At 20.6% G+C, this 144179-nt stretch overlaps 11 protein-coding genes across 23 annotated transcripts; 6 read left to right on the top strand and 5 right to left on the bottom strand.

The window, feature by feature from the left end:
* The first annotated feature begins 68213 nt into the window (after nucleotides 1-68213).
* Nucleotides 68214-89537, top strand: LOC107993263 (uncharacterized). 7 transcript variants are annotated; one of them, XM_062083324.1, is made up of 10 exons: nucleotides 68255-68344; nucleotides 79095-79351; nucleotides 79730-79897; nucleotides 80007-80168; nucleotides 80236-80397; nucleotides 80931-81138; nucleotides 81423-81549; nucleotides 84481-84683; nucleotides 85272-86316; nucleotides 88830-89537. In XM_062083324.1, the coding sequence occupies exons 2-10, from the start codon at nucleotides 79122-79124 to the stop codon at nucleotides 89114-89116; spliced, it is 2592 nt and encodes an 863-aa protein (XP_061939308.1). In that variant the 5' UTR covers nucleotides 68255-68344; nucleotides 79095-79121; the 3' UTR covers nucleotides 89117-89537. The 7 variants fall into 7 exon arrangements, with proteins under 7 accessions (XP_061939311.1, XP_061939308.1, XP_061939309.1 ...); XM_062083325.1 differs by lacking the exons at nucleotides 68255-68344; nucleotides 79095-79351 and adding exons at nucleotides 68402-68575; nucleotides 75301-75369; XM_062083322.1 differs by lacking the exon at nucleotides 68255-68344 and adding an exon at nucleotides 68403-68575.
* Nucleotides 89538-91050: 1513 nt separating this feature from the next.
* LOC107993265 (uncharacterized) lies at nucleotides 91051-93233 on the bottom strand. The gene is made up of 3 exons (XM_017049599.3): nucleotides 92578-93233; nucleotides 92103-92225; nucleotides 91051-92026 (listed from the first exon to the last, which is right to left on the bottom strand). Exons 1-3 carry the CDS (start codon nucleotides 92736-92738, stop codon nucleotides 91849-91851), a joined length of 462 nt encoding a protein of 153 aa, XP_016905088.1. The 5' UTR covers nucleotides 92739-93233; the 3' UTR covers nucleotides 91051-91848.
* Nucleotides 93234-95775, bottom strand: LOC107993289 (probable pyruvate dehydrogenase E1 component subunit alpha, mitochondrial). Of its 2 annotated transcripts, XM_017049639.3 has the most exons (7): nucleotides 95524-95721; nucleotides 95348-95365; nucleotides 94771-95007; nucleotides 94470-94688; nucleotides 94156-94404; nucleotides 93838-94086; nucleotides 93234-93763 (listed from the first exon to the last, which is right to left on the bottom strand). In XM_017049639.3, exons 1-7 carry the CDS (start codon nucleotides 95572-95574, stop codon nucleotides 93578-93580), a joined length of 1209 nt encoding a protein of 402 aa, XP_016905128.1. In that variant the 5' UTR covers nucleotides 95575-95721; the 3' UTR covers nucleotides 93234-93577. The 2 variants fall into 2 exon arrangements, with proteins under 2 accessions (XP_016905128.1, XP_016905130.1); XM_017049641.3 differs by lacking the exon at nucleotides 95348-95365 and having other exon boundaries at nucleotides 95524-95775.
* A 994-nt stretch (nucleotides 95776-96769) lies between these two features.
* LOC107993280 (uncharacterized) lies at nucleotides 96770-99996 on the bottom strand. The gene is made up of 8 exons (XM_017049625.2): nucleotides 99861-99996; nucleotides 98641-98761; nucleotides 98441-98553; nucleotides 98234-98366; nucleotides 98020-98154; nucleotides 97854-97963; nucleotides 97580-97786; nucleotides 96770-97500 (listed from the first exon to the last, which is right to left on the bottom strand). The coding sequence occupies exons 1-8, from the start codon at nucleotides 99994-99996 to the stop codon at nucleotides 96803-96805; spliced, it is 1653 nt and encodes a 550-aa protein (XP_016905114.1). The 3' UTR covers nucleotides 96770-96802.
* LOC107993279 (DNA-directed RNA polymerase II subunit RPB1-like) lies at nucleotides 98947-108816 on the bottom strand. Its single transcript, XM_062083311.1, has 10 exons — nucleotides 108734-108816; nucleotides 108364-108616; nucleotides 107385-107654; nucleotides 104633-107294; nucleotides 104335-104540; nucleotides 102926-103585; nucleotides 102429-102817; nucleotides 102241-102359; nucleotides 101920-102108; nucleotides 98947-101833 (listed from the first exon to the last, which is right to left on the bottom strand). Exons 1-10 carry the CDS (start codon nucleotides 108751-108753, stop codon nucleotides 100692-100694), a joined length of 5910 nt encoding a protein of 1969 aa, XP_061939295.1. The 5' UTR covers nucleotides 108754-108816; the 3' UTR covers nucleotides 98947-100691.
* On the top strand, nucleotides 108549-114365 carry LOC107993266 (pre-mRNA-splicing factor RBM22). 4 transcript variants are annotated; one of them, XM_062083318.1, is made up of 4 exons: nucleotides 108549-108638; nucleotides 112854-112944; nucleotides 113013-113066; nucleotides 113154-114365. In XM_062083318.1, exons 2-4 carry the CDS (start codon nucleotides 112891-112893, stop codon nucleotides 114279-114281), a joined length of 1236 nt encoding a protein of 411 aa, XP_061939302.1. In that variant the 5' UTR covers nucleotides 108549-108638; nucleotides 112854-112890; the 3' UTR covers nucleotides 114282-114365. The 4 variants fall into 4 exon arrangements, with proteins under 4 accessions (XP_061939302.1, XP_061939301.1, XP_061939300.1 ...); XM_062083317.1 differs by having other exon boundaries at nucleotides 108549-108655; XM_062083316.1 differs by lacking the exon at nucleotides 108549-108638 and adding an exon at nucleotides 112079-112631 and having other exon boundaries at nucleotides 112711-112944.
* Nucleotides 114366-114603: 238 nt separating this feature from the next.
* Nucleotides 114604-117482, top strand: LOC107993284 (transmembrane 9 superfamily member 3). 2 transcript variants are annotated; one of them, XM_062083314.1, is made up of 10 exons: nucleotides 114604-114895; nucleotides 115096-115291; nucleotides 115357-115479; nucleotides 115556-115800; nucleotides 115880-116119; nucleotides 116200-116488; nucleotides 116569-116773; nucleotides 116849-116995; nucleotides 117101-117184; nucleotides 117263-117482. In XM_062083314.1, exons 1-10 carry the CDS (start codon nucleotides 114809-114811, stop codon nucleotides 117405-117407), a joined length of 1761 nt encoding a protein of 586 aa, XP_061939298.1. In that variant the 5' UTR covers nucleotides 114604-114808; the 3' UTR covers nucleotides 117408-117482. The 2 variants fall into 2 exon arrangements, with proteins under 2 accessions (XP_061939298.1, XP_061939299.1); XM_062083315.1 differs by having other exon boundaries at nucleotides 114607-114895; nucleotides 116200-116485; nucleotides 116566-116773.
* Nucleotides 117483-117547: 65 nt separating this feature from the next.
* LOC107993267 (stress-associated endoplasmic reticulum protein 2) lies at nucleotides 117548-120693 on the top strand. Its single transcript, XM_017049601.3, has 3 exons — nucleotides 117548-119380; nucleotides 119836-119908; nucleotides 120005-120693. The coding sequence occupies exons 1-3, from the start codon at nucleotides 119297-119299 to the stop codon at nucleotides 120040-120042; spliced, it is 195 nt and encodes a 64-aa protein (XP_016905090.1). The 5' UTR covers nucleotides 117548-119296; the 3' UTR covers nucleotides 120043-120693.
* A 150-nt stretch (nucleotides 120694-120843) lies between these two features.
* LOC133667101 (uncharacterized) lies at nucleotides 120844-122919 on the top strand. 2 transcript variants are annotated; one of them, XM_062083320.1, is made up of 5 exons: nucleotides 120844-121079; nucleotides 121196-121431; nucleotides 121507-121699; nucleotides 121769-121864; nucleotides 121939-122919. In XM_062083320.1, exons 1-5 carry the CDS (start codon nucleotides 121031-121033, stop codon nucleotides 122049-122051), a joined length of 687 nt encoding a protein of 228 aa, XP_061939304.1. In that variant the 5' UTR covers nucleotides 120844-121030; the 3' UTR covers nucleotides 122052-122919. The 2 variants fall into 2 exon arrangements, with proteins under 2 accessions (XP_061939304.1, XP_061939303.1); XM_062083319.1 differs by having other exon boundaries at nucleotides 120888-121079; nucleotides 121492-121699.
* LOC107993281 (putative malate dehydrogenase 1B) lies at nucleotides 122528-124712 on the top strand. Its single transcript, XM_028664565.2, has 7 exons — nucleotides 122528-122671; nucleotides 122731-122934; nucleotides 123014-123327; nucleotides 123426-123715; nucleotides 123802-123983; nucleotides 124072-124207; nucleotides 124262-124712. Exons 1-7 carry the CDS (start codon nucleotides 122528-122530, stop codon nucleotides 124468-124470), a joined length of 1479 nt encoding a protein of 492 aa, XP_028520366.1. The 3' UTR covers nucleotides 124471-124712.
* Nucleotides 124713-124845: 133 nt separating this feature from the next.
* Nucleotides 124846-128196, bottom strand: LOC107993283 (eukaryotic translation initiation factor 2 subunit 2). Its single transcript, XM_017049628.3, has 6 exons — nucleotides 127939-128196; nucleotides 127105-127362; nucleotides 126854-127010; nucleotides 126170-126354; nucleotides 125798-126082; nucleotides 124846-125709 (listed from the first exon to the last, which is right to left on the bottom strand). Exons 1-6 carry the CDS (start codon nucleotides 127954-127956, stop codon nucleotides 125665-125667), a joined length of 948 nt encoding a protein of 315 aa, XP_016905117.1. The 5' UTR covers nucleotides 127957-128196; the 3' UTR covers nucleotides 124846-125664.
* Between the last annotated feature and the right edge of the window lie 15983 nt (nucleotides 128197-144179).

Here is a 144179-nt window from a genome sequence, read left to right as displayed (position 1 = left end):
TTATTTTATATTTTAATTGATTTAATATAATTTTCTAAAAAAAATATAAACAATTAAAAGGAAAATAAATTTTTTACTATTTTTAATAATTCTGTTTTAATAATTTCTGTTATTTTGTTTGAAAATTTTTTATCGGAAATAATTTTGACTTTCAAATCAATTTTACACAAAGTATTTAATAACATTTAAAATAATATTTAATGTTAATAATGTTAATAATCGTTTAGATTTTACATTATTCTTTAAAATATTAAATGTTATTGATTGTTTTTAATTATTAAGTAAGTCTCTTATTATAAAAAATATAAAACGAGTAATTGAATTTCTATCGCAGCGTTTCTATTAAAAAAATTCTAAATTTTAAAAATTCTCAATAATTTATTTGGATAAAAACTAAAAAACTTTTTAATTGCTATATTATTAAATATAAAAAGAAAATTTCAATAAAAAATATGAATGTATATTAAATAAATTTTGATAAATAATCAAATAGCAATTATCGAACAAATGAATAATTGTGACTTACAAAATGAAATTTAATATCACACATTTTATTATATAAAGAATTTGAAATTTAGTACATTCTCAAATTAATTGTATTAGGTTAATTGTATAAAATTAATATAAATGTGTTAAAATAAAATCATGAATTCAATTGCTTTCTTCATATAAAAATTATTGTTGAAAAAATTGTTTTTATTAATTCTATTTAGTATTTTATTTTGTTATTTTATTTTGTTTTTAATTGTGAACGATAGATTTATTCTTCTTTATAATTTTTGTTTCTAATTCATCCAAGTTTTTTTATTTTATCGTATCTTTTATCATTTTTTTTCAAAAATGACAATTTTTTTTATAATAAATGATTTATTATTATTAATTGAATATAAATAAGGAATGGCATTTTTTTAATCATTTGAATTATAAAAACTATTTATATAAAAATATTAATTATTAATAAATTTTTTTTCAATTTCATTTATAGTTATCACTTATAGTTATAGTATAAGTATCATTTATAGTTATCATTTCAATTTAAAATCACAATTCATTAGCAATTCATTAATATCATCATTCATTATTTAAAATAATAGAAAATATGTTTTTTAATATTATTTCAAATATTGATATTGATTATAAATAAAATAAGGATATATATTTTTTAATGAATTTTTATAATGTCTTTTCGATATTCTATCAATCAAATTAAGATCATATTATTTAAATTAATATTATTGCAATAAAATTAAGATTATATTATTACTTTAGAAAGTTTTATAAATATTTAAACACAAAATTTTATGTTATATTTAAACAAAAAATTTATGATTATTTATTATATTAAAATAAAAATAAAAATAAAAAATATTATTAATTTTAATTTAATTAATTAATACTTAATAATTAATACTTTAATAATTAATACTTAAGTAGTAAAAATATTTTTATGTTATCTTAAATAATTATATTAAAATTATATATTTAAATATCATTGAAGATACATTTTTATTACATCAAAATATAAAAATATATTTTTATCTTTATTTAAATTCCAATTTTAATATTATGAACGTTAAGATCATTTTTCATAATCTACTAATAACATTGTAAGTGACATAAAAATGATAATAGATATTAGAGCTATATAAATAGGAGACAGAATAATGTATTGATATATCTATTTTATATCTTGTTCGTGATGCAGCTAAATACAAACAAAGTATAGAATAGATCATATCATTCACTGCATTTTTGTGTTATGTGTGATTTTATTGATTCAGAATGGAATGAGACAACAGTGCTAACAAAAGAAATTACTTAATTATAGAAACGATTAATTGCATTTGATAAAAAAAAATTAAAATTGAGATCAATTTATAAAATTCAGATTTAATATAGAATTTATTTAATTTATCATAATATGGAACATAGTCAATTTTTTTCATATAAAACGTAAGAAATTTAATAATTAAAATAAATATGTATATAAAAAAGATTATATACATAATAGATATATATAAATAGATGCAAAAATTATTAAGTAAAAATATTGGATAAGTCTTATTTTTCATTTTATAAATTAAAAAAAGTTAAGTAAATAGTTAGTTAAAATTTGAACAATTTTTTTATTAATTTATTTATTTTTATAATAGAGAGTATTGTTTAAAAATAATTTGTGTTTATAAAAGATTTATTTCTATGGTAGATATATTCTGTGGTAAATAAATTTTGTAATATTTTACATTATGATGATTAAAATGATTCTTGAAAAAACATTCTATTTATTTGTCATATTTAATAAGCTGTAATAAGTTCAATGAGCAAATAAGCGCAAATATCTCTCTCATTCACATTTAATGTTTTTCATTATGTTTTTTGATGCACATAAACTTCTATCTATCTACATAAAAATTTCAAAAGATTATTGAATAAATCAAGGATATTTAAATTAATTGATAACTCTTTCTCTTTTATTTCTTTTGTATTTGCAATATTATATATTTATCACTTATATTTTCATATTCGAGATATAAAACTTAACTTGAGATAAAAAAATTAAAAGAATTTATTCTTTTCTAATAATGTATAAAATGTATATTAAATATTGCATTTCAATAGAATTAAATATACGATTACGAACCTATAAGTATATTCTTTAGAAAGAAAAGCTTCACTTCATAAGCAACATATCCATACGAGCTATCAACTCTCGTTTAATATAAATTTAGATTTTTAAAAAATATAAAAAATAATCTAACTTTTTTTGCATATCAACTTTTATGTTTGTTTAAAATTGATTTTCTCTGCGTAATTTCAAGTATTATTTAACAATAAGCAATTGAATATTTAAAGAATTAAGATTTTAATTTTTTTTTAAATATTCGCGTTATTATTCATCAACATTTACTATAAATAATAAATATTACAAAATAATGGAACAAAAAAAATTTTCATTATCTCATAATTAATATAGTACATATCAAATTTTTATATTTGCATTATTTTTTAAAAAACGAAAATAACTTTTAATTTCTTAAATATATTTTTTATAAAAAATATATATATAAAAAAACAAATTCATATATATATTATAGAAATATAATAAGCTTTAAGCTTCTATAAGATCAGAAAAATATTCTAAATATTTGATATCAATATTTGAATATCAACAAATATTTTGATATGGTTCATTTGGTATGGTTTAATATGAATATGATTTATTATTTTTATTATTTTACTATCGAAGTATTTAATTCTGTTTTTCAAAACAATTTTATTGTCAATAGTATCTTATTCTTATATGCTAAGTTGAATATTCTAACATGATTTAACGTAATTCTTATAATTTTAAAATAAAATTTTTTTTTATAAATTACAAAATCTTTTCATATTATTTTATATAATAAATTTTTAAAATAAACTTTAATTATTTTAATTTAATTTTTTATTTTAAAAAATCTTTATTTATTCTTAAAAATTTATTAAAAATTTCATTTTTTTTAAATTGCGGAAACAATTTTTAAGTTTACAATGCTCGATTTCCTAATTTTTCTATTATTTTAATTAAAAAAATTTATAATAAGTTTCAAAAATAAGATACTTTTTTTTTATTAAATAAAAAATTTATATTATATTTATGAAATATATTTAGATTATGAAAAAACGTTAATTAAGAAATAAATTTAATTTTAAAATAAAAAATAAAATTTTTAATTTTTAAATAATGCAATAATTAGAACCAATTTTAAATTTTATAATTAATAGCAAATAATAATTAGAACCAAATTTACTTTTATTATTATGTTGCAGTAAGTATTTTTGTAATGCATTAATTATTGTATTTCTTACAAAAAGCTTTTTGATAAAACTTTATTTTATCAAAATAGATAAATAATAGATAATATAATATAATATAATAAATAATAAGTGATGAAATAAATAATAAGTGATGCATAAGTGATGAAATCATAAAAATGATGTGCAGAATTTCTTCATAAACTTTCCATACATATATTATCATTTTATTAATGAAGTGATGATTTTTTTAAAAAGAGCATTTTATGTAACTTGTAAAGTATTATCAAACTTTTTCTGAAATTTTTTTCGAAATTTTTTGCAAATAATCATCATTATAAATACAAATCAATAATTCTGATTATTTTAATTATTCTTTTTAAAACTTATTATTTTATATATTAATTATTTATATTAATTATTAAAACTTATTTGAATTCGGCGAACTTTGTTTTTTCAATTTTTGTTAAGATACTGAACAGAAATATTCCGTGAAGACAAATCGTTTTTGAGAGAAGAATGTAGAAAAATTTTGGAATTGTATATTTTTAGAAAAACTTCGGTATGGAATATGAACTATGATAATTTTGGAACTTGAGACAATATTTTCCAGCTATATCTTAATGACAATCAGTATCATTCTAAAATTTATTTCCTCGGATTTTCAATTTCCTGGCAACAAGAAAATTCTATGGATGGAATAATTCTCCAATTTAATTCTAATAACTTTCCTAATAAAAAATGGTGCACAATTAGCAGTCTGATCCATGGTATCATTGATTACTTATGTGCTTCATTGAAAATTCGCGATCTCGAAATGTACGTGGAGAAAGCACAAATATTTGATAAAATTCAAGAAAAAAATCAAAATATTTTAAACTTTCGAATTATTCAGATTAAAAGAATATCTTGAATTACTTATTGAATTATTAGAATCTCTTTGAACTTTTAAACTTTCTAATCTTAAAACTCCGAGGAAACCAAAGGTATTGAATAGTGTGGATTAAAACAACATTTTGATTTATTAAATTATTTGAATTAGGAAAAAACTTTTTTGAACTATTGAACATTTGGACTAAAAAAACATTTTGACTTATTCGAACTAGCAAAATATTTTGAACTTTGAATTATTTGAATGAAAAGAATATTTTAATCTATTGAACTATTAGAATAATTCGAACTAATAAACGCATTTGAACTCTTGAATTTTGTAATCTTAAATTAACAGAACTTTTAGAACCTCATAAATTCATTCATAGATAAACCTAAACTTTCATTGACATATAAATTTATTCTTGATCGTAAAAAATTAATTTTATTATTATATATCATAATTTCACGAATAAATTAGACAATCTTAATAATTTTGTTTACTCACTTTCCTAAAAAAATTTATATTTAAGGAAACAATTGAATGATAATAATAATAAAAAATAATGTAATCAAAAATATTTATTAAACAAAAAATATTTATTTAACAAAAATTTTAAAATGTTAAGAATCACAATCATTAATATAAATAGTCTAAATAGTCGAAATATGTCGAAATTTTTAACAAAATTTATCGAATTATTAAAAAAAATTATTGATTAAACAATACATACAATTGTTAATAATTAAAGTATCAAATTTAATTCAAAGTAGCATTTTATGATCTATTTGCTGCGAATTAAAATATTGGAAAAGAAGATGGTATTTCCGCAGTTATCAACAAAACTGAAAGAATTGGTCAAGTTCAAAAAAAAATAGATATATATATTCGATAAATACATAATATAATTATTAAATTATTATTATTATATTATTAAATTAAATACATTTATATTCTTATTATAATATCATATTAACAATTTTATAAGCAACTATTTATTAATAAATTTTTTATATACAAAATGTAATAAACGATGCGAATCATTGCGATATATTTATGGAATATTTTCAAGGATTATTTTAAAAATTAAAATACAAAAATTAGTATACAAAAATACAAAGATTCATTGATTACATCATACATAATTTAAGTTTATGTTAGAAGTAAAATAAAAATGAAGTAAATATTTCCATTATGCTTTATATTCGTTTTATTTCATATAATATAAACCTAAATTGTTTATAAATTAATAAATAAGCTCCAATTGACATTTTATTATTTCAATTTTTATATTTCTTTTAGTTTCTAAAAGTGATTCTTCAAATATGTTTCACAAATATATTAATACTTTTTACACATACAGAATATAAAAATGTGGAATATCATTAGAAAATAGATTTTAAACATCAAAACAATAAAAAAATTTCACATATATATATTCTATTAATCTTATAAATATTTTATCAGTTTGTAAATTATTTTAAAAATTCAAAATTTGTTTTTTTGCAATAATGTTTCATATGACTTTTTTATTCTGTATGTATCATGTTATGATATGCATGATGTTACAAATTTCTATATATTTTTATTACAACACTTTATTATTTTTTTCATTATTATGAAAAATAATTCATAATATTATTCACATGCTATCTATCATATTATTATAATCTATGTTTCATTAAATCCCTTTATTATATAATTAAAAGAAAACAGATCTTATAAAATACTTATATATATAAGTTTTTTTCTATTTTCATTTGTTTAATCTAATATTTAATAAAAGACAAATATAATATAAATTTTCTTATTTATAAAAATTCAGCAACGAAAGTCAACATAACAAACCTATGTTTATTAAAAATAAAAAGTATTTTTTTATATCATTGTATAGTTGCTTAGATTGTTGATTAAAATTGTACATTAAAAAATTAAATACAAATTAAAAAAAATTATTAATTTTATTTTTGTTTATAAAATTTTTTAATTGTATAAACAATTAATAAATGTTTTATCAAATAATAATCAAGAAACAATTTTTTATTCAGTGTTTATTTATTACGATATATGAAGTCAAAAATCAAATTTTTAAAGGTTGATTTTATTTTATTATTTAAGTAATATATTTAAGTAATAATTTTATTTAAAATGTTTAAATAATATTCATTAATAATAAATCTGTTTGTTGTATAATCTTATCTATTCGGTATTATAATTAACTATTATTATTCAATAATTTGAATAAAGTTATTTCAATAAGTTATTTGAATAATTTATTTATTATTTTATTTATATATATATAATTTTATATTTATATATAACTTTATTTATTATTCAAATAACTTATTGAAATAACTTTATTTTTAATTTCAATTGTTAAAATTTTACTTTTTCTGATATTATTGCGCATCCAATTGACAAAGCGCTCTTATTCTCACTTTATCTAACAAACTTAAAATGTCGTTAAATCTTATCAGACATATGTGTATATAAACATTTTTTATCGTTTTTGATATTTAAAAACCAGTTTTCTTTTAAAGATCATATACAATATATGGAAAATATTTTTAAAAGAATATAATTAAATATAATAAAAATGACAATCAATTTTTCTATCATAAACTTTTATTTCATGAGAAAAAATTAAATTAAATTAAAAAAACTTTTTAATTTAATTTGTACAAAACTTTTGTACAAAAAATTGAGATCATTTTAATATTTTTTTTTTTATGTAAAATTCAAAATTCAAAGTATTTACGAATAATAAATGATCACGATTTATGATTTATTTATTCGAGAAAGATTTCATCTTACGGAAATCTTTTTTCATTATGTTTTTGAAATATTAAGCTCTATTAAGCTTCAGAAAATATTACTTAAGAGGACAATGTTGTTTTTATAAATTTAAGTGATATTTGAAATTAAATATTTTTTTTAAAACATTTTTAAAATCTAACTAAAAAGCAATATGATTTGAGAATATGTTTCAACTTCAAAGGCAGCTTCAACGGCAATATCATCCTATGCTTGATAAGATTTATGGTAAACATATGCGAATTAGCACTCTCTTTATGCAACATTTGTGTTAAGTCTAGTAGTTCGAAGAACTTTTCTTAAGCTTAGGAGTGTTATCGCACAAGACTGATCCCTAATGTCATTGACTATAATGTGCATCACAAATTTATCATGAAGAAATTTTCCGTAAACATTAGTTTTTTGGTGTTTGGAATTTGAAATTTATTAAGATATCATCATGTTTTAATCACTGGACATATTATAAATTATTATAAAAAACAATCTCATATAGTCACGCGTATTGTATTCATCAATCAAATTCATTGTTTATCATTAAGATGAGAAAATATTCTATTTTTCTTTCATTCTAGCTTTCAATTTTCAATTTATCTATGCACTCATTCATTTTCTATCACCTATTTAACTTACGAACATAAAAAACATAAAGATTGAAACAAAAATATTGAATGCTAAAATAATAATAACAATAACAAATATAAAAAAAATTAAGAAAAATTAAATTCAATTTTTTTATTAAATTACAAAGTAATCAATTGATGACTGTACAGTGAAGTAAATGACAAATACTGATCGAAAAATATTAATAATATTATTATAATTTCGTATGTTTTATTTTTCGATATAATGTTTTATCTGTAATCTGTAAGTCTTTTATCTGTAAGTTTAGTTTTACAAATCTATCAAAAATTAAGTCAATTTAAGGATATATGAAGAAAAGATATCATTACATTAATATTAAGAAAACATACCCAATATTATTACATCAATATTAAGAAGAAGGATTTTAAAGCTGCAGTTGAATTTTCAATAAGTGATTGATGTTATCTATTTACTTGATCAATTTTTTTTAATTTAATACAAGTTATATATTTTTTTAATTTAATATATATTTATTTTTTTATTGCAAATATTATTCATTTTAAATAACAAATAAATTCGATTTATTCGTTCTACATGAATTCATTGTTCTTGAATAAAATGTAACTCGCTATAATTTTTTGTCAATAAAAAAATATTAATTATATTCAATATCTTTTTTTGTTGACACAGTTGAATCTGCTGGTTATCGCCAGATAGCCAACATTATTCTCACAACACTGCGATATTCCGTGATTAATTAATGTTTTTTCTTAATAACTCATTAACATAACCGTAACAAAAGTTTTACAAAAAAATAAAAAAAACTTTAAAAAAAAAAGTTACTTGAAAATATTTCAAAAATCTTTCAAGTTCAGATATTCCCACATTTTTAGAATATTCTATATATATGCACAAATGTAAAAAAAAAAACTTGTATTAAGGTAAAAATCTAATTATGTTGGAAACAATTTTTTTCAAGATCTTTTTCTTCAAAATTTCAGATCATCAAATTTAATAGATAATTTTTTAGATAAAATTCCATATTTTTCATTCTATATTTCGATATTCTTTTAAAATATCACAAAAAATAAAATTCAATTATCTTAATAATTATATTTAATACAATTATTAATGCAAAAAATTTACATTAAATATTCTCAATATCCAATTATTTATTATCACATATGAGTTTCGGTTTCATTTTAATTATCGAGATAAGAAGTTAGAGGACATATAATTCGATTAAAAGTTTATATTCAAGGATTATATTGATTGTATATATCTGGCTTGCTATAGATTTATGTTTTTTGAAATTATTTATGAATTATATATAACTAAAATTGTTACTTTTATATTAAATTGCATATACATATATGCATAATATATATATATATATATATATATATATATATATATATATATATGTCGTATATGATCGTTATCATAGCCGTTATCATAGAAACATATATATTAAATAAAATATTTATAAATTTGTAAAAATACAAAAAATTAGGTGTGAAATAAAATTGTAAAATGTTTATGATATTGAGTTTATTGATTATGCTTTTTTTACGAATTCCTAATTTTTTTCTTGATTCTTATTTTTCAAATTTTGTTACAAATAAATTAATAAACATAAAAAATCGATAAATGTATAAATTAACTTCCATAATTATATAATTTAGATAATTAAATAAATTTAGATTACATTTATATTAAATAATTTAGATAAATTTAATATAAAGATAATATAATATTAGCGATATTTTTTTATAATTATGGATAATTCTGTATTCAAAGAGATTACGAAATATACTATATAGATTATGAAATATATTATTCTTGATTATGATTATCTTCGAATTTCCCTCGATAACATGATATATTGTTATACAAAGATGGCATTACTTCAATCTTCCATCATAATAGAATTAATAATTATACATTCGCTTTGTATATCTTAACTTTTATAGATCATCACTTCGATTCTTTTTATTATGGAATATAACATGTTTTGAATTTATTTTATCTAATCATTTGAATTAGATCCTTTTTTATAACAAAAATAATTAGCAATTTGATAGTAAATTCGCATTAGTTATTTGCTAAAAAAGAAGCAAAGTAACTATAGTAATATTATTTATAATATTATTATATATGAATAATATTATATTATTATATATAATAATATTATAGTATTATTATTATTTTAGTAATATTATTTATAGTATTTATGTAATATTATAAAATTATAATATTATAATATGATATTTAATATTAATGTTGAGTTTATATATGTGCGATTCAAATCTTGTATATTTATATGTGAATTATTTATGTATGTCAGTAGATGCTATCGCTATTTTGATTCTACTTTGTCTGTTTTCCTTTTTGAACTATCGTACAACGCGATGTAGTGAACTCAAGACAATAGAGTAAAGATATTTGCACGATCCATTTTATATAACATAATTAATTCTATTTTTTTTATTAAATATATTCTTTCTTATTTTTATTATTTTTAAAATATTATTTAAAATTATTTTTCAACCTATTCCTAATAGGTTATGGGCACAGTATCTTTCGTTATCATTTAATGAATAATTTGATACTGAAAAGAAATAAATTGTTGTGAAGTTTTGTAATTTAATGCACGAAAATGTGTTTTAGGCCAATTAAAAATTAAAATTAAAAATAAAAAAAACTTTATCATCTTTATTGGATCATCTTCATTTCAATGGACGAAACTATGAATTGTGGAAACAACAAATAAAAATAAATTGAAAATGTATATCAATAGTTCGATTTTCAGATTTGGAAATGAAGTAAATGCTATATTATAGATTCAAAAAGATACTGAAGCTTAAGTATTTTTTGAGAGATCTTGAATTAGATCAATTAAAATATTTATCGAACTGTTGTACTACTGCACAAATATAGGCAAGATGCGTCAATTGGTAGAGTATTATATATATCGCGATTAAATTTGTTGTCAATCTAAATTCTGAAGCTTATTCAGAATTAACTTTAAGGTATCATCACCATTTCCACCACAGTTGTAGCTATTATGACTAAGTCATAGTCATCTTTCGAATCAAAAGTATTAGTAGAAATGATACTTGGAGAATTTCGATATAAATTAAATCGCCATTTTACCTCAGATTCTATTGTTCTTCCACCGAATAATCGTGGCCCTTCTTCCAAGTTGTCGCAACAAATCATTGTGAAGTTTCCCTCTGATTGGTTACGATAATCTTATTTTGGAAATATCGCCAAAATATCATGTAGAATAATGATAAGTTTAACAAAAATAAAAAATGAATCACGTAATACACTTAATGATTTTAAAGTATTAAGTTAATTTAATGAATCGCATAAATTATTATAAATTATTAATCAAAGATTTAATTATTACGTTTAAACACTTTCTATTAATTCATAAATTATTAATTAGCAATAGCAATTAAAAAAAACATTGAACATTATGCTTAGAAGTTCTGGTATTGACTAATATTTTATTGAAGTATGGTCGTTTTTTTAAAAAGAGTTTAGAAGTATATAGAAGGAATTTATCGCGATGTGTTACAATCGCTGTTTCGATTCTGTTTTGTCTGTTTTTTGAATCACCGTGCAACGTGACATAATGAGCTCAAGATAGTACAACAAAGGTATTAACACAATCTACATCTATATAATAATTTATTCCTATTTAATTAATAATAATTTATTCCTATTTTCTTTATTAAATGTATTTTTTCTTGCTTGGTATTACTTTTGGTAAAATCATTTCATCATTTCTATTCTTATTAGCCTAATAATTAGCTTAATTTTATATCTGAAAGTAATTTTAAGATCTCTTGCAATGAAATCTGTTTCGATTACTAATTTTAGACAGTATTATAATATATATATATATATAATTTTTACGATATATATATCATTCATTAATATCTTTATTTTTTTTTTCATCTTCGTATCCTTCATCGGTTCAATTATTTGAATTCGATGAAAATATCGACTATTATGAAAAAAATACTTGTTTTTTCATTTACTGTATTCTTACGTAATCAATATACACAAAACGATATTAAACAAATATTAACGTATTTCTTAACGAAGGAACTTATATTGGTAAATAATTTTGTTTTATTAAAATTATAATAATTTTATATTTCATCATCATTCATAAATTGAGATTCTTCGTAAAAGTTGTTCGCACATATTATAATTCGTCAACGATACAGCATTTATTTCGTAAAACTAGCAAAAAATATTAAAAATTAAAAATATATAATTTAAGTATATAATTTAAGTATATAAGTATATAATAAAGTATATTAAATATATAATTTTTTTTTACTTTTTTTATTTAAATTTCCAAAGATTATATTTATTATATTATATTTATTATATATTTATTATATTATTTCAATATTTCTATATTGAAAATAAAAAAAAAATTAAAGAAATTTTAAATATTCTGCAAAAGATTCTCATTCAATTAAAACATATCCAATTATTTTTAAGCTAAAATATTAAAAATATGCAATTTAGATACTTCTTATTTCAAATTACTTCTCATTTAAAATTTTTAAAATTATTTAAGATATAATAAAATTTTTGATTTTATATTAAAAATGAAAAAAATTAAAGAAATCATCAGAAAGTAAAAGTAAATATTTGATAATTCGAAAAAATAATAATTATTTTTATTATTTTTTAATTTATTTTTTTTCACTTCAATTCAATTATATTATTTATTTATCTTCAATCTTTTTTTTACGATTTCAAATAACTTTAGATTTATATTACATATATGTATACTAATTATATTTTTATTTTATTACTTATAATCATTATGTTATTCTGATTTATAATTATTACATGTATAACTATTAAAATTAATATTTTTATAATATATATATAATCGTTTTTTTAATATATAATTTTTTATACTTTTTTTGAATAAAAAAAATTGGTCAGTTTCATAAAAGCATGAAATTTGTTATTAAATGTTATTTATAAAAGAAAATTGTTTCATATAGATTTAAAAATATAGGAGAAAAAATTAACTTTTAGTTAGTTTTGCGAAATAAATACCCTAATGCGATAATAAGTTATTATTCTATAAAATAAATAAACAAAATAATAAAAATAAAAATATATAAAATAATAAAATAAATAAAATAAATATAAAAAATATTATAAGCATATTTACAAAATATCAAAGTGCAAAAATTATCATCATTATTTCCAATTCAAAAAAATATTTTCACTAGTCAATAATAATTTACTTGCTATAATATGCGACTTGTCGTATTCCATTCAGCATGAGCTAAAGAAAAATCGCTTTCAATCCTATGGAATTCATATCTATACAAATACACATTATATACATATATAATTTAACATCGAAATTGAGTTCGAATTTTAATATCAAAATTTAGTATCAAAAATAGTCAATGTAATTTGATTTGTTAGAGCATTTTTCATCTACTTTGCTACTTTCTCTTGGTCTTTTCCTATTTTTTTTCCCTTTGTTCATGCTACGTTTTAATCAGATTCATCAATAAAATCAAATTTTGAGAGACTAACAAAGCTTTTAATAAATTTACAGAAATCTCCAAATAAATCTAAAAATTATCAACTTCATTTTGATATTTGTAAGATATAAAGGATTTTCAAATTCTCTTTCCAGGAAATTAATATTATTCAATGTTTCTAAAAATAATTTTTAATGTGAAATTGTTCTCTTAGCTTGCCCAAAATAAGATATTTCAATTATTTGATTAAGAATTATTATAGATGGAATAATAACATCATCAATATACGAAAAGCTATCGTATAATAAATCGTTCCCAGAATGATATTAATTAATTTTTTTAAAATAACTAGTACAATTGTTTTAAAAGACATTTATATATATTTATAATATTCTAGCGTCACGAAAATTCTTTTTAGTATCGATTTTTTATTTATTGAAATTTAATAATATTCCAAAGATAAATCCAACGTGGTAAAATCTTTATGACTTCTCAAGTAGTCAATCTTTGATTAGAAACTAAGAATATTCTTAATTTACTTTTTATGCTTATTAAAATAAAATTTATTTCATTTTATGTGATAAATTAAGAGAATTTGAGATATTATTTAATTGATAGCAATATAATTAAATTTTTCCTAGCATTTTAAAAACAAATTGTATATTATCTATCATTCTAATTATTATGGATGATTATAATTACGTAAATTCGGAAACTATTTTATAAGTAAATTTATATATTTTGCGATTATCATAAAACAAAATAAATTATCTAATTGTAATAGTTTTATTTGATACTATCTATTATGTTTATATATAAAAATTTAAATAAAATTTCTTTATTAACATTTTTTATAGTTTTATAATTTATTTTCTCATATTAAATATTATTATTATTAAATATTAAATATTATCCAAATTTATACTAATTAGATTTTATCTTTATTTATATAAAAAAGATATAAAAATTAAAAATTTTATAAGATTCATAATATTTATATTTATGCACATATTCATTATATATAAAATTCCTCAAACTTTTTTTTTAATTGTTTTACTTATTATTCTAAGACTTTCTATAAAAAATAAAATAAAATAGATATTTCATACTTTCTCCTCTAATATATTTCTTTAAACTCTCTACATTTGTAAATAATTTTAATTGCGAAAAGTGGAAAAAAAATTCAATTTGATTCAAGTTGTAGGAAACAGATATCTTAGAATAACTTCTATAGATGTATCTTTTGTTACAGTTGAAATAGCTGAATAGTTGAATAACTGTTTGAATTACCAATTGTATCCATTGAGATCTTGTTCTATTGTTTGCTGATTGTTACAACAACTTCGGATGATTGTAGTTCGACGATCGAGAGCTAGTTTATTGCAACATCACTCCCATCTTGTTCATCATTATAAATATTTTTACATTTTTTAAAATAGATCTTATGTTCAATATATTCAATTATGATCTTATCTTCAACATCAAAATGGCGTTCTATATATTATATATGCGAGGATGTCGAACTTGAAAATATGTAATTTCGAAATAATAATCTGAAAATGTCCTGAAAATTGTAATTGGTAGTTTTAAGAATTTTCCAAACAATATACTAAATTTTGAACAAGATTTCCGAAATTATTGGATTAAGAAGCGATTTGCGATTCTTTCACTCTTTGATGATACTTCTCATTATAAAACTTCCGAGCAATGATTCAAACGATGTGATTGTCCATCTATTCGTCACGCAATACGGTTCATCCATTGTTCAATATTTGTACTATCGCGCAAAAGATTGAATAATGGAAGAGGAATCATGTGTTTATAATTTGCGAATCTCGCATGAATATTTTGCAATTCTGTTTCTTCCCTTGAATAGCTTTGCAATTTTCGTCATCAATCACGATAGAATGAATAAATGCTCATCGCTATATGAACGCTCTCTTTGTCTAAATTCTCTCACTTTGCGAATTATTTGAAATTCGCTTTGGCATTCGCTCTTTTCCCATGATAAATTTTTCGAATTTTTCAATTCAATCGATCTATTTCGCTTATAATATAGTTAGAAGAATTTAATATTAAACCCAACATTAATTTATTTTACGTTCATTTAATATTAATTGAAATTTCGATTTCGCCACATGACTAACGTTTCTTTTATCATACCACAAAATCATTTTTTCTTTCTCACGTTTGAATATAATACACGATTCTTCTGAATTATAAAGAGTTTAAAAAATATAAAAAACAAAGTGATGGGAAATAAAATGATAAAATGTATAAAAAACTAAGTTTTTTGATGTTTACCAAAATCTGTTTATGAATATTTTGAATTTTTTTTTTCTTTAACATATTTTATCTATTGTTTATGAATATTCGCAAGAAGAAGGAGAAAGGGAGAGACAAAATTACTATCATGATTTGCTAATATCATTGTGTGAGGATTTTTGATATTTTTAAACTCGTTATTTTATATCTTACAATTCAATAATATCAATAATATTTAAGTTAATTTTAAAAGCTATGAGTTAACATAATCCAGATAATCATTACATAGCTTTCAATCAAATATTCTTGTCTCAATAATTAAAATATCTAATTTTAAGAACATTAAGACTTATTTTAATATCACAGAAATAGAAATGCAATTATTGATTGAAATGGATTAATTTCTTATTACTTTGATATAATTCGAAAGATCGAAAAAAACATCAAAATCCTTCCATTTTGATATTAAAAAAAAATTGATCAATTAAAATTATGTCTTATATTTATTTTATATGATAATTTTACTCATATAATAATATATATAATAATATATATGATAATATATAATAATATAAATAATTTATATGATATAAATTATATTATATAATATTAATATTAATTTATTCTGTATTTATATATTTATAAATTTGTTTTATATTTTATATATATTATAAATATATAAATAATTATATATTTGCCAAAAATATATATAACTATTAATCTAAATAAATTTATAATTTAATATTATTAATATTATTAATATTATTTATATAAATTATTTATAATTATATGTATAATTGTATACTGATTGGCATGTGCTAATTATAATTATATATATAATATATTGCATGTCAATAAACAGATTGAAATGAAAAATAAATTTTTTATTTCAATCTGATTAAAAATAAGCTAATAATAAAAAATTATATTCGTTACATGAACAATTAGTTAAACATTGGATGAAAATAACTTGTGATATGAGTTATTGTATTATATTACAGGGCTATGCTAATAATATCAATTTGCAACAACATATTATCACCATTGAGTTGAAACGAAAATGCTATTGATAATAATTCAAAACACAATTTCTCTAAGCCGTTTTTCTAAGAACAAAAATTTGGGATAATTGCCTTATTCATGAGACAAAAGAGACATCAAGCGAGAGGGGGGGGGGGAGAGATCAAGATAATGTGTGTATTTGCGAATTAACATATCATTACACGATAATCGGAAGAATGAAAACAATGCTTGAATAGAGAATGAAAAAAAGATTGTATGATACAATGGGATTTTAGGGGATTATCTCAGATTTCAAATTATCTCAGATTATCAAAAATTATTTTATCCGGCACACTCTATTTATTAAAAATATATTTGAAAATAAAACGCTTGAGAGTTAGAAATTATTTTTCATTAAAAGATACTGCATTGAGAATGTTATTTGATAATAATAACAACTTTCAAATATATATATTCGCACTTTTACACAAATCCTTTTTTCAAACTTTTATTTTTATAATTGATTTTTTTTATCAGTTTTTTTCTGTTGCTTTTTAAAATTGATAATTGTTAAATACTCATAAATACATAACAGATTTAATTACTAGCCAATATTCAAAACATAAAAATAAATTGTAAAGGGATTTGTATAAAAATATGCATTTTTAATTATTTTTTTTTGAATCTGGATTATTTGATGAATCTTGATTTATTCTGACTCTTTGTCCTATATTTAAGTTATTGTCGATTAATAGAAGTTTTATTATATATTAAATACGCATATATAATTAATGTGTTAACAGAAAATAAATAAATAATAATAATAAATAATAATAAATAAATTTGTTAAAGTTGAGTAAAATCGAATAATATATGTGATATAATATATAATAATGCATATCGATAGAATAATGTATAAAAAGTATAAAAATTCAATATCATAATAAAAATAATTACGGAATATACAATGATAGCAAACAAAATAACGTTTGCCATTAAAATATACAAAATATAAGAATTAATAATAATTTTTTTATTATTTTCGATCAATATAAATATGAAATGCTAGGTCATTATCGGACGAAACTTCTTGTTGCAATACCACATAAATTGATCATTAAATATCAAGCAATTTTTTTTATATTAATGAAAAATCTTTAAGCACAAACAGATTATAAAAATATAAAAAATAGATATTGGCATTTGTAATCGTTAAATTCGATTTGTTCAACTATATTAATAGATTAATGCGTAAAAAATATATTTTTGATTGACGAGTTTGCTGCATATCATCGTTGATTTGAGACTTAGGAAAAACAAAAACGGTAGCAATCGGAATTAATAATAAGATAAATAGTCAACTAATTTTTTTCTTAAAATTCTTTATTAAGCTTCAATTGATATGTAAAAAAAAATACTAAACTTACGATTATTTTTAATAATTTATACATAAAAAAAAGTAAAAATAAAAACACATATATAAAATTTATATAAGAAACACTTTTATAAAAAACGAAACACTTATATAAGAATTAATTAGTTAATTAATTAAATCAATATTCGTTTTTTCTTTGATATATTTAATATCAAAGAATTTATGTCCATTATAATAATAAATATTATATTATATTATGATATATAATTATAATATATAAATAATAAATAATAAATATTATAATATAAGTTATGATAATTATTTTATGAGCTTAAAAATTCGTAAAAAAAAGTCAACAACTTTTCGTTCACTTTATTGAAATAATTTGTCTAATAGTTAGTCCGGTATGGAATAAAATGAATAAATCTCTTTCTAAAAAGTATTCTAGAAATATATAATTTGAAAAAATTAAGAATTTTTGAGAGATTAATGGATTAATTAAAGATTTTGAAAATTAAATAAAATACACTGTGGTTTTTATATTCTATTTAAATGTAAGATCCAAACATTTCAAATGTATATGTAATATAATAATGATTTTTTTGATTCCTTAATTTTCGAAATCTATATTTTACATATTATGCAATTATGTTCGTTATCTCTATTTATTAAGAAAAAAATATATATATCCAATTATAACATTTATTAATATAAATTTTATGTTAGGATTATCAATTCTGGTGAAAAACAAAATGATTAGATTCAGAAATAATAGAATTACTTTGTTATTTTATATTGCTGGTGAATTATATTAAAACTTTGTTTCATGTTATCATATTGAATTGGAAAATTAAAATTAATTTGAGAGTTCTTTATCAATAGTTTATTTCAAGAATTAATATTTATTAAAATAATATCAATAAACAAAAAGGATATAATTCGGTTAATATATGTGCTTAAGGTTCACGATTTGATTCAAGTTTATCGAAATGATGATAATACGTATATCACATGTAACATAAGTTTATTTTTATATGATGTAATATATATTTTGGAAATATTTTTAAATTATATTTTTAAATTAATGTGAACATGTATAATATATTCATATACAATATATTATATTATAGATAAGAATAAATCTTGTAAAATATATAAAAATAATAAAGAAAACAATTAATAAATAGTTTTCAATATCTATTGAAATTTTATTGGGATATTATAATAAACGATATATTAAGCAATTATATTAATACTTTTTAGAAATAAAATTATTTTTTCATAAACAATTGTTTTAAAAATTTCGAATAATTAAATAAAAAATTTCAGTAAATATAATATAAATTATAAATATCATTCTAATAAATATAAACTTTCATATATTTAACATAAAATATTTAAAAAATTCAATTTATATAAAAAATATATAAATAAAATATTCATAGTGATATATTTTTTTTTCTATAAAAAATTATAGAGTTCATAAATATTAGATAAATATAATCATTTATTTTTATCTATAGACCATTCAATTTTTATCTATATTTTTTTCATATTATTAAGTATATAAAATTTATTTTTAAAATGAAATCTTTTATTTTATACATACATAAAATTATAATAACTATATTATCATTTTTTATTTTCATATTTATTTACAAAGAATTATGAAAAGATTCAATTTTTTTAGAGAAATATACATATCTATTTGATAGAATAATGCAATTATTAAAAGTACATTTATAAAAAAATACATATTTGAATGTTAATCTTGAATATAATTTTTGCAAACCAAAAAATTATATTTTTAAAACTATTGACGAATATTATTTATATGAATACTGAATTTCTAATAATTAATATAGCAATCAATTGATCAATAAGTATTGAATGTTTTTGAAATATATACTCTGCTCAATAAAATACATCTGCACATAATAATCTCCCTTTAATAAAAAATGCGATTCAAGAAATTCAAAAGAATTAAATATTCAATCAATAGATCAATAAAATTTAATATGTGCATATAAAATTTAATATATACATTTTTTTCTTTAAATGATTTTTATGAATTTCAGCTCTCCAATATATATATATATATATATAAATACTTAAAAAATTCTTTTAACAAATATTTACGAAAAGTGTTATTTATAAACTGTAAAATATAAGTTATTCTAATAATATTTTTTTGAAATATTAAATCGGAAATTATATTTGGATGCAATGTACTGCTTTATATAACTGTTGTATTTTTTATTTCATGTTATTTTATATTACTGATACTTTTTGTAGATTTTTAAATTATGCTTTTAATCAGTGAAAATGTTTGTTTATTCATCATAAAAACGGTTATTATATCATAAAAACCGAACAGTTAAATAGATTATTAATAAATAATATTCATAATAATTTGTTTATCAAAATATATCATGTGCACAGCATTCTTGATAATTTGATCAGTTAATATAAATTTCAATTAAGATTCAATTCATCCCAATCAAATCAATTTTAACAATCAAAGTATTATGGTTAATGATCTAAGCAAACTTAATTGGTCAAATAATGACCCAATTTGCGATAGAATTATTCGTTTCATCAATGGGATGATTAAATTGAAAGTTCTCGTAATATTCTTATGTTTCTCATGTAATATTATTATGTTTTGGATTCTATTGCAATCCAAGATACTTTATGCAATTTAAAATATCCGAAGAACACTAACAATAGAACCCCAATAAACTCTATGACTAAGATGAAGTGAATAATTTGTTTGGTCGTAATGAGTTCTCTAATTTTATTGAAATTGCTATGAAAGATAAATATTCAAGATTATTTGAAAGCAAATATATAGATAAATATAAAAATTTAGAAAGATATAAAAATTTAAGAAAGATTTTTTAATTAATTTGATCCATGTTAAACTCCATGTTAGATTTTAGATTTGACATGCAAAATTTGTTTCTTACTTTTTATGATTGTGATTTTAATGATATTTCAACTATGATAACATCAAAAACATTAAATCAGTAGTTATTAATTATTAATCATATTAATTATTAATAGCGCAAATTTAACATATTATTAACATATTAATAACAAGAGATTAAATCTTATTATAATTATATATTAATATTAAATTCAAATCATTTTTATTTATAATATAATTTGATTTATGTCAATAATATGTGTCATCTAATGTATTTTTCTATTTCATTGTGCTATGTATGATGAAGCAATTGATCTTTGTAAACAATTGTTTTCATAAACAAAAATAACATAAATAAATAGAGAAAAGCAAAAAAAAAATAATAATAATAATAAAAGAAAAAGAATGCATTCAAAAAAGAAAACAATATTATTCTAATGAAAAAAAAGCAAAATTTTTAAAAATTGTATTTTAACCAATTATTTTAATGCTCTTAAATAAATGTAAATAATCAAAAAGAAATAAATTTTTTGGCTATTTTTAATAATATATATATTTTCTATATTAACATTTTTTTTTACTATATTTTCTTTCTAATCGGAAACAATGGCCCTCATTTGCAAATCAATTTTAACCAAAATATTTAAAATAATATTTAATAACGTTGATAATTATTTAAATTTTACATTATTCTTTGAAAATACTGTTATTATTACTCCAATTATTGAACAAGCATCATATTATAAAATATATTTGTCATTAAAAAAACAAAAACAAAAACAAGCATTATTTAAAAAATTTTGAATCTTCAAAACTTTCAATAATTTATTGAGATGAAAATTAAAAACTAAAAGATTATTTAATTCCTATTTCATCAAATAAAAACAAAATTCTGTTCAAAAACATCAATATTGATTACTTTACCAAAGCATTAAATAAATTTTGAAATACCAAGTCAAATAACTATATAAAACTAAATTAAATAATTGTGATTTTTTTTGTAAAGGACGAAATTTGGGAATGTCACATATTTTATTATACAAAAAGATTGAAGTTTCATATATTCATATTCATTACTTATCGTATAATGTATAATATTAATAGTTATAATAATATTAATAGTTTTTATTAGTTAGAATAAATAAATATTAAAATAAAACTATAAACTGAATAATTTTTTCAAATAAGAATTTATTATTGTTGTCACCTAAAAATAATTTCTTACTAATTTTTTTATCTTTAATAAATATTTTATCTTTAATTATAAATGATGCATTTATTCTTCTTTTGCCTTTTCATTCTTAAATTTTTTTTATTTTATCTTTTTGTATTCTTTTTTAGAAATCAACAATTTTTTCTATAAATGAATGGATTATTATCATTATTAATTAAATATAAATAAAAATCTTCTTTTAAAATCATTTAAAATTATTAAAAACTATTATATATTATTATAGTAAGGAAATGTTACTTACGTAATAAATTTTTTTTTCAATTTTATATTTCATATCTATTTCATTCTATATTATATCTATCCAGTTATTGAAATCATAATTCACTGATCAAATAATAGAAAATACAGTTTTTAAAAGTATAATTTTTAGTTATTATCTCGAATATTCATATTATAATTGAAATAAGAATATATATTTCTCATATTATTTATTGGATGGAAATTAAAATTTAAAATTCTTTCAGCTTTTTCATGCTTCATTGGAATCAAATTAACATTACTATTTAATTAAAAACCTTTACTATTTAATTATATTTTATATTTAAAGAAAAAAATTTATGATTAGATTTTATATATAACAATTCAAAAAATAAAATTTTTTGCTTAAATATATTATAATATTTCTAATTTCTTATCTTATATTAAATAATTGTATTAAAAGTATATTTAAACTTCATTAAAAATTCATTATTAATTTTATTGCACTATAATATAAATATATCTTTAACTTTATTTAAATTTCAATTTTTATCATAGTGAATTTTAAAATAACTTTTCATAATCTTTTCATAATATTGTGAGTAACAGGAAAATAGTAATAGGCCACTAGAACTCTATAAATAAGAGACAGAACAAATTGGATGATATGTCTATTCTATACTTCGCTTATGACTTCGCAGATAAGTACAAACAAAGTATAGAATAGATCATTCACTGCATTTTTGTGTCACGTGCGATATTATCGATTCAGAATGGAATGAGACAACAGTGCTTCTGGGACAAAAGGAATTGTACGTAATTATAAGATCAATTATGTTTGACATAAAAATTATAATTATGTAATTGATCTATAAAATCCAGATTTAATATGGAATATTATTTTTTTAAACTTAAAAGATATAAAGTAATGTATACAAATATTGCAAATATAAATTAAAAGAATAAGTTTGCAAATATAAGTTGCAAAAATTTTTGATAAATCTTATTTTTTAAGTTAATTAAAATGAAATATCAATAAAATTAATACATGAAACAACATCTTGTCATTCAAGGTAAATTTTCTTTTAGTCATATGAATATAAAAAACATTTGAATAAAAAACATATATTCATATGAATATAAATGCACGATTAATTTTACTAAAAATTTACAATTATACAATACAATAGTATATATATTACAAAATTTTATATATATATATATGTATTTTTAGAAAAGTTTTTTAATACTTTTTATTTTTAATTTATTAAAATTTTTTAATTTTATTTTTATAATATTAAAAATATTTTTTATTATAAGAATGTATACAAATAATATATATATATATATATATATATATATATTTAGAAAAGTTTTTTAATACTTTTTATTTTTAATTTATTAAAATTTTTTAATTTTATAATATTAAAATAACATTCGCCTATATATAAAAAAAATTTCTATAGCAAATCCTACAATATTTGATTTTATATAAAAGAAAAATCATTCTATCTATTTATTATAATTTAACAGATTGTATAAGCCAATAAATCATTTGATGTCGAATATTTCTTTTATTCATATTCAATATTTTTCACTATGCTTTTCGATATATGAATTGTTTGTTGTTTATTTGAAAATCTGAGAAAACAGAAAATAGCTATAGTCAAGGACGTTTGAGTTATTAATAAACTTTTCTCTTCTATTTTTCTTGCATTTAGTCACTTTTCAGTCAGATTTTCGTTGTACATAAAAAAATCAAAAAAATTTATATTTCTTTTATAATCATTTTATAAGTATTTTAATATATAACTGTGTATTTGTAATACACAAAATATTTATATTTCGGTGTATTTTTTTTATATAGATCTTAAGGAAAATAGCAGTAAATATTGTATATGAATATTGTTCAAACATTGGCATTCTATGATTATCATATTTTATTTAACGCAAATTTAAATTGTTTATAAACTGAAAAATATTGTTTCAATATTTTTGGATATTAATGTTTATATTTGTTTAGAATCGATTCTTTTTACATAATTTTACATATTGATTTAAAAATAGAAATTGTAAATTTAAAAAATTAAGATTTTTTTTAGTATTCATACGTATTCAATTCTAAAAAAAATATATCAATGTATTTATAAGTTTCTTCTTGAAAACGATTACGTCATTCAATGTGATTTATTTTTTATTTTTATTTACTATTGAAGTATTTAATTATTATTTTTGTTATTGTTGGACAATTTCGATATCATCAATAATTTTTTATTCGATATATTAAACTCAAATAAATCATAAAACATTTGATAATAAGATAATTGGAAGAAGAGAAGAAGAAAAATATATACAGATATGTTTTTTGTATATATAAATAATGATATTCGATACAATTCGAAATTTATTGATTCTTGCAAGATTTGAAAATCTTGAAACTATTAAAACTTTTAGAAAATTTTTATTATTTTTCTATATAATAGAATCAAATTAAGCATAAAAATGAATAAGTGTAATAAACGAAAAATTTTGAATATTGAAAAATATTGAAAAATCATAAAAAAATAGATCAATGATACAAATTGTAGTTTCGAAAGTTCTGATTTCTATTATTTCGGGTACGTTTTCAATAAAATTCCGTAATAAGTATTTTTTTAAATAAAAATTTTAAGTTTAGATTAAATAATTAAATTTCTCATATATCAATAAAAAATTTACTATCTAGTTATAAAGTTAATATAAATTAATATATTAGCATTTTATCTAGATATTATTAATACAACAATTTTCATTATAATAATTGTCAAATAAAGGTTTAAATTATATATTGAACACTGAAATATAAATCTGCGTTATATAGATATATGTTAATAATATGATAGATATATGTTAATGATATTTAATTATAATATTTATATCTTATATTTATATTTTACTTAAAATTCATAAACAATCTGGTCATTTATTTTCAAGAAATTTGTGAAGATATCAAATGTCAAATACAATATCAAATATGAGTGAAAATAGAAAATCCAATTTATAAATAAAAGCTTTGTATACAGATGTAATTGCTATTATATCAGGTACGTTTTCAATAAAATTCCGTAATAAGTATTTTTTTAAATAAAAATTTAAAAAAACTTTCGTGACAGAATTATCAATATTTTTATAAATATAATTGAACATTTTATATATTTTATAGATACTGAGATAGATAAAATAATAGGAAAAATTATGAAAATAAAATGAAGAAAAAGAAAAAATGAAGGAATGAAATTATATTATAATAATGAAATGAACAAAAGAAAGTAAAGGAATGAAAAAAAAAAGAAATGAAAAAAATAAGAAAAATATAATAATCTTTCTTGTTCTGCTTTTTTTCCGATCTCTTATTACTTTTATTACATTGCTATGTTATTACATCTTTTTAATTGAAGTAATATTGGAAGAAAATATATAATTTAATTTAATCTGTTTAAATTTCTTAATATTATTCTAAAAAAGAATAGAATGGCATGTCATTTCATTCTATCACTAAGTGATTCCTCAAATGGATGCAAAAATTCTCTCTTTCAAGAAATTTTTATATAGTTTCTTATTTTCATGAATTTCTTGAATTTGATGAATCTTTAAGAGTGATTTTAAACAAAAAATAATTGTTTATTTTGAGTCAGTAGATAGTTGTGGATTTGTATATATCATATATATGTAGAAAATCACACAAAATCATACAAAATAATAATATCATATATAAAAAATTAATAAATAATAATATCATATAAAATAATATAATAATAAAATAATAAAATAATAAAATAAAAATAAAATAAAAAGTAATAAAAATAATAATAAGAAATAGTAATAAAAATAAAGTAGCAGTAATCCACAAAATTATGAAGATTATTTTCAATTTTTCCTTTATAACATTATCTATTAACATATCTTCATTTATTATCATTTCTTATCATTTATGTAATTTTTTGTTACATTATAAAATATTTAATTTTCACTTGTTTTATGTTTATAATTTTTATTAATTATTTTTCAATTCCGTAATCCTTATATTATTTTAATTGTTAAAAATCAAATTTTAATAATTTTAATTTCATTATAATTTCTGCTATTATAATTAATATTATAAACATTGTTTTAAATGCATGATCAAATTTGAAAAATCGCAAATCCTTTTTCTATTCCTATTAGGAATACAAATTTTCTTTTATTCACGATAAGCAAAAAATCCTCAATTAAAAGAGATTGATATCATGTTATCAATTATTGTTTATTAAATTTGTTTTTAATAACTTTGATTAGTGAAACTTAAATTCTTATAAGAAATTCTTTTCTTCAAATTTTTCCTCAAATTCGCAATTTAGAGTTCATATAGTCTCTGATTTGACTATTTGCCAAAATTTTTACTTTACGTAATTTATTTCATTCCAAAATATCAATGGAATTCGTGAAGTTCAATATTTAATATGATCATATTTTGTACCAATTTTTAAAAGAATTAATAAAAATAAACATTTATGTGTTTAAAACTTTTATTTTCCTTTATATTGGAAGATATATTATGAATTAGATTTTTTCAAAGGATAATAAGAAGTAATTTCTAATGATTTTTTTAACCGAAGTTTTTATCTGGAAGAAATCCTTGTAGATATTTATATAATGATTAATATAATTATATAATATTTGTATATATCTATTTTGATTAACTAAAAATGGGGAAATTATGACAAAATATTTCTAATTATTAAATTTTAAATATTTTTTCAAATTTTAAATATTTAATCAATCGGGATTATATTTTGATCATACAAAAATTGAAAGAAGTAATAATTATTCAGAGCAGAGAATTGTTCACTGATTTTGATGATTTTTAGAAAATTTTAGATTTTAGAAAAAAATGAACATTTTGAACAATTTTTTTTCTGTCATATAACTATCGTTTAGTTTTCAAGATATTTGTAAAAAAAGATTGCTATTATTACACCAAATTTCTCTTATGATGGATAAATATACTATTGCTATTTATCTATTGTCTATATAAATATATCATAATAAGTAACATTCAAAATGTATAAATTGATAAGAATTATAGTGGATTTAAAACCTCAAATAAAAATCCCTATAAAGAAATAGATTTTTAACTAATTCATTTCTCTCTATACAATAAATTCATTTTAACTATTGCCATGTGTTTATTAATCAAGTAGTAGTTATTAATAAGTAAATGGCGATCATGCTTATATATTTTAAAAAAATTTATTTAATAACAGCAATTTTATTTTTATTTATTTTTTTGCAAATATTTTTAAAACTAATAGTAAGTAATGGTAAAACGTAGAGAATATTAAATTTTATATTTAAAAATTATCAAAATCGACAAATAATTCTGAATAATTATCAGCAAAAGTTTCGGTTCAACTATCCTAGCCTCTCTTTCGAAATCGTCAAAATGCAAAAAAAAAAATTAATTTTTGAAATCCATTTAAAGTTTAAGCTACATTCTTAAATATAATAAATATAATCCTTAAATATAATCCTAAATCTTAATACATTTCTAAATGTTTAAACTAAATGTTAATATAAAAATAAATTGCCAAAAATGAAATTTTTTGGGTTTTTTAAGAAAAAAAATGCATTGAAAAAAAAAATACAAAATCCCATTATTTTTCTGAAATTATTTAATCATTTTATGCAATATTCAAAATTATAATTTAATTTTAACATTTATATAACATTTATTATACTTTACTTTAACATTTAATTTTTCTCGATTCAACTAAATATTGTTGAAGAAATGAATATTCAGAAATGAGATTAATTAATTCAACATCCAGTGAATAGTAATGAACAGCAATCAGAATCCTTATCATCAGAAAAAAATTTACTTCAACATCAAAAACCTGTTAATGTATTCGTAATTCGATTTGAAAAAAAGATAATTATAATAGTCTTCTTCGTGTATTTACAACTTTGCCATAATACAAAAAGAAGTTAAATTTAGATGAAAAAACAACATTAATGCAAAATTTTGCATTAATTGTTTGCAATCGAGACATTGAATGAAGATCAGTTTTGTAGAATGTGCAGGTGCAAGCACTATACGTTATTATATCTTCGGCAAAAAACACAAAGTTTCTTCAACAGTTGAAAAAAAATAATTCGTAAAAGATACCATCAATCTCAATCTACATTGCAAATGTTGCAATTTATTCATTGTCAAATAAATATGTCGTATTAATCGGAATCGTTTATATGAGGAATAATTGAGAAAATAGAAAGAAATTCCAATTCCAATTTCAAATCTTATTTGAAATTAGAACTAAATTCAAAATCTCGATATAAATTCATTATATATATTCTCGATATAAATTCATTATATAACAAATTATATAACAAACTAAATAAAATATAAGCAAACGAAATCGAAAATTTCGGATATTGGTTTAGTTAATTCCATAACAAAGATAACACATATTAATATTTTTTCTAAATTAAGTTTAGCATTCCATGTTTGATCATAAATACAACTATAATAGATATGCTCATTAACAAAAAAAAAAAAATTCAAAATATTGCTATATATTAATGTCCGATGGATTAACCAATCCTCAGTTTAGTCAGTACAAGAAAATAGATATGCTTTTCAAATCAGCTACATTTTGAATATTATTGTATATAGGACAATATTGTTATATATAAGACCAAGTAAACTTGGCGATACTTTTACTTGGTATAATCGCAAGCGTCTGACACATTAGCTATCATAACAAAAACAATGATTTAAATAAACAATTTATCAAATTTTGGAAAATAGAAGAGATATCCATGAAATTCAAATAAAGACAAGATTATTGTAAATTCCAGTTCTCAGAAAACAAATAACAACAAACAACAAATGATAGACAGACATATTATATCGTTAATATATCATTTTGAAATAATGTATTAAGTGATTTACATGAACAAGTCAAAAAGTGATTATATAAGATAAGATAAAAAATGATTTCTTAAAAGAAATTAATTAAATAATCGGAACCAGCGCAATATCAGAATTTCATGGCAAAATATGAAAGATTAAGGCATATGTCGGGATTAATTTTTCCTCAAAACAAGAAAGATTAATCATGCCTACTTTACATCGTCTCTAAACAACGAAAATTCATATTGTGTTCAATGAATTGACAAAAATTTCATCGGGTTTATCATTAAATAATATTCAGATCATAAATGATAATTGATCATTCAAGATGATTTATTCTCTATTTCATACTCCAGTTTCATAAATATGTTATGATCGTGAATATAAAAAAAAATATACCAAACATTATAAATTAGAGCTAAAGATCGCAAATTCCAACATATCCTGTGATAATTGAATCAAAATGCATTAATAAGTATAAGAATTAAACACGATCATGTACGATATTATATCTGCATTATTTATAGCTAAATTATTATTATAGTTGTATATTATGTATATTATTATAGTTGTATTACAAAAAAATAAGAATTCGGTGCACCAAAACTTTTCCAAAGCAATTAGCTTATAATGAAAAACTTTTATGTCAATAATTTGCTAATAAATAATATTAATTTGCTAATATGAATAATATTTCGAAAATTTAGCAGAGACAACAGGAAATTTAAAATAATCTAGCACCAGATTTCGTTTGCAGAAATAATCTTCAGCTGATTCTCAAAGCATTGTTGCTCAAATAAAAATAAGCTGAAAACACCAAAGCCACTAAAACATTAGGTTTATTATAATCTTGCCGATGATCATAGTTTCATTTCTCTATTACTTTAATCACATATTCGTATATAATTAAACAAGAAATATTATCCCGAATAGTACAGATTTACAACTTATTAGAATTAATAAAACCGATAATTACACAAAAATTATATAATATCCATGGCAAGTTTAGAATAGATGAATGAGTCGTGAAATTCATTTTAATTGATGTTGTTTCTATCAGATTTAAAACAATTAAAAGTATTCGAAATTCCGCGTCATGCATCATTAGCAATGAAGACAAAAACTGTTAAAATCCTTTAACTTTAGATCATTTTCTGATCGACAATACACTATTTACGAGAATTCAAGAATTTCTTGAATCGTTTTAGTCGATTTCAATTAATTCAACAAATATCAATAATTTATAACAATGTTACAACAAAAAGTATTTACAACAATTACAGCAAGAAATAAAGAATGCACGAAAAAAAGAAATAATAGAATGTACAAATTACAGGAAAAATAGTAACAATATAAAAAGATTATGCAAGTATATTTTGTGAAACAGTATCCTGCATATGATTAATAAACATAAAAATTGCTAACATTATCATCATCAAGCAATCAACGGCTTGTCCATATTCGAAGATAACATATCATCTTCAGATCCAAATAACAATCAAAAGAAAACGAACCTATATCAATCCATCTGGATGATAAAGAAAGAAGATGGATGATAAAAAAAAAAGAATGCAAATAAAGATTTACGGAATACCATATAGAGATACTTTATAGAATTAAAATTAATATATCATATTAATTTTACTATTTTAGCACTATACATATTATATAATGCATAATATGTCATTAATATTGTTTGTATCAATTATAATGTATTTAATCATAAAATATGTAATTTGATTAGCGTTATCAATATTGAAATCGTCAGCGATTTGAGAATGCATGGCATATCAAAAATAAAGATCAGAATTAATTTGTAAAACAATCAGATAGTTTAAATTTTATTTTCAATAATTTAAGTTTCAATAATTTACAAGCAAATACAATTCTCTCACATTTTTCAAACTCTCAATAGCAAATTTGAAATTAAAATATAATAACGGTAAACTTCATAAGTTACACTTATGCCCTGTGATGGATCACCGTAGAAGCGGTTGCAAAGATCCCTTAGTCATTGCAACGCGGTTCTTATAACTAACGCGAATTTTCTTTCTTTTAATTTGTATTTTTGCAAAAAATAATGATCATTCTATATAAATTTTCTCATTCTAAAAAATGTGTAAAATATATATATATATATATATTTATAAATATTTATAAATATTTATAAATATATTTTATAAATATAAAAATCCGATTTCCGTTGAGTCTAAACAAAAAATTATCTGAGAAAATTGCTGTTTTTGAGAAGAATATAGTTGACATTTATAATTGTATATTTTTGACACACTTCAAGTTGGCTGGAATAGAGCCCGATCTTAAGACTGACATATTCCACGACTAATAACAAGCAATATCATTCTAATTAGAAATTTTTCTTTAACTTGGAAGTGTCGCAAGTCAAACATTGATCGCGGTATTATTGATTATTTTCATGTCCTAGCAAGAAATTCCCGATTAAATGGGAAGAGATTTTCTGAAGATATGAATCTTACTTCTAAGAAAAGTCTAATTGTTAATAGGTCGTATTTTAATTGATATTCGATGCAACAAATAGATAGTTTTATTTTAACATTATATCATGTTCTGATTGTCAGACGATTATCTATTGTGAAAAAGAGTCTAATTATAATTCATTGTAAACATGTCGTTTTAATCATGCGACAATAGATAATTTCTTTGTAATTACGCATGATCTGACTATCGAACGATCACTTACTATAACATTGTGAGAGATCCAATTCTTTTATAAACACACTTATAACTGCATTAATACGATCCATTCATCGCGAAGAAAATACATCAATAATCATAAGTATTATCTTCTTCATACATGTATATACGCCTCAGTCGAAAGGGTATTTAACACATGTATATATGTACTTAATAATCTACTATCCACCAATATTGTGGACGCAAACAAATAATATAAAAAGTGTGATATATTATTTCTTAATTAAAGTCAATGAGTTTTTAAGAAGAGAAAAACGAAATTTTAAGAAAAGAGAAGGGAAAAGAAACAGAAGAATAGGGGGAAAAACTCTATATAAATTTTATTTTAAATATAATTTTAAATATAAAATTTTAATTTTGGATTTCTATTAATCTTGGTTTGTTTACTCAAAAGTCACATACTATTTTATCCTTAAAAATATTTAAAAATAATGACACAATTGCAATTGCATATCATTTAATTTTATAAAATAGAATTCAATATAATATGAATTAATGATTTAGCCTTAATGAATTTAGATATGATGCTTCAATGAGGATAAATATATAGATCAAGTTGTAGATGTAGTTGTAGATAGAAAGAACTATTATTTTTAAAAATATTAAAAAGATCTTAAAAGATAAAGAAATTTGATTGTACATTAATTTTACTAGTGCAACTAAATATTATATATTGCATATTTATTTAATTTTAGAGTTGCTTTTGAGATAATTATGAGACACGTGCATTTGACATAAAAATTGAAAATTGCTTGTTGAAAATATTTGAAAATAATTGAAAATAGAAATATATTTCTTTATTGTATCGTACAAATGGTTCTAATGTATGCATCAAATATATATAAGAAAATTTTTTCTTAATATTTAAAATAGAATATTTAGAATATCGTACAAATGATTCTAATGTATGCATCAAATATATATAAGAAAATTTTTTCTTAATATTTAAAATAGAACATTTAGAATATATAGAATATTTAGAATATCGTATAAATGGTTCTAATGTATGCATCAAATATATATAAGAAAATTTTTTCTTAATATTTAAAATAGAACATTTAGAATATATATAACATTTAAAACATTTGAAATGGATAGTAGAAAATAAAAAAAAAATATTAGGGATATTCGATTTAAAAAATTATAAAAATAAACTTATGGACAGTATATATTTGTTTGTCCATCTGAATCAACAAATATTGATACAAATACAAATACAGCATTTATAACTTAAAAAATTTTTAAATATTTTGCTATAAGTAAAAACATATTTTAAATAATTATTCCAAAAATCAACTAGGTACGATAGAACCATAAGAATTGTTAAGATCACAATTGAATGGGATTATTATGTTATGTGTGCATTAAACGTGACTTAAGATATTAGCATTAGATTTCGATGGAAGTGAAATTAAATCAATGGTCGAATAAAGAATATTAAATTTATGGAATTGAGTATAAATTACAGAGAAATAACATTGAAAGATATATAAGATATATAAAAAAAATAAGCAATAGAAACAAAAGGAGAGATATGAAATAATGATAGAAAAAACGAATATAAAGAAATCGAATTAATAAGTCATTAATATAAAAAATATGGAAATTAATAAAAAATTAAACCAAAACTATAAAATGTAATTATTTTTTTCAAATTTGATTCTCAAAAATAGAGAACTTAAACAATAAAGTTTTATTTCATTTTAATAAGAGAGTATTTCAATTATTTTGAAAAATGAAATAGTTTGTTATAATAATTTAATCATAGCCAATTCGAAATTTCATTTGTTCTTGAAAAAGTTTCAAATTTGATTTATTCAAAAAATGAAGATTGAAATAAAAAAATTTTATTTTTCTTTTTTAATTTTTTTATACATATTATTTTCTAACCAAAATTTTGCATACTATGTATAAAAAAATACTTATTAAAATACTTATTAAAATACTTTGCTGTGTAATAATTATATAATTATTATGTTGTGACGAAAAAAATGGCAAAAATAATGTCAATGAACTATAAATTACAATTAATTTATGAATACGGATGACTAATGAAAGTGAAAGAAAATAAGAAAAAAACAGAAAAAAAATTAACAAGTTAATATCAAATGAGAGAATAACTAGAAAAATTAGAAGAATTATGATATAGATTTGACAAAAGATTGATTTGCAATTGAGTTTTGAACGCTGTATGTTGTTGCATTTAATAATCATTGCATTTAATAATATTCGATCTCTTAATCGATAATATTTATTTACAATTTCTCAAAAAATAATCATTTAATTCATTTATTATATGATATTTATTTATTAAGCAATAAAATATTTATACGAGAGCAGAAAACAATACAATTATCCTGCTGTGGAAAGTGATTTTATTAAATCAATATTTCAAATATCAATAACAATCATGATAAATAATGTTATTATTTCTAACTATTCATATTAGATACGATATTCCACATTATTAATTGTTAACATTTGTAATATTATTCTTTTTTCTCTCAAAAAAAAGTAAATATCTCATCGTGATGACATCATTCAAGTTTCATTATATTCGCTACTATGTTATTGAATACTTTTATCTAAAAAAGAGAGTATATATCATTTTTTCTAGCGAATATTTCGGCATTCATCTTCTTAAGAAAAAGCCACGCCAAAATTCTGTTCAAAACATTAATATCCAAATTCTTAGCATATTTTTTCATGAAATATATTGTTCTTGATCCGCTATTAGATCGCCAAATGTTACGAAAGAGAATCTTGTTGCGGAAATGTAACTTTCTTAGTTCAAGAAAACAAAACAATTATAATAATCTTATGATAATGATGATCTTCCTCATTGTTTCTTCTATGATCAAAAAAACCATCGCAGATAACAAGAAATATTATATATTATATAACAAGATATTTTATTATACTAGCTCTAGCTTTCTGCGATAAAATATTCTTTTTTTGAAGAGAAATTCCATCCCAATTTCTTTTCATTTCATTTATTAAATTTCATATTTTTTTAATCGGTTTACATGTTTTTTCATTTCTAATATTATTATTTTACATTTCTAATATTTGTTAAATTCAATAATTATATCTTGTCTATAATTATATGTAAAGTTCTTTCTAATCTGATTATAATTTTAGGCATTTTCTTTTTATTTTCTTTTCATGGTTGATACAATCATATCTTTTTATGACATATCCATTGTCATACTACGTTTTTATTTTCGCCGAAAAAAATTTCAATTTTTGTTTTACAAATTTATTAAATTTTTTCTAATCTTTTTCTTATTTCTTCTATATGCATAGTGGCATCCTCTCTTTTATTAGGAAGAAATTTTCTTCACAATTGTATGAATAGATGTTTCTGACTTCTTATTAAAAATTCAAGAAATTGTAAATTTTAATTCTTTTTTTTTAATTTTTTTAATTTTTTTAAAAATAGCTGTTTGGTTTTTATATATAATCCAGTTAATTATCATGAGTAAAGAAAATGAATACTTCTATTTTAGAGAAAAAGTATTTCTGATGCTTGATAACTTGGTTATATTTGTCATCCTATCAAGAATAAGTTAAGTTAAACAATGTATAATGTAATAAATTTGTATTTATTAAAAAATGAATAGAATAATGGCATTTTATCTATCTCTTTATTAAATTTAACTAGCTATTTCAACTGGAGATTTATCTAAAAATTCGAAAAATAATCCTAGTAATAATTAAAATATTCTACATAAATATTTTAATCTTAGTTTTATAATAATAAAATATTTACTGAAATAATAAAAGACTGAAAAATCTAATCATCTAAATTACCTAAATTAGATAAATTAGATAAAAATAGATATGAAAATTAGATAGACGATATTTATAAAAGGTATTAAATCAAATTTGTCTTGTTTTAAAAAAATATTAAAAAAAAAACTACATGTAAACAAGTAGATACGTTATAAATAAAAATTATGATTTTCGATAATTTTAAGAAAATTTATATATAAATTATTCAAAATATTATTACACAATTTTGTATTGTCCAATTTGAATATAAATAAAAATTTTAATTAATTATTCAATTTTTACATTTTTAAATATTTATTAATATATATATATTTTTAAATATTTATCAAATATTTTTAAATAATATTATCTAAATAAATGAAATATTTAATATTTAATTTCTTTCAGCACAAATATCTATTAATCTTTGAAATGTTGGAGTATAATTTTTCAATTCAAAAAATCTTCGAATGAATCCAAAATGTTTTTCAAGAGTTCCTTTACAAATATTGTTTTTGCGATATCTTTTGTGTCTATTTTTATTTGCTGGATTTATGATAGAAAATGGATACAAATTTTAATGTCATGAAATACTTTTTTGCCAAAAACGAAAAATTATTAAAAATTGAAATCATATATTTATTTTTTATTTATTCGTTTTATATAATTATTAAATATAAAACAATAAAATAAAAATTACTATTTTTTATTTTTTTAATATAAAATTATAAATAAAATATACTTTTTCGATATTGAATAGATTAAAATAAATTAAATTAGATTAAGAATATATCATTAAAATCATTTTAAAATGATTTTCAACAAAATTTTATTTTTATTATAAGTTTTTTTATTAATAAATAAAGTTGAAAATAATTATGCATATTTAACTATTGTATTTCTAATATTTGAAATGATGTAATTTGAATTGATTTGTTTTATAATATAGTTTTAATCCAACTATTATGAAATGGCTGGCCAATAATTAATTATAATCTAATAGTCAACTCTAATCATTTCAAACGTTAGAAATATATAATATATTTATTTATAATTTTTTTTGAAATAATGAACAACAGCTAAAATCTTTTGAAAGTTATTCAAGAGATGAACATAATAACATATATTAAAATCAAGGTTATTTCCCTAAAGTTCTATTTATCATTTGTTTATTATAATTTAATTAAATTGTTTTTAATATATTACAGTATATACTCATTATAATTAATAAAAACTTATATTTTATTTATTTAACATTTTATTTATTTTATGGTTTGTTATATAGTTTTATGAATAAACAATAAATATAAGAAATATAATAAATTTTTATAATATAATAAATTAAATAATCACAAAATTTAAGATTGAAAAAACTAACAAATTTAAATTAAAAACAACTAAAAATAGCAATTTTTTATAAAAATTAAATATAATTTCTATTTTTACTTTTTTAAATAGTCTAATATGTTGAAAATTATGTTAATAATTTGTTAATAATAGATTCTATATTTTATTTCTATTTCAGATAAATATATAGTGTGTATTATTTTTTTTCTATATATTTTATTCTATATATTTTATATAATCTATATAATCCATTTTTTACATAAGAATAATTATTTTTTTAAATATTTATATATAAAATTGTAAAAGTACATTATACATAAATGATTTTTATAACATAATCATTTCAAATAATTCATAAATTATTTATTATATGAGAAAATTTTTCGAACGCAAAAATTATGTGAAATAAAAACAAATATAATTTAATATTAATTTTTTTAAAAGTAGATATTTAAAAGATATGTAAAGATCAAATAAGATGTTTTTTTTTAATGAAATTATGTTTATTAAATTTAAGTTTCTTAAATTAATGTTTTTTATGTATGAATAAAATGCAAATTATTATTTTTTATAAAAAAAACTATCATATTATGTATATTATGTATATTTACTATATATAGTAAAATATTATTTTAGAAGATATTTTAACTTGAATTTTGTTGAACTTACATCTTTACATCTGAACTTACATATTTAGCAGCGTCATAGAGCACGTAAAATGATGTTATCGATTCATGTCTTTTCTTATCGTTTATATGATAAATTGTTTATACAAATTAATATTCAAATTAAAATATTTCTTGAAATAATAATTTTTTACTTTATTTTTTATTTTGTATTAAAAATAATTTATTAAAATGTCTTAGATATAATAAAAATTTATTATATAGAAAATAAAAATGTATTTTTTTAAATTATATTTAATAAAAAATATATATGATTTTATTTAAAAAACTAATTCTATTTTCATATATCCTCTAAATGTCTACTTGCAAAAAAAAATATCAAATTATATTTATTTACATTATATTTTACATTATTATACAACATTATTTACGTTATATTTTACATTTCATATAACTTTTCCATATAAAATTATTTTTTCATACAATAATTGTACGAATTATTTGAAATAATCTTGTAATTAATCCTTTCGATGTAAATTTTTTTGTCTTTATCATTTACAAAAAAATTTACTCGATGTTATGAGTTTCTTCATTGAATATAAAAAAAGGGATTTATTTAGAAATTATATGATTATCAATACAAAATTATTATTATATATTATATTATCAACAAATATTATTTCAAATGTAAACGAAGTAGAAATTAACAAAATTATAAAAAGCACATTTGCTATTTCTACGTTTAAATTATAATACATTTAAATAATATAAGAATATTATTTTTCACATTCAATATTAGATGAATATTGTAAATATTATTTCGTTTTCAAAGTACTTCATTTACGAAATAATTTCAATTAATATTAATAGTAATTTTTTATTGATAACCTTGAAATAATGAATTTTTTGATTCAATCATTTGTTTGTTGTATTCAATAAATTGGGAAAAAATTCAGAATATAAAATGATTTATTATTTAATTTTTTTATTTTATAACTTTATAACTTTATATATACATATTATATATATATAATATATATATAATATATAATATATATAATATATTATTATTATATAAAATATATAATATATATATAATATATATATATAATCTGTAAATTATTTTGCAATATATTTTCAGATATAAAATATAAAATATTTTTATCTTAATATAAACTGTTGTTTATATATTTATATATATAACTTGACTTATATATATTTCTTGACTTATGTATTTTTATTTCAGATCTAATAAATAAATCAAAATGATTAATATATAAAGATAAAATATATATCAAGATTTTCTTTATATATATTAATGGAATTGATTATTGATGCGGATTCTAAATTTTGTGATGCATTTATGATGCATCATAATTTTACTTATAGTAAAAAATTAAAAATATATTTTTGATTACGTAATATTTGTATATATTATTTATTATATATTTATTATTATATATTTATTATATCTAACAAAATTTTTAAACATTTTTTTTTTATCTTTGTTATATTGATTTCAATAAATTTTTTGGATTTGTAAAGTTATATGGCTCTTATGAATCATTTTTGAAATTTAAACAATTTGTAAAGCGAAAAATGAAAAATTGGAATTATTAATGAAAAAATTAATTTATTGTGAATAATTTGATTGTATATATATGAATATATTGATTGTATTCTTTAGAAATTTTTATGTTTTCGATATTTTATAATCTAACTTTTTGAATTTATTTTTAATATATCTATTTTCTATTTTACTATTTTAGATTCTATTTTAAAATAATTGTAAAATTTTTTTATTACTTGAAATATTCTAATTTTGTTTATATTTACTAAATAGATTAAAGCTTGGATTTATAAAATGAAATGTTTTATATTTTATTTTCGATGAAAGTGAAAATGTTATTTCTATATAGATTGTTTTCTAAATTGGCCAAAATAACAAATCTTATATAATCTTTTCAAGATTTTCTAATTTTTACGAGTTAATTATTGAAATATCTTTCTATAAATCCATAATAATTAGATATATGTTAGATCATGATCAATTGATATCAAGTAATTAATTCTTTTTTTAAGTATCTTCTTTCATTATTCTTTGAAAATTAGCAATCACAATTTGTGATTTTTTTTAAAATGTAATATGAACTATCAAGATTTTCTAATTTTTATGAGCTAACTATTAAAATATCTTTCTATAAATCCATAATAAATATATCTAAAGCTTGTTTTTGGATTAATTTTATGTAAACCTCATAACGAATATTATCATTTTATTTTATTTTATGAGATAATTATTTAGATAATTTTGAGAATAAAAAAATTGAAGAAAACTGGCATAATGAATACTTTTATTTAAAGCAAAATACTAAAAAAGAGATTGTTTTAGTTCTAATTCGTATCATTAAAAAATTAGTTATTTCACTATAAGTAATATAAGATATCAATAAATTTCTATTTATCTTATTTTTTAGTTTTTAAAAATGTAATAAAATAAGATAATCTTGACATTAATTTTATAATTATTGTTTTTCTAGGCATTATATATTTTAATTATATTGTTTTTTCATTAAATTATATATATTACAATATAATTTGGTTTGAATAATAATATTGTTTAATAATAATAATACATCAAGGAAAATTAATTAAGAACATCCATCTGCTATATATATATATTATATAATCTTCATGTGTCGAATAAATAGGAAATCTCATAAATTTTCATAAATTTTTTATTTCCTATTTATAAATATAACAACGAAATTAAGAATTTAATTTATTCAATTACTATGTAAAAAGAATATTTTATATTTTATTACTTTTTAAAAAATATCTAAATGTGATAAGAAATATAAGAAATATTGAATCAAAGATAATCTTATTCTGTAAAAAATTTCGAAAAAAATTTTTAATTTGAAACAAAAAAATTAGTTATCTTTTGCTGTTACATATAAATTTATTTCAAATTAGATATATAAAATAGAAAATACAAAATACAAAATATAATCTATCATAATTATTTTATTTTCTAAAATCAAACAGAATTAGAAAATGATTCGATTCAATTCCAGTCAACGCTTTGAAATAACAGAAAACTTCAAGAAGATTATCTTAAATTCATTATAGAATGACATTGGCTCAAAAGTAACTTTTCATGTATTTTAATAATAATTCTTATTTTGCTGTCAATTCAACTTTTTAGTATTATATTTTAGTATTATTATGAAGTAAATCTACAATGTTGTTTCGATGACACAATAATATATAATGTAATAGTTATTTTTAAAACACTATTTCGTTAGTATTGAATTTTAATATTAAGATTTTTTAATATTAAGATTTTTGTAAGTTTATTTCATTTGTTCGATGATATTCATGAAGTTACTTTTAACTTTTACTTTCTTCAATTTTGAGCATAAAATTTATTCAAAATGTCAAACATCGTTTTATTAAAATATTATTAGTAGAAAAAATATTAATTAATTTTAATTATGATATATCAAAATTATTCACGAAAATTAATGAAGAATAATTTCAAATACATGAAAATAAATTATTTTTTATTTAATCTTTTTCTTTTTATATTTGTTTTTTATTTTTCAAATGTATATATACATATATACATATATATTTAAATCATTTTTGATATTTATATATATTTATATAATTTAAAAAAAAAAGATCAATAATTCTACAAAAGAAAATGAAATAAGTGGAATAACATATAAAAAAACATTAATATATTTGAATAAAAAATACAAATAAAAAGATATCATATGATATAAATTTAAAATATTTCAATCAATAAATTATTAATTACAATTTTGTAAAAATTGTATGTTTTCTTGTATGAATCAGAGTATGAAAAACTTGTAATAGTATAGAATATATAAAATATATAATAATTTCATATTATATCTTAATAGCATAATATTTTTTTTAATTTAAGTATTAAAAAATTATATAATAAATAATAAAAAAAATATATAATAAAAAGTTCTATAATTTTTACATTATATATTTTGGCGGTTTAACTAATTCTTTCTTTAATTTTTTTAGTTGAAATATCTAAATATGAAACTTTTATTAAAATATTTCATGCATATACATATATCTAGGATAAAATGAATCATTTCTAAGTGAAATAAAATTAAATATCTATATCTACAGAAAAATAAAAAATGGTAACGAAAAATAGAAATTTTTTTTTAAGTATATATTTATTTTTTCTTGCAATAATTAGTTTGAATAATAATATGTTGAATATTAACTCACGAAGATTGTAAATGCAAAAAAAAAAAGAATAATTTAGCCCCATATATAAAGGAAAGGATATGAAATAAAATAGAAATATAAGATATCAAATTTTAATTTATATTAACATTGATAGTTTTATCAATGATAATATTTTAAATATTATAACAATTAAAATTCCCATAATAATTATTGATATATCTTTCATTTATATTCGTACTTTTGATTAAAAAAATGATATAATAATAAGAAAAAATAAAATAATAAATGAATAGAAACATGAAATATTCGGCTGATAGTAATATAATTAAAATTTTTCAAAGATTTTAAAGACAAATTATATAATGTTTATTATTATATTATATTATGATTATATAGGTCCAAACAAAATTAACATATGCGTTATTATAAAATATAATAAATTGTTTGTCTAATTTATTATATTACTAACTATTATGTTTGTAGATAAAAATCTTCCTATTAATTCATCACTTTGAATAATTTATCTATTTTTAATATTATTTTTATTAACTGTTTTTAAATTAATTCAATTTTGCCTATATTTAAAAATCAAAAATCAAATTAAAATAAAAAATACTATAAATAATATTTCTGTTCATATAACATATTTTGAATAAAATTTCTTAAATTATTTGATTTATTATTTTATTTATTTATTTATTTATTTTATTTATTTATTTATTTATTTATTATTTATTTACAAAATACAAAATAAATAATACATATTCATATATATTTATGATATATATATAATATAATATATAATATATAGTATAATATAATATAATATAGTATGATATAGTATAATATAATATGATATAATACAATATAATATAATATATAAAAAATATAATATATAAGTATAACATATAAAGTATAATATATAAAAAATAAATTTATAAATTTATATAATTATATAAAAACAATATAAATTATATAAATTTTTAGTTATATATTAGTTATATATACAATATATTGTGTATTAACGTATTCGTGAGATATATATATTTGAAAATTTTAAAACCCAAAATAAACATAAAAATTATTATGCAAAAATATCATCCGTTACTTAAAAGTTAATGGCGTATGTAATTGCAACGAAGATATTAGTAATATCTGGAAAAGTGAAAAGTTAGTAATATCTTAAAAATTACATCTATTGAATATATATTAATATATATACATATATATATATATATATATATATATATATATATATATATATATAAATTGTTAAAAATAATACATTATTAAGTAAATAACAAATACATAATACATAATTAAAAAAATAATACATGATTAAATAAAAATTTTATATTTTTGGAGTGTATTCTTCTTTTTTCTTCTTATATTAACTGAAACCTTTAAACGACTTATCCATGTTTCCGTATTCGATAAACAATTTTGTTCTGAACCAAGAATCATGCAATCCTGTTTTAGTATTTACAAACGATCAAGAATACTCTATTTTTTTATTTTCAGCATAGTTTTTTCAGCTGAATCTAGATAAAATTTCCCTCTTTTGAATTATTTAATAACATTCTTTATTATTTTTCCATTCTATAAATACTTCATGATTTTATCATATCTTCTCTCATAATTCCAACAACTATCACATGCGATTCTGATATTTATTAATATAATAAAAATATTTTATATATGCTTGCTATCAATGCACAATCATTATATGATTATGCGAGTGTTTTGGATGCATGATTTCAATTTTTATAACTCTAAAATTTTATGATTTCGAAATTTTAAGTTTAATTGTTTCTTTTTACATAAAAATAATTGATTTTTCTGATATACAAGATTCTGATATACAAGAGTTTTGTTAAAAATTTTGTTATAAAATTGATCTTGATTTTGAAATTTAAAGTCAAATTTATTTTTTATTGTATTGTATAATACTCGTCATAGAAATGCATCAATTGATTATTTAATAAAAAAGTAATATGACGAAGATGGAAACACATCACAAAATTATCTTCGTTTCACTTCATTTAATGCAAAGTTAAATTGTTATAACTTAATAAATAAACTTTAATTATAACTGATAAAATTTTTTTTAATGAAACTTTTAATTTTATTAGTATATTTTTAAAATATTTATTATATAAAAATAATATTATTTTTAAAATAGATGGAGAAAATAAAATAAATAGATTTATTCAATGAAATAAATTCAATATTGATTGAAAAAAAAATTTCAAGAAATAAAATTTATATTAAGAATAAATCTATAATTAAACTCATTTTAAAATTGTGAAAAAAATAAAAAAAATACTTTTAATTAATAAAAATTATTATTATTGAATTTATTAAAATAATGAGAAACATATTTTCACAGTTTTTTCGGTGAATAAATAAGAAAGAAATTTAATCATATTTTTGATTAAAATATAACGTTGAAAGTTTAAAAAATTCGAAGTTTCATTATAATAAAATTTAAAATGGAAATTTAAAATATATTCACTATATTTATATAAAATTTGAATTATAAATTTTATATATACAAGACATATTAAATGTAAACACAAAGTAAATATAGAGTAATTTTATATTTTTGAATCAAGAAGATTTGTAAATAAAAATGCGTGCAAAAATTACCTCGAAATTCAAAATCAAATTTTTTTTATTATATCGTATTCTATTTATTGCAAACAAAAAACAAATTATTTATTGCAAACTCTCAAAAGAACTATGAATTGCAAATATTCTCTTAAAAAAAATATTAAATTTTCAAATTTAACTTTAGAATTTATTTTATTTATAATTTATTTATTCTTCGATCAATTGAAAAAAATAATAGCATTTATTTTGACACGTAAATATGTTATATGAGAATTATTTGTAGAGTAATAATAATAAGAAATATCTATAATATTAATAATATATTAAATATATATATTATATATCTATATAATACATATATATATATATTACAATAAATTAAGAATTAATAAAATCTTAATAAAAGATCTTGAAAAGATAATTCTAAAAATCAAAATAAACATAAAAATTCATAATCACAAAAATATCAGTTAAGCTTATTTATTTATTATAAACAATTGAAATTTATATTAAATAAAACAAAACGAAATAAAATAAAATCGCTTTATCTTATACTGTCTCACTGTTAGTTGGAATATTAAGTATTAATTGGACAAAATCATTTTTTTCCAATTTTGAGCTTATATGAAAATTTAATTTTTAGTAAACAATACTTTTTATTATAATTTCTATTATTTCATTAAAAATATATATAATAGTATATAAAAATATGACTAAATATAAAAAAATTGCATTTAAGTAATATAAAATAAAAAAGAATATATATAATAATCAATATATAAAAGATATAAGAATATACAAAAAAATAAAAGATATATTATATCTTTTAATATTCTATTTTAAGTTATATTATAACTTAAAATAAAATAGCAAAAAAATCAATAAATGCTAAATAAAAATGAAAAAAACAAAACAAAATTATGATTTTTTAAATATGAACTATTACATATATAATTAAAAATAAAAGAATTAAAAATATATATTCAGAAAATGTGCTAGTTTTATTCATTATTTGAATCTGAATCTAATGATTTCTTCATTTATGTTATCAATGTTAATTTTTTCTTCTTTATCTATATTTTTTTCTAATAAATTTTTGATTTCTTGATTTAACAAACTTAATTTTTTTCGATATTTGTCGAAAACTGCTTATTACTTAGATCAGAATTAATTAATAACATTTTTATAGCTCAAAATTTTTATTTTAATTTTATCATTTTACGGGTATGTTTTTCTCTGAATCTATGAAAATTTTTATATTTTATTTCTTGCATTTTTGATAATTGAAAGTATAAAAAACTGAACAATACTTTCTATATAATAAAATAATTTGTGTAAACTTATTGGCATGTTATATCATGAACATAAATTTAAATATAAATTTTTTATTTAATGACAAAACTATATAAATTTTTTTATATTGTAATATTGTGATTAAATGACAAAATTTGCAATAAAATTTCTAAATTTCTTAACAATATTATATCAATTGCTATAATTTTAGAGTTTTTTTCTAGAAATTTGAAAAATTTAGATATTGATATACTTACTACTCAAAAATTAAAAGAAATAAACAAAATTAGATATTATTATTGATTATTTTTCCAAAATATAATATATAAACAATATAATATAAAATATAATATAAATCCATATATTATATATTATAAATGCATATAATATAAAATAAAAAATTAATCTATAAATCAATAGCTAAATTAAAGAATCCGTTAAGTGATGAGTATATTCGATTGTGAACATTAAAATAATTTTAATAACATTAAATAGTTAACATTAAAATAGTTTTGCAAAGTTTCACAAGTCAAATCAAATACTAAAAAGAAAATTTTTACTTTTTATTTAACTTTTGTTGTGGAATAATATGGAACATATAATAAATCATTGATAAGTCATTACATAATATAAATATCTAATATGTATATTTCTATAATTATTTAACTTTAAATTTAATTTATAAAATATATAAAATTTATTGATAATTTAAAATAATTTGAATTAAAATATATATTTTGAGATGTTATATCTATTATAAAATTGAAATTTAATTGCTTCTTAATAAATTTACAGAATATTTTCACTATTGAAATGTAATTAATCAGTTATCAATTAGTTGTCTAACTATATATGCGTATTTTGTAAACATTTAAAAAGAGGATTTAAAATTTTAAATGTTTTAATGTGTAATTTTAATACATAAGATTTTTTTCTACAAACTTTGTTATACATTGAAACAATTATTCTTTATAGATTTGAAAATTAATTTTGTTCACCTAATATATGATATCCAATACATTATGCGCTATCGCATTATTCTTGTAAATAAATTGTTCATAGTTTAAGTCAAGATTTAATAAATAAATTTCAATTTTACGATATTTTCTTACTTAACTTTTATATTTGTTTTGGCCAATGTATATACATATTATATATACATATACATATATCATTTGATAATATATTCTATATAATTATAGAATATATAATTTAATATATTATATATTCTATATAATTTAATAATTTAAATTAAGAAATTTATATCTTACCAATTTTAGTAAATGATTTTAAAATATGACCAGAAACATTATTTTAATTAATTTTTCTATATATATAATCATTAGTTTTCAAATAAAAATATTTCTGCTATTAAATATGTTATTTATATAATAATATAATGTGCACTAGATTTTGATTAATTTTAACTTATACGAAGTTTCTGAAGATACTATGAGATGATCATTTATTATAGTATAATATAATATTTAATAATTTAATATAGTAATTTAATTACTATATTATATTACTATAGTATAATTAATATAGTAATTAAATTACAACAAATCTAATAATTTATTATAATTATTATATATATATTAAAAAATTCATATTTAATTAATATAAATCTTAAAAATATAATGTCTGTCTATTACAGAACTATTTTTGTATATATTTTTAAAATCAAGTGACAACATTAGAAGTAATTTAGAATGTTATCTTATTAATATATTTAAAGACGATCGAAATTAGTATAATATTAATATAACATATAATTTCAACACTATTATTACTAATACATTAGCATTTTTAGAACTTAAATTTAATATTTAGATTTTCATTGTTAATAGTTTTATTTATAACAAGCATTTATATACTTTCATGAACCTCTATATCAATATTTTAATATCATATCAACTACAAACTAACAAATCTAATTAATTAATATTTCTTCTATCATAATACTTTTTTTACAATATCTACATATTATTTGTATATAAATATATATTTTAACTATTCAAGATGATTTTACTAAATTCTCTCAAAGCATATTAAATCACGCTTAAAGAATTATTAAAATTCTTCAATGCAAATTCGTTCCAGATACAACATTTACAACATTTGATTAAAATAAAGATTTTACTTTCTAATTATAAAAATATTTTGAACATTTACTTAAAATAAATAAATTTAAACATTATAAAAACTTCAATCCTTACAAAGAAAACAAAAATGTAAATATTGCGTATATACATATAACAATTTTATTGTAGATTTGATTATTAAATCTTTAAAAATTAAATAGCTACGAAAAATTTAATTGAGCCGAAAAAGCTCAATTAAATTTTTCGTAGCAAAATAAATTATATTATAATTAAAAAAATACGAAAAAAATTATTATATAGAAGAACTTGTATTTATTTAAAACAATATTATGATAAATTTAATATTATAAAAAAATAAATCGTATTAATCTTATTTTAATCTTATTTATAAATGAAGAAATACACTTAACATGATGATTTATTATAATTTTATTTTATATTGTATTTCAGTGATAAAAATTTTGAAAATTAAATAATCACTTGATATATGTATGTAAGTGTGCGTATGCATGTATATATATAATGTATATGTATCAAATTCATCTTCTCGATATATCGATTTTAGATTAAATATATTAATTGATTATAATTTTCTAAAAAAGAAACGATTTCACAACTATTTTAAAATGAAAATATTATCTTTTTATCTTTTCAATATAACAAATACTACTTTTTATCTAAATTAAAATTTAAAAATATAGTTTGAAATATCCTTAATTGCATAAAAAAACATTAATTCAACGCTAAGAATTGTATATATGTCATAAGTGATTCATATGTCACAATTCATATGCGATAAGCGTTTAAATATTTTTTCGTATAGCGATATATCCATAATGACAAGAGATCACATATATGACAACAATACTTATATAATACTTATATAATAACTTATATAATACAATTTATCTAACTAATTATATATATATATTTATATATATATATATATATGCACTCTTTAATTTGAACTATTCTATTGATACTATAAATTCTGCAGTTATTATATGAATAAAATAATATTGGTTTTTAATCCCATTAAAAAATAATAAAAAATTGAAAAACGAAAATATATATTTATTTTATATATTTGATATACATTTGATATATCCTTAAGATTAACCATAATATAAATATCTTTATATATATATTTATATAATTTGAGAAATATAAAAAAAAGGTTTAAAAAAATCTGAATATGAAGCGATCTTAATCAGACAAAATAAAAGAACATTAATTGATAATAGATAAAAGAATAATAGTTAGAAAGATATAAAATTAAGATTGTTTTATAAAAATATTTTATCAAATATAATATTAGTATTGACACACAAATCAGTAAAATTATTTTTTTATCTTATAACACACAAAAGTTTTGGAATTGTTTCATATTTTATTTATGTTTGTTTTAATAGAATCTAATTTTTAATAATATTATCATTCAATTTTTTAACATTACTGAATTATCTTTCATTCATATATACATTTTTTGACAGATAAATTCAAACATTTTTATTTATATTGCAAATAAAAAACTGAATTATAATATTTTTAAAAATAAAAAAAAATTAAATTGATTTAATTTTATTATCCTGCAAAAAAATACAATATGAAATTCAAATTAAAATATCTCTTAAAATAATAATATTTTATAAGTCGTTTAATAACTTTAAGAAATTAATGTCTTATTTGTCATTATGTCAAATCCGAAAACCATCATTCGAACCATTGTCAATAATATAGAATTATTAAATTAACCATATATGAAACATTAAAAATAATATTAATAGTAATCTTAATTTAAAAAATTACAATTAAAAAAAAAATTTAAGTCATTTAGATTTCAATAATACATAAGGTTTTTTTGATTACATATATTATTTTCGTATACGATTATAAGCATAAAAGAAAGTTAGTGATAATCTAGAATTCATTATCTTATAGTAATGGAAAATATTTTTATTAATATTATAATTAATTTATATTAATAAACAATTTAATAAAATGTCTATCTATAAATTCTATGATAAATGATAAATTCTAATAATATTATCTAAATAATATTCTAAATGATAAATTCTTATTCAATCTTGGAGAAAAATAATCAATATCAAAAATATTTATTAATTATTTTTTTCTAATGTTACATATCAAATATTATAGTAAAAAACTATTTTAAAAACTGACTAAGTAAAATATTGGAAATAGGATAGACACAAGCCAAATAGCATGACTAGAAATCGAAAATGTTCGCCATGTGAGTTTTTTTGGAAATATATAAAACAAATAGTTTTTTGCATTCTAATATAAAATTGTTTACATTTTAAGTAAAATACAATAGAATTATGCCAATAAATAATTAATGAAAAAAAATAATACGAAATGCTGAAAAAGAAAAGTAATTTACAGAAATATAAAATACTTTTCTCCTATTTTATACATATCATTTTTTTAAAGCCGATATATACTCCATGGTATACAAAATCGGATAAAGCAATCTCTTTGCAATATATAATATCGACTTCAATACAATTATCGAATTATAATAATAATGCGCATAAATTCTTAAAATATGATAAATATCAAAATATATTCCAAAAAAAACAAAATAATATTCATAATAAGCATAATAAGCAATCCTCTTATAATTATTGTTATTATCTTTTTTATCTTTTATCTCTTCATCATTTTACAGCAAAACAGAATTTGTTTATAAAATATATATTCATAAAATGTCTATTAATCGCAAAAATAGCATAAAAATTTATCAAATTAAAATTAATAAAATTATCACTAAAAAACTATTTTCTGTGCTAATAAGTAATCAAAGTCATCCAATCTATAATTAAATATATTAAATAATAATAATACTAATGCTAATTATATGATGCCCAGTAAATATTTGCTCAAAAAGCTAAAAATTAAAAATATTTTAGTCCATTAATTGTTATATTTTAAAATATATAATAAAATATTTTATATAATAATTTATTACATTTTATGATAGTAATATATTTTTACATTATTTAAAAACTAAATATTTTTAAAAAATATTTAAATCATAATGATTAATAATAAAATTAGATTCAATCTATATTAAAAATTAAATAAATTATTACATTCATTTTCATTACGTATTCATTACAATTACATATTTCATAATAAAGAAATTTATAAAGTTAATGATAAAATATTATAAAAATATATAGCTTAAATATTTAAGAATCGGCAGTAATTTTTTAAAAATCATATATATAAATCAATATCTAAATATTAAGAATTAATAAAAAAATAAAGAAATGATATAAAAAAAGTAATTGATTTAAAAAAATAAAATAATATTAAAAAAGTAATTATATTTGATTTTCCAAAAAAGAATATTATTTTGAATTTCTTATTTCATCAAAACCACAAATTAAAATTAAAAAGAAATTATTATATTATTTTATATATTCATCTTTGCAAAAAATATATAGAATATATATAGAAATATTTTATGTTTCTCTAAGTTTTATTACATTTTCTTTAATTTTATTTGAAAAAATCAGCTATAATTTCTTGTAATCAAATGTAGTATAAAAAATAATAAAATATATATAAAATAAAAATTTTTAATTTCGGAAATTTATTAAATTACAAAATATTAATAAAAAACTTTATTTTACATTAGTATTATACATTAAAAGTTTCATATATAAATATTATTAATAGATATTAAATATTGCTTATACTAAATGTTATTAACACAATTGTTATCTTCGTTATAATAGTTGTCATCGAAAATTTGTCGAATGTCAAATGAAATAAAATAGAATAATTGATAGAATAAAATAATAGCGAATACCTATAAAGTGTTCTATATATAATTATTAACTTAAATTCTTATCATTTGTTCTCAAGAAATCGAAGATATTAAATTTATTTTTTACAAATGCTATTGCTTATATAGATTTGAAAATTTAATTCTTTTTTCGCAAAGATGATAATCCGTGTCATTTGTTCAAATTCTATTTTTCTTGAAAGAATTGAAGAATCGAAGTTTCTATTAATATATATATAAGTTTATATATATATTATAAGTATATATATATATATATATATATAAGTATCTATTAATATATAAGTTTCTATTCGAAACATTAATTCAACTTGTTATTCAATAAACTGTATATTAATTCCAGTTTTAGAATCTATGAAATTTAGAAAATGATTGATAAATAGATATTGAAAATCTTCATTTCTTAGATAATTATATTATTAAAGTTGAAACTGAACGACTTTGAATATTACATAAATGGAGTGCTTAAACTTATTCGAAGAACTATCATAGAACTGTATTCATTTATATCATGAATTATCTAAGTGAACAAATGGTATTTTGACTCTTTGCAGTTAACTGTAATGATTCTAATTATGTTTTGATGTACACTGTATCGTCGTCGAATTCTATTTGTTCTAGTTTCCATTTCTATATCAACTTTATTGCAAGACTTATTTTTGTCGCGAACTTTGGTTTTTCCTCCAATCTTTTTGGGAAAAATGCACATAGAAAGGGAGTTGAAGAGACCAATGATTGCGCTGGAGGGCGGCTTTAAAGGATAGGTCCTAGCGGGGTCGCGTCGCAGCGCGTGGGGATCAGAATCTTCGCGCTCGCTCCCATGATAGTCTATCACATGCAAATATGATTCGTGAAATAGCCGTTGCTGTAATATCTTTTGTTTAAATTAGAGATCTGGAAAACGTTAGGAAAACCATGCCAATTCATAAATTATTGTCAGGCTATTGACGGTACTCGAACTGTTAAAAATATAGGCCAAATTATCCGACCACTTCACAAGCCCTGTCCTTAACATGCCGCCCGCCTTAAAATCACTAGCGACTAAATACATGCTAATATTTAATTCTGCAAAATGTTTCTATAACGCTCACGTTTTCTTATTATCCAGATGGAACGAAATATTTTAATCCATTTCTTGATGATCATTGCTTAGATCCAAAGATCCATTGTTGTGTATAGGCATGATAGCTTCGCCGTTGATTGTTTGATGATGCCACTGACAGTTTTTATTGTGACCACACATAGAAATACTATCCCAATATGAAGTTGCATCACCCTATCCATGCACTATTATAACGAGGGAAGGTTTTTCTCTTGTATTATTACCAAATCTCACCATTATTTCTCTGCTGTAACTATTGTAAATATTCTTTGCTCCAAATGCTGTCAAAAATGTTAGAATATTTGCTGAATTAGCTGATATCGATTTATTTTGACTTCTCACAAGTTCTCCGATATTGCGATCAACGCATCGCCGATCAAGAAATGATCTACAGTTAACGAATTCAGATCGTCTAGATTGAATGACAAAAAAGTAATAGATCGTGGGAATTCAGACAAGATTTTATTTGCGTTAGCAGAATGTAGCTATTCGAATATTAATTTTCACTCACTAATGACACACCATAAATGATGTTTAGTAGTCTTTACCACACTCTCTCATAATCTACCGAAATGTGATACATTCTATACTATATCTTCTATATATTCTATATCTTCCTAATGTGTCTTTATGTTATGAAATTATGTTATGTTATGTTATTCAAGAGCACGCCTAATTCATATAGCTCATTTCGCGTATCTATGAAATTGTTCCGTTGTTTGAAAATATTGTCCTGTATAATTCTCTGCGAGCTATGAATCTATGCAAGCAATTCAAAAAGACCTCGATCCGTGGCTAACTCTAGATGTATGGCCTTTGTGACTAAACATATGAAAATGCATAAATAATAATTTCACTATAGTCTTATTACGAATTCTTTCACGTATTGAAAACGGACCTGCTGTGTAGTAAGATTGCAGATAGAAAACGATCAGGCCGACATTACCCGATCAGTAGATAGCTGGCACATTATGTATTTTAAGGATTGTGACCTTGCCTTGAAACATTTTATGCATTTTCGTACAATTTTTCTTACCGAGAATTTGCAAGTTATGGGCCAATATTGCTCTCGACATGACGCTATTGTTGGCATTCCGCATGTAATAATTTAATATGCTTAAATCTAATTTTCTTGCAAGAATTATCAGAATTATGGTATCTCACAAATCATATCCAGCATATTCACATATTCACTTAATTTTTCCAGCGAAGATTTTTTGCATTATCAATTTTCTTAAAGGAAACAGGAAGATTCGCGATTTTCTCATATCGGATTTATAAACTCTCCCAAACCACTCTATAATTTGCTTTGGATACGCCTAAGAATTGAATTGTGCGAATACTTTGTCCTTTAACGCCTGAAAATAATGAAATCTTTTCAAGTTCGATAAAAATTTATTATTCTGAATTAATGAAACAAACGTATTTCTAAAACTAATCCAATCCCTAGAGGAACCATCAAAGCTCGGCAAGTTTATTTGGGGCAAAATTACTGCAGATTGCTGCTGGATATGAGAGAAAAGAGTGTTCGATTCTAGTGAAGGGACATTTTTCTTTTTTTTTTTTTTTTTTTTGCGCTTGTGCGTCTTTTATAAAATCTTCTATTATGGATATTATATTAAAATACGCACTTTCAAACTCAACAAAATAAGTTGTATATGATTCTAATTCGGTCCCTTCAACAATTTCTTCTATACTTTTTTGAATATTGACATATTTGTCTCATATTATTTTTTAATTTCCGTAAGCGTAACTGACTCTCTAGATTTTTCGAAAAATTTTTTAAATCTCATCAATGAGGTCTTGATTAAACGACTCAATACAAGTTGAGTTCTCAGACGACTGGGAACTCAATATAACTTTTTGCTGTGATGATTGCGTTTACTTCCTTTCAGATCGGATCAAGAACGTACTGGCAATTTTTTGATGCTGAAATGAATCCTTTCTTAATAACAAGAATTCTTGATTGCTGTTCACTTTTGTTCGTTGATTAATAAATCGAGTTCACTTTAAATATTTATTCTTTGACTATATCTGGCTATATCCAGATGGCTATATTCGAAGAACCAAATGTTAAAATCGAAACTAGTGAACGACTTTGAATATTACACAAATGGGATATCTAAATTGATATTATTGCTCGAAGGATCACCTACTACCATAGGATATTTATTTATATTATGAGCTTTGAATAAATGAATGGTGATATTTTGATTCTTTGAGGCTAACTGTGATTCTAACTGTATTTTAATGTGCACTGTATTGTCGTTGAATTCTATCTGCTCTAGCTTCTATTTCTATCAATTCTATATCAATTCTATTGCAAAATTATTATGAGTCTTTTTTTCCAATCCTTGCTTTTTGGGAAAAATGCACATAGAGAGGGAGAAACCAATGGTCGCGCTGGAGCTTCGAAGGATGGATTCTCGCGGGGCCGCTCTTGCAGCGCATGGGAATCAAGATTTTCGCGCTCGCTCCTACGGTGATCCATTACATGGTATGCAAATGTGGCTCAAATGTGAAGTCATTGCTTGTTTAAATTAAAGATCTGGAAAACGTTAGGAAAACTATGCCCATTCATAATTATTGTCAGACTATTGATAGTACTCAAACTGTTGAAAATACAAGCCAGGTTACCCGATTGTTTTACAAGTTCTATTAATAACATATATATTTAACATATATATTTTTCAATAATCTAAATATATCATTGCTTCTGAAACTACATATTTTTAATTATGCTTAGTCATATATTGTTATCTTTTTTATTATTTTAATTTTAATTCTTTTGTCTCCATTTCCAAAATTGCAAAAATTTACTAATCTTTAACACGATTTTCTTCATATTTGCTATAATCGAATTTTATTTCATTTACACAATTTTTTTCATATTCATCAATCTAACTATTATTATTATCTCTATTTATATTGTAAAGTATTTTATATTGATACTTAGTACAAATCAAGAATTGTTGGGAAATTTCATTGGAAGAATTATTATATAATATTTAAATACATGAACGAAATAATAAATAAGTCTTTTATTGTAAATATTATTCTATATATATATAAATTAGAACTATATATATATATATTTCATATATATATATATGTATATTTTTTTAACTATGATCCTCTTTACGAAATGTTATTATCATTTAGTAAATCACGTGGTAGAATTATTGTATACTTTTTATTAATTTTATTTCATGCTTTCCATCCTTCAAATACTTTCGTTTAGTCAATAACAAGTAAATACTTGATAATGTATCTTATTTTTAGATTTTAACATTTTCGAACTAAGTCTTTCAATGTTTTAATTTAAATAATTATAAAATCATTATAATGATTATAAAATTAAAAATGTTAATTAAATTACGAATGATAAATCATTTTTAAAAGAATATTCAAACGGAATAAAAAAAACAGTAAAAACGGAAATAAAAAATAAAAAAAACAGATAAAAATATTCGTTATACAAATTATTGCTATTAATTTGAACACACTTCAAATAGAAGCGATCCTACATTAGATTAAAATTTAAAAACAGTGAGACGATTACCAATTTGCGAAGTTTCATGAAAGCAATTAAAACTGTGTAATAAAAAAGTTGAATTAATAAATCCACAGACAATTAATATCTTGGAAATCAATAAATTTCCGAAACTAAAATTAAATTAAATTTGGAATTTTCTTCTTTCTTTAAATATGATTCACGATTATATGAAACTTGTTCGCGCCTACAGTAAAATTAATTACTTTAATTAATAATAGTAATAATGATGATGAAGTGCATGTACATATGTTGAATGCTTTTTCAACTAAGATGTATATGTAAAAATTGGTGTTTGTAATTGTTGATGTATTTTTTTCACGATGAATGAATTGTATTAGTGTGATACAAGTGCGGTATGCGTATCTATACAAGAGCTGAATCTTTTACAATGTATACAAGTAATCATGTTCGACAGTTAAAATACGATGTAATGCTAGAACAAAACTATTTAATTGTCGTGAATACATCACAATACAACATATTCACAATGAAACTATTTCAAGTAACAATAAATAATCACATTCAATAGTTAGATATATTTACAAACAATTTAATTTTAATACGGCGGTCAAACTATGATGTATTCATCATAAGATTCTATTTCAAGTAACGATAGATAATCGCGTCCGATAATTATTGCACAATATAGTATTAGAACAAAACTATCTATTTGTTGTATCGGACAGTTAGAGTACGAGTTGTTCACAAGAGATTTTTCTTACAAGTGAGGGTTATGAAAAATCCCAGTTCAAATGGGAGGATCATAGTTTCGCAGGACACAATAATAACCAATAATACCACGATCAATGTTTGACACTCCCAAATTAGAGAAATAATTAAAATGATGTTGATTATTATTAAGTCAATCGTATCTATGTGGAATATATCACTTTTGAGATCGGGCTTTACTGTAGCCAGGCTAAAGTGTATTAAAAATATACAATTATAAGTATTGATTAAACTATCAAAAATGATAGTCTTCTCAAATAACATTATCCTTTTTTTAATAGAGATCTGCGAACAATAATAATAGAAGAAGATTTCTATGAGGAATTTCTTTTTAAGCTAGCTATTTATAAGCTAGCTTTTTAAGGAAGCTATTTATAATCTCCCGAGCAATAACTATCGAAAATCACTTCTTTATACAGGATTTTTGACATTTTTTTTAAGCATAAAAATGATTGAATTGTAAATCTCAATTTGTTATTAAATGTTGCTATTTAAAAAAAAAGTTAGTCTATTTATATGCATAGATAAGATCAGAAAAGATATATCAGAAAGGGGAAAAAATTATTAATTTTGAATAAAAATAAAACTTTCATTTTTAGTTAACTTTTCAAATAGTCCATTATTTTTGCAAATTAATATTGTAGCGGAAATGTAAATATTTAAGAATATTAAAAAAAATTACAAAAGATACAGAAAAGAAAAAAAAATATTAAGAAGAAAAAAAACGATATGCAACGAAAGTTGGAACAGAAAAAAAATCATAAAAAATGAAAAATAAAGACATTCATCTAGTATCTAATCACTATCTGGCTAGTATCTATCAGTTAATATCTGTCAAAGTTCAAATGAAACTTTAAAAAAAGATATTGTAGATTGGAAATAAAAATAAATTCAAAAGAAATAAGAACAGAACAAAAATTATTGAAATAGAAATAAGAATAAAGAAATAAAAAATTAGATCTTATTGCCAAACATTACTGAACGATAAAATATAAATGAAATTCTTTAAAACAATCATGAAAAATTATGTTAACATATTAATCTCTTTGTAAAACTAAATTCAATTAATTTCTGAAAATGCATTAAAATATATGTGATTTCAATACTGGTTTAATTTCAATATAACACAAATTATTAAATTGAAAATTATCAAAGTGATATTATAATCAATTGTAGATCAAAAAGTCAATTATTTTATATAATTTTATTATAAATTAAAGAAAAATAAGAAAAGAACAATAAAATCATACAATCAATATGAGGCAATAAAAAGGTCATTCTCAATAATTTTAATACAAAACTAAATATTGAAAGTAATTAATCTTTAATTGTATCAATATTTCAATATTTTCAATATCGTTTCAATATTTTTTATGATAATTATTACATTACATTTAAAATTACTATTAATGGAATTCATTAAAACATATTAAATCATTATATCATATATAATATAAATATATTACATTATCAATATAGATAAATTTAAGCCCTATAATTTTAACTAGTTATAAAATAAGATATATCATTTGAAATCTGAAATCTTAAACAAAATGATAAATTTATTAATAAGTACTTAAGATAGAAATGTATAATTTTACAATTTTTATTATATACGAAATATTTATTTGAAAACTTTATACATAAATATTCAGAAAGACATTTTCAAAAAATATTAACTATTATATATAAAATTAAAAAATATAAAAATTTTAGAGAAAAAAATATAATTATCAAACTTATTTTTTTATTTTTTAAATATTTTCAAGATTATTTGAAAATTAATTGTCTTCAACTATAATTTCAAAAAAATCTCTGTCATTAATTGATACAAAATTTAGAGAGATAGTAAAAAAAATTAGAAGTTAAATGAAAATTTCAATTTCGAATATTTATTACCATTTAAGATATTAAATTAATAATAAACTTTTAGTACTATATATTGAATATTATCTATCCAGATATTATTAATATAATAATTTTACATTAAAATAATTGTCGTCATTGAATATATTTAGAAAGAGAATAAGTAAATAACTAATGTTTAGTTATATATTCATCTATATAAAATCTATCCAAAATTCGATTGATTATTTAAAAAATTAACATATTAACATAATTTACGATATTACAAACAAAATTAAAAAAAAAATTTCAAATAACATTTGGCATATTAATATAATTATTGTTAGGATAATTTTGGGCATATTTTAAATAAAAATAATCTTAATGATATTAGAATTTAAAAGTAGTTTGTATAAAAAATGCCAATATTTATACATTTTCATAGAAGCAAAAACATAATAAGTTTTATATGAAATATGTTATAAATATCGAAAATAATAAATACTGAAATTGGCTATTAGATATTTAAAAACGATTTTTACAATAAAATCATGTTAACTAGATATTTTATGTAGATATATAGATAATTCAATGTAATATGAAAGATTTTTCATTAATATTTCGGAAATTGGATATTTTTTACCTTTCAGAAATTTTATATATTATGTAACTTTAAGTTACAAATCTTTTAATATAAAGATTTTAAAATATAAATAAAAAATATTTTTATTCTTGTAAGAAATAACAAACTCAATTAATGTAATAAAAGTTACATATATATTACATAATTTATAATTATATAATTTCATTTAAAAAATTAAAATTGATTTTAATCTATAAAAAAATTATTAATGTTGCATAATATATAATAATATATATATAATATAATATAATATAATATAATATAATTCATAATAAATAATTTCAAAATATTTTTTTTAAACATATTATATTGTTTGGATAAAACAAATACTCTCAATATCCGCAATCTTATTTGTTCAAAATAACTAAAGGAAACTTAGATAATTCTGTAATAATTTTCGATTTTTTTCGCTACATAATAATATTGAATTGTTTTAAAACAAAATCATAAATATAATTATAAATCAGATATTTATCCAAACAAACAAAAAAAATATTAAAATTTTTTTATAATAAAAATATAAAATTACACTTTCAAAAATTATTTATTTATGATGTGATTCTATTTATTATTTAATTATTATTTTAAACTATTTAGTTTTATTTTAATATCTTAAAATAGATACTTTAAAATAATTTAATAATAATAAAGTGAATTCATAGAAATCTTTTTGCCAGAAATCTTTTTCTTAAAAAAAAAATATAACAAGTTGATAAATATCGATAGATAATAAATTCTATTACTAATGATTAAAAACATTATCAACATATATTTCATAATGATAAAATATTTCAAACAAAAAAAAGTATTGTTTATTGATATTTATTTTGAACTATCTCAAATTCTTAGTGAGAAATATTAATTCAGACTTAGAAAAAAATAAGAATTAGCTTAATATCCATAAAATATCATTCTATATGATAATTTTATAATTAAATTCTAATAAAATATCTAAAATTATTTATTATTTGTTTTCATTATTTATAATATTCTCTTCAAATTATATATAATATAAATATAATATAATGTGATCTTCCAAAATTAAAAGATTACATAAGTAACTACTCTTCTAGAAGTAAAATGCTTATTCATTAATAACTGATTGTTTTTTTAATTATATAAACATATTTAACATTATTTGTTTCTTTTTTTTCAATTTTTTAAATTAGATATATATTTAGAAAAAAGCGAAAAACTTATGTTATGTTATATTAGTTATATAAAGCTAAATATGATATATATTCTTCGATTTTAACAGAATCAATAAAAATCCAAACTTTAAAAAAATATTTGTAATATAAATTATTTTCTAAAAAAAAAAAAAAAGAAATCATTTTTATACAATTTAATAAAAGATTAATAATTTTCAAAAAAAAATAATTTTTAAAAATTAATATAATTTGGAAAAAAGTTTTAATTTTTAGGATATGAAAATTGAGGAAATATTTAAATCTAAATTATTAATGTTAATAAAAAAAAATTATTTATTGAAATAAATTTATATTTAAATTTATATTTAAATTTATATTTAAATTTATTCTAAATATTGTTATAAATATAATAAATAAAATGATTGATATTTTTTTTAATTTATACATTAGATACAAACATTATATGTTATATATATATTCAATGTAGATCCAAACTTTAGATTCAATATTCTACATCCAATTTTGTATCCAATTTTAAAATTTCAGATATTCTTTTATGAAAATACATGAAAAAATATTTGATCACAATATATTATACATAAAAAAGATTACAAAAAAATATACAATAATATTTTTTTGTTCGAATCATTTTCACATTTTTTAAATTAATTAATTTAAATTTCTGCTTTTTTTAGAACTTAATTATTATTTATTTATTTATATATTATTACTTAATATTTTTTAATATCTTTAGTTAATTATTGTTATTTAGTTATTAGTTAATTATTATTATTAGTTAATTAATAAAATGTTAATAGAAATGAAATTATTGCTGCTTAATAACAATAGACATATTATAATTTTAATCTTAATAAATTAACAAGAATGATAACAAACACAAAACAAAGTAATCAAATACATATAAACAAGATATTTTATTTGATAGAACACAGATGATCAGATGATGAAAATAGATATATCCTTATACTCAAAATTTTTAGGATCGGATTTTTTCTAGCGAAAAAAAAATTTGATTGAATAAAACACAATAATAAGGGGTTTAAATTTATAGACAAGAATGACGCGATAGTAGAACTAGTTGATTAATATAAGTGAATATTTATATAAGATATAGTATAAGAGTATGTGAAAGAGCACGGATGAAGATATAAAATAAATATAAAATAAAGATTCAGATAGACTTAGAACATTAAATATCATAGAATTTCAACATAAACTTTGTTAATTTCAGTACGGATTTAAATTTAAATTTTTATATTTTATTTAACATTATTTATTGAATATAATTATTTAAATATAAACATTATTTAAATATAAACATTATTTTTGTTGGCAAATATTTTATAATTTATTAAATAATCAGCTTGTAACAAGAAAAAATTTACATGAATTTTACATGAATATTGCAATTATGAATAAATTATATAATAGAAACTATTATGTATAATGTTATAAAATCATTTATTTAACTGAAAAAAAAGAATAACTAACTAAAATATAATTTATGTATTAATATCGAAAATCAATATATGATAAATATTTCGGAACATTAGAAAATAATAAAAATAACAATTGAATTTATTTGTTATTGTTTTATTTATCAAATAAAAATATTAATATTAAGTAGTGAAACTAAAAACTTTTTTACTACTTTTTAAGTAGTTTTGATAGATCATTCTTTTAATATATACTGGTAGTAATCAAATATTGAAAATAATAATAATAAAATATTATAAAATAAAATGTTTTTAAAAACTTTAATTGCTATAAGTTATTTTAATGAAAATTTTGATTATAATGATTTTGAAGTTAATGAATTATTTAATGATTGAAAGTTTATTATGGATTGATTTTTCTTTAAATATATTATATTTATATTATATTATTATATTTATTTTTGCAATATGAAATATAGAATATAATAAAATGTAAATTTAAAATGTAAATTTAAAAATCAAATATATAAAATATTATTTTTGATGAAATATATATTTTTTTGATTAAATAAGAACTATTTGCAAATTGATAACATTTTAATATTTTTCTAATATTTTTTAATTTATTTTATCTTTAAATAATAAATTGTAATCAATTATCATTTTAAAATCTTGGTTTAACAATATCATTTATTATTTTTAAATTTTTTATGATTTTTATTTTTATATATGATGATTCATTCTTCTAAATTAATCGATCTTTGTTTTAAAACATCATAAAATAAAAAATAAATTTATTAAATAGTATTTTATCATCTACTAAAATTAAATTTTTTATATTTATAATTATTATAATTATAATATTTTTATAATATTAATAATAAATATTATTATTATTATTATTATTATTATTATTATTATTATTATTATTATAATATTATTATTATTATTATATTATAATAATATTATTATTAATATTATAATAATTATAATATTAATATTAATAATAATATGATAATCAGTTTTTTAGTAAAATTTTCTAGTATTATTATTAAAAGTTATAATGTCTTTTTCTCAAATCAAAAAATCATTAAAAAGTTATATTTTCTAGTAATGTTATATTTTCTATTACGTTATAATACATTAATTCTTAACCTGTTAAATTTCAGAAGTCCATATAACTTATTTTTTATTAAAATTTCTATGTAAATAAAAATTTATAACATACATTATTATTATTAGAAAATTAATTTATGATTATCAAAAAAATTGATTTTAAGTAAGATTTTTGGAACAAATTTTTTTATTTTCACATATTATATAATTATACTAATATAAATATTAACCGAATCTTTCAAAATTTGTTTATAGATTATTTATTGCAATATTTATATATATATAACTAATTTAAAATCATAAAAAACAATTCATTTAAATAAAAATGAATTTTTGAGACTGGTTAATTATTATTATGAAAACTTATAACATTATTGTTCAATTATTTACAATTATTTACAACTGATTGATTTATAAATATTCATATATTTTTCTATATAAATCTAAATTTTATATATTTATGTAAATTTTGTTGTTCTTCAAATATAAATTAATTATAGAATAGAATATTATATATTAACGATAATTAAATTAATCTTTAAAAAAATTAAAAATAAATTTAAGAGTAATAAAAATATGAGTTGAATAAATGTAAAATGTTTTGTTTTTACACATTCAAAAATATTTATAATAATAAAAATAAGAATAAAAAATGAAGTATAAAAAGAAAATAATGCTGCAGAACTAACTTTAAATAAAAATTGTAATCAGATTAGTAAACTAAGAAAAAATTATATATATATATAATATGTCCTAAATTTATCATATTTCACATGATACAATCATAATTTCAATTATACAATTTTCTTCATTATCATTTTTCTAATAATTAATTAATCGAGATTCTATTAGATAGGCTAACTTATTTCAACTAATTTGATCATCTCGAATAATTACAAAAAAAATATTATTAAAGAATATACTTTATAAAAATTATATATTTTATAAAAATTATAAAACATAGAATTTAAATGATTTCGAAGAGCACATAAAATACAAGCTTTTTTATAAATAGAGATGTTTCAAAGATTTTAAGATCACTTTGATTTTTTTAAATAAATAGATTTTTATGAAATAAATTTTATTAGAATAGATTTTATAAATAAATTTTATTAAATAGATTTATTAATAATTTTTTTAAATAAAATGACTTACTTTTTGTATTGTTAGTTAATAGAATTAGTTAATAATTAATTAACTAATTATTAACAAAATATTGTTAATAATAATTAATAATAATAAAAATTGTTAATAAAAATTTACTATCTAGAAACCAAAATAAATATTTGAATTGATATTTTTTAATTTCAACATAATGATATAATCTTATTCATTTAAATTTTTTAATGAAAAAGCATTATTTTTAATTACTTGTGTAGTAAGTATGTTAAATTCTTAAATTTTTTATTTAATATTTGCTTGTGTCATAGATTAAAATATAATACTTTATTTTTTAATTGTCTACACGAAAAAATCTAGTAGAATAATAATAAATATAATAATTATGGAAATTCTCCATTGATCGATTCATCGATTAAAAAATTATTTCTACAATGCTTCTTTTACATAATATGTAAAATGATAAACGAATATGTATAATATATCTTATAACAAATTTGATAATAATATTTTAAAAAAGGAAAAATTATATTTTGAGTATTTTCATCCAAATGTTTCAATTTAATTAATAAAATATAATCTAATTATCTTATCATCGAATATATCTTACCAGATATTTATATTGTTTTATCCATAAATAAAATATTTTATAAAAAAAATTTTTGTCTATTTGTTGCAAAAGTTTTTGAAATAAAATCATAATAATTTTAACAAAACATATAATTATATTATATTGAATTTAAGAAATTTATTATTTAGAAATTTAATCATCGATTTTAATTTCTAAATAATAATTATATATTAAAAATTATTTTATTAATATCTCATTAACTATTAAATTTAGAAGTTATCTATTGAGTTAACTTTAAATTAATTATTAAGTTAATTAATTATTAAATCTACATATTTTTCAGATCTTGATATTAATTTGATAGAAAAAATAGATCATGTCATGTAACAAAATCAAAGTCATCTTGAAATCATCAAAATTTTCATCCACAAAAAAATGTACTTTATGAGATATGTTGTTCGAAGCTATTTAAATTCTGTCTTACAATTTTCATAAAATATATCATTTAATAGTTATTAGAAATAGTCAAGTTAGCTAAAATGCAAAAACATTTTGCTATGAAATTGCATAATAAAAATTATTATTTTAATGAATACATATTTTTTTTATCTGCTCATAATTATCAATAGAAATCTATTATTTCAAATCTAGTAAAAAATTTATTCATATATTTTAAAATACATTTTAAAATAAAGAAAACCAAGAAATATGACTTAAATTCAAAATGAAAAATTTATAACAAATTTATGATAATTTAAAATTAAATTATAATAAATCCAAATACAGTAAGAAAATTAAATTGATACAATTTACAATATGATCAAATAATATTATAGCCATCCGCTTTCTCTGTCCTCTTTTTAAATACAGTTTCTATCATGTTCCATTGGAAGACCAAGTTTCCGTTCACTTCCTTGTGCAATGACCTCTAGAAAATTCTTAAGTATTTGTGCAAGGTGCACAAATGACGAACGTTAAAATCGTTTGCTTTTCAACATCGACTACAAATTAATAATTGCTTGTGTGAGTAAGAAATAATTCAAATAAATGAATTCCTCTCATTACTGATAATTTTCAAACAATCTTGTAATTATGAATGATGCATTGGTAATTTCTTTAATCTCTTGTTATTATAATTAGTTAGTTTTAAGTGGAAATTTTTTTCTATGAACAAAGAAGTGCCATATACTCTTTTGTATTTTTCAAATTATATTTTATCTCTAACGTAAGAATTAAAAAAAAATTAACAGAAATAATATAGTATATTTGCTAAAAAATTAAAGAGATTAATAAAATTAGAATTTATTAAAGTTCATAAATAAGAGTTTATAATTATTAAAGTTTTTAAATAATAATTTTAAATATTTAAGTTATAAATAAAACTTTTCGATTTTTTAAATTTAAAAATTAATTTAAAAATAATTAATAAAGAATTTAATTAAATTTTTTGTATATAATATTCACGTATTTATTTTCTATTTTTAATCATTAACATTTAATTTGTATGTATTCTAAATCGGTTTTTCTAAATCGAAAATATAAAATAAATTTTTTTTATTTGAAACTTCATTTTCGAATAAAAATAAAAAACCGAAAAATTTTCAAATATAAAAATTCGTTATTTTCTTAGATACGAGTGGACAACAAATGAAAATAAATAAGAAATAAAATAGAATAAAATTTTTAAATTTTTTAAAAAATTGTTTAAAATGTTTTGTGTTTATAAAAAATTGTTTTCAACTACATGATTAACAAATTTCTAAATTTAATTTTTCGAAAAACTAATTTTTATATGAAAAAAAATTTATTCTATTTTTTTTTTTTTTGCTAATTTTATATATAGAATTATATTCTACAATAATTCATTAATTCTAGTTAGAAAATAGCCAATTTTAATTATATTTTTCGAATTGTTTTAATCAAAAACAAAATCTCAAATAAATAAATTATACTCAATATATATTATTTTTTTCATGTATATTATTTTTTGTAAAATCATTTGTTCAATTGTATCTTCCTATAAATATATTAACAATAATTGGAACATATATATATAATTATATTTAAAAAATTTGAAAATTTGAAATGGTAAATAATTAAAAACTTTAAACTTTGTCATATATCATAAATTTGTAAAAATTTTAATAATATTATCTATATAAATAAATGTAAATATGTTATTATTGAAATTATTATAAAATATATACAAAAGTCAATAAAATATATTAACATTTATAAAATAAAAAATAAAATTAATGAAGTTATTTTTTTCTTTCTCATCGTACAAAGTATATATGATATCATAAAAATATATATATAATATTTTCTTCTAGGTGTTAATAATTCGTACTTATCCTATCTAACAAAATTGCATACATATATGTAAAAAAAAAAATAATCTGAGTCAACTATTAGCAAAGTAGTATCGCCACTCACAAATCTAAATTGCCAACGAAACTTCTATTATAAATAACTTTGTAAACCATTGTAAAGAAATCTTCTATAATTCCAAATTTATTACTTTATTCTTACTTTATTCTTATTTTATTTTTACTTTATTCTTACTTATTTCTTACATATAAATTATTTTTTAAAAAATTTATTAAATTAAACAAGTTTAAGTTTCATTATTTATTATTTAAAAAAAAACAAAATTAAACTGTTTTTTAAATTCAGTTACAAATTCAGTTATTTAATACTTTAAATAATTAATTTTTAATCATTTAAATTTCTATTAAATTTAATTGATTAGATTATCAAAAAGATGAAAAAATTTTCTTTTCTTTCCATTTGATTTAGATAATCATTAAATAGATGCTACACGTATATTAGATTATTTATGAATGCAGCATATCTGTATGTGTGATTAAGAGAATCGACGATTAAATATACATTCTGGAATCCCCAGATCGAGAAGGAAGGCGTAGTCAGGGAATCCCGATAAACAGGTATGAAAGTTACCTCTGTCGCCTCTCTGCTTACTCTCTCCCATATATTACTTGCTATTCTTCATTCACTCATCCAACTTGTTAGTTAGTATGCCGTGATTCGTCGCAACCATTGCAACTGCCATTTACGCCGTTCTCTATAGTGTTAATTTAAAGTTTGTTAATTTGTTTACCTGTGAAAATTGTTTATCAATTATCTAGGATAATGATATATATATATAATAAATACTAGTAAGTTTATATTAAAATTAATCGATAAAATAATACATTATATGATTTATTTTTATTGTTTTGTTTCTGATCAATATCGTAATATACATATGTACATATGCTTACTTTGTGTAATCCTTTTATAATAAATAAGAATTTATTGATGAAATAATTTTTTGATAAAATATAAAAATATTAAATAGTTACTATGTAGACACTATTATGTAGACTTATATGTGATTTCGAATTAATAATCTTTATAATAATCAATTTTTATTGAATATTTTGTTTATAAATATGAATGAAACATTTAATTTAAGGTTAATTTCTAATAAATAATAATTTATTAATTGTCATTTCATTAAATATATTAAATCAAAAAATTTATTTATTAATATGTTTCATAAAATATTTTTTATACACATATTAGAATCTAGAGTTTTATTTTTTATATCTATCTTTAACAATTTTATAATTAATCTAAAAATTCTTAACAAGTATATAAATTTTATTATCTATTACCAAAAATTATTATTTTGAAAGATAAAGAATTACTAATGATACAATTGATTTAATTATACATATATATTTGAAATCTAATTCTGTTTAATAGATTCATATATAGATAGATATATTTTCTGTGAAACCGATAAAGCGATAAAAAACCGATAAAAAACTATGCTATTACTAATAGAATAATATTTTTTTTACTTTAAAAGAAAATAATTTAAAAATATTTTTTTCTAAATTTATACAACTTTGTACACTTTTGACTAATTATATATCTTGTTTTTCAATCATTGATACTGTAATGCTATGAATGTCACATTAAATTGTTATATATAAGTACTCATATAAACTGCATGATTTTTAGATTCTTTAAAAAAACAAAAATATTTAATTCACTTAAAAAATAAAATATATTACATCACAACATTTTTACTTTTCGTCTAAAAATAATAATAAAGTTTATGTTAGCAAATGTGTCTGAAAACTTATTAATTACAATTATTGAAATTTTTCTATTTGATATAAAATATCTTGCGAACCATTGCAAACAATGGTATTAATTAATTCAACGTATTTTCATTGAAATTTATCAATGTATAAATAATAAAATTTAACAATATTGCAAATTTTGAATAGTTCAATTTTAAAAAAAGTAAGAAAAAAATAATTATTGATTATGTTTAATGTTATTACAATATTTCTTTTAACGTAAGAATTTTGTTTACGAAATCTTATTATTTATATATACATAGTTTATATACATATAGTTTACTTTGAATCGAATAAATATCTATGAACACTAAATAAATATCAAAGAACATTACAATTGATTACAAATTTGTACAAATTTTTTTATATAAATCGAAAATATATATTACAAAAATCATGAAAATATAAATTACTATCAAAAATAATTTTAAGAAAAATAATCAATAAAAATAAAAAAAAAAAGAAAAAAAGATAGAAAAATATAAGAGAAAAAGAATAATAAAATGGTTTTTAAAATCTTTATTATATAAAAAAAAACATTATATATATACATTATATATAATAAATAAATGATAATAACTTAATTATAGATAATAATTTGAAAAAAAAATTAGAAAAATTATATTATCAAAAGAGACAATGTTATCTTTGAAACATAAACCGTATTTTGTTTCAAAGTTGCTAAGTTATATCTCACTAATAAAGATATAAAAGAAGCAGTATTCATTACAATCATTTTGAAAATTATTATTACTTCAATTACTTTTTAAATTCTCTGAAAATTATTATAAATATTATAATTAATTATATTATTAATTGTTATAAATATCAATACATTACATTATAATAAATAATTATACATTGTTCTGATTTTATTAATGTTATCATTGATTTATTATCATTTATTTATTATAATTTATTTTATACAGTGCCAAATAAAATGATAGAACAATTGATATATTTAAATATTTTATATAGTTAAAAGAAAAATATATCTAATCTATTCTATTTATCTTATACCGGGTTCAAATAACATATAAATATAACTAGATATAGAATAATTTCTTATAAAAAAATAAAAAAAAAAGTGGAATAAAATTTCTTCGTCATAGATTTTGTTTTTGAAAGAATTGAATTTAAAAATTTTTTAACTGCAAATGAAATTTTGCTAATTTAATTGAATATTGATATTGAATGAATTATCGATAGGAAGTTATTTGACATAAAAATAACCAAAAATACAGAATTAATTTTATTTCGTTCAAAAATTAATTCGTTCGAAAATGCAAATTTTAATAATTATTAATTATACAATTTTTTATATATGTTTAATTTTTCAAAACAAAGATTTGAATAATAAAATTTTATTCTACATTTTTACTTATTCTCACATATAATAATCTCTATATATCAATAAGAGCTTTTATTATAAGCAAATCAAATTTATTATTTTTTTCTTATAGTTTTTTGAATTTTTTGAGAGATTGTATGTAATACTTTAACATTTACAACATTTTTACAACATTTTAGTTATATATAACATTTGATGATTTCTAAAATTTTGCAATCATAATAATAAAAATTAAATGATTTTATTTTTCTTTAATTTTTTTTTTATTTAAGTCAAATGAATTTTTCTATTCAGTTTCCTATTATTGGAAAAATCGAAGAGAAATGTATTTTTATTTTTGCAAGAATATTGAGACACATTGAAAATTTAAATTTATCAAATTAAATTAATATTATGCAGTTGCATGAATATAAATAATTAAATATAAATAAATAAATAATAATAAATAAAAATACATAAAAAACAATACATAAAACAATACATATTAAAGAAAAATTTGTTAAAAATAAAAAAAATATCAAATATATTATTAATAAAAAATTTTAGGTTTAAAATGTATTATAAATTTAAATAGATATCAAAATCAATCTCTAATATTTATAAAAAAAATTGTTATTTTAATTATTTTATTATATATTTTTAAAATATCCAAATTTTTATTTTTGTAACATAAAAAATTATTGTGATTTTATTTAGTTTTTAACATTATTTTATTATATCAAGTTAATATAAATAAATTTTTTAAAGTATAATAAATACTCTATTAAAAAGATTCATTCAACAAGAATCACAAGAATCAAAAATTTAAGAATTGCATAATTAACAAAGATATAAATCGTTAAGATTAAGCATACGTTAATATCTGAATATTTTTATGAGTAATTATGTGTAGATATGTAAAATATATATTTTTTTATTTAATTATTAATATGATTTAAAAATATCAAATTATTTGGCGTTCATTTTGTCTAGCACCATAAAAATATGAAATTAATTTTGAATACACATTTTCCTCGTTTTTCTTTTTTTTTTTCTTTCCATCTTTGATTTCTCAGCCAAATCATATTCTTTTTTAAGTAAAAAAAATCTGATTCTTTTATTAGTTAAATAATGTTTCTTGTAAATAATAATTTTCCATAACATAGTTAATAATATAATAATAATTAATTAAAAATAATTAATTATTTAAAATTATTATTCATATATTCCATGCATTATAGTATATATATATTTTCATAATACAAAAACTTCTGTTTATAAGTTATCGGTTATATATTATGTTTAAAATAAAAATAAATTGTAATTACAAAATAAAATTGATTTTTATTAATCATATGTTAGGATTAAAAAAAAAATTAAATTAAAGATCATATTATAAATTTATTTTAAATAAAATTTTATTTAAAATTAATGAGGAGAAATAATGATTTATATATAAAATTATATGATAATTTTAAAAAATTTGTAAAATTCTTCAAATTTCAATCAAAAATGATCAAAATATATAATGATATGTTTCAAATTTGTCATTCAATACATTATGTACATAATATGACTATAATAAAAAATATTAACTATATAATAAAAATATAATTATATATATATATTATAACTATATAATAAAAAATAGCATCAAGTAACAAATTACTACTTCAATGTCTTAAATTACAACATAAATATCATTTTTTCATTTTTTCTCTTTTGCAATTATATATATACGTTTTTCGTATTTACGATCAATTAATGTACTATTAATATATCATTTATATCTGAATATACTATTATTTTATATTTTTCAAATGATTTAAAGAAAAAAACCATGTATGTTATGATAAATTTAATTAATTTAATTAAACAATGAATATTATAATTTAATTAATTGTTAAATAATAAATTTTTTAATAATCTATCCAAAGTTACAAACACTTGAAAAAAAATTTAAGAATCTTCTATTTTTATTTTGTATACAAATCTTTATTATGATTGAAGAACTAATGAGTTATTTGATTGCGAAATAATAATCTATGTTCTATGAAATGGAATTTTCTATGAGAAAGAATCATTGTGTATACATCTACAAACTATGGAATAAAATGAAGGAACTTTTTATAGTTTCTGTCGGCTTTTCGGATCATTATGCCAGCTAAAACTGGTTTCACGAATGTGCGGACAGCTGGTGGACACTACTAGCCAGCCAGTGATTCTTTAATCATCGAAACGTATATCTTTTCAAAGATTTGACAAATTTTTTAATTAATGTGCATTATATCATCTCAAAAATTTGTAACTATAACCAATTTTATATTTACTTTATTTAAAATTTCTTATTTAATATAATGTAATTTGCGAATTCATGTTTATCGATTATATTGTTATTTTTGTTAATTTTATCTGAATATCTGTATTTAGGCAATTTAATTCATATTATGCTATTATCAGTTAAATAAGATAAGAAGAATATTTCTAATATTTAAAAATAATTATTACATATTGATATGATATTTGATGATAATTATTATACATTAAAATAAAAAGTCAATATATAATAGAAATTAAAAAATGAAAGATATACATATGTGAATAAAAAAATAAATATCGATAAATAAAATAAATAAAAAATAATCGACTTGCAAATACATTTACATCAACTAATTATTTGATATTATAAATAATAACACTTCAGAAAGTTTTTTTTTCTTTCTTTTTAAGATGAATTACATAAATTTATATATATATTTAATTATAGAAACACATTTTTATTAAAACTCCTATAAATTTTTTAATATTTACTAAATTAAAATAATTATAGAAGGTTTTATTATTAGGTATTGAAAGGTAAACAAATAAAATAATCGAAAACAATTCAATTCGATAAATTCTTAAAATTATTTATATAAACTTCTAAAATTATAATAATTTTCTACAATATAAAATTTATAATACTATTTTAATATAGTAATATTAAAAATTAGATATTAAGAGTTAACATTGTTATCCTTAATTTTATTTTTTCAATATCACATTTGAAGAAAGATTGCTCTAAACAAACTGAAAAAAGAAAGGTTACAATTTATTAATCACGATGACCTCGAGAAACTATGTAGTTTACCTTGAGTAAACTGAAAAGTTATTTCTTCTCTCTTTGTTTTACTAAAGAACGGACATACTTTCACTGTATTCATAATATTATTTATTCTAAGCTTTCTTTGTTTTATTCTTTTGTTTTTATATTTAATAATGATTCCATGCTTTTAGTTGAAAGTGAATTCCTCTAAGCACAGTATATTCTTTCTATTATATTTTTTCAAAAAATTTCAATTTTATAATTATATGTAGATAAATTTAATAACTATATATGTAAATCATGGTTATTATGTTACAGAGTATTAATATATTCATGAGATAAGAGACTTTAAGAGACCAAAAAAAATAAAAAGTTATTATGACAAAAATATCACTTATTTGTTGAAACTTATTTATTGAATCATAAACATTTTAAATTCAATTTAAATAAATAGCGTAATAGCCATATAATGCAGACAAAACAATCTTACTCTCTTTCCGTTTCGATTCATCTAACATAAATTTCAATTGTTTATGATTTAATAAATAAATCTTAATCGACATAGATATTCCAAACTTTTGTATTTGTTTTAATTTTTAGAATTGATCTTCCAAATATATTTAATATGTTCCATATAAATATCTTATATTCAAGTTATAATGATAATTCACATATATGTGACTTATATAAGTGATATATAAAAATATAATAAAAGATTCATACATAAAGTATTTTAATATTAGATATGTTTGCATCTATGTTAATATATATATATATATATATATATATATATATATATATATATATATATATATATATATAAGAATATATCAAAAATTGTTATGTTTTTATCCAGAGAGATATTGAATAAGAATAATATAAGTCTTCTAATGACGATAATAATCTTTATCGACAAATATTTGTCAATAATAGTCTTTGTGTGTATGTATATATCTAAATCCAATAACAAATAAATTATAATAAAATATAAAGTTACATTAAACTGGATATTCATATAAAATATTCTAAATTGAATTGATATCAGTTATTTAAAAAATTGCTAATATTATTTTTACGAACCTTTAACTACTTAAGTTTAAAAGTTTTTACTTTTTCAAAAAGGTAAAGAGATATCAAGAGTTAGTTCTGATTAGGACTTCATTGTAAATGTTATCATAACCAATAATATTACGATTCGAATAGAAAACCAATTCGGTATTGCGCGCTATCTATATGTATGTATATAGATATACATATATACAATTCATTGAAAAAGATGGTTAGTAGTGCGTCTCCTTTTATAATTATACGAAACATCTGAAATGCTTTCAGTTGAATGAACAGATAACTAAACGAACAGGTGTCGACATTAATGCCGTTACCTTCAAACTTATTCAAATGGTGAGCAGATAAAAACAATTTTATAGAACTATTTTATTATTCTAGTTAAATAATATAAAATAAAGTTAAATAGTATAAAGTATAAAATATTCGTTATAATTATAATAATTATTTTTAATATTTTTTTAATTATATGATCAGAAATATTATATGATAGAATTTTTATATAAAAAGTTTAAGATAAAAAAAAAACATGAAGTATACTTTATCTTAATATTAAAGTATAATTGAAGTTGATTTTAGTTCAATATAATTTAATTCAATAAATTGATCAATCAAATCAATAAAATAATTTTTCCATTATATTTATAATTTTTTAATATATATTAATTAATAAATGACAAATTGCTTTATATAATTATTTTATATAAAATGATAGAACATATAAAAATTCGTTAAAATAATGATATTCTCCTTTTATAAAAAAAAAATAAAAAAAAATTTCGTTAATTTAAAATATTTTTTGGTATTAAAAAATGTACTTTTTTATTAAAATTATTACACGTGTTAAATCTATTATCTAAAATTCAGTTTAATTTGAAGTATGCAACATTTTATATGGCCATTTGAATTATGAAATTTTTATATTAATATTAAATATTAACATCAATTTCAAATAATATGTGTTTAATTCGAATCTTTATATTTAACTTTTATACTTAATTTTAATATTAAATTTTGATTTATTATTATTATTAAAAATTAATTTATTATTATTATATTATATGTTAATTATTATATTATAATTTATTATTATTATATGTTTATCAATAACTATTGTATATTACATATATAATCAATATAAATTAATATACGTATATAATTTATTGTAATAATGAATATAAAATAATTAAAATCATTATTTATTTTTTTTAAAGAGAATAAATATATATATTTATTTTTTATATTTAAATGTTTTTGAAATAAAAACATTTATATACTTTATAAAATTCGTCTTAATTAAAATTATAGAATTTAATAAGTTTTGTAAATAATATGAATTCAATATATTATATATAAACAATATAGATAAATTAATTAAAGTAAATTTTGGAATATTTGATGAATAATGCTATTACATTAATATTATTCACAATTTATTTGTATAATTGTTGATTGTCAAAATTTTAATTTTAACAATAAAATATTGTATTAATATCATTTTTTTAAAAAATAAAAAATTTATTTTTATTTATAATCGTAAAAAACTTGAACCTCCAAAAATTTATTTTTATTTATAATCGTAAAAAACTTGAACCTCCAACTTTAAATTTGCAAATATAAAAAGATATACATATTTTTTATTTTTAAAAATGTTATGGAGTAAAATTTTATCAATATAAAAAAATCATATAATTCATATAAATCATATAATCATATATATATATATATATATATATATATATATATATATATATATATATATATTTATAATTTATTCATAAAAATGTAGAGGATAGATTCTAGACACACAAAACGATGAAAAAAATTCATACACATATATGATAAAGCTTAATTAATTATAAGCATTTTAAATTTGTATTAGATAAAGTGAGATGGTGAAACAGAAAGAACGCTCAGCTGCATGATAACATTGTATTGCAATAGCAGAATCAAAAAAAGTACATTGATATTTTTTTATATACAATTGATTATTTTAAATGAATTTCAATATAAAATAATATACAATGTATATTAATATCGTGTAATACAAATATTCAACATTTTTATATCGTTTAAAAAAAAATTTTAATTATGCAAATTGAAGTCTATATATTTCTTATTTAACAAAAACTTAGGTAGGACTTACTCAGGAGTTTATTATAGCAAAGTTATTATAGTAAATTCTATTAATATTTGAAGTTACAGAATGATTACAAATTATTTTATTTAAAATCATAGATGAATCATTGTATTTTGTATTTATCGAAATCTATAGAAGCAAATCAAAATACATTTTTATAAAATATTAAATTAAAAAGGTTGTGTTTTTATATGCACAATTGCTTTTTTAGTTATTTTCACATGTACAAGAAAATCCGAAATAATAATAATACTTGAAATAATAATACTTGTAGCATTAAATTTTAAATTTCAGATTATTAAACATTCAATCAAATTACTGACAAATTTTTATCTTTATTTCATTTGCATTCGATATTTCTTATTCTTATGTAAGAAAGAAATAATAGTCGATTTGGATATTACTTTTAATAATATGAATCAATATTACATATTAATGTTCATAAAAAATGCATACATATCGCAATTGTTTTTTTTATGCATGTTCGAATACATATATTACATCTATATATATTTACTAATTTCATACTTTTTTATACTTTTATTTCTGATATACATTACACAAACATTACAAACAATCAGAATTCAGAACAAGGCAACTATTTTAGTAATAGAAAAGATTATTGACTTAAGTATTTTTATATTTTATATACAAAAATAATATTCGATTTTACTATCTCATTTTTTTTTTCTATCAAATCTTTTTTCCTAACGTTCATCAGCATTTAATTGTTAGCAATGCTAACAATTTCAGTAATATATTGTTGTATTACGGAATCAAGTTTAAAGTTTGATGAAATAATATATAAATTTAAATATTAAATTTAAATATTTATTTAAAATAAAATTTTAATTAAATAATTTTCATATAAAATTAAATGATACAATAAAAAATAATAATCAAAATAATTTTGTTCAAAGAAATATGAATAGTGTATAAAAAAAATATTTAATATGTAATAACATAACATAAAAAAAAAAATGCAATGCTTACACGATTTTTTTAGTGAAGAGATTTAAAATTTATAGATATATTAATATGATATGATAAAATATAGATATTGAACTATATCGATTATTATTTTTTTTTATTTAATAATTTCATATCAAAATAAAAAACATTGAATTCAAATAAAATAAACACAAAGATTTTTCAATTGATACTTCAATTGATTGATGAATTTTAAATTGATTGAGTATTATTAGTGACTTTTCTGTACATATGAAGATAAGCAAGTTTATGTGTAGAAAAATACATTCAATTTTTTTTAATCTGAAATTTTATGTTTTGACTCGTTTCTATGGATTTTGCTAAATAGGCAAATTGAATACTATACAATAAAATTTAAATAATATATTTGTAAATATATATAACAATTACTTATAAATAAAGTATTAATATTCTAGAATTTGCTAAAATTTATTCGAGGTAAATTTTTGTTAAATAAAGAATTACATAATACGTACATTATATTACATTATACTGAAATTCATTTAAAATAATCAATTGTGTATAAAAAAATATCAATATATTTACTTTCATTGAAAAGCTCTGCTATACAAGAGACATTACAATACAATATTGTCGCGCATCCAGCTGAGTTTTTGCACTCTATTTAATATAAACTTAAAATACTTATAACTTGTTAATTAATTAAGTGTCTTATCAGACATGTGTATGCATATATGTATATAAATTTTTTTCATTGTTTTGTTGTCTAAAATTTATTCTTTAGAGGAATTCTATATTCCACTTTATGCATTAATATTTTTTATGTATAAAAATTCTTTATAATTTTAAAATTTTTTAAATTTAAATTATAATTGATATCATAAAATATGAAAAATTGGTCCACAGTAAAAATTAATTTAATTAAAATTTTAACTTTCATTCAGCATAGTAAATTATATTTAATTTTTAGAATCTCGATTGTCGATAAAGGAAAACCATGTCTCTGTTAGAAAATAACTCATTTATTCAAACATTGACAACAACTTTCCATCCGCATGATGAAGAATATGAAAAACATTATCACAATGATGAAAATATGTCAGATGTATTAATTGCAAAAGGAATCACAATGATTATCTTATGCACAGTAAGCACTTGCATGGGTATTTTACCTATGCAAATGGCAAAGTGCTTAAAATGGAATATTTCCAATGCTGAGAATCCTAGGTATTAACATAATAATAAATTATGATAAAAATTTTTTTATTTTAATTTTTATTTTAATTTCTTTTATTTATTAATAATTAAGTTAATTCAAATTGTTTATTTATATTTCTTTGTTGTAAATATAAATCCTAATCAAAATAAAAAAAAATTAAAAAGATAAAACAAATGTGAAATATTATTTATGAAAAATAAACATTTAAAACTTCGAAATTTTATCAATTTGATTATAACATAATATGTATTATAATGTTTATTAAAGTATTAGTAAAAAAATTCTATGAAATAATTTTATATATAAATATAAAAGCATAAATGAAATAAAAACCGAAAAAATGAATTGATAAGTTAGTATTAAAGATTAATTTTCTTTTGTTGTAGGTCAACAAAATTAGTAAGCTTTCTTCTTGGATTTGGTGGTGGTGTTCTTTTTTGCACAATGTTTCTTCATTTATTACCCGAAGTAAAGGAAGGATTAGAACATCTTACAGAAGAAGGAAAACTTCCAGAATTTAGTTTTTCTTTATCCGAAATGCTTACTTGTATTGGGTGAATAAAATAAAATTAATTTATTTATTTTTATTACATTTAAAAGAAAGATTTATAAAAATAATATATAAATAAAAATTTAATATTATATATGTTATATATTTCTTAGTTTTTTTATTATGTATTTGGTCGAAGAATCAGTACATTCATATTTGCGGAAGAAAAAAACATACAGGAAAGAATTTTCAAAGAAAGATGTTAGCAGGAGTACCAATGAATTAGTCGAAAATGGAGAAACTTTGCCGAATTTTGTTAGTGAACATTCACATTAGTAAGTAAGAAATATCTAACAATTATTTTATTTCAAATTACATAGAACGAAAATATATATGTTGTAGTAACGGTCATGGTCATTCGCATCACTTGCCAGTCATAATAGATGAGAAACATGACTTTGTCATAAGTTCATTAAGAGGATTATTAATTGTTTTGAGTTTATCTGTACATGAACTATTTGAAGGACTTGCCATTGGATTAGAAAGTTCAGCCTCTTATGTTTGGTATGTTTGTTTTTTAATAAACAATGAAATACAAATAAAATAAAATATTAAAATTTGCAATATTTAAAAATCTTTATTTTTATTTTTATTTAAATTAAAAAGAAAATTAACAAAAAATCTAAACCAAAAATTTCAAAAAAAATGTTTAAAACAGATCTATTTGAATCATTAATTATACAATACATTATATTGCTGTACAAATGTTAATAATGTTTTAATTTAAAAATTAACTTTTAGATTTAATTAAAAATAATTTAATACATTCAAACTTCTAATTTTTTTTTATTTAATAATCATCAATATAATTATCACTATCACTAAGATGAATAAATCAAAAATGACATCGCAAAAATTAATAAAATAAATAATCTGTTTTCTTTATTTAAAAATTGTAAATCATAATAGATAATAGTTAATGAATATCAATTCATAAATAACATATTTAACATTTACAAGATAAAGATTTATAAAAACAAAAATTTATAATAATATATTTTAATAAAAATAATTTCGTTTTCATTTTTTGTTTTCAGGTACATGTTTGCAGCAGTAGCGGCTCACAAATTCGTAATAGCATTTTGTATCGGTGTAGAATTAATTACTTATAATACTAGACGATATCTTTCGATAATCTATATTTGCACATTTGCAATTGTTTCTCCTCTAGGAATTGCTATAGGAATTTTTCTAGTTGGTGGCGAAAGTGCCGCCGCCAGTGGCATATTACCAGTATTATTGCAGGTATATATATAAAAATATTTTTATATTTTTTCTTAGTAAGTAAATAAATATATTTAAATAAATATAGAAAATAAAAATAATTTATATATTATTATATATATGATAGTAAAAAATATATATATAGTATATATTATTTTATATATAGTTTATATTATTTATATATTATTATTATATGATATATATACATTATATATATACTACATATATATATATATTTATTACATATATATTATTATTATATAATATATATATATTTAATATATATTTATATATAATTAATATAGGGTTTGGCTTCTGGTACTTTATTGTATGTAGTATTTTTCGAAATTCTTCAAGAACATAGAAGTGGACTCAATCAATATTTATCGATTCTATGTGGATTCATCTTAATGTTTGGATTACAGTTGCTAAGTAAGTACAAAATTTATTTTCAAATAAAAATTAATATTTAAAAATATTTATAAGATATACTCTTATGCTCTTATAAATATAAAAATGTTATTCTATTAATTCTAATATAAATAGTCTATTATATATGATATATATATATATATATATATATATATATATATAGTTAAATATGAAATTATTGTTAGCGTTATAAAGTATCGCATAGATATTTGTCTTAATAATGCGAGAAATATTTGAATGTAATTAAATTCAATCCAGTAATCAAAATCTTCTTTATAAACATTAATTTATGATTAGAGAAACTAAGAAAATAAAATAAATATTTCTTACACAACAAAGCATAAGCAATCATAATAATTTATAATTAAATGTGCAAAAATTACCGTTTGTTTGAAAAAAATACAGTTAGATTAAAATAAAAAAAAATTCCACGTTAAAATTAATTTTTTTCGAAATTATATTTGAATAATTATTTGAACAATCAAAAATGAAACTACCAATAGTAATAATTATTATTTAATATACATTTGAATAAACTTTATTGATTTAATCAATAAATCAAGTTTATTTCGCTAATGTAACTTATAAAAAAAATTATGAAAATGACAATTGTAATAAAATAATATGTGAGTAACTTAAACTCTTAAAAATATATATTCAATTAATAAAAATATAAATATAATAAATATGTCAAAAATTATTTGAAAAAATAATTTTAAGACTAACTCACAGCAGAACAAAAGCTTATTTTATATCGTGTTTCAATAATTTAAGTTTTATTATTATAGTATTTATATAATTGGAAATGTCTTTGAAAAATTTTAAATATTTATCCAGTGTATTACATTCATGGTTATTCATGATATAACATGGATATTTATGCTACAAATTCCGAATTAAAAATAATTTAATATAAGTTACACTTAAAAAAGCCAAACTAAAGGAATAAAAAAACATATATATTTATTTTTATGCAACATATATATTTATTTTTAATTACCAACTTAATTTCAAATTTTTAAATTAAATTATATTACTTATAATTAAATAAATTATTAAGTTAACATAAAAAATATATACTCATAACTCATATTCTTAATTTCTATTTTTTTCTATTTTTAATAATTTTCTAATTTAAAAATATAAATAAAATTTGCAAATAAAATTACAATAAACAATTCTCAATCATTTCTCATATACAAAGTAATATATTCATTATAGAATATGTCAAATTTTATCAATAATTTTTTTATTAATTTCATCTTCAAACTGGTAGTATTAATAGCCCATATATTTTTTTAAAATTATCGAATATCTAATCTCACGACGAATCGATCCAGCAATCAATGAAAATAATAATTGCTCAGCCCAACACTTTAAGCACGCGATGCTTGCAAATCGTTCATTCTCTTCCACGATTGTCAGTATATAGTATCTGTAAGTCATATTCGCTATCAGGTCACCAAACAGTCGCGTTGAGTTCATGCATCTGCGAGAAACATTTACATACACGTTAACTTTGGCACGTAACCGACCAACACTACAGCAATAGCAACACATCGTCACACAAAAGGGGAAAGGAGAGAAACGAACATCGGTCTGGTAGGAAGCAATATGTCTAATGGAAGGGGAAGAGAGCAGGAAACAGCACAGCTACGTAAGACGCGAGGGGATCATGAGTCCGAGTAGGCAACCAGCCCTGAGTATTCGATTTACCGTCGTACCGCATGGAACGGACGTAATTTGTTCTAATTAAGTTCATTTATATAGTTTTTTCAAATCCTTTTCGCGATTTTCAAAAATAAGAAATCTTCTCACAAGCTTATCAATTATAAAATATACGGTTAAAAAAAAAAAATATTTAAAAGGTATCATCAACAATTAAATAGTCATTTCAAAACTATATATTGAAATGTTCACATTTTTCAACCAAAAAGTAGTGTTGCAATAGTAAGAGTGTAATTTCTTCAACAATTTGGATCTAAGACATATTATTCTACACAGAAATTTTACATTATCATTAAAGTGTTTAAGTTTCATTTTTAATACAGATTATAATTATATTTTATTAAAGTTTTAATAAAATTATAGTTTAATAAAGTTAAAGTGAAAAGGTTGGTAAATAAAATTACAAATTAACATTAAAACTATCAAAGCAATTAAATTTAAATTTTACGATTATTAAAAAGTTTTTTTACACATATTTTTGAAGAAATTAATATTGATAATATAGTATATATATGACTAAAAAAAGATTAATGTATTATATATATATATATATATATAAAATACATTAAAATATAATTATTTTTATTCTATTTTATTTTATTATTTTAATTCTATTTTAATTTTAATCATCTATGTAATTTTGCATACTAAAGATCGATAATTTATATATATATATATATATATATATAAATATATATTTTTATATTATAAATTTATATTTATATATATATATATATATTTTTTTTAAAGTATATAAATATTTTTAAAAAATATGAAAAATCTGAAATAATATGTGAGAATTAATTCTTTGATTATATTTATACATATTGCATTAATATTTTATTAAAATAATCTAGTCTTATTATTAAATGTCGTTCACCAGTGGCTCATACGTGTATTAAGTGACAAAGTGAATACTTCGTTGGATTGATTGTCTGGATGAAACATTTGACAAATTAAAAGAAGAGTCAAGAAGAAATCGAAAATGAAATATTAACTGGATAAAAGAGATGTGGTAAAATGATAATTAAGAAAAAATAAAAATAAAGAAGAGAAATCTCAAGATTGACTGATTATTGATAAGCCATTTATTTCGGATAATATATGGAATTGAGATAAAAACTTCTTAAAATTTAAATTTATCTTTTAAAATATAACAAAAAATAAAAATGGAAGAAGCAACTACATCTACTTTTTTATTAGTAACAAAGATAGGAGCAATGATTGGTCTTGGTTTTGGTTCTTTACTTCTGGGAATGCTACCGCCGATTGTCGGACGTTACAGAATGAATCATCGTAAAAAACAACATTGTGGAATTTTCAGTAATTCCAGTACTTGTACATCGACATCAGTTTCAAACGCTTCATCCGCTAGTGTCATCTCTGGATCTGCAACGAGTTCACAAGTACGTTTCAATTTCTTAGTACCAAAATTTTAATGATAAAATTTTAAATTGTAAAAGAATTTAATAATTCTTTAATTGATAGAAATATTTATTTAAAAATTAATCCATATTAAATTTTATTTCTATATCGAAATAAATAAATATGTAATACTTCATAGTATTCTTCTTATATTTTATACTTTATTATATATTATGTTTTATACTTATATATTAATATTATTATTTATATTTATATTTTATTATATATTATAAACTTTATATATAACTTTATATTATTTTATTTATTTCTTTATATATCTTATTAATTATACTTTATCAATTGAGAATTTTTGTTGAAAAGCCAACTTTTCCTATTCTTCTCATATTGACTTATTGTGATAAAATTCTTGATTTTATAAAAAAAATTTATTTTCGCAAACTAAATTAACAATAATATTAAATAAATAAAATATAATGGTAATAGTTCTATTTAATTAAACTTTTTCTCAATGATAAAAATCAAAGAAAAAAAGAAAATAGAAAGAATAAAATCGTTTTAAAAGACACGAAATATTTGGCAAATTAGAAAATATAACATATAATCTTCAGGGTTTACAAACATCGTTGCTGCTCTGTTTTGGCGGAGGAGTTCTTCTCTTCACCACATTCTTACATCTAGCTCCAGAAGTCCGAATTAGCGTAGAAAGACATCAAACAAACAGTCAACTACCTACTCTAGGCACGCTAAGTTTATCAGAGCTACTATTTTGCGCCGGATTTTTTCTCGTCTACTTCGTTGAGGAGGCGGTACACGCAGCGCTGACAGGAAAACCCGAGTCATCGGAAGCGCTGCTATATAGAACAGTATCTGTGCGTAGATGTAATAATCAAACAGGTGCAACATCAACCACAATTGGATCGACTACCACAGTATCCACCACAATCAGATCTACATGGAAGGAAGATAACAATGATTCAGAAGATAGTGAAAATAATTTAAACAAACGCCAAAACGATTTGGATGAATTTCACGATAGCAAACAAGACAAAATGTTACCCGCAATATTTGTTTTATCATCTCCTATAGAATTATCTTCAAAGCATAGTTCACAAAACAACGTGAAACACTTTTCTGATGTAGAGTTGAATCATTATCCCAAAATGGAGCATCATGAACACAGTCACGTGACTATAACAAAAAAAAAAACATCAATACAAGGACTATTAACAGTTCTTGCTTTATCTTTTCACGCAATTTTTGAAGGTTTAGCTGTAGGTCTAGAACCTTCTATTAGTTCTGTTATTTATCTGGCTGCTGCAATAGCTACTCATAAATTAGTGATCTCATTTTGTGTTGGTATGGAGCTTTATGTTGCTGGTGCTTCTACTAAGACTACTCTTGGATATCTAACAATATTTTCTATGGTAACACCAATTGGTATTGGTGTTGGATTAGCTCTTGGTCATTTTAAAAATGATAGTGAGAATTTAGGACCTACTCCAACAATACTACAAGGAATGGCCGCTGGAACATTGCTGTACGTGGTTTTCTTCGAAGTATTGGCACGAGAGAGAGCTAACGAGAAAAGTGGTCTTTTACAATTAACTGCCATAATTATCGGATTTATGCTGATGTTGGGTTTACAAATTGCCAGTGAGTGTTTTCTGATCAATGATTAATGATCCGAAATTAAAATATAGTAAGATGATAATTCGATATAAAAATATCCACTTTTCTTTTCTGATCTCTAATCAGTAACGAAGTTAAAATTATACATATTCGTTTATTATCATCTGAAATCATTATCTTTTTATATCTAATAGAAATCTATATATTTTGTTCTATATCTTCTTTTGTCTTTTTTTTTAGTTTAATATCTATCTTGAAAAAAATTTCAATGAGATAGAAATTTCTTTAAGAATATAAAAGTATGAAATTCTAGTTACTATTTTTTTTGCTATTTCTAATATATAATTATATAAATTTAATAAATTATAATTATTTTCTTTATTTTTAAAAAAATAATAGTATTAATTAGTAGATAATAGTATTGATAAAATCTAAATATATTTTATTTCTATTATATTTATCTAATTATAATTATCTAAGATATATTTTATTAGTATTATTCAATAGACACAAAAAAATTTATTTTATCATCCTATTAATTGCTTATAATAATGGTCATTATTTTGATTTTCATCTTTTTTTTTTAAATTATCAATATCAGTGCAAAATTATTGTCAGTACATCCTTGATGCAATCACCACCCTCGTATTCTCATAATATATGAAAATTATTCCTATCAATTTAGCAAAAAGTCATTATAAAATTTGTAAGAAATCGAATTGTATCATATAATATTTATTTTCAATTTTATTTTTTAATCAAACTTAATTTTTCATTAAAAAAGAAAAAATTAATTAATGATATAGATGATTATTATATATTATAATATATTATATATTTTATTTTATATTTTATTTATTATATATATTATATTTATATAATTAATATATATAAAGATTTTATTTACTTATTCAATATTTTTTATAAATAATATAATCAAATTTAAGATAAATCAATAATCTGAATTTAACAACGATTGTAAGACTTATTTAATCTAATAATCTAGATAGATTTAAATTATTTCAAGAAAATTGATTGCATAAATAGAATATAGTTTTCTCATTTGTCATCAATCTTTATTTCTTTCATACAATAATATTCATATATAAATTGATATATCTTTCAATTGCAATTAGGCTAATGATTCTGATAACAGTGTTGAACAAATGTAATTCTGCTTTGCAATAATTTATTTATTGCAATAATTTTTCATCGAATATTTTATGATTCGTATACTATAATATGCTCAAATATTAATTTCACAAAAATATGCACATATATATTTTTATCGACTAATAAATAATTTATATGCATAAATATAATAATGTTTTTGAAAAATTAAAAAAGATCGATTTAAAATCCGATTTATATATATAAATAATGAGTTAGTTTTAAAATTTTTACTCAAATCATTCGATATTACTATTCATTTTAATAACAAATTATTTAAGAGATTTAGGTTTGACAAGAATTTATAAGAACTTCAGAACAACAACAAAAACAAATTTTTTGTAGAAATATCAATTTGATTTCATAGTAGAAACGATGAATTATATTATATTAGACAAAATGAAATAACAAATTCCCTTTTAATTTAATAAGAGACAAGCACAATATAATAGACTATTTTGTATATAATTCATTGAACTTGTTTATTAAACTTCATTAATGTTAATCTTTTGCCATTATAAATTATATTGTTGTTTCTCTTTTTTTCTGATTCATTTGAAAATTTTCATATTACATAAAATTATTTTAAATGAAGGAGATAACAGCTTTAATAACAATTTTGGTTATTTTAATTTTTTTTTTTGCCTCTTTAAAAAAAATTTTTTTTTCGATATATTTTAAATGTTATACGATTAATTATGATTCTAAAGAATCAAATAATATTGTTTATGAAGAACAATACTTTAAAAAAACTAAATGTATTGACTTTCTCCATCTCCATGTCAATGACCCGAGACAACGAACAATCAAACAAACTTTCTGCTTTCTCGACTATTTATCAAATTTATAATTGCTATTTATGGAAAAAAAATTGTAGGAAGTTCTTTTCACGAATATATGTGATATTTCAAATATCATTAAATATCGAACAATTTTCTTTATAATAAAAATCTTCTTTTAAATATTTAAAAATAAATATATTTTTTATAGATATTTAATATTTCATATAAAAAATACTAAAAAATATTTTATTCTTTTTATTTTTATTTATTCTTTATTCAAAAAATTAATTTCTTTATTCGACTATTCTTTATTAAAAAAATTATTCTTAGAATTATAAATTTGTTTTTAATCACAGAAAATTTATTAGTAAATTTAATTTTATTTTTCTTCTAATAAGATTTATCAATTTTTGAAATTATTAAATAAAATTATTCTTGATTTGTTTTTAATTGTAAATATTAATATATAACTATATTATGAAACCTATCTATTAAATATAAATAAAACTTGTCTATAATTATAAAATTCAAATAAATAAAAAAATAATAGTATTCATCTAAAAAATTATTTTTTCTATTTTTCAGCCGCGCATTCTCACTCTCATTCACATTCACATGATGATCATGCATATATGCATGATCATAATACTGAACATCATCAAGAAAATGATCACAATCACGAGCTGGATTCCCACGAACATATCTATTCAAATGACATGAGCGAACGAATACTCACTGACAAAATCTATAAAGTGACAGAAAGTATTGCAGATACTGTGAGCAACGTTTTGTCTTCAACAATAAAAATTCCAACTAATATATCTTTTCAAATTAATAATAACGAAACGGTATTGCACGAAAATCAAAGTTAATATTCATTAATAATAAAATATGAATACTTAAACTAAAGTATTTAATATTTCTTTTATGGGATAAATGAATCTTGAAATTTGTCTTATTTTGCAACGATGCATAGTACACGATAAGAAGAATAAAAAAGAAGTTTTGAGTGAAAAAGAACAGTATTATGAAACTTTGGTTTCAATCTAAGAAAGGAAAACAATACTCTTATTATACGGGTATTATATGCATATGTTACCAATTATGCAAATACAGATATTAAATGGTAATATTTACAAAATATGATAGAAATGTACATCTAAAACAACAATAAAATATCGCCATTGTCTTTGAATGGCCAAATGTGATACGATTCGTAAGTATAAGTGTATAATCGCGTAATTACTTAATTTTTTCTTAATGTAATATAAACTCTACATCTATATGAATTTATCTTATATCTATCTTTTATATTATAACTATAATACAAAACTATTTCTTAATTCTTTATATTAATATTCAAATACGTACAAATATGTACATATGTGTTTACGTAACATGCATATTATATAACATTATAATAAAATAGAATATATTTTGTTATTAACGATTCTTTATGTTCGAAAATAACAGTTTAAAAGTTTTTTAATAATTATAAATATTAAACCATTCCAAGTAATATTATTTTAAGAATTTTCAATAAAAAAAAATAATAGTTAATAATAATAATTAATTACTTTTAATCAATAATATATTGATCATTTATAAAGATATTTCCTATATTTAGATATTTTTTTAATTTATTAATTTAATTTTTTTTCATAAAAAATCTTATTATTTCAATTAAAAAATTTTTCTAATATTAATGTATATAATTTATAAAATAAACGATAATTTATTGATAATAAATCAAAAAAATTTGAATGTGATATTAATATCATTTTAAATTGTACATTTAAATTTAATTATTTACTATTATTTACTATTATATTTTATATATATATTACACTATTATATATATTTACTACTATATATTACCATGCATTTTCATAACTAAAAAAGAATTCCTATATGACTTGTTAATATTATGTTTTTTTTTTATCAAAACTGTATTTTGTAATTCTTTGTTTTTTTTATGTTTATTATTTATGTTTATTAAAATGCAATTATTATATTATATATGTTATGTATATATGTTTTTTTTCAAAAATTTATTATAATATTAAATTTATTATAAACGATTATTTTCAAACAAAACAGAATTTCTAAAATAATATTATTTATGAAATAATTTATTATACTAACAACTTTTATATATATTAATATTTTCTCATGTATATGATTTTTTTTATAAGTCATTAAAATCAATAATATATTGACAACATATGAAGAAATCATATGAAAATATAAGAAACTCTATAAATATTTGCAGTATCATATTTTATTCATTATATATATATATATTTATATTAAAAAAATTAATATAATTAATATAATATGATAGAAATATTGTTATTTATAAAAATATTTTAATAACATAAATAAATGTTATTTCCTTTAAATCAAACTTAATAATTATTTTTTAAACATAAATTATATTTTTTTTAATATGTACATAAAACAATAAATTAAAAAGAAATAGAAAACAAAATATATTATTGTTTAAATAACTAATTGTACTCATTAAAATTTCTTGTGATTCTAATGTAAATTTTTACATTATATACAAAATAATTAATAATATTAAAATTATATATATATATATATATCATTAATTTCTCCTAAATTTGAATTTATTAATCTTACTATATGAATATAATTAATTTGTACATACAATTATTTTTCAATAATATATTTATTTGTCACACAATTCTATTTTTTATGCTATAAAATTTATTAATAAAATAAAAAATTTTTTTTAATAAAATATAAAAAAATTACTTTCATAAGTAAAAATATTCATAAATTATCAATTTAAATTTGCAATTCAATTTATTATATAAGTAATACAATTTCCTGTTCCAATGCATGCATATACAATTTTGGAAAAAAGCATACATTTTTTCTTTTGAAAAATAATTCTGTGTATATAAATAATCTGTTTTTAATTTATCATACTTACGTTGATTCCAAATTTTATAAAACTGAATGTTTGTAACATAAAATTCTTTGAATTTTTTTTCTGGTACGATATTTATTAAAACTGCTAAAAAAAATCGCACATTTCTACCATTACTGCTAATCAATTACTTAGATGAAATTATATACCTTGAAAAATGCATTCATGTTACAAAGATATTTTAAGCAATTATAAAATTTGTTTTTCTATTTTTTTTTAACATAAGTCATAATACATACAGAGAATGTGAAATATATTTTGCATATCAGGAAATTAATTTTTTACCATTTACACATTTTACACATTTCATGTAAAATAATAGTAAGTAATAATATATAAATTTTTACTTTATGTATTCTCTATATAATTGTCAGATCTTGTAAATAGTTAACAAAGATAAAGTAAAATTAATAGTTCATAATTATTTTTAACACAATTCAGCATCAGAATATTTTAATATATATAGAGCAAAGATTATAGAAAATATAAAAATTTGTAAACTTTCAAGAATTCTTTGCTTAATGTTTTCTTTCCTTATTCTTAATTCAATATAATCCACTATTTTATGTTGTATTATTGTGAACTTTTTGTTTAGATGCAATTAGTATACATTAATTATACATCAATTACAAAAAGTACTTTTATCTACTTTTTTGGTATCTGCTCATCAACAAAGTTCAAATAACTAGAACCAACTTTAATGAATGCAAGTCCAGAACCAATGCCAATTATTGTACAAAGAGTTGGATTAGGTGGTACTATAGAACGAAGTACCGCCCATACTAAAACTGATCCAAAGCTCAGCAATACAGCACCGGCAGTACTAAAAGTAAAAATTATAAAACAATTTATTAATACTTTATGAAAAATTTAAATATGTTACAATAAAAATATTTTACCTGTATAAAATTTTTACACCTGTGGGGGCACTTTTCATATGATCACGAGTATATATATAGGAGCCAGTGCCAAGAAGAGCACTTCCCAGTAAGAAATTTGTAATATCTTTCTTTGGAAAGATCCTATAAATATATGAAAAAAATATAATTAACAAATTAAATGAAATAATAAAAAATTACATTATTTGATTAAAATAATTAAAATAGAAATATATTTTCGTATACAGAAAATTATGGTCAATTAATTTGTTAATTGAATAACATTGTATGTAGGTCATGATATTTATATTTAACATATCATTTTTAATTGAAAGATGAAATTGAATATTTCAGTTAAAATTTTTGAATAAATTTAAAAAATTCATTAAGAAATATTTATCGATTACGTAACATTGTAAGAATGATAAAAACCTAAAACTTAAAAATATAATAGAGGTTAATGTTAAAGAGTTGAATGAATTCATTATTATCTTACCTAATGACAAGACTGGGATTCATCACGTTGATAGACAATGCAGTGTATGAGGCAACACCGAAAGCAGGAGTGTAAAATTTTACAAGACTACATTTCGTAATTGGCTTCAAACCAAGTTTCTGCAAAATTGTGCCGGCACTCGTACTTCCTGCAGCAGCCATTGTTTGCTCGTCTTCACCAAACCGTTGTCAATGAGCTACTGACCAAATAATTGTAACTGTAACGTAATTTTATAAGTGTTTATACGAATTCAACTAAATGAACGATACTAAACAGATCAAATTTTATAGAACAAGGATAAAAAAAAATGGATTCCAATAGTGTGTTCGTAAATACATTAATGTATATATATCGCGTTATGTTCTAAAATTAAGTTATAAATAAAATTGATTTAATTATGAATTTTTTTATTTATTTCCAAATATAATATTTCTTTTATATATTTTTTATATAATATTATTTTTATCTCTTGTTGTCAAAATATATATAATTTATTATTCAAAATCACATTAGATTAAATATTCATTTAATTTATTAATTTATTAATAATTTAAAACTTTAATTATTTCATTAATTTAAAATAATGAATATAAATGAAAATAAGCTTATAATATATAATTTTCTATTAAGGATAAAAAAATAAAACGATATTGTCCTTTGAATTGTTTGATCTAATTTTTACTTCATTAATTTTATCCTTATTTACAAGTATATATAAAGTCACTCATAATAATATATAAATATTATGAATATTACTATGTATTAATTAGATAAAACAGAATTTTTTTATCATATCATATATCTATAAATAAAATAAATATATAATTTGTATATATACAACAAAAGTGATAAAAGAAAATATATTCTGGTTTATTATTATTTTTCTTGCCCAACTTGATGAAAAGATAAAGTTGTTCTCTAAAAATCTTTTGTACTAATTAATGGCAGGCAGTGTAATAATAAACAAGATTTAATAAGTATTCATTTTTTCAAAATTAACTTAGGAATTAACAGCTGGACCTAGCCTTGTATGCGGTAAAGGATTAAACGGAGTAATATTACGAATTTCTTTCTCTACACAATTTGCATAAATATCGGCAGTCAGCTCATTTAATGGAATTTCAATATCTGTTTTTGCAGCTTTTACAGCATCATCTACCTGTTTTCTTATTTCATTCTCTATTGTCTAAAAAAAAATTTTAAATAATTTACATATGATATAAGATATAATATAAAAATTTATTGAAAAAACAAACAAACCTTTATTTCTTCTGGAGTAATAAGATTAGCATTCAATATCCGTTCCTTAAAACCAGTAATAGGATCTCTAGTTTGTCTTACTTCTTGAATTTCTTCTCTCGTACGATAACTTGTTCCAGGATCAGACATACTATGTCCACTATATCTATATGTTACAGTTTCTAATACAATAGGACCTTTTCCAGATGTACAATAGTCAATAGCAAATTTAGTAGCTTGTTTGACTGCTAGTACATCCATACCATCCACCTAATGAAACACTTAATCAACATAATTTAGAAAATAATAATATTGCAAAATAATTCTTCAAAAATATACCCATATTCCAGGAATATAATCTCCTCTTGTATAATAATCAGTACTTGCAGAAGCACGATCAACACTAGTACCCATGCCATATCCATTGTTTTCACAAACAAAAATACAAGGAACATCCCACAATTTAGCCATGTTGTATACTTCAAATACTTGACCTTGATTGGCAGCACCATCTCCATATAATGTAACACAAACTCCTCCAGTATTATTATATTTATGAGCAAAGGCAATTCCTACTCCCAATGGCACCTATAAATTTTTATAAATAGTACTCTTTTACAATTCATTTAATAACTTCAATAATTATTACTCACTTGGGCACCAACAATACCATTTCCACCATAAAAATTGTCAGAATACATATGCATAGAACCACCTTTACCCTTTGCATTTCCTCCTTTTTTACCAGTTAATTCAGCTAAGACACCAACTGGATCTATTCCCATTAAGTAGGTCCATCCATGAGCTCTATAAGCTGTGATCACACAATCTTGTGGTCGAAGAGCTGCTTTTATACCAACCGCACAAGCTTCCTATCAAAAAATAAAAAGATTTTATTAATAATAAAAAATAGTTATTGTAATTGAAATTAAAAAAATATAATATAATTCTTACTTGACCAGAATATAGATGACAAAAACCTCTGACAATTTTTTCTTTATACAAGTTTCCAGCAGCTGTTTCCATACGACGGATTGTATGTAGTTTTTTGTAAAGTTCTATTGCTTCATCTTTAGTAACGGTAATTTGAGTCGAAGGTCCACTATCCAATTTATGTAATCGAAAAGGTTTTGTTTCAAATGAAGCTTCTGTAGCATAATTGTTTTTCTTATTGAAGAAATATGATATCACCTACAAATATAAATCACAAATATATTTCTTATATTTTATTTTGTCAAGATATATAAAAATTATTGAAGATGATTTATAAAAATATATAAAGAAAAAAATAAAATAAAAAATTACTTATAAATAATATAAATTTAAGAATCATGTTCGTAAGATCATATAAAATTTAAAAAATACATAAGTTTATTTTGTGATTTTAAACTTACCATATTGTAATTAAAAATTCTTGCAGAAAAATAAAAAAAAAATTGAAAACAATGTAAAAAAAAATTATTGCTATAATAAACACACGAATAAATATCTCATATTTAATGATATTTATACGACTAATACGAATAATTACCTCATTCCAGCTGCCGAACTGGTAAGACACCAGGAGGAAATATAAAAAAAAAAGAACGAGTGTTCAATTGTAAGACTCGATAGATTGTACGATTAGAAATTGTAACAAGAGTCTAGCATGAAACGTGTGGCAAGTATCTAGTTTAGAGGTCATTTATCGTTCGGTCATATACTCACATTTCGTTTCGACGTTTGGACACTTATATTTCTGATATAGTTAGGTATCATTTTTAAATGATTTTTATAATTAATTATAAACAAGAAAAATTATTTAATGTAAAATAGAAATTAATATACAAAGTAAATCTAATTTAGAAGAGAGAACAATCATTCGTATGGCGCGGATAGTATCGTAAGACCTGATTTGTAAACGTCATAGGTTGATTCGTATCCCCTCCATAATCGTCATTAAAAATGTTGAATAGTATGACGTAATAAATGATTGAAAACGAGGATACATATATATATAAAAATAAATATATATATATATATATATATATATATATATATATATATATATATATTTATAGAACATGTAAAAATAAAATATATATATTAATAACTAAATATATAATACAAAATATATTGATTAATATTATAAATGTTAATATATTGTTGATTTTATATATATAATATATGTATATGCTAAACAATATAACTAAATAATATATCATATATATAATAAGTTAATATTAAATTAATATAACATTAAACTATAATAATAAGAATAATAAAAATAAATAATTTATTTTTATAGATATAATTAACGAAACTCATGGAAGTGTACATAGAGTTAAAAAAATGATTTGATATTAAAAAATATTTAACTCATATAATTAAAAAAAAAAATTATGATATCAATTTTGTACAATGTTTTCTATTTACTTTTATTAATATAATAACAATTTTAATACAATTTTATATAATATTTATTTTTTTATTTTTCAAGAATTGAATAATAATAAAAATAAAAATTTATTTACAGAATTGAATAAAAAAAAATATAAGAAAGAAAATTCAAAATAAAAAAATAAACATTTAAATAAATGCATTTTTTATAAGTTCATATATATATTTTCTATAATATATATATATATATATATATATATATATTATATATTATATATATTATATATATTATATATATATATATATTATATATTATATATATATATATTATATAAAATTATAAAAAATTATTTCAAAAATATGTTTTATAAAATTGATATTACATTGTTGCAATATAATATCTTGCTTATATATTTGGAAAGTTTACATAATATTAATTGACAAAATGCTCAAAATATGTTAAAAAAAATATAAATTATTTTATCAATTTATTTAATTATATATAAAATTATTTCTAAAATATCTATAAATTAAGTAAATACGTTTTTTTTAACTTTTTAAGAAAATTTTAAGATTTTTATTTAGATTTTTATTAGAAAATCTTATTTTATATAGAATTTTGTAATATGGTAATATTCATGATACAAGGAGGTGTAAATTGTACATAATGTATGGTATTTTTCATATTGATATATGTAGAAGAAATGGTTATTATAATACCAAAAAATACAATCAAATAACTGAAACAATCATTCCACTTTTTATAATTATAATATGTGGTTGATTCTGAAATTGGCTCTTCAGGAATTATAATTTGTTTATAAACATTATAAGATTGACTGGCATCTATAAATATTGGTTTGTTATCATAAATTCTTTTTGTCATTAAAAATTTCTCAGAATCTATGATATGATCATTTTCATAATCCACAATTTCGTCTAATTCACTTTCTAATTCATTGTAATAAACATACGAATATCGATGATATTCAGTTCTAGGTACAGTTAGACCTCCATAATAAATTGACTTTGAATGGATTCTTGGATTAGTTGACATATCTTTATTGTTTTGGCATCTCTCAGAACTTGAATATACCTCAGGAGTTAAAGATTGAATCTTTTTAGATCTTGTTTTCAAAGCAATTATTTTTGAATATAATAAAGGTGGAAATATAAATACTAATAAACCAGTTAAAGATCCTCCAATCAATACCATTACAATATCAAATCTTGGTACAGATTCTCCTACTGCTACTCCAAGAAAAACAATAGCTGATCTTATGAGACATCGTTTCCATCCAAATTCTATAAAATATAAATTTCATTAATCAGTTTTTTTTTTTAGCTACTTTTTTCTTTATTTTTATTTTTCAAGATATCATACTTCTTTTAATATTACATTGATCTTCTAAATCTTGAAAAAGAGTTGAATGACTAAGAACACTAGAAAGACATAATTGAAGAGCCGCAATAAGAACAACAATACTCATTATGAAATTTCCTGGAATTAATTGTAGGATATTGGCTGTTATACTACTTCCATATTTCCAGACAGCCAAAATAGTAGTAACAAGAAACAATGAACCAGTGACTATAATAATAGCATTATTAATTATCACTGTCAATTAAAATATAAAGAAATTTGTCAATTTATTTACCTAAGAAAGAAATTACAATTGCTTTATTGATATCCTGAGGATGACGCATATCTACTTGCACAGTCATTAATGTTGGATGTATATCAAATTGAAATGCTAACATTCCATAACTGAAAATTATATAATAAACAAAAAATGATATTATATAATTAATAAATAATCATACCCAGAAATGAACTTATCCCAAGAAGGAGAAATAGGTATTGGAATAATATCAAGTTCTCGAGTATCAGTAATTATGCACCACCATATCAATAGTGCTGTTAATAAAACCGTTGTGCAAGAAAATAAGCTTATTATCCTGTAAATATTCATAATATTTAAATATTATATTTCAGTTTTTATAACATATAATTTTGATAAAATTTGAGAGAAATTACTTCATATCACGAGGACTGCCAAGCCACATAATTGGACATAAAAGAATACCTATGATTACAAGCCAATAACAGAAAGATAAATTAAATTGTTGTTCCGAAATTTTTAATCCAAAGATTTGTAAATTCTGCGAAGCTAAAATTTATTATTAACATATTAAATACAAAATTTTATATAAAAATCACTTATTAAAATTTATTTAAACTTACCGACCAATAAGTTAGGTATACTACACCCAAAAACTGTAAGATCCAGGATTATAGTGATTAAATTTCTCGCCCGAGAACCCAAAGTCAATTCAGTTACAGCTGCAAGAGGATTTCTATAAAATTAATTCAAATTAATATTACTTTATTAATATTATTAAATAATAGATATAAAAAAATTAAAATGAAAAATTAATTTTTACCGATTTTTTCTTAAAATTTGTGGATCTATTGTAGTTGCAATAATCCATGATTTGCCAAGAAGAATAGCCGTATAAATTTGCAAAGCCAATACAATAAAAACCAAAGGAATTCCATATAATCCTAAAATATAATTTTCTTATATTTTTTATTATTTATTATTAAATAAATATAATTAAATATATATATAAAATTTTATACAAAAAAATTTAGCATACAATAAATATATAATCACAATAATTTACGACTATTTAATACGAATATATAATAACTATTGAGCTGAAGATAAATTAAATAATGAAAGAATATTTATAAAAAGTTTACCAACTTTATTTTTCTTTAAAATGATCAACTTTTTTACACAATGTTTCATGCTCCAAATTTTCTCATATAATGACCATAATTGAATAGTAAATATAATAAATCAATTATTTATTTAAATTGTTTCAATTTAAATAAATTTTGTAAAAAAACCTTAATTATATAATAATTATTATTTATTTATATAAGATGTAGTAAATAAAACAAAGATGAATTCAAGACATAAAAATAAGTTAAAAATAAAATAAAATTTTTTCACTGAAGCCATATAATTTGCGATTAAATATATAAATTCGAATTTTCTAAAAATATGATTTTAAATAAAATGATTTTGTTTTTTATTTTTAATCCACTTTTGTATATAGAATAAGGTTTTGATAATTTTCTATTTATATTTATTAAAAAAATTAATTGAATTTATGTATAAAAGTTTCTTTTCGTTATACTTATTCAGTAATAAGACTTCAAATGAAAAAAATTTATATTATTTATTTATTATTTTTGTTCTAAATTCTTTTCTTTGTACCTTTTATAACAAAACTTTTTATGTGTGCACATATATACATATATATAAATATATATATAATATTAATTAATTATATTAATATTAATAAATTAATTAATATTAATATCAATATTATCACACGTTATAGAATAATCGTTTATGTGTATATATATATATATATATATATATTATAAAAGAAACAAATCACTTAATGCTAAAACATTAACTTAATAAAGAAATTATTTACACAAATATCAATGTTACGAAAAAAAAAGATCATCACTTTCTTCGTTGAACATTTATAATTTTTTTTCAATAGTTAGATTGAAATGAAGTACGAAAAGGAGACAAAAAATAAAGTAATACGAAAAAAAGATAAAAATAATAGAAACTTACCGCATTGCACAATTGAACGCGGTAATGCAATAATCGGAAAAATGCCGAAAATGTCAATAACGCATAATGTGGCAAATAGAAGTGATAAATCTGAGTTTATATCTTTGAAAATTAATGGAAGTCTCTCGCGATTCATGACAGAAAATATTTCATACTATCCGACATCGATGCATGTAGAATGTGAACCGGTTTTCTATTTTGCAGTGATACTGTACAAATACTGTACCAGAAGGTAATATGATACTTTATCGAGCGTATATGGCTTAGCTAGATAGCTAGACAGAAATAGCGACAAAGGAAGACCTTCAACATATTAACATTTCTTCCTTCAAAGCTACATAACAAGAAATATAATATGAAGCGGCAAGATCTATGTTGAACATAAAATTCGAGTATAAATAATATGCTCGACATGATATATGCATTTTGTAATATAAAAAATATCTTTTTAAATGATTGATAATCGTATAATTCGTATTGATAAGTCGTATATTGATTTATATACGTAATTGTATATTGTACCAACGATTATTAATTTTATTTATATGAATTCGCTTGATGATTTCTTCATTATTTAATTGATGTTTTTGAATATTACTATCCCATACTCATTTTAGCCAAATTTGATTCGAAGTCATTTCTTCTTTAAAAAGAAATAAAAATATTCTCCGATTTAATTAAGATATTTACTCGAGAATTAAAAAAATCATGCATAAATTTATATATGAAATTAGAAAATTGAGGATTAAAAAATTATAATTTTTCATATTTATATCTAATCCATAGTAAATAATCAATAATAAAAAATCATATAAATAAATATAATACTTTTTAATCATCTGTTTCGTAAGCTGGAGATGCAGGGGAATACGTGGGGCTCGTTGGTGAATAACCCGGTACTGGTGGGGAATATGTTGGACTCGTCGGCGAATAACTTGGACTAGTCGGTGTATATGTTGGACTGGTAGGTGAATATTTGGTACTCGACGGTGAATATTGAGGACTTGTAGGCGAATATGTTGGACTAGTTGGGGAATAATTTGGACTACTAGGTGAATATCTTGTACTTCCTGATGCTGTGTGTTGTGGTGAACTAGGTGAATATGATGGACTCGTTGGTGAATATGTCGGACTTGTTGGAGAATATGTTGGACTTGCTGGTGTATATTGTGGCGAAGTTCCAGCAAATGATGGAGACGTAGGTGAATACGATGGACTCGTTGGAGAATATTTTGGACTACTCGGTGAATAACTTGGACTAGCTGGCGAATATTGTGGAGAACTTGGCGAATAACTTGGACTCGTTGGAGAGTAAGACGGTGAAGCAGGTGTGTAATTTGGTGAACTCGGTGAATAACTTGGACTAGTTGGTGAGTAACTTGGACTTGTTGGTGAATAGCTTGGTGATGTTGGTGAATATGATGGACTTGTTGGAGAATAACTTGGCGATGTTGGTGAATAACTCGGACTTGTAGGAGAATAACTTGGACTTGTTGGCGAGTAGCTTGGACTCGTTGGCGAATAACTGGGGCTTGTTGGTGAATAACTTGGACTAGTTGGTGAATAACTTGGACTTGTTGGTGAATAACTTGGTGATGTTGGTGAGTAACTTGGACTTGTTGGTGAATAACTTGGTGATGTTGGTGAATAACTTGGACTCGTTGGTGAGTAACTTGGACTCGTTGGTGAATAATTTGGACTAGTAGGTGAATAAGTGGGACTTGTAGGTGAATAGTTTGGACTCGACGGTGTTATACTAGGTGACGTTGGCAAATAGGCTGGAGATGTAGGTGAATAACTTGGTGAAGCGCCACCTGCTGGTGACATTGGATATGGACTCATGCTAGGTCCTGGACTTCCTGGACTTCCAGGTTGCGGAGAATATGCAGAATATGCAGGAGAAAGCCCTGAAGCATCTGATGCTCCTGATGGCGAGAAACATGCTCCTCCTGGTGTCATACCACTTCCCAATGCTATAAAAAAATAAGAGTCATTTATAATATGAAATTTAATACATGTTTCAATATTAGAATGATATAATTATAAAAAATATGCATACCAGGTGACATACTTGAAGCCCCATAACCAGGTGTGGCACCCATCCAAGGTGTCATTTGAGGACTCATACTTGGTGTAGCAACACTACCAAAGAACATTCCAGCAGTTCCCATCACACCAGCACCTACTGCCATTGGTATTTCAATACCAACTTTACATTTCTCAGCATCTAATAGCAAATCGAAACACCCTAAAAAAATAAAAGCAAATATATGGATTAATGTAATAATTTCAAATGTATTCATAATAATAATAATAATAATAATAATAATAATAATAATAATAATAATAATAATAATAATACCGATTAAAATTACAATACCTGTTCCTATACGTGGAAGTTGTCCCATGATAATATTTTCTGATACTCCTCTCATTGGATCTACCTCCGCATGAGATGCAGCATCCAATAAAACATCTACTGTTTCTTCGAAGGAACATCTGAGAAATAAAACATAAATTATAAAAATTACATGAAACGATTTTATAATTAATTTTTTTATAATTTACCTCATAAGAGCACCAGTATCTTGTCTATTAATTCCATGACGAGTTATAGCCATTAAATGTCCTTTAGCAGTCATTACATCACAAAGCAAAGCAAGATGACGATAATTTACGTAAAGACCATAAAATTGCAGCACAGCGTTCATTTCTTTTTCTACTGATTTTCTCACAGCCTCTATACCTAATACTTGAAATATCTCACAAATATCATTGCTAAATGTTCTAACTGGATCAACATCCCTTTCGCTCAATACTTTCATCAAACTTGTACCATCCGTTTCTAATAACCATTCTGCTATTGCTTTAAATTCACCAGTTTCTGTGATAACTATACGTTTCTTAGCATCAGTTTGAGGTAAATGCATGTATACTTTTCCAATTGCTTCAATACCCTATGTATAAAGAAAATAACTATAATTATAAATTAATTAAAAATTAATTATTAAATTATAATTAAAAATTATAAATTATTGAAATTATAAAGATTATTATGAATATACTTGTAATGTCATGTCACTAAGCATATTTGCTTCAATACATCGAAGAAACATATCATCCTCCATTTTATCAACAGTTTCTTCCTCGCTATCTTGAAATTTATTATCATCGCTATTCATTATTCTAATTCGAAGAACTAATTTTTCGGCATTATCATCATTAAATATACAGTTTAAATCGTCACCGAAACCAGCATTGATCTTTTCTGCAATTTGCTCCATAGTTAACTTCTTATCAGTCATCCTTTTGCGATCTAATTCAATTCGGAGTAACCATGGTGATATTTTATTTGGATCGAAATCAGGCATTTCATAGTAAACATTTACGAATTCTTGATCTTCTGCGATTACGGTATTTTGTGGATCTGGATCATAATAAATCGCAGTGTTTGCTGTAACTTTTCTTAATGTGGTATGTTCTAATCGACAAAGTACATTTTTTGCTTTTTCAGCATCTCTTGCTGCAGCTCCCGTCAGAAATACAGTCAACGATGGAGCCTTTGGTTTCTTACTGATATTTATAATTTCTTTTAATCTTGGCACACCAAGAGTTACATTTTTTGATGATACACCAGCAAAGTGAAAAGTATTAAGTGTCATTTGAGTTGCAGGTTCACCAAGTGATTGTGCAGCTAAAGCACCTACCATTTCTCCAGGTGATACCTAAATAAAATGAAAAAATTAAGTTTAAATATAAAATTTTTAAATCTTTTTATATAAATATATAATTATATGTATATAATATATATATATATATAATTTATTTTATTATATATTATTATGTATATACATATTTATGAATAATATTCATGATTTTCAATATGATGTTCAAATACTTATTTAAAGATTTATTATATATCAAAAGATTAAAAATTCAGAATTAATATATACTTAATATAATTAATATATATTTTAATCCTGCCATAATAACTGCCAAATTATATCATTGATGACAACAATAATATTAAACTTACAATATTAAAGTTATTCAAACTGATAAATCTCAAAAATTTTAATTAATATATAAGTGAATATATTAAAAAGAATTTAACAATCATATTATATTTATTAATATCTAATATAAAAAAAAGAAATCAAAAATAACGAAATATTATATATTTAAAATAATAATATTAGTATATTTAAAATATTAATAAGAAATATTAATTAAAATATTATTATGAAATATTAAAATATTAATATTTGAATTGCAAATATATTGATTCTATCTGAAATGTACAGATTCATAGTTTTAGTTAATATAATTTATGATTTAATTTCTTTTAATATTCAAAAAAATCATAGAATGCCATGATATTTTATTATTATAAATTAATATTGTTTAAAAAATATAACTGATTTATCACTATATATATATATATATATATATATATAATTCATTTTCTACAAACCTGTGCTTGTTGAAATCTAGTTTCAATTTCTCCAATAAGCCATTCAAAGGCTTCACTGGATAATCTAAATTCTTCAGAAACACATTTTGTACATAAAGTAGATCTTACTAAACATTGGAATAATAAGGTAGCATTTTCATTAGCTTGTTTGCTAAGTCTATCATCACCAGCTACAATAATGCATTTATCCAAAAGATCTTTCACACCTAGAAATAAAAACATTTTAATTTTAAAGTAATTATAAAATTATTTAGCATAGAATACAACATAATTATGGTAAAATTATCAGAATATTTACCTTGTATGACTTTCATAGGACTAAGATCGGTAGGTGCACGCTTATTTATATGAAAAATCTTTTGTACGTTCCAAATCATTCTTTGCAAATTACAAGGCAATACTACTTTTGATTCTCCACTAGGGAAAATTTCTCGAAGTACAGCACGATCTTTGTTTAATTGTTCCCATTCTCTTTCTAATTCAGATATTACTTCACCAGATCCCATCATTTCTCTAACGATATCTTCATTGAAAATACGACGAAGATATCTTTCATTGGTTGGATCAAATTTAAATTTTTTCTCAAACGCTTTATTACTCAATTTAATAGTAGGAAGATTCTGAAATTCAACAGTTTCACCACATAAACCGTCTTCACCATAACGTAATTGAATAAGTTGTCCCACAGAATTTCTAACTGTTCCATCATAATGCACCATAACAGATTCCATAGCTTTTATTAAACGACGTTGAATATAACCAGTTTCTGCAGTTTTTACAGCAGTATCAATAAGACCTTCACGACCACCCATAGCATGAAAATAAAATTCAGATGGAGTCAAACCAGCAAGATACGAATTTTCGACGAATCCTCTGGATTCAGGACCATAATCATCCTTAATAAAATGTGGCAACGTACGTTTACGAAAACCGAATGGAATACGTTTACCTTCTACATTTTGTTGGCCGACACAAGCAATAACTTGAGAAATATTAATATTAGATCCTTTTGATCCTGATACTACCATAGCTTTTAGATTATTATATTCTGTCAGAGATTTTTTGGCAGAGCCACCAGTTTTGTCACGAGCATCATTCAGAATTCTGTTTACTTGGTTTTCAAAAGTCTGTCTTAAGGTATTACCTGGTGTAGGTTCTAATTCCATATTGTGTGCTTTTTGAATAACTTCTATCACATCTTCTTTGGCCTTCTTGATGGCTTTTTGAATTTCCAAATAAGTCTGTGGATCAGCAATAGTATCTCCAATACCAATTGAATGACCTTCCAAAAGTAACCAATTGTTAATTACAGTTTGAATATTTCCATAAAATCGTCCACAGACTTCGTGTCCCAATTCTAACATACAAATGTGAAGTAATGACCCAGCAGATGTACCTAAAGTTTTTTTACAGAGTATACCCATAACAAGTTCTCCATGTTCTACCATGACTTTGGTATCACCAGGAGAAATCCATTTGTATGGTCCATCATCTTCTTCATCTGGATGTGTGCTATGAGTTCTTATCATATTTACATTGCCTGGTATAATCAAAGAAAAAATTTGTTTACCAGTCCATAGAGGTTTTGGTTTCAATATACAAGGTTGAGGCATTTTACCATCCCAACTAGGTAAAAACATAAGAATATTCATCATTTGTTCTTTTTCAATAAAAACATCTCTTTTAGTCATTTTTCTTACAGCAGTAAGTGTATCTTGTACAATACCCATAACTGGTTTATTAGCTTGTGGTGTAATAATTTGACGTGGTGTTACATGAATATTTTCTACTTCTGCACGAGTCTCCATTGATTGTGGGGCATGTAAATTCATTTCATCACCATCGAAATCGGCATTATATGGTGATGTACAACTAAGATTCATACGAAATGTACTCCATGGTAAAACTTTTACCCTATGACCCATCATACTCATTTTATGTAATGTCGGTTGTCGATTGAAAATTACTAAATCGCCATCTCGGATATGACGTTCCACTCTATAACCGCACTGTAGATGTAGATCAGATGGTTTTGGATGAAATCTCAAATCAATTCTTTCTCCATTATCTCGAACAATATATTTAGCTCCTGGATATTGAGAATTTCCACGTCTAACAAGTTCTTGCATTTTGTCGATATTAAAAGGCGTTACAATTTCAGGAAATGTTAAATTCTGAGCAATGCTTCTAGGTACGCCCACTTGATCAATCCGTAAATTAGGATCAGGAGTAATAACAGTACGAGCAGAAAAATCAACACGTTTACCCATCAAATTTCCTCGTATTCTGCCTTCTTTTCCTTTTAATCTTGCTTTTATAGCTTTTAGAGGTTTACCTGATTTTTGCATAGCTCTCGGCATACCAGGCATATCGTTATCAACTAATGTTGCTACATGAAATTGTAACATTTTTATATTTTCTGATATTACATGAGCTGCTGCTCCAGCTTGTTCATTTCTAATTAATTCATTATTTGCTTTTATAATATCAGCAAGCTTATGTGTTAAATCATCTTGATTTTTAGCAGAACCATACATAATAACTGCTGGTCTAACTGATAAAGGTGGAACAGGTAAAACAGTCACTACCATCCAATCTGGTCGTGCAAATTTTGGATCCATACCAAGAATAAATGATTCTTCATCTGTAATATGCTTTAAAATCTCCCAAGCTCTTTCTGCTGTAAGTGCCATTTTCTTTTCTTGTGAATCTTCATTTACATGTGTCCATTCAGCAGTAACATCTAAACCAGATCTTCGAAGATTTGGTTGATATCTACCACATCCACCATGTCCAGGTTTCCTTTCTACAGATTGCTGTTCCTGATTTTCTTTGTTAATATCCATTTCATCACCACCCTCACAAATATTTTTACTTTTACACAAATCATAAACAAATGTAAGACGTTTTCGTGGTTGACCTTTAGTTTTCATAACAATTTCTTTAATTTTTGGATTATGCTGTAAGTAAGAAAATAATACAAATTTAGTTTTAGCTACAAATAATAATAAATATAAACAAAATTTTAATTATATGTAATCTATACTTACTGGACTAACAAGAAGTTTTGAACAATAAAAACATACACATCTTAAGATTTTTATTGTTTTTGTTATAAAACCAACATGAAAAACTGGCTTTGCCAAATCTATATGGCCAAAATGTCCTGGACATTCTGTCATATTACCCGCACATGTTTGACATCTAGAATTTCTATCAATGACACCTTGTCTTGGATCCATAAGTCCACCAAGTTTTGGGCGACCACCTTCCATGGTTTCTGGAAAACGAATACCGCCATCTGTGACGGACATCCGACGCTATACAAAACATTAAACAAAATTATATATATCTATATGTGATTGAAAAATTTACAATATGTATTAAGCAAAAAAAAAAATTTTAAATATATTATTACCAGTTATTAGCAAAATAATAGAAATACAATTATATATATATATATATATATATATATATATATATATATATACACATATTTATCAAAACTATTTTATAAAAGATTTTTATAAAAGATTTATATTTAACACATTTATGTGCAAACAGATATATAATATAATTATATAATTATTAGAAAATTAAAGAAAAAATACAACAATTATATATTTACAAATAAACTTTGATTTATTGTTAAAATTATAATTTTACAAAAATTTGATTATTTTAAATTTTATATCTACTAATATTTAATTTTATTTACTTAAAACTTTTTAGTTTTTTATATCTAAAAAATTATAATTGATTAATTTTTAAAAAGTTTATAGATATTATAAATAATTGAACTTTATATAAATAAATATATATTTTTTTATATAAATTTATATTTTATGATCTTAAGTAATATTTCTTTAAAAATACATAAATATCGTTGAAAATCATACACGCAATTGTTTGATTAACATTGAATATTTTGATAAAGTTTCGTATAATATAGATAAATTCATAATGAAATAATTCCGCACAGAAAAAACATATTGCACAGTATTATTTATTTACAAAACACAAACTTACTATTTCATCGGGAGAAAGAATACCAAATTGAACTCTTTTTACAGTTCGCAGAGGCGCTTTGGAGTCGGACGTAGCCATTTTGCAATGAACGAATACAGCTTCTCCCGCGGCCTTCTGCGTCGCGACTCCTAACTGTTCTTTTCTGATGAAGACATCTCCCTCCCCTGCAATCTTGCTACATGCTAGAGACAAAATGGCTACTAATGACGTCATAAAGTAAGCGAGGAAACTGTACGAGAACGATTTTATCAATCTACGAAGAATGAATAAGAATTGTAAGACTAAAAAAAATGTAAGACTAAACTATTAAAAAAAAAATTATTGGATATGAAGCAAATCATATCGAATCTTTCGCATTGCATGATCATACCCATACATAATAAAATACATTATTTTTCTATATTTCTTCTATTTCGACATTACTAGCAACCATTTTATCCCGGCAAATTTTATTTTCCTATATGTTGTTATTTTAGTATTTTAATAGTATATATTAAATAGTACTTAATTTTTCTAACTATTTATCTAATTACATATAAATTCTGAAATATATTCACATTATCATATTTATAATTCAAACTAAAAATTGAATTTATACTATTTTAATTTATTTTGAAAACATAAATTGTTATAAAATTGTTGACTTTTTTTATATTTTAAGAAAAATTAAATTTTAGAATAAAATTTTGAAATAAAAACTGTTAATTTTTTTTGTATCTAATAATTTTTAAGGATTAAATAATTAATAATAAATAAGGATTAACTTTAAAAATTTATTAAAAAATTTAAAAATTATTCGTGTATAAGATTAGTGCTTTTTAAATGTATTTAACAAGTTACTAGGACACAATATTAATCTATATCCATAATTCATCTAATGATCAATTATTATCTATAGATAACAGCTATTTAAATTTATTAAGTAAAGTTTTTAAAATACTAAATTTTTTGTGTTATAGACGACCTGTAATGTCAGTAATTATTTTAGAAAGTTATTTTTGTTTCAATATTAAATCGATTCATATTTAATAATAATTATAATAATAATTCATATTTAATAAATTGTTACATACATTTTGTGTGTGTATGTGTGTGTATTTGTAAATCATTAAAAAAAAATAAAACATTCAATATATCTGTAGCTCAATTTAATTTGTTCATATGGAAATAATGATTGCATTTATTCAACGAATTATATATACAAATTAATCTAGCATCTTAATAATCTATCAAATATGCTTAAAATCATTAACTTTACATATAAATAAGTTTTGAATAACTTTTAATTTTTAAAATTTATAATTAATATTTTTGGATTTTTAAAATTTATAATTATATATACTTTTAATTTTTAAAATTTATAATTAATATTTTTGGATTTTATTCATTAAAAATTATTAGAAAATATACAAAATATACAAAAAGTTAATAATTTTTGGAGTTTCAAAATAAAATTTAATTAAAAAATTTAAAAATTTTGATCTTTAAAAAGAATATTTTCATTTTTAATTTTTAAGTAGTAATTTAATTTAATTTAGTTTATTATTTTCTTTCTAATATAAAATTCTGTTTAAAAAAATGTTGCAGAAAAAATGTATTTATTTTAATCTTTTTTTATATCTACAATCATACTTAGAATATTAAAATATCAAAATGATGTCATGAATCTGATAATTTGTTTACTTCTATACTTAAACTTAAACTTATACTATAACCTTTATATTTATAACATGTTTATATAAAATTATAAATTTAACAATAAACTTTTACAAATTATTATATAAATAAACTATATATTTATTTATTTGTTATATATTAAAAAATATTTGTATTTTATTATTTTCATATCTTAAATTAAATTATTCTTTAAATTATTCTTTGATTTCATTTTTCATATCTATCATATTATATATATATATATTATGACATATATCATATATCATATAGAAATTAAAAATTGCATCTTTTCTATTTTTGATTATTATTGATAGATTATAATTTTGTATGTTCTATTTGGCAGCCATTCATTTATATATTTTCACATTTTTTGTGAAGATTTTTTTTCTTTTGTATTCACTTTATTGTGACTTTGTTGTAAACTCTCTCTATATTCACAAATACTATCAGTATATACACAGTTTTCTTGTATTTTTTAGATCCTATTTTTATGTCTGCAATTAGAATAGTATGATTGTTCATTATGTCCTTATTTTTTCTAAATTCATTCTGTCATTTGTTTATGATTTTTTTTTCATTCTTCTGGTATTTCTTTTTTATCCTAAATTTTATTATAAATTTTTATATTTCTATTTTTTATATTTTGAGGTAGATTTTTTAATAAATTTATTGTTAATATTATCCTTATCTAATAAATTTAATTTTTATTTTATTCTTTTTTAATAACTTTTGTTGTTAATATACCTTTTTTATCTTTTATTTTATTAAAAAATGAGTTTTATTATCATTTAATATATATATATTTTTATTCTTGTTATTTTACTACTTTATTTTTTCGATTCCTATATATTGCTATATTTCTATATTCTTATATCATCTTTTATTCTTTTTTTTTTCTGCTTTGTTGTTTTTTATCATTTCTTATTTCAAATTGATAGCAGTTCATTAAACTTATTTCTTCAGGTATCTATATAGATTTATGTCTTCTGATAGAATATTTTTTTTATTTCTTTTTCTATTTCTTCTTTCTTCTTGATAGAAACATCATATTTTCTATTGAATCTTTTTATTTTTTCTCACATAGCTTAATATCACAATCAATATCACACTTTTGTTCTGTGATTTATGATCTCAATGAAATCCTTTGAGGTTTTCTTTCTTTTTTCTCTTTTAATTTTTTTATTTTTTGCTTCTTTTTTTCATTTATTTCAATTTTTTATATTGATCTTTTTATAAACTTTATATTCTTTTTTATTCTCTCTATCATATCCCATTATATATGCTTATATTCATTAAAGTTTCCTTTCTTCTTTTGTTTTCTATTTTTTCTTTTATTTTTTCTCTTTTCTTTTTTATTAATATATATATATAATAATTATTTCTTTTTTATCTAAACTTATTTTTAATTTTTCAAAAATTTTTAAATCTTGTTAGTTTCTATTAATTTTTAATAATTTTATTAGATTTAATAAAAATTTTATGACAACTAAGATAATCATATAAGATATGATATTGATTAAAATGATATCCTGAATACTACTTGTCAAAATTTGTAAAAAATCATAAAAGAAATTTCAGAATTTTTAATAGAAAATTAAAAATGTAAAAACTTAATAAATAATAAAATATACTTGAATAAAATTTACAAATCTAGTTAATTTTTATGAAACTAAACAATAATAAATTATATATCTTGTAATATAAGTTATATATTATATAATATAAAATTTAATAAAATTTTTAATGCAATTAATTTTTATAAAACTAAATAATAATAATAATTAATATTTTTAATATAATAATAGTAATTAATATTGTGAATTTTTATTATATCTTTAAAGCAAGGAATAAAATAATATAGGTTTTAAGAAAAAAAAATCTTATTGATAGTTTTAAATAACAAATTTATTTCTTCTTAAGTTGTTCTTAAACTTAAATAAATAATTTTCTTAAACTTATTATAATACGATTTAACAAATAAGAAATAAATTAATAACTTTAATAAATAATTTTAATAATAAATTGAACTATGTAATAAATACAATTAAATTTATTGAATTATTAATAAACTTTATAATATTTATTATTAATATATATTATAATATATTATATTATATATTATATAACATTATATATTTGTTTATGCTCAATCGCCGACAGCAGCTAATGCTATTATTGCGGTTCGACTAGGTTACATGCTTCGTGATTAGCGTTTTTTTATTAACTCGTTAACATAACCGCAACGAAAATTTTTGAGAAAAAAAAGTATTTGAAAAATCTCTAATTTACATTCTAATATTTTTCATATTATATTTTGTATATCATATTTTAAAAGATTAATAAAATAGTTAAAAAATATTTTTATTAATAATTAATAATTAATAAATAAATTACTAAAATTTTTTAATTTTTTTATATTAATATATATATCATAAATAATAATATTTTGTGAAAGACGAATGAATTATATTTAAAATTTTATACGAAAAACTAAACATATTTACAATTTATATAACAATATGTTTAAAACGTACATACATACATAATATATGCAATTATATATTTATATAATATAATTTATATATTAAACGGTACTAATATATAATTATTTCATCAACCAATAACTAAATTCAAAATATGCGTTATACATTTTGATTTGCTTATTTCTAGTAACTTTATTCGATGAATATCCATAGATACAATGAATATATACCACAATTTTCTTTCATGTCAGTAATATCTTACAAAAAATACTAACTAGTGATTTTTATGTAAAAGCGCTAGTCACAGTTGTATTTGATATTTGTCTTTAGTAAGAAGAATAAGAAAGTCAAGATAAAATAATTAAAAATGGCTACTTCTAAAACAACAAATATGTATAATAGGCAAAATTGGGAAGATGCAGTAAGTATAATCAAATATTTGAATAATCATTTGAAATGAAATTTTAAATATTTTTTTTTTCTTTTTAGGAATTTCCAATATTATGTCAAACTTGTTTGGGTGACAATCCATATATTCGAATGGTAGATCAATTTATAAAAATTTTATTTAATTTTAATTTTTTTAAAACACATTTTAATATAATTTAATTTTTATGTTTGCATTTACAGACAAAAGAAAGATATGGAAAAGAATGTAAAATATGTATGCGTCCATTTACAGTATTCAGGTGGTGTCCAGGTGCAAGAATGCGATTTAAAAAGACTGAAGTTTGTCAAACTTGTAGTCGTTTGAAAAATGTCTGTCAAACATGTTTACTTGATTTAGAATATGGTTTGCCAATTCAAGTACGTGATGCAGCACTTAAAATTAAAGATGATTTACCAAGATCGGATGTAAACAAAGAATATTATGTACAAAATATAGATAGTGAAATTGGTAAAATAGATCCCACATCACCAGCAGGTGCTGTTGGTAAATCTGCAGCTGCTAGTGATTTATTGATGAAATTAGCAAGGACTAGTCCTTATTATAAAAGAAATAGACCACACATTTGCTCCTTTTGGGTTAAAGGAGAATGTAAAAGAGGAGAAGAATGCCCATATCGTCATGAGAAACCTACTGATCCTGATGATCCATTAGCTGATCAAAATATTAAAGATCGTTATTATGGAGTTAATGATCCTGTTGCTGATAAATTAATGCGCAGAGCTGCAGCTATGCCTAAATTGGATCCACCAGAAGATAAGTCCATTACAACTTTATATGTTGGTAACTTGGGAGATGTTTTAACAGAAAAGCAGTTACGTGATCACTTTTATCAATATGGAGAAATACGTTCTGTAACTATGGTTCCTCGTCAACAATGTGCTTTTATTCAGTATACACAAAGAAGTGCTGCTGAAGCAGCTGCAGAAAGAACATTTAATAAATTAATATTAGGAGGACGAAGATTAACAATTAAATGGGGACGTTCGCAAGGAAGGCAAACTGTTTCTGCAGCAGAAGCAACTAGAGAAATCTTAGAACCTGTACCAGGTCTTCCTGGTGCTCTACCACCTCCACCAGAAAGTATGGGAAATAATTTTTTCAATCTTCAAACTACTCCTGGTATGATGCCACCAATGATGATACCACCTCCACCAGTTGCTCCTCAATATATGTTTCCACCTCAAATGGCACCTGCCACTGCAACACCAATTTTTCCACCTGGAACAGCTCCAATACATTATCCCAGTCAAGATCCATCAAGAATGGGTGCATCTCAAGGAATAGGAAAACCTTGGCCCGAAGAATAATAATAAAATTTAAATTTGTACTAATTGTAATTATAGCAAAAAAATATGTAAAAAAATAAATATATAACTTTGATTTTCTTTAAACTATTATATCCTTATTAATATGTCTAATTCATAAATTAATTAAATATTAAAGTTTATTTGAATATTTATTTCATATACATATATATATTTATATATTGTTATATATATTATTTTTAAACATAATTTCATATTAATGAATTTTTTTTTAATATTTTAATTATATAAATTATTTAAATTTTTACGATGATCAATTTAGCAAGAACTTCTGGAATATAATGATAAAAGCGCCATCTACTGTGATAGTGAATTCTTAACACCTAGCACATTAGCGGTTGCTGTGAGTATCATCATCGTGTTTTAATACGTGTCCATTGGTACTTGTTTGTTCGGTGTTCCTACCAAGCAATATTTGTTTCGTGAATCTATGGAGTATCTTTATTGTAAAATATCTTTGAATTTCTATTTATATTAGCATAAGGCGCCTAGTGCGCCTTCCCGTCACGATGATCATGTGTCGGGCTCGATTGTTATTCCATTTTCTGGCGCTTAGCCTACTCCCTTTTGTCTATCTTGACGAGCACACTCACGTTGTAAGTATATATTCAGAAAATTATAACATATTTTCAAAATATTATGATATTATGAATTTTAATAGCTAATTTTTAATTAATAATTTTATTAAAAATTGAGTTTGTTTTCATATACATGTTTTATGTTGTATATGTTATATTTTATATATTTATATTATTATACATATTATGTATTAATGGAATATATTTTTTTTCATTAGTATGAAGATAATGATGAAGTTGTATTATGGATGAGTACTGTTGGACCATATCATAATCGACAGGAAACTTATTCTTACTATTCATTACCTTTTTGTATGGGCACAAAAAATGTTATTAATCATTATCATGAAACTTTTTCTGAAGCATTACAAGGCATCGAACTCAAATTTAGTGGTCTGGAAATTGAATACAAAGGTATTTTGAACTTTTATTACTGGTAGATATCTTAATTATGATGATGTATATTTATTATTTGTTAGCTGATGTTGCAAAAATGGATTATTGTCAAATAAAATTATCTGAAGAAAGTGAAAAGGCTTTCATATATGCAGTGAAGAATCAATATTGGTATAAGATGTATATGGATGATTTACCAATATGGGGTAAAATCAAAGTTTTAATTTTTTTCAATTCTTAAGTATTTTTCTATTATATTAATTGTTTATTATTAATATTTAGGTGTTGTGGGAGAACCTGAAGATAATAATGGAATTGTATCTTATTATATTTGGACACATAAGAAATTTGATATAGGATATAATGGAAAGCAAATAGTTGATGTAAATTTAACTAGTGAAAATAAAATTAAATTAATGCAGGATGCAGCCATTTCTTTCAGTTATGAAGTTAATTGGAAAAAGAGTAATGTTAAATTTGAAGATAGATTTGACAAATATCTGGATCCTAATTTTTTCCAACACAGAGTAAACATATTTCAAATGTGAAATTAAAAATTATATATTTTATTTTAAAAATGAATTTTTATTCTTTGTTTTTTTTCAGATTCATTGGTTCAGTATTTTTAATAGTTTTATGATGGTAATCTTTCTTGTTGGACTTGTTTCAATGATTTTAATGCGTACATTAAGAAAAGATTATGCTAGATATAGTAGAGATGAAGAAATGGATGATATGGAACGAGATTTAGGTGATGAATATGGGTGGAAACAAGTTCATGGAGATGTATTTAGACCTGCTAGTCATGCAATGCTTTTTTCAGCTCTTATAGGTGCTGGATATCAGGTAATTATTTTAATTAAAAATGTTTAAATCAATATTTTTAAAATAGTAATTATAATATTTTATGAACTATTTTATTTTAGGTTACTGTGGTTGTACTTAGTGTTATTATTTTTGCTATTCTCGGAGAATTGTATACAGAAAGAGGATCAATGTTATCAACAGCAATTTTTGTGTATGCTGCTACATCACCTATAAATGGTTATGCTGGAGGAGGTTTATATGCACGTATGGGAGGTCGTATTTGGATTAAACAAATGATTCTCAGTGCTTTTATGTTACCTTTTATTGTCTGTGGCACTGCATTTTTTATTAACTTCATTGCAATGTATTACCATGCCAGCCGTGCTATACCATTTGGTTCCATGGAAAGTATTATTTATATAATTCTTATTTATTTATGTATATACTTGTTTTTTTATATATTAACGAAAATATTTTATTATAGGTAGCAGTAACATGTATTTGTATATTTGTTATATTACCATTAACATTAGTTGGAACTATTTTGGGTCGTAATTTAGCTGGAACTCCAGATGCACCATGCAGAGTTAATGCAGTACCTCGACCAATTCCCGAAAAAAAATGGTTTATGGAACCATTAGTTATAATTATGCTTGGTGGTATCTTACCCTTTGGATCAATATTCATTGAAATGTAATATATTCATTATTTATTTATCATTAATTAAAAAATATGTCAAATTATTCTATATTTATGTTTTTTTTTTAGGTACTTTATTTTTACCTCATTTTGGGCATATAAAATTTATTATGTTTATGGATTTATGTTACTAGTATTTGTTATTCTAATGATAGTAACTGTTTGTGTTACTATTGTATGTACATACTTTTTATTAAATGCTGAAGATTATCGATGGTAAATATTATTTAATTATTATATATTAATTAATTATGAATATTATTATATATTAATTAATTATGAATATTATTATATAATGAGTTTTATATGTATTTTTTATAGGCAGTGGACAAGTTTCTTAGCAGCTGCTTCAACCGCTGGTTATGTCTATATATATTCCTTCTATTATTTCTTCTTTAAAACTAAGTAAATTTATATTATGCTCGATTAATTTCATGCAAATTTATTAAAAAAATGGAATATAATTTTATTTTTCTTTTTCAGAATGTATGGTCTCTTCCAAACGGCATTTTATTTTGGTTATATGGCATTGTTCAGTCTCGCCTTGGGTATAATGTGTGGAACAGTTGGTTATGTTGGTACTAATGCATTTGTACGAAAGATTTATTCTACAGTCAAAATAGACTAAACCACAATTTTAGTGTAATATCTACAATTAACTAAAATAAGAACATACAGAATAAAACCTGCCGGTTTTTATAAAGTAGGACTGTTCTTTTGGTTGAAATTGAAGTTATTTATGTATAATGTACAAATGCAACTCATGAAAGAACTATATTAATTTTAATGAAGTACAGCTAAATATTTAAAGAAAAATATTCGTTATATCATTTTTTAAAAATATTCAACGAATATTTTATCATCCTTATATTAATTGATATAATAATGATATTTTCATTTCAAGAAAATGATTAACTTATTTGATTTATGTTGATAAAAGATGAATCTTACAAAAAATAGATATCTGCGAAACAAATAGTTTACCAATTATTCAATCATGCATATTATTCATTTCATGAGTCACAATTTAGTATTATACAAAATACAAGCTCTGATTATTATATGATAGAATTATTTTATTTAAAATAATCAATTTTTTAAAATTATTCAATTATATTATATTATAGTATATTTACTGATTATTCTTTTCTTGGAATTTATATAAAAATTTATGTATTTATATAATATAGTTTGAAAATATTTCAAGAATTTTAATATTTTTTTTAGAAAAAAGAAATATATGAACAAATATAAATAATTCTAATTAGATATTAGTAATTAAATTGAAAAATAATTAAAACAAAAAAAATTTTATAAATTTATAGATTATAATATATGAATTATATAATAATTAATTTTCGATACAATTCAATCATACAATCTGTACTTCAGTTAAAACTATTTAAGGTTTAAATAATATTTTTGTGACTCTGAACTGAAATTATAATTATAATTTTATGTTTGTTTACTAAAAATTCAAGTAATATTAATTTACTAGGTAAGTTAAAAGATAAGATTAAATGTGAATTATAAGAAATTTTTTTACCATTAATTGTGCATTACATGTCATGACATGTCATTTTTTTCTGTTATGGATATTCTTCATTATGAATTGTGAGTGCATTGGTAAAGTGTAAAATATTGTAAGTCTATAACTGGTGGTAAAATTTTTAATTGTGATCTTTTTCACGCGGTTAAATATCTAACTATATGAATTATATTAAATATCTAATCGCTGTTGAAAAAAAATAAAATAAAAAAGGAATATGGGAGTGTAGAGAGTATGTTTAACTTGAAGCATTGCTGAATGAATATTGATGAAAATATAAGAATGAACCATATGGTTTGTTAGACGTAGTAATTCTATGAAATATAAAATTTCTACATGCAACAAAAATACAATTTATTTTTATTTATACACATATATTCATTTAAAGTAATTATTTTAAAATTTATAAATCGTTTCTTAAATTATTGATAGTATACACCAAAAATAAATTTCGTTAGTTAAAATTTTTTGTTCAACATTTTTTTTAAATTTTATTTATTAACTTATTTTTCCTCTGTACATAAAGTATATTATTTTTACATTTAAAAATAATCATGATGCATGAATTGTATAGATGTAAAGAAATGTATTTATACTACGTTATTCAAAAGTATTTTGTATAAAATATTTACATGATCATGAATATATATTTAAAATACATTAATAATTAAACAAATATTAAAATAATATATGTATATATAATTATAAAAATCAGAATATTGAAAAATATAATTATTAAATTGATTCTGTTGGTGCCAGTGTGGCACTAAAAGTTACTTCGTATATTCTAAAGTATTCACGTGTCAAAGCGCACATCGACGTAAGAATCAGAGTGTAGTGTATACACTTGTTTATAGCACAAGAACGTCATATTCTAGTACACGTACAGTGACTAAAATAGTTTAAATTATTCATTAATTTATTTCAAATCTTATTGAAGCAATTTTGGCAAACAAAAAATAACAAAGATGGCACCAAAACAAAGAATGCGTATCGCTAACGAAAGGGCTACAAAAAATATTACACTTCGTGGAAATGTTCCAAAATCATCGGTATGTTACATTTTATTATTTAATAAAATATATTTAAATTATATATAAATTTATTTAAACAATTAAAATGTTATTTACATACAAATATATAATTATTGGTTTTTAATATTAAGATTAATTGACGAAATATTTGATTGTATGCAATTTAGTAATATTTATTACTTCTTATATTATTAATTTTATGTTGTATATATTTTAACATATTTTAAATAATATTAGATCTTTTTCTTTATTTATGATTTTTTATTTTTTAATAATAAAAATAATTCAATAAATTAATAAATCAACCATATGTAATATAAATGTACATTTAATTTAGAAATTAATTATTTAAATTATTTTTTTTATCAAAATATGAATTATAATATGAATTGTAAAACTATATAAATTTTTTTTATTATAAAATTATTTATTTTAATTTTTATATCAAATTATTACATTTAATAATATTCTAGAAGCCACAAGATGAAGGATCTCCTGTTGGACCTTGTTTATTAGCACTTTTTCTCTTTGTTGTATGTGGTTCTGGTGAGTTTTAATATTATAATTTAAATATAATCTTTTTAAATAAGTATATAGAAAAGATTTGTATATTTATATAAGTTAAAATTTTTTAACTTTCAGCTGTATTCCAAATAATTCAAAGTATTAGAATGGGTTAAAAAAACTAAAAATATGAAGACAAAAAGATATTGCTATTGCAGTTAATATTAAAAAAAAATTGTCTACATCTTATTGATATATAAGTGAAAACAGACTGTCTTCTTGCATATTGTAAAAACATATAGACATCATAATGATATTGACGCAAAACTGAATTCAAATTTCTATTAAATATAATTCTCTTTTTTTGCTACAATTCATAGGAATCATTTATAAAAGGAATTTAGCATTTATAAACATTTTATGTAAATGTATATATGTATATCAATGAAAGAATATTATATTTAATATATTTTATTTACAGAAATCAAAATATTACAAATTGAATAATTTATTTTTTTTCTGTAATTTTGCATAGCATTTGCTTTCAGTCTTATGAAAAATTTAAATTCTTTCATTGATACTTATATATAATAAATAATTGTATATATATATATGATCAATTTATTATATCAATTTAATCAAAGCATTCCAATGTAAGCAGTTGGTAGCTTTTGGTTGTCTATATTTTTAGAGGCCTTAAGACATGATAAGTCATTGTACGTGTAAAAATATATATTATATGTATTTTCAATGTAATTTATCGTAATGAAATATTTGCTATGGACAATTGTTTGTCTAATTTTAATAAATTATATTATGAATAAATACATTTTTGTATAAACTTAATATAATTGATTATAGAGAAAACAAAATAAAAAAAAGATATAATAAAAAAATTTATTTCGATATAAATTCGTTTTTATAGTTGAAATGTATACACATATACATATGTTATATATAATGTGATATAATAAAATATTTTATTTTTTACCTAAAAAAGTTTTTAGTAATTTCAATGTGACCAATTTTCCCTAGTTTTGTTTAGAGAGCAGTTCATATTAAACGGAAAGCTTATAGAAATCGAAACATTATTAAATTATTTTTCTATCTTACAAAATATTTTTTTTTATTATTTTAATTTTATTTTTTACTAAAATTTTTATTATGGCTAATATATTTAATTTATTTGGTGAAATATCAGAATTCCATAAAGGTAAGAATAAGAATACATGAAAGTTAATATTTATACTTTTTATTTTTTATAAATGTTATTTTATAAATAAAATTATAAATAAAATTAATATAATATTAATAATAAAATTACTATAGGTTCAACTATAAAACCTTTAGCAAGATCAAAAACATGTCTTGATATAAATGGTTCTTTAAAGAATGTTGGTCAATCAAAACCAAAAGGATTATCAATTAGATCTAGTTCTGATTTAAATGTACCTGAAACTGTGCAAATTACTTTCAATAAACAACAAGAATTGTTAAAGCCAAAACTAACACAATTAGATAACAATGGCCAACTAATATCACCTAGGAAAAATATTTTATCAGAAGTATAAATTGTTAAAAAATTTTAAAAATAAAATATAAAATATAATTATTTTATAAATAAGATTAATTTTTTACAGAAACTAAGTGCATTTTCTATAAAAAAAAAAGATATATCTCCAAAAAAAGAACTTGATATAAAACATGTAAAATCACCTCTATCATATAATGAAAGTATTTTTAAAAAGCCATTACTTTTAAAAAATCATGTTAAAAAATTATATCCTGAACCAGAAAATCTAGCACCATATTATGATATGCAATTTGAATATGGTATGATAATTTAATTAAATAATTTATTAAATAATTAATATAAAAAAATATTTAAATATATTTTTACAGATAATATTTATACTAAAGATATAGAAAATGAATTTAAAGAATTACTTAAAAAAAAGGGAAATGAAATAGTACTTTATGAAGATGAATTTGAATTAGGTATGGTACATTTAATTATGTATTTTTTATGTATGTATTATATATATATATTTAATTTTAAATTTTTTATTTAGATCAAAAGGAAATTAAGTTTGAAATACCAAAATTATGTATATCACCTATATTTGATGAAGAGTGGATACAATATAAGATTCCTGATTTACCAGAAATATCTGATGAATTTTAAACATGAAATATAATTAATTTTAAATATAAAAATAATATTAAATATAAAAATGTTCATTTAGCTTAAGATAACTTAAAATTTTTTTTTATCAATAATTTATTAATATAAAATAATTTAGAATAGTTATGTTAAAATATAGGTTAAAATATATCTGAAGCATATAAAAAATTAACTTTAATTTATTTATGTTAATTGCTTGAGTTTTAAAAATTGAATACTAATTATATATTCTGACATTAAAATTAAAAAAATTTCAAAATTGATTAATCAATAATTGGCTCTTGAATGATTTATATATTTAAAATCTATTATATAAATAGATAAAAACAAATTAAAAATAAATAATTTAATAAAATTTTAATACATTATATTTTCTTTATATATGAATAAATTTTTACAAATATATTTTGTTAATATGTTTTTATAAAAATTTTTAAAAAAAGTATTAAATGCTCTTCAATTGTTAATAATACAAAATGACAAATAGATGTTTAACTGTAATAGCTGGTATTTTAGAAGATCCTACTTTTAATCATATATGTTTTATTGCCGAAAGTTTATCTACATTATTACCGAATTTTTATTATAGAAGTATTAGTAAAAGTTCTTTAAAGTGGGAAGTAAGTTAATATTATATTTTTATTTATAAATACAATTCAATTTAAAAATTATTTTATAGTCATGGTTAAAAGAAACTTGTGAACTTTATAAATGGACTCACACTAAATCTCCTCTAATATGGAGAGAAATTGGACTTAGTCAAACTCATGTAAATTATATTGGAAGTAGTTATCAATTTTGGGAATTGTTGCATAAATATTATAACATCACATCATATTTAAATAAAGAAGAACTTGATGCATTACAAGCAGATTTATTAATTGTATGAATTATATAAATATTTAAAAAAATTATCTATATTATATAATTCTAATCAGATTTATTAAATTTTTGTAATAAAGGCTCATAATGTAAAAAGACAAAAAAGCAAACATTTACAAGTACAAGAAAAATGTCGTAGAATAATGATAATAGGAGCAGGAAGATCAATGTGTCCGGATCTTGTGTCTCAGTTATTAATGATAAAAGAACTGTGGATGACTCATGGAATCGTTATTAATTTATATGATCAACCAGGATGTTTTTTTAAACTTAGGAGAATTTTCAAAGATGCAAGAATGATAGGTGCTGGTTTAAATACAGTAAATATCGTGGAGAGTATTCCTGATGGATTGAAAAATTGTGATATATTAATTTATCTTGATAGTTTTATGCGGTATTTATTATTATTATTATAAAAAATAATAAATTTATTATAATTATTATTGTAATTATAATATAAATACTGTTAATATTTATATATGCATATTTTAGAGAAGATAATGAAGGGACAGACAATTGGTTGCAACGTAATTATAAAATTATAGAAAATTTATCTGCATATATAAATGAATATGCACCTTCACATATGAAAATAATATTTTGTTCAATGAGTCTTCCATGTTTTTATGCTAATATTATGCTTGAACTTGTTACAAAATTATCAAGTACAAATATTGTAGTTGCTAGTGCTCATTATGGTTTGGAACTTATATATACATTTGTGAATTCATTAGGTCTTACTCACCAAAATTTTGGTTGTCCACCTATTTGGGGCTTTTTAGGTTGATTTATATTTATATAAAAAAAAATATGATGTATTGTTATTAGTATATCTTATTATACATATTAATACTAAATTTAATTATAGGAATCAATCATTTTGTAGATGTTGATCATATGATTCAAAAGTATGATATATATTATCCATATAAAAAAGCTTTAAATTCAAATAAAACTATAATACCATTTAGAACCAAATATTCAGAATTAAGATGGTTTTTTTATATGGCACATGATAAAGATCCATATAAAAATCACTTTAAACGTAAGGTATATATAAGAATATATAAGAATATTTTCTTTTCTATATTCTATATTTTCTATATACATGAAAGAATGAAAAAAAAATTTTGCTTAGGCCCTTGTTCGATATCAAGTAGGCAGATCAGAAGATTTTCCAAAATGTAGAGCTATTTGTGATCTTTTGAAATTATGGTACAGCAAGAAAAAAAGCATTGGAGATGAAATTATATCATTGGGAATCGCATCTGATGGTAATATAAAGTAAAGAAAAATCATAGAATAAAATAGGATTTTAAATTTTTTAGGTTCATTTGGTATACCAAAGGGATTAGTATTTTCGCAACCAGTATATTTGAAAGAATGTGAAGATGGCACACGAAAATGGATTCCTTTTAAAGATTTTCCAATGCCAAATATGCCAATTTCTATATTTCAAAATTTTATAGATACTGCTATTGATATTAAAAAAAAAATAATTAAATTAAAAAACGAAATTGATATAACGAAAATTTAATTACTTATTTGATAATTAACTTCTCAAGAAATTCTTTTTTATTAAAAAAAATTACAATTTTATTATATTATGTAATACATAAAAACACTAAATTATTTAAATTTATTATATAACATATATGTATATTAATCATTATAATATGCACATATAATTATTAAAATTGCACATAATTTTATAAGTAACATTTTTAGCAATGCATTGCTATAAAATAAAATATGCATTAAAAGAGTTCAAATAAAAAATATTTTTTAATTATTTTTTAAAATATTTTAAATATTTAAAAAATTTTAAATATTAATGTCTTGCAAATTAATTATATAATATTGAAATTGTTTTAAAAATACAAATATTATTAATGAAAAACTAGAAGAATAATAGAGTTTCTTAAAATAAATTTATTACCTAATAAATACAATTGAATAAATTAATTAAGTAAGTTAGCTATTGATCGCTTAAAAAAATTATATTTTATCATGATATTTTTCACAAAAAGATAATTATGGGAATAATACTTTTCACCATGCGTAATAATGTACTCGAATTTAGTGTTATAGTTTTTTTGTATACAGAAAATGATGTAACAAGTTATTACCAGCTTAAAATTTATTGTTTATAACTGGTAATCTATATTTTATATTTAGTAGACAGTTCTTTATACAAGATGTTATGTCACATGGTAGACAAATGGATAATGCATTTCATATCATATGATTATTTTATCCCCATCATTGAAATAGTGTACAATATAACTGTATAGCTATTTTTTTAGAAAGCGTTCAATATGATTATTGCCAAAATAATGAAAATGTGTAAAAAAAAGTTAAAATTATGTTAAATCATATAATTTTATATATTCTAAGAGGAAATAGTATATTAAAGACTTCAAACCCAAAAAATAAAGATAAGAATAGTTAAAAATAGCAGGTAAATATGAAGAAAAATTTTTTCATCAATAATTTTTTCTATAATTTTTGTTTGTTTGTTGCAGATTAATAAAAAATATTGTGCAATAAATTTTACAATGTTTTTTCTTTTTTTAATCGATCATTTCAATTGCTATAAGTAAAAAAATGAATGTTCAAATTGCACACCATTATAATAGATATTGTAAAAAACTGCGTTCTGACATAAGAAATCTCAGATAATTTCAAAATTATGCTACAAAATTGATAAACGTGATACATGATAAATTTTTTAGGCAGTTTTTGCTCGAATAGCTGCACGTTTTCCTGTAACAGCCTAAAACAAATAATTGATTATTAGAAAAGTTTTTAAAAATATCAAATTAATTATAAATGCTTTAAAAAATTTTTTTAAAAATAATTACCTGAAAACCAGATTTTATACTAGCTACTGAACATCTTGAACCACAAGTTTCACATTGTAAGAAAAATAGTCGGGTATCTTTTTGAAGAATGGTATCTGGAGAACGACAAGTGTGGCAGGTAACATATTCTTTAATGTATCTCCTAAGAACATTTTCTATTTGTTTCTGTTGAAAACGACCCTTAATGATAAGTTGACTATTTCCATCAACAGAACCACTAGTTCCTAATTCAGCGAGTAAAAAGTCGAGTAAATGTTTTGGTTGCCTATGAAGTGTTTTGCATATCTACAATTAAAAATTGTAAGACAATAATAAAAAAAAAGAATTTACAATTTATAAATTTAAATAAATAAATATTATTATAAAACTAACCTCTGTAAAATTAGCAAAAGATGTTTTTTTAGTGCCTATACGTACTACTTGTGGAGGACGCATGACAAACTTCTGTTTTTTACCAGCAACCATGTCTGGATTTTTTTCTCTCATAATATTAAATACTCTTACCAATAATTCGTCATAAGTATAATCTCTGTCTGATCCAACCCAACTTGTTTCTTCTATTAAGAAATATAATTATTATAATATATATTCTATTAATTTAATATATGATTATATATTAAAAAAAATGATAAAAGATTTAATAAATAAATTTATTGATTGATATATTAAATCTTTTAAGATTTTGTGTGTGTGTGTGTGTGTGTATACAATCTTATTATTCAAATTTTTTTTCATATTAATTATCATTTAATATTATTTCATATTAAATATTGATGAAAATATATAATAACAAAGAAAAATTACAATTTATTTTATGTTGGAACTAAACTAATGATTATGATATATAAAATTAGTTATTATATGGATTTTATATATATATATATATATATATATATATATATATACAAATTAAGAAATTATAGAAAGTACCAAATACATATTTCTTACCATACTCTGCACTTCGCTCAGATTCAGTGCAGCATGTTAACAAATAATGTATAACATAAACAACTAGTTACCACAAACTTAGATATTTTTGCAATATATAATATTTACCATTTTCTTTATCTTCAATTTCTTTACGTTCTTCTTCAGCTACTAATTCATCAAGATCTTTCTTTTTCTTTTTTTTCTTTTTAGTTTTTGAAAAATCCATATCTAAGTCAAAAGTGTCATCCACAATAACTTCTTCTGTTTGTTGTTCAACAACATCCTTTCCAAATTATAAATTATAAATTATAAATAATATATTATACTATTAAATATAATTTCATACATAGTTACATATCATATTATATATATATTACCTCTTTTTTTGTATCAGGCAAAGCTGCATCAAGTTCATCTAAATTAAATGCTTTTTTCTTCTTCTTTTTCTTTCTTCCAAAATTTTCTAAATCCAATGCTTCGTCATCTTCAGCTGGTACAGAAGGTTCAGGTTCTTGATTTTCTTTATCAATATTTTCCAAGATATCACCGGTACTACTGTTTTCATTAAATGCTGCATCAAGATCAAAAGTAGTTTTCTTTTTCTTCTTTTTCTTTTTCAAAGTAGGATCAAATACCTTTAAATTTTTTTTAATTATTACATTATTATATGAATATATCGTAATTATATGTAAAATTTTATATTTTATTATTTTACATATTATATTTAAGAAATTTAATGACTTTATTGATATAACAAAAGATTATTAATTATCTTAATTAATCTAATATATTTTCTTAAAAATTTAAAAATAAATTTTTTTAATTTATATCATGTTAAATATATTTCAAAATGTTTTATAGATTAAATGTAATATTATATTATATTCGTAATAAATGGAACATTATATAATAATGATAATAAAATATTTATTATAATATATTGATAATAAATATATATTTGTACATTTCATCGAATACTATTCTCCACATGGTTTTGAGGTTGGAATGTATAAAAGTGGCATTTTTCTTATCATATAAAAATTACGTTATAAAATATTCTTTTACATAGATTTAAATTTTATTTTTTATATAAGTATTAAAATTAAATTAAAAAATCAAGAAGTATGTCAAGATAATCATAGTCCCATGCTTTTTCTATATGACATAGATTCTTTTCTAAAGATATAATATAATATAATATTATTACATACCGAATCTTCTTCAGTCATTTCGAAAATTGTTCTAAATACTTTGGTGTCTTCAATTATCTTATTAATTTGCTTATCTTTCAAATATATAATAGCATCTTTATCACGCGGGCCTCAATACTTTCGTACTGTCTATACAGTGCATTCACGTCTTGTTAACGAATATTGCATCAGAAATTCGACTTCTAAGTACAAAGAGCCATTCACACTTCCAAATATTCTACATGATTTACACAGCCTAGTTCATATACATAGAAAAGGTATTTGAAAAGAATGTGGATTTTATTGGTTATTTCTGATAGATTAAAATATTTAAAAAGATATTGGTCAAAACTTGCATTATTAAAAAATTAAATTTTGTCATTATATTGTTTAGAATGTTATTATTTAATTTCAGTTTCAATTATAAATTTTTAAGTAAAAACAATTTGAATTTAATTCGTAACTGATACTTCTATTGTCCAATCGAATTGAGTAAAAATAATGCAATTCATAAAAAAACCCTAAACGAGGCAACATTTTATAAGCACATAATTTTCTTAATCATGAATTTAAAGAATGAACAAAAGTAAGTAAATTTTTAGATAAAAGATATGAAATTGAAGAAAAAAAGGGAAAAATAAAAAATCATGCAGCCATTTTTCTATATTGTTACTTTGTAACGTGATGCAACGTATGTTTTATCGATCTTTAATATATCTGAATAAGCAATATGAATTTAAGCGCGAATTATAAAAATAAATAGGCTTGAATTGTTTTTATTTTATATTATATTGTATATATATAATTATATATTATATATTATATATATATAATATAATATTTTATGTATGATTATATATATGATTATTAAATATTATTAATTATCTTAATTATAAATTTATTTATTATGAATTTGAATCTCAGAATGCATAGATTTGTTGCTTAGAATGTATAAATTATTATACATTCAAAGATTAAAAAATTAAAAGATTATGTTTTACTAATTTATTTATTATTCTTAATATAATAATTATTATTCTTAATATATATAATAATAATATATTATAATAATAATAATTATATATTATATAAAATATATATAATAATAATAATGTATTATATAATAATATTATTAATATAATAATAATAATTAATATAAATATAACAAATTATTTATAATGATAAATATATATATTTTTCCTTCATATTTTTGAAATTAATATTTAAAGAAATGATACATGCGATATTAAAAGATTTATTCTAGGAATTGACTCATATTTAGCTTTAGAAAGTATTTGAATAATCGTATTAAAATTTTAAACAATAAAAATTTATTTTTTCTATATTTAATTTTATTATTTAATAAAATATCATATTTAATTCTTCAAAATAATACTATAATAAAATACAATTATCAAGATTAAATAATAATATATATGTGTATACATATGTATATAAATATATATAAAGTAAATTTTAAAATAATTTTAAAATAATTTTTAAATAATTTTAAAATATTGAAATAAATATTGAATAAAATATTGAAATATTAAAATAAATTTGATAATAGAAAAAAAGTGAAAGGAATATGTCTTGAAAAAGATATTATAAATTTCTTAAAGATAGAAAATCGATGTAGAACGATGATTTTTTTATTTTCTAATGACATTCATGCATATGCATTTGAACTTAATTTTAAATTATTGTTGTATTGTATTAAAATATGGTAATAATATGTAATTGAATATTTTCGATATCAAAAGTAAAATTTCTGATAATTTCCTAAAACATTTTGCAAAATATTATAATTAATTTTTTTTTATTATATTTAAATAAATATTTATTCAAGAACAATTAATTATTTTTCATTTAAAATATTAATTATTAGTTAATTTTTTTATTTACTTATTAAATTTATGAAAAGGATACAATGAAAAAAATATGATTTGATATCATCATTAGATCAAGGGCATCATTATTATTGATTCTGAATATGCATCTTCTATATATTAAAAAATTTCTTTTGAATATTTTTCCTCCCTTCTTTTAAATATTTTTTCAATTCAAACATGAAAAACTGTATTAATGCAAATAAAAAACAAGAAATGGTATATAAAATAAAGTTTAATAAGAAAGTTTAATAAGTTCAATTAAAATTTTTTTAATAATTAATAATTAAATAATTATTAAATTATTAATAATTAAATTATATATATATAATTTATAATTATAAAATTATATTTATTAATATTAATTATTAATTTTAATTAAAATGGTTAAGCAAACTAAAACTACTTTATTTGTTTATGAATCAAATATTCTTAATAGAAAAATATTTATCATAGAAAAATCTTTATCTAAGTATTTAAAAATTTCAAAAATAAGTATTTAAAAATATGGATCACTATCCAGTTTAGAGAATTAATATATCAGTATATTAGCTATATATCTAAAAAAAAAGTAGTAAAAGATAAAAAAATTAGTCTAGTTTAATAAAAAAAAACTAATTAAAAAAAATATTATATTATTAATAATATAGAATTTATGTTGGCGATGAAATAAATCGATAAAGAAATAATAATAATAATTTAAAAAAGATCACAATATTTCAGAAAATTTTGTCTTTACCAATGTATTTTTTTTTAATATATCTAATATAATAATAATTAATATACGATTTTTTTTTATTATTCTATAATAAAAATTATATTCTTTTAACTTTTTTTAATAGAACTTAAGAAATTTTTTCTCTATATTTTTGAATATATTTTCAAATTTCAGAATGAATGTAATCGAAATCATTATTATTTCAATTATTTTTTTTCCATGATATTTTAACTTTTTTGTATAACTTTTTTCATTTATAAGATTTCCTCTTAATTTTATTTTTTAATAATATAATATTTACACATTATTATAATACTTACTTTTGTCCATTTATTTTTATTAGAAAGATTAATTATTTATAAAATTTCTTTTCTTTACAAAGTTTTAATATTAATTTTCGTTTGCATTTTTACATTTTTTAGATTTTTCAAATTTCATTTACATTCTAATAACTATGAATAATTAACATTAAACTTAAATGATATCGTAGCATAAACTGGATTCATCAATCATAACATATATCTTCTTCAAAAAATAATATATTTTATGATTTTCAGTATTTTTCGATATTAATTTTATTTTTATTCATTTTAATTTTAATTCATTAAATTTTATTTTATTCAAATATTTAAAATTTTAATTTTCAAATATATACTTATGTAATTCTTTCTTTAATAATATAGAGGAAAATCAAACATATATTAACATTTTTTTTTATAAATTTTACAGTTTATATAAAAAATGAATAAGAACTAATTGAAAATGTATAGTTATGATTCTTAACAATAAAGCAAAATATTCTTTTATATACTTTTATATATTTTTTATATACTTTTTGAGTTTTTATTTATATATTTATTTATGTAATTTATATATTTATTATTTATATATTTATTTATATAATTAAAATTAAAAATGAAATAATTTCAAAGTTCTATATATTAAGTTCTATATATAAGAAAAAAGTCCTATAATAAAAATCAAATTCAGAGAAAGCATTAGTATCAGTACAATTGATGAAAATATTAGAAAAAAATTATTTTAGTATAAATAAAATATAATATAAAATATATTAAAAATCGATTTTGTATCTATTTATTTTTTAAACCTTTAAATATCATATACAACTTTATACATGATATTTACAGATTCACATTTAGCACATAAAAATCATTGTCAAAAATCTTTTCATTTTCAAATGAAAAAAAAAATATTTAACTGTAAAACTCTTTGTTTTTTTCAAATACGTTCTATCATTTTGTTCCACTCATTTTTTACATAAATGACTACTTTTTATAAAAGAAAGTGTGTTTGACTTCTTCTTATTAAAAAAAAGATATTTTATATAGATATAGATATATATTTATGAATAAATTCTTCACTAATATCGAGAAATATTGAAAATTAGAGTACTATCTTTTTGACTGAGACATATACTATATATATTATATATAAATTATATATAAATTATATATAAATATTATATATAAATTCAATATAAATGCAATAATATTTTTTCAATATTACTAGATTCAATTTCAAATTAATATATTTTATTTTTCAGCAATAACATATTCCGAAGAAACGATATATATATATATATATATATATATATATATTTTTAAAAATATTTATGTTTTATAGAAAAATTATGAATATTTTTGCATCATTTAAATAAAATACTTTTTTACTTTTTGTCCAATTATATGTGCTATTTTTTTGTTTATTATATTTTTAATTGCTTAGTAACAGTCATATAGAGAAGATCATATCATAAAAAATTGTGTCAAAAAATTATGAAAAAAATAGTATCGATACAATTAATTAAAAAAAATGATGAAAATTCTAAAATTAAAATATTTAAATAACAAAATAATCAAAAAGATAAATAGAAATGAGTTAAAATTATAAAAAATTAAATTATAAAAAATTAGAAAAAGAATTTTTATTGCAGAGAGATCAATTATTTTCAATATGACATACATTAAATTAATTAAGAAATAAGAAACAAACTATATAAATCGAAATGATTACTGAAATTATTATTAAGTTGAATATCATTGAAAATATTTTTAAGGATATTTATTAAGACAATTTATATGAATAATCATCAATTTTCTCATTAAAAAATCTTATAAAGGTGAAAAAAATGTATTTCATAATTTTAATAAACATACATAAATAAATATCATCGTATTTTTCAAGTTATAGTTATATATATTTTTCAAATTATAAATAAAAATAATGAGCATATATATATTCACTTCTCATTCTATTTAATGCAAATTAAAATCTTAAATAAGTATTAATCAAATATATGTGTATATGAATTTTTTTTGATGTCTGAATCCACTCTTCAAAAGTATCATATTTTTATAAATATTCTATATATACAACAAAAAAACTAATTTCGATCATTTAAATTAAAGATTATTTTTATAATATTCAAATATCAAGTACATTATAGATATATGGATCATATTAAGATGATACTTTATTAGAAATTATTATTCGTTTATTATATTATATTTATGCAATTGAAAAGTGATATTTATATATTGTTGCACATATGTGTTGTTACGAATATGTACGCATAAACAGAATTTAATATTATATCATTATATTAAATTATTATATCAAAATTTTTTGTGAATAATTAAAGAACTTGATTATCACATCGCAGCTGTTTTAAGATTAATTTAAATAATTTAGTTTTTTTTAGGAAATATGTACTTATTAAACAGTTTAATGTAATAAAAGATAAATAATAAAAATTAAAAATATAAAAAAAATATAAAAAAAAAATTTCAAAACAAGAATAAAAAGAATGATTAATTATAATATATGTATTTATTTATATTTTTAGTAATAATTTATATATATTTATATAAATAATATAATAAATATAAATATATAATTATATAAAAATTTTATATATAAATAATAAGATATAATTTAAAAATATAATGAATATAATAAAAAATATAATATAAAATATAATGAAAAAAAATATTTTTATTTAAATATAATTCATTAAAATAAAAAAAATATTTATAATAATATAAAACAAAATAATATAAAATTATTAAACAATTTTAAATATAATATAATAAATATAATACAATAAATAATATAATAAATAATTTTAAATTTGTAATAATTAATCAATAATAATTTAAAAAAAATGTTTTTAAATTTAAAAATAATTTTTTAGTCAGAAGTCTCTGTCTTATATATTTTTAAATAAATTATTTTTAATAAAAATTTATTATTATTTTCATTTAATTATAAAATTAGTTAATGTATATATATATATTTACTAATTATATATATATATATATATATATATATATACTGATAATATTAATTTATATTAATTAATATAATTTAATTTTCTATGTTAAGTTTTATTTTCTATGTTAAGATATTTGCATTTTATTGGGATAATTAATTAAAATATGTAATAATAATATTCGATGAAGATTTATGTCTCAAAAATTATATTTTTTGCTTGTAATATATATATAAATTATTGTATTTAATATTATAATAAATTACTATAGAAATAATAGAAATTTAAAGTAATAAAAATTATTAAATAATAAATAAAATTTAAAACAATTATTTTTATTGCACAAAAGAAATATATAAATTATCCTGAATTTGAAGTAATGTGTATTGAATGTATATTGAAGTAATGTGTATTGAACTTTATTTATATTTTATATGATAAGCAAAAATTATTATATAATTATTATATAAATATATTCACTTTATAAAAGATTATAAATAAAAATAATAAATGAAATTCGAACAGTTATAGACCTTGTTATTGCTGTATAGTTATGATAATAATTAAATTTAAATTAAATTATTTAAAACTTTTTTCTTAAAAATGAATAAGTTGAGAAAAATCAATATTATGGTTTCTGAGATTATTCAATTTTATACTATTTGATTTTATCGAGAATTTTAAAGAAAAATCTTTGAAATAAAAATAACATAAATAAAATAATAATAAATGAATTGATAGAAAGAATTAATGATTTATTCAAACTAATAAAATGAATTACATATAATAATTTACAATATTATAATTTCTATTTTAAACTGTCAATATTCTATTGTTAAGGATATTGTTAAGGATAATGATTATTTTAAAATGGAATATTATGTATTTAATATTATGTAATTATGTAACTATGTATTTAGTATTAAAAGTTAATAGTAATAAACAAAAATTAATATTAATTAACAATTATAGATATTAATGATAATAAATATAGTTCGCAGATGAAACTATATATCGTAAAACAAAAATTAAATATCTTTTAATTGTTCTCTTCGAATTTTTATTTACAATTTTTTAATAAAATTTAACATTAAACAATTTATGTATTTATATATTTATAACTTTTTTTACTTATTTATATATATTAGATTTATAAAATATATTGAAAAAGTTTACATTTTAAAATCTAAACGCCGTATATATTCTCATATCAGTTATGATAATGGTTATATAAAGGAATATAAAAGGAATATATGTTTTCATTGTTGAGCAATATTTTAAAAATAATAAAGATTTGGCAGCTACAATTAGTATTTTTCGAATTAAAATTATTTTCAATGATGAGGATCATTTTTATCTTGATATGGTTAATCATAATAATAGATGGTCAATTAACAAAATTATCGCATTTGAGATTCAGAAAATCCATGAGTGATTGTTGAAAAACATGAATCCACAACGTATCACTGTTTGACTAACTATTCTTCTTCGAAAATGTAATTGGTCAGGCAACAACAGTTAATAATGTTTGCTATCGCGACATGATAATCTAGTTTTTTATATGGATGTGGATGATATGTGATTTCAACAAGATGGTGCCATATAATTCCATAAATTATTCAATTACTGCATAAGTCATTTCCTGGTCGTAATTTTCCATTTTGGTGATCAGAATTGGCCGTCCAGATCGTGCTATTTAATGCTATTGGACTTTTTTTAGGGAGGTTTTTTGAAGTCTAAGATTTGTGTTGACAAACCCATGACCATGCCTTGAAGAAGAAAATTGAATGCTGTATTCGCGAAATTCAGTCACATTTATTATTTAAAAGTAGAAAATTTCAACAAAAGAATGCGTATGTGCTAAGAAAGCCATAGAGATCATTTACCCTGTTATATATATATTTTTTCATAATCCTACACTTCATAAATCAATAAAAAATTTACAATTTTTAATCATAAATCTGTGCTTTCTATCAAAATTTTGTGTGAATTTTGAGATATCCTTTAACTAGTTTTTTATATGCTAATATAAAACATTAAGTCATTGTATTTCTAAATTCAAGAATTATTGTAAAGCATTTTTGTTTGTATTATATCAATAGTCAAAGAATAAGATTTATATCATTATCAAAGTTCAGGTAGTGTCTATGAAGTGGCTTGACCTCATTCTTGCTCACATGAATATTTAGAACAAAATTTAGACCTTTCAAAAAAGAATTTAGAACAAAATTTAAACCTTTCAATATTACTATTGATTTCAAATATTTTTCTCAAAACCAGAATGGGCAGTAATTTAGCAGAATAAAATACTTCATGAACTTAAAAAATCAATGTATAAATTTTTGTTTAGATAGAAATATGAGACATTATACCTAGTTATATGTAATACAATTATATAGAATCTAAAGATATGGATTACTTGATGAATCAATTACCTACCTCATGATTTCAGAATTTTCTGTATCTGCGAAGTGGAATTTCTTTTTTAATATAGAAAAGGAGATATAATCATATGCCCCACAAAATTTGTGCTTATATTTTTATTATTTCTCTAATCCAAATTATCTACTCTAATATTACTGATTTATTCATTAATTATATTGTTTCATTTCATGTCGAAGTCGATACAAATATCAAATTATAAGAATAATATAAGAATTTTTGATGAAAACAATCAGTTAAATTAAACTTATTGAATACTATTGAATACTAAAAATTATAGATGCAGCGAACATTTTCAAAGAGGAATAGGTTGATATTTGATTTGTCTGCATCATATTTTTGGAAGTTCTTGAGAAAGAAATGTTTGGAACTCATTTGAAAAGCGAATAATGAACAGCATTTCATGCATTTGTTTTAATGGAAATTAAAATATTTAAATTTCTATTCTCCTTTATCTCTTATTTAGTAATCTTGTTGATTTCAATTATTCTTAATCATATTGGAAATGTATTGTAGACGCTAGATGTGATTGAAATTAATTCAGATTAAACAAATCAGCAAATGATATTTTTGCAAGAGATGATATCAAGAGCATTTCAAAATATCATAGTTGAGTTCAGTATCAAACTTAGAACCATAATTTTTGATAAGAAAAACAATCTTCCACTTGATTTGATATTGAAATAATGCTTAAGAAAAATAATGCTGAAGTTAATCAAATAATTCAAAGAATGATTTTCTAAACAATCGACGAACGGACCAACTGTTTCAAGAATTTATTTATCAAATTTTGAAAACATTTAGCTTGTTCTTCACTATACATAATTATATATTATATATTTTTAATTTAATATAATTTAATGTAATTATATACTTATATTTAATTTAGTTATATTTATAATTATATCTAAATTCATTAAATATGCAAAACCATACGTATATTAATCGAATAATCAACAAATAAAATCCATAAATATATAATTATTATATTATTGTAAATATTAGATATTTAGTATTTTTCATAATGATCTAAAATTAAGTTTTATTATATATTTATTATTGTTTTTAAATAAAACTATTTTAAATAATAATTCAATAAATCAATTATTATAAATCTAAATTTTAATATATTGAACACAAGTAGTAGGCGGTATGTTAAATCAAGAAATATATAATTTTTCGTAATATCAAATATAATTCTTAGAATTTTTTAGTTTTTATAAATTTGATCTTAAGTACTAAAAAAGTTGGAAAATTTTCTAATTTATTTAATTTATTTAAAATTAAGATATATCAATAAAGATATTATATAAAGGATCATGGGACTTAGAAATTACTCTAGTAATTTTAAGCATCTTAAATCGATTGTTAATTTGCGGGTAGCCTACTACATTTTCACTCCTCGACCGGGAACACGGATGAGTGGCTGAACAAAGGCTCCTTTATTATGATTATTTTTACATCACGATGATATAATCTAACATTGTGAGTCGCTCAGCAGCGCTTGTCCTGAAGATAGATGTTTAAGCGCATGGATGAGGACGCCTTGAAGGCTGCAGTATTCGCCATGTCTTGGCCGAACAAGAGGAAGGATACGATCAGAAATATAGACATAAAATAGATATAAAAATATAGATATAAAAATAGGCGGAATAGCTGCGTGAAATATGATTATGGTTTATGACGTTGCCATAGTCCGAGTCAAGACGCCCTCCAAATAGAGTATTGATGGTCGGGCAAAATTGTCAACTTGCGAAAGAAGTGCACAATCGCTCGTCGCCGGTGAGAGATCTGAGAAAAAGAATATCTAAGTAGGCATAGACTGACAAGTTGAATAACCATTGCTTTAAAGCGATATTCTAAAAAATACCAAAACACAGGCATGGGGAAATCTCCTCCTTGATTTGGATCAGGATCCCTGAGGCGACTATAGACTAATATAGACAGTATAAACTAGTGGCAGATTAGTATAGACTAATATATATATTATATTAGATTAGTATAGTCATAGTTTAGGTTCTAGATGCCTTAGTTACGAAGCCTCTCAGATCCCATTTTCAAGATAATACTTTTGACATTTTTCTCAGAAGAAAAAGGAAATGACAACAATAATAACAACAACATACCTGTCATCTGGTTCATAAATATAGGATGGAAGAAGAAATAGACAAGGAAATATCTAGCGGCCTATAATACCAAGCTCTGATGGCATTCTGGTCGAGGAACTCTGTATAGCAATCTTAACAAATTGAATTTTTCTTCATTTTTGAATTGAATTCGATATAAGACGACAATTTTGCGGTAGAAAACGTCACTCTGATCGTTTCGTAACACCGTTGGGCCGTAACAACGATTTTCGTATCTAATCATCGCTCGAATGTTATAAACGAAATCGACTTTTCAGAATTACAGATAAATCTGCGAGTGGATAGAATCACCGAGATCGTTTTCGAAGAAGTCTTTCGATGAAACAGCGTTCTCCGTTCTGTGAAACTTCAATCTTTAATAAAATTTCAATCAATAATTGAATAATTTTTCATTTTTGAATTTTTCATGGAATTCGAAATAACAACAGAATTTCGTGCTAGAAAACGTCACTCTGATCGGTTTGAATCAGCGTTATGTCGTAACAACGATTTACGCGTCCAATAGGTTCAACGTTAAACAAAATCGATTTTTCACGATTCCACATAAAGAATCATTGACTTTATGTTGCCGAAGAATCACCGAGATCGTTTTCGAACCAGTCTTTTCACGAAATTGCGTTCTCCGTGTTGTGAAAATTCAACCTTCGATAAATTCAATTTTTCATTATAACATGACAATTTCGTGCTAGTAAACGTCAATCTGATCGGTTCGATTCAGCGTTGGACCGTAACAACGATTTTCGTATCTAATGATGTAATAAATAGGTTCAATGTTAAACAAAATTGATTTTTCACAATTCGACACGCAATTAATCTGCCAGTTTGAATGGTGAGAAAGACAACAGAAATCGTTTTCGAAGAAGTCTTTCGATGAAACAGCGTTACTCGCGTTTCTTAAAAATCAATCTTAATAAATTCGATTTTTCACGATATACAATTACGATAGACAATACAACACGACAATTTTTCTTTGCTAGTAAACGTCACTCTGATCGGTTTCGGAATCAACGTTAGGCCGTAACCACGATTTTCGTATCTAATAGCTTCAACAATGTTAAGAAAGAATAGGTTTTCCCACATTGAATCTTTCTTTGAGTTTATGTTGCAAGGAATCACCGAATCATCGTTTTCGAAGAAATCTTTCGATGAAACAGCGTTACTCGTGTTCTTTAAAATTCAATCTTAACAAATTGAATTTTTCTTCATTTTTGAATTGAATTCGATATAAGACGACAATTTTGCGGTAGAAAACGTCACTCTGATCGTTTCGTAACACCGTTGGGCCGTAACAACGATTTTCGTATCTAATCATCGCTCGAATGTTATAAACGAAATCGACTTTTCAGAATTACAGATAAATCTGCGAGTGGATAGAATCACCGAGATCGTTTTCGAAGAAGTCTTTCGATGAAACAGCGTTCTCCGTTCTGTGAAACTTCAATCTTTAATAAAATTTCAATCAATAATTGAATAATTTTTCATTTTTGAATTTTTCATGGAATTCGAAATAACAACAGAATTTCGTGCTAGAAAACGTCACTCTGATCGGTTTGAATCAGCGTTATGTCGTAACAACGATTTACGCGTCCAATAGGTTCAACGTTAAACAAAATCGATTTTTCACGATTCCACATAAAGAATCATTGACTTTATGTTGCCGAAGAATCACCGAGATCGTTTTCGAACCAGTCTTTTCACGAAATTGCGTTCTCCGTGTTGTGAAAATTCAACCTTCGATAAATTCAATTTTTCATTATAACATGACAATTTCGTGCTAGTAAACGTCAATCTGATCGGTTCGATTCAGCGTTGGACCGTAACAACGATTTTCGTATCTAATGATGTAATAAATAGGTTCAATGTTAAACAAAATTGATTTTTCACAATTCGACACGCAATTAATCTGCCAGTTTGAATGGTGAGAAAGACAACAGAAATCGTTTTCGAAGAAGTCTTTCGATGAAACAGCGTTACTCGCGTTTCTTAAAAATCAATCTTAATAAATTCGATTTTTCACGATATACAATTACGATAGACAATACAACACGACAATTTTTCTTTGCTAGTAAACGTCACTCTGATCGGTTTCGGAATCAACGTTAGGCCGTAACCACGATTTTCGTATCTAATAGCTTCAACAATGTTAAGAAAGAATAGGTTTTCCCACATTGAATCTTTCTTTGAGTTTATGTTGCAAGGAATCACCGAATCATCGTTTTCGAAGAAATCTTTCGATGAAACAGCGTTACTCGTGTTCTTTAAAATTCAATCTTAACAAATTGAATTTTTCTTCATTTTTGAATTGAATTCGATATAAGACGACAATTTTGCGGTAGAAAACGTCACTCTGATCGTTTCGTAACACCGTTGGGCCGTAACAACGATTTTCGTATCTAATCATCGCTCGAATGTTATAAACGAAATCGACTTTTCAGAATTACAGATAAATCTGCGAGTGGATAGAATCACCGAGATCGTTTTCGAAGAAGTCTTTCGATGAAACAGCGTTCTCCGTTCTGTGAAACTTCAATCTTTAATAAAATTTCAATCAATAATTGAATAATTTTTCATTTTGAATTTTTCATGGAATTCGAAATAACAACAGAATTTCGTGCTAGAAAACGTCACTCTGATCGGTTTGAATCAGCGTTATGTCGTAACAACGATTTACGCGTCCAATAGGTTCAACGTTAAACAAAATCGATTTTTCACGATTCCACATAAAGAATCATTGACTTTATGTTGCCGAAGAATCACCGAGATCGTTTTCGAACCAGTCTTTTCACGAAATTGCGTTCTCCGTGTTGTGAAAATTCAACCTTCGATAAATTCAATTTTTCATTATAACATGACAATTTCGTGCTAGTAAACGTCAATCTGATCGGTTCGATTCAGCGTTGGACCGTAACAACGATTTTCGTATCTAATGATGTAATAAATAGGTTCAATGTTAAACAAAATTGATTTTTCACAATTCGACACGCAATTAATCTGCCAGTTTGAATGGTGAGAAAGACAACAGAAATCGTTTTCGAAGAAGTCTTTCGATGAAACAGCGTTACTCGCGTTTCTTAAAAATCAATCTTAATAAATTCGATTTTTCACGATATACAATTACGATAGACAATACAACACGACAATTTTTCTTTGCTAGTAAACGTCACTCTGATCGGTTTCGGAATCAACGTTAGGCCGTAACCACGATTTTCGTATCTAATAGCTTCAACAATGTTAAGAAAGAATAGGTTTTCCCACATTGAATCTTTCTTTGAGTTTATGTTGCAAGGAATCACCGAATCATCGTTTTCGAAGAAATCTTTCGATGAAACAGCGTTACTCGTGTTCTTTAAAATTCAATCTTAACAAATTGAATTTTTCTTCATTTTTGAATTGAATTCGATATAAGACGACAATTTTGCGGTAGAAAACGTCACTCTGATCGTTTCGTAACACCGTTGGGCCGTAACAACGATTTTCGTATCTAATCATCGCTCGAATGTTATAAACGAAATCGACTTTTCAGAATTACAGATAAATCTGCGAGTGGATAGAATCACCGAGATCGTTTTCGAAGAAGTCTTTCGATGAAACAGCGTTCTCCGTTCTGTGAAACTTCAATCTTTAATAAAATTTCAATCAATAATTGAATAATTTTTCATTTTTGAATTTTTCATGGAATTCGAAATAACAACAGAATTTCGTGCTAGAAAACGTCACTCTGATCGGTTTGAATCAGCGTTATGTCGTAACAACGATTTACGCGTCCAATAGGTTCAACGTTAAACAAAATCGATTTTTCACGATTCCACATAAAGAATCATTGACTTTATGTTGCCGAAGAATCACCGAGATCGTTTTCGAACCAGTCTTTTCACGAAATTGCGTTCTCCGTGTTGTGAAAATTCAACCTTCGATAAATTCAATTTTTCATTATAACATGACAATTTCGTGCTAGTAAACGTCAATCTGATCGGTTCGATTCAGCGTTGGACCGTAACAACGATTTTCGTATCTAATGATGTAATAAATAGGTTCAATGTTAAACAAAATTGATTTTTCACAATTCGACACGCAATTAATCTGCCAGTTTGAATGGTGAGAAAGACAACAGAAATCGTTTTCGAAGAAGTCTTTCGATGAAACAGCGTTACTCGCGTTTCTTAAAAATCAATCTTAATAAATTCGATTTTTCACGATATACAATTACGATAGACAATACAACACGACAATTTTTCTTTGCTAGTAAACGTCACTCTGATCGGTTTCGGAATCAACGTTAGGCCGTAACCACGATTTTCGTATCTAATAGCTTCAACAATGTTAAGAAAGAATAGGTTTTCCCACATTGAATCTTTCTTTGAGTTTATGTTGCAAGGAATCACCGAATCATCGTTTTCGAAGAAATCTTTCGATGAAACAGCGTTACTCGTGTTCTTTAAAATTCAATCTTAACAAATTGAATTTTTCTTCATTTTTGAATTGAATTCGATATAAGACGACAATTTTGCGGTAGAAAACGTCACTCTGATCGTTTCGTAACACCGTTGGGCCGTAACAACGATTTTCGTATCTAATCATCGCTCGAATGTTATAAACGAAATCGACTTTTCAGAATTACAGATAAATCTGCGAGTGGATAGAATCACCGAGATCGTTTTCGAAGAAGTCTTTCGATGAAACAGCGTTCTCCGTTCTGTGAAACTTCAATCTTTAATAAAATTTCAATCAATAATTGAATAATTTTTCATTTTTGAATTTTTCATGGAATTCGAAATAACAACAGAATTTCGTGCTAGAAAACGTCACTCTGATCGGTTTGAATCAGCGTTATGTCGTAACAACGATTTACGCGTCCAATAGGTTCAACGTTAAACAAAATCGATTTTTCACGATTCCACATAAAGAATCATTGACTTTATGTTGCCGAAGAATCACCGAGATCGTTTTCGAACCAGTCTTTTCACGAAATTGCGTTCTCCGTGTTGTGAAAATTCAACCTTCGATAAATTCAATTTTTCATTATAACATGACAATTTCGTGCTAGTAAACGTCAATCTGATCGGTTCGATTCAGCGTTGGACCGTAACAACGATTTTCGTATCTAATGATGTAATAAATAGGTTCAATGTTAAACAAAATTGATTTTTCACAATTCGACACGCAATTAATCTGCCAGTTTGAATGGTGAGAAAGACAACAGAAATCGTTTTCGAAGAAGTCTTTCGATGAAACAGCGTTACTCGCGTTTCTTAAAAATCAATCTTAATAAATTCGATTTTCACGATATACAATTACGATAGACAATACAACACGACAATTTTTCTTTGCTAGTAAACGTCACTCTGATCGGTTTCGGAATCAACGTTAGGCCGTAACCACGATTTTCGTATCTAATAGCTTCAACAATGTTAAGAAAGAATAGGTTTTCCCACATTGAATCTTTCTTTGAGTTTATGTTGCAAGGAATCACCGAATCATCGTTTTCGAAGAAATCTTTCGATGAAACAGCGTTACTCGTGTTCTTTAAAATTCAATCTTAACAAATTGAATTTTTCTTCATTTTTGAATTGAATTCGATATAAGACGACAATTTTGCGGTAGAAAACGTCACTCTGATCGTTTCGTAACACCGTTGGGCCGTAACAACGATTTTCGTATCTAATCATCGCTCGAATGTTATAAACGAAATCGACTTTTCAGAATTACAGATAAATCTGCGAGTGGATAGAATCACCGAGATCGTTTTCGAAGAAGTCTTTCGATGAAACAGCGTT

This window comes from Apis cerana, linkage group LG12 (assembly GCF_029169275.1).
Source record: "Apis cerana isolate GH-2021 linkage group LG12, AcerK_1.0, whole genome shotgun sequence".
NCBI lineage: Eukaryota > Metazoa > Arthropoda > Insecta > Hymenoptera > Apidae > Apis > Apis cerana.
The sequence above is the reverse complement of the archived record's forward strand: the minus strand, read 5'-3'. Positions and strand labels throughout refer to the sequence as shown.

Bases quoted from the DNA above. Each gene is read 5' to 3' on its own strand.
- LOC107993289 (XM_017049639.3), bottom strand. From the start codon at position 95,574: ATGATACCTAACTATATCAGAAATATAAGTGTCCAAACGTCGAAACGA. The intron at 94,689-94,770 runs GTAAGAATTATA...ATTTTTTGATAG, and splicing joins GTCATCTATATTCTGGTCAA to GAAGCTTGTGCGGTTGGTAT. The intron at 94,405-94,469 runs GTGAGTAATAAT...AAAAATTTATAG, and splicing joins ATGGTATTGTTGGTGCCCAA to GTGCCATTGGGAGTAGGAAT.
- LOC107993284 (XM_062083314.1), top strand. From the start codon at position 114,809: ATGATCATGTGTCGGGCTCGATTGTTATTCCATTTTCTGGCGCTTAGC. The intron at 115,801-115,879 runs GTAAACATATTT...GTTTTTTTTCAG, and splicing joins CTAATTTTTTCCAACACAGA to ATTCATTGGTTCAGTATTTT. The intron at 116,120-116,199 runs GTAATTATTTTA...ATTTTATTTTAG, and splicing joins TTATAGGTGCTGGATATCAG to GTTACTGTGGTTGTACTTAG.
- LOC107993267 (XM_017049601.3), top strand. From the start codon at position 119,297: ATGGCACCAAAACAAAGAATGCGTATCGCTAACGAAAGGGCTACAAAA. The intron at 119,381-119,835 runs GTATGTTACATT...ATAATATTCTAG, and splicing joins GAAATGTTCCAAAATCATCG to AAGCCACAAGATGAAGGATC. The intron at 119,909-120,004 runs GTGAGTTTTAAT...TTTAACTTTCAG, and splicing joins CTTTGTTGTATGTGGTTCTG to CTGTATTCCAAATAATTCAA.
- LOC107993283 (XM_017049628.3), bottom strand. The intron at 126,355-126,853 runs GTAAATATTATA...ATTTCTTAATAG, and splicing joins AATTGAAGATAAAGAAAATG to AAGAAACAAGTTGGGTTGGA. The intron at 125,710-125,797 runs GTAATTATTTTT...TATTTGTTTTAG, and splicing joins GTATAAAATCTGGTTTTCAG to GCTGTTACAGGAAAACGTGC.
- LOC107993280 (XM_017049625.2), bottom strand. From the start codon at position 99,996: ATGAATCGCGAGAGACTTCCATTAATTTTCAAAGATATAAACTCAGAT. The intron at 98,155-98,233 runs GTAATTTCTCTC...GAATATTTACAG, and splicing joins GGCAGTCCTCGTGATATGAA to GATAATAAGCTTATTTTCTT. The intron at 97,964-98,019 runs GTATGATTATTT...TATAATTTTCAG, and splicing joins TGGGATAAGTTCATTTCTGG to TTATGGAATGTTAGCATTTC.
- LOC107993265 (XM_017049599.3), bottom strand. From the start codon at position 92,738: ATGGCTGCTGCAGGAAGTACGAGTGCCGGCACAATTTTGCAGAAACTT. The intron at 92,226-92,577 runs GTAAGATAATAA...ATATATTTATAG, and splicing joins AATCCCAGTCTTGTCATTAG to GATCTTTCCAAAGAAAGATA. The intron at 92,027-92,102 runs GTAAAATATTTT...TTTTACTTTTAG, and splicing joins GGTGTAAAAATTTTATACAG to TACTGCCGGTGCTGTATTGC.
- LOC107993266 (XM_062083318.1), top strand. From the start codon at position 112,891: ATGGCTACTTCTAAAACAACAAATATGTATAATAGGCAAAATTGGGAA. The intron at 112,945-113,012 runs GTAAGTATAATC...TTTTCTTTTTAG, and splicing joins GGCAAAATTGGGAAGATGCA to GAATTTCCAATATTATGTCA. The intron at 113,067-113,153 runs GTAGATCAATTT...TTGCATTTACAG, and splicing joins ACAATCCATATATTCGAATG to ACAAAAGAAAGATATGGAAA.
- LOC107993281 (XM_028664565.2), top strand. From the start codon at position 122,528: ATGACAAATAGATGTTTAACTGTAATAGCTGGTATTTTAGAAGATCCT. The intron at 122,672-122,730 runs GTAAGTTAATAT...ATTATTTTATAG, and splicing joins AAAGTTCTTTAAAGTGGGAA to TCATGGTTAAAAGAAACTTG. The intron at 123,328-123,425 runs GTATTTATTATT...TGCATATTTTAG, and splicing joins TATCTTGATAGTTTTATGCG to AGAAGATAATGAAGGGACAG.
- LOC107993279 (XM_062083311.1), bottom strand. From the start codon at position 108,753: ATGTATTTTATTATGTATGG. The intron at 107,295-107,384 runs GTAAGTATAGAT...TCTTACTTACAG, and splicing joins CAAAACTTCTTGTTAGTCCA to CATAATCCAAAAATTAAAGA. The intron at 104,541-104,632 runs GTAAATATTCTG...TTTTATTTCTAG, and splicing joins TCCTATGAAAGTCATACAAG to GTGTGAAAGATCTTTTGGAT.
- LOC107993263 (XM_062083324.1), top strand. From the start codon at position 79,122: ATGTCTCTGTTAGAAAATAACTCATTTATTCAAACATTGACAACAACT. The intron at 79,898-80,006 runs GTGAATAAAATA...TATATTTCTTAG, and splicing joins GAAATGCTTACTTGTATTGG to TTTTTTTATTATGTATTTGG. The intron at 81,139-81,422 runs GTATATATATAA...TAATTAATATAG, and splicing joins TATTACCAGTATTATTGCAG to GGTTTGGCTTCTGGTACTTT.
- LOC133667101 (XM_062083319.1), top strand. From the start codon at position 121,031: ATGGCTAATATATTTAATTTATTTGGTGAAATATCAGAATTCCATAAA. The intron at 121,432-121,491 runs GTATAAATTGTT...TTTATAAATAAG, and splicing joins GGAAAAATATTTTATCAGAA to ATTAATTTTTTACAGAAACT. The intron at 121,700-121,768 runs GTATGATAATTT...ATATTTTTACAG, and splicing joins TGATATGCAATTTGAATATG to ATAATATTTATACTAAAGAT.